The sequence below is a fragment of the Sus scrofa genome, chromosome 15, assembly GCF_054392235.1.
Source record: "Sus scrofa isolate SSC_HxYL_T2T_F1_AM1 chromosome 15, Sscrofa_HxYL_maternal_Yorkshire_Landrace_v2.0, whole genome shotgun sequence".
NCBI classification, from domain to species: Eukaryota; Metazoa; Chordata; class Mammalia; order Artiodactyla; family Suidae; genus Sus; species Sus scrofa.
In genome coordinates this window covers 144,232,715-144,354,610 of record NC_139397.1, presented here as the reverse complement: position 1 = coordinate 144,354,610, position 121,896 = coordinate 144,232,715, and the positions used below count along the sequence as shown (strand labels likewise).

Below are 121,896 nucleotides of genomic sequence, written 5' to 3'. Positions count from 1 at the left end.
ACTGCCTTTTGCTTTCCCATATGAACCTACTCTGGTGAACATTGGTGTTTACATGGAAGCACATGCATCCTAAAAATAGGGATGTGTACCTTGTGGAAGTAATAACCATCTAAATAAAATTATCCATGACCATTTGATGCTATTAGGAACAAAACATGTCTTTCCCTCGTAACAGAGAACAGACTATTTATAAGCAGTTTATTGCTTATAATCTCTTTCATCTCTGTACACATTTATGAGGATATTAGCTTTTGGGGGGTACCGTGTATTTTTTAACATCTTCTTTTGCATAGTCACGCTTATGTGCCGCTTGAACTTGTAAACTCAGCTAACTTATCGATCTAGCATACTTTGCTAGGCTCTTTTGTAAGCATTTCAGTTCTGGCATCAGAACAAAACAAAAAAGTATGTAATCCTAGAGATGTAATGGAAAAAGAAAGACGGTATTATGGCAAACAAGCCCTTTGGAATGCTTGTTACATAAATAAATATCCATAAAAAACACAGTTTCAAGTTCCCATGCCAAAGCCTCATTCCCCTGTGGCCTTGCTCTGATCATCCTCCTCATCACCTCTGCAGCATAGAGAGTAGAGAGCGAAATCGCGGATAACCAGTGGAGAAGTGGTTACTGGTGGGAAGTCCCGACCAAGCAGCCGTAAAAATGAATCCTATGAGTTTGAATCCAGGCATCTCTATCTAGTGTTTTTAAGCACAAAACTCAAGGATGGAGAGTCTGGTCAAACTTCCTTCCTCAGACATAATGTGGATCTAGATTTAGAGGAACCCTCTGATCTTAGTGGTATAATTCAGCTTTGATCCTTTGTGTTTAATGGGAGTACCAAGTTGGGAAACTTTGAACAAACAATTGAATATTTAAGTAAGCACTAAGTTACAAAAGGCACATTTGGGCAAACTTCTCCAATCCTGGACATTTTTTGTCTCTTCACTGTACTCATTTGCCATCTGATTGGCTTCCTTAGAGCTTATAAGAGCACCAATGAGAAAGGCATTTTAAGTAATGTTTAATCTAAATATCTGTGTGTTTACAAACTTCACAATTTGAGTGTTGCCATGATTGATGATCATTTCAACACTTCCCCAGTCCTGACCACTGAATAGTTTTACTTTTATTCCACGGCATCTTGATCAGACCAATGACTGATCCACTAAATTTATTTTCCTGTCTTCCAAAGACTTCATCTTGATCTTACTTGGTTCTTGAAGTGTAACATGCCATTTGAATGGAGGATAAACCAGCCTCCTCTTATCATACCAACAGCCAGAGACAAAACAGAGTTGACTCCGGTTCAATGTATGTTTCTTTATTTATTGCTGAAGACAAAATATGTCTAGTCCTGTGCAAAATAAGGTATCAAATTTTATCCTGCCCTGGCCCTAGTGTGACATTTTACCTTGTTCTCTAAGGATGCAATGTTGTGGCAAGATACAGGGAATAAGAGTCTCCAAAATATTATGCTTCATTTTAGTTTTTATAGTAGCTTTTCTTCTCTATGTAAGCCTATGACATTTGCAGTTACTTTTCTCATATTTTCCTTCTTATTCAGTAGTTTAATTCTATGATCTGTGATATATTTCCAAAGATGGTCTCATAAGATCTCCATCTGACCTCTTCTTTGGTGATATGACTTTACGGCTTTCATATTAATGAGAAGAATCTAAATCCTTTCTCCTTGAAAGTGGGCTGGACTCAGAGATTCACTTTAAATTCTGTTTAAGGAAAAAATATCAACAAAATATACGCCACCTAAGATTACAATGGACAATAGGATATGGTGGAAGTAAGTAAGATTACAATGGACAATAGGATATGGTGGAAGTAAGACTTGTCCATTGATTATTCTTTTTAGGGTTGCAGCTGTGGCATATGGAAGGTCCCAGGCTAGGGGTCCAATTGGAGCTATAGCTGCCAGCCTATAGCCACAGCAATGCAGGATCCAAGTCATGTCTGTGACCTACCCCACGGGTCTTGGCAATGCCAGATCCTTAACCCACTGAGTGAGGCCAGGGGTCAAACCTGTGTTCTCATGGATACCAGTTGGGTTCGTTACTATTGAGCCATGACAGGAAGTTCAAGACTGCATGTCTCTTAAGACTGGGTCAGAAAAGTCTTAGACCTTCCATCTGGGTCTCTTGAAATGTTTCCTCTCCTGATGGTTCATCTTGAAACCTAGCTTCTCTGTTTCAAGAAGGCTCAGCTACATGGAGAGAACAAGTATGGGTAGCTTAGTAAACAATCTCAACTGAGGCCAGCCTTCTCATCACCCCCGCAGAGTGTCAGACATTTAATTGAAGTGGCCTTTAAGTGCTTCCTCTGGCTGGCCATTTGAGTCACTCCTTGTCCATTGATTATTCTTGGCTGTGGCCCATACATCAAGAAAAGTGAAGGGCCATCATGTCTGTGCCCTTCCTGAATTCATGACCACAAACTCCATGAGCATATTAAATGATTGTTGCTTTATGCCACAAGGTTTTATAAGTGGGTTTAATGCAGCAATAGATAATCATAACAGAATTTGATACCAAGGGCAGAGTTTTCCCCTAACAAAAACGTACAATGTTTTGTTGACTAGGGTATTAGGGTGCAAATGGAAAATGAAAGGATTTTGAGGTTTCTGCTACAAAAATTTGGAAGGATGTCAAAGAATCTATTCATGAATAAAAGCTGGAAGGTCAGTAAAGTAATTATTATGGGAAATTGGAAAAAAGTTTGACAACGCAGTTGAGTATTTAAATTATCATGATGGTGATACACAAAAGAGAAAACAATCTTAACTGGAGTTCCATTATGGCTCAGAAGGTTAAGGATTTACCATTATCTTTGTGAGGATGTGGGTTCGATCCCTGTCCTCATTTTGTGGTGTAAGGATCCAGTGTTGTTGCAAGCTGCAGGGTAGGTTGCAGATGAGGTGTGGATCTGGTGTTGCCTTGGCTGTGGCATTGCCATGTAGCTGCAGCTCCAATTCATCCTTTAGTCTGGAACTTCTATATGCCACAGGTGTGGCTGTACTAAGAAAAAAAAGAAAAGAAAAGAAGCCTAGTAAACTGGTGGATTTCCTAATGAAATTTTGAGGCAGAATATTCAATGTACTCTTTGACGACAAAACAATGCACAACCTAAGAGTTGTAAGCTATTTTTTTTTTTTTTTAGTGGTAAAAACTGAGGACTTAAGCCCGGGAAGCAGCATCTCAAATAACCTTGAGAAAAGTGCTCCACAATGGTGAGGGGAAACTAGAATAAATAGGAGTTTTGCAATAACGGGCAGATAGTAGGAACAAGAGATGACTATTAACATTGGAAAACTAGATATCTCAAATTAAGGAATTTGGTGCTTTCCTTTTTTGGGAAGATGCAAAGTTCTGGGTTTACTGAAATCATTCCTTTGATATGCACCTCAGCTATTTGGGACTTTTATCCTGTATTTTCACATCCCTCAGGCTCTCCTTCGGGAGTGGCTGTAGTCTGATGGATGCTAGAAGGCAAGTATTCTTTGTTTCCTCCCTGAGTTCCCTCAGGGCTCACTGGCTCACCCTTGGATGTGGCTGCACTCACTGATGACTGTGACATCCTTCGTTTCCAGATATGGCAGGCAATATTTTATCTCTCAGTACCACTTTGCTTCTCTTAGGCGTGCATCATGAGATGTAGAAAAAGAGATAAGCTAAAAATGGATATATTTCATTTTCAAGCAAAAATTTAGTATAACTGTAAAGAAGCTCGTGAATTTCTGGGTTGGAACGTTTAATTGGTTTTCATGTCTAGCCTCTCTACATGGCAAAAAAGTCTCAAAGTGATAAAAGACTTCATGGCAAAGGTCAAATTCAGAACACTGTGGGGAAAACAGCCTTGGAGTAAAGCTGAAGCCAATGGTGTGACTATAAACCTTTTGAAAACTTTAAAAAAGACTTAAGATAGTGCCTCATAGGTCCTTTCAGATGGGAAAGGCCTCATAATGCATCTAAAGTATCTACCTTGCAAACACTCTCTGTTAAACAATAGGGATTTAAAAAATCTAAGGGAATTATCCCACTGCAGCTGCAAGAGGGGCACTGGATAAAGAAAGTCTACCTCAAAGAGATTTGTGGATATTACATTTTTTTTTTGAATGGCTTGAACAACAAGAAATGATTCATAGAAACTCCACAAAGTTTTAAAGAAATTATATGGCAGAAACACCATTAATGTGGACTGAAAGGGATAGAGACCATGCCGAATAAGAAATAGTTGACACCTGTACTTCCAGAGGCAGGAAATAGGATTAAAAAAAAATATCCCCTCAAAGACAGGCTATTGTGCAAGGCAGAGGCAGGATGACCCAGAGTCTGAAACCAAGATCCCACAGGCCAGAGGTAAGAGACACAGGAATAGAGACAGAACAATGTGCGTTTTTGTTGGGGAAGTTTCCACGTGGCAGGTGGGGAAGGCTCCCTTCTAAGTGGTTTTGAAAAACCAAAGCCTGCAGAAGGAACTTGTTTACTGGCTGGGAGGATGCACCATTTCAGGATCTGGATCTTACACTTTTCCGGAGGCTCATAAACAACTTTGTGGCCTCCTAGAGAATAGTTTCACTTTTCAGGGGCAGACATAACATTAGCCAACCCCATTCCTTTGATTCATAAAACCAGAGTTCTCATTCATCAGTTTATAATGAGAAATCACTGTCACAAGAATTGGAATTCTTAAAGACTATAATGATCAGAAAAGTCTCTCTCTTTTGGCAATATCTTCCTCGCAGTAATATACGGCATGATTTGAAGTCTCCTGAGCAAGCTGAAATCAGAAAAAAAAAACCAACAAAAAACGTGTATGTGTTGGAATTAATTAGATGGGCTGGCTCTGCAGTGACTTCAGGCTTCATCTCATCGTATAATCTCATAATAGTGCTGCTTTCACAATGTCCACTGGGCTATAGCTTCTTGTCATCATCTTAGTATTGGCAACGTGTGCCAAAAGGACTCAAAAATGGAAACTACGAGGTTATACTTCTGTCTGTGCTGTGCTGGAATGGAAGCTTACACTGTTTCCCCTCTGTTAATTTTATTTACTCTGCTTCCACAGCTTGGTTGTTCATATTCCCCTACTGATTAAAACATTCTTCTTTTAGACATGTCAATACAATCAATCAGGCTATACCAAAGTCTTTCCTATCTGGGGGCCATTTGTATTCTTAAAGTGTATTTGCACCTTTATTTTTCTTTTTTGTCTACTTCACTAATACTTCAAAAGCTTCCATTCTCTGTCTTGTCCATAAAGTGATATTACACTAAGGAATGATCCATACATTTATGATCCAAGTATTCTGCACTTTTAAAATATTAATTCAGATGCAATGTTGTGTCTACTTAAAAAAAAAAAAAAAAAAGGCACAACCCGAAAGTTGAGAGTTAAGTTTTATTTGGAGCAAAATTAGGACTTAAGCCTGGGAGACAGTCCAGAGATACTGCTGCAAGGAGGTGAGGGGGAAGCCAGGATCTGTAAGAGATTTTGTTAATGAAGGGCAGGTAGCAGGAACAAAAGAGGTCTGGGCTCCTTGAAATCATTCCTTTGATATGCACCTCAGCTACTGGGGCCAGTACCCTGAGTTTTCAGGGACTGGGTTGGGGGGGCACTCACCCTTGGAGATGGCTTCATCTGCAGATGACATGTCAGTGTATATGATAAAGGTGAGAGGAGGTGCATGCAGCCATGCACACATTCACCAACATGTGTGGCTGGTCTCATGAAGGTGACCACTAATCACCAGGAGCAAACATCACCTTGAAGGATTTTAGTGTTTTTCTAGATAAGAGGGGATGCAAGAATTGGGCACATAAATTCTTCTCCTAAAAATATCTAACTATCTCAGAGTTCCCATCATGGCACAGTGGTTAACGAATCCTACTAGGAACCATGAGGTTGTGGGTTCGATCCCTGGCCTTGCTCAGTGGGCTAGGGATCTGGCGTTGCTGTGAGCTGTGGTGTAGGTCACAGGTGCGGCTCAGATCCCGCATTGCTGTGGCTCTGGTGTAGACCTACGGCTACGGCTCTGATTAGATCCCTAGCCTGGGAATCTCCATATGCTGTGGACAGCGGCCCTAGAAAAGGGAAAAAGACAAAAAAAAAAAAAAAAAAAAAAAAACCACAAAACCTGACTATCTGAAGACCTGTTCTTCCAGTTTTCCTAGAGCAGGGTCTCTCATTCCTCATCTCCACCCTGAGATCCACTCAGGGGGTGCTGGTGGCCAGCAGAGGTGGTGACTCATGATTTAACCCATTGTAGAGGCTGATGTCAAGTGCCAAACTTCGGTTCAGTTGTAACATGATAAAGCTTTTTCCTAGTAGCCTGGCATACTTAATTTTTCTAAAAAACCTGTGCCCACAGATGGCTCATTATTTCTTCCTTCATCAAGTCATCATCTGTACAGTTATACTCTCAAATTGTTTTGATAGGGATGAAGTAGACACAGGTGTTTTTAGACATCCCAGTAAAGGACCACAGATAAGGAGGGAAATGTAGGGGACAATGGGAGATCTCTGTAAGTAAATAAATTGCTCAAAAAAGCCATCAGAACAAGGCAGGTTTGCTTCATTAGGGGAGCCTTGAGAATTGCCTCAGGTCGTTGGATGAGGGATGGGCTGAGGCCTTCGTTCATGTTCAGACCAAGGACAAGAGTTTGAGGACCACCCTCCTGCAGATCTGAACACACAACTTAAGGATACTAAGAAGGAAGAGGCAGTCTTTTCCAGCCCCCACTCCCCTTGGATGATGAAACGGTAGCCCACTGGATCCTGGGGCAGAGCTTCTGTGCCTGCCTGCTTGCATCTCTCACAAGCGTCCTATCTGAATAAATCTATTTCTTGCCTATCCCTTTGTCTCCCGCTGAATTCCTTCTGCACGGAGACACGAAGAACCTGAACCTCAGTGAGTCCAGACATCAAGTGAATGAAAACGTGGGTTCAAGTCCCAATCTGGGTGTAGGCCAGGTTCGAGTCCTGGCACATGGGTTCATGTCCCAATCTGTGTTCTGGATAGGTTCAGGCTGTTAATGCTGTCAGTTTCAGTTTGTCTTAAGATTAAGTTTCAGCACATGAATTGGGGGTATGGGGGAGACACAAACATTCAATCTATAGCACCCGGCCACTTCTACCAACAGTCTCAACTCCAGGTCTTTGCCCTTGTAGCTCTCTGTCTGGAATACCAAGATCTTCACCTGGCGGACTTGCTCCTGATTCTCCAATCTTGGGTCAAATGTCATTACCTTAAAGAGGTCTTCCTCCACAAAGCAATCACTCCTTACTCTATAATTGGGTTTATTTTCCTGGCAACACATCTCTCTCTTTCTCTCTCTCTCTTTTTTTCTTGCTTGTTTTCTTATTTCTTGTCTGTCTCCCCCACTAGACAGAACAACATGAATTTGTATCCTCTGTCTAGCATTAATGCAAAACTGAGTAAATAGATGAAAACTTTAAAATGAAACCTGAAATGGAATTGTCTCACCCACTCGGTTTTAAAGAAAAAATTTTACACTTTATGAGAAGTCAGTATAATTGAGTAATTAATACATATTCTGAAACAAGTAGCCTCTGTTGAAACGCTAGCTCTTTCATTTACTATAAAATACATAATTATTAGATTCGGCCTTCAACCTTGATTTCCTCATATTTAAAAAAATAGCTATAATATCTACCTTGTAGTTTTGTTATGAGAATCACATACGTTATCATAAGTAACAAACTGAGAATACTGCCTGGCACATGGCCAGCTCTCAGTATTTATTATTAATCAGGATGTACATTAAATCAACATTCTTTAATTAATATTATTACTGAGTGTATATTAAAATGACTCTAACAAAATTTACTGACAATATGGCTGAGCATTATTTATAATTTTATACTTAATAAACAGGAGACAAAAACCAGAAAGAATCTTTAAATTTTTGCAAAATAAGATACAGAGAATGATCTAAATTCTAACTAAAATATTAAGATCTAACATTTGTATGATGCTATTTAGAAATAATGTTCCCTGTGGCAAGTCACATAATAATCCGAGCATCCTAAGAAGTAAATACTGTCACTGTTGTAGGGATTGGAAAGTAGATGTGCCATGAAATTTGTTGGCTCGCTCAATATCCCTTCCACTTGACCCATAGAGTCAAATCTTGAACACAGGTCTCTGGACGGCATTTTTGGATCTTTTTCAACGTGCTATCATACCTTTTGTTGTAATATCCATCATTCAGCCTATGCATGGGTTTAGGGGATCATCAAAGCAGGAATCCCTCATAAATTAGAAACCTATTTGGAAATAGATATGCTTTTTAAAAAAGTTTGTAGTTTTATGTTTTGTTAAACTTCCTAAACTCGTTTCATGGTTTTATCTGTTCTTGTTTCAATTGATATGTATGTGGGTGGCACTGAAAATTTTTCAGTCCTGAGACTCTCTAAAGATCCAAAGATATAAACATCTGATTTTTTGAGTACCCACACAGCGGCTTGGCAGAACTAAATTCGAGGGACTTACATATCAGTGATAACTCTTAACTCTAGTGTTCTTGGACTTGAAGATATCTCTGAAAGATAGGACCACCCATGGAACAAAAAATAATGATTTATTCTTTACCTCAACTCATTTCTTGGCTTTGGCACTGCCTGAGGGCAGTGGGGGGTGGTGGAGAAGGGGGGGATGAGTGGTGAAGGTTGATACTAATGACATTTGATTCACATGGCCTTGAAACCCCTACATGAAAACTGATCAATTCCCCTAATCGCTCTTATTCTGGCAGGCAGACACCATCTGATAATAACTTAGAATTCTTTCTCATTGGAGCCAATTCTGAACTGGTGGTCTGGAGAGAAATTCTGTATTGAATTACCAAGTAGTTCCAATAGAATCACTTCCAACAGTAATTAGGGTTGATGGAAGGCCTGTTCCTTAAAAATTGTACCAAATTCCAGATTTTTCCAAAAAGAAAAATTAGAGCTCTGCTCCCTGGCTTGCATTCCTCTTTTTAAGAGTATAGAAAGATCCCTTTAGCCAGAAAGTAAAGCATGCGCTTAAGTGCATGGAGGATACCTCCATATTCTCTTCATTTCTGCTAAAATGAACCTCCACAGTACTCATGGTGCAAGGGGAAAATGAAGATTTTGAGAGGTTGACAGAAGGTCTCTAGCTCAATGTACAAAAGGCATCTAGGTTGTGTGGTTCAATGGTGGCCACAAAGTTTTTTAAATCTGACTCAAACATTTTTTCTTTTTAGGGCTGCATTTAACAGCACGTGGAAGTTCCCAGGCTAGGGTCTGAATTGGAGCTTCAGCTGCCGGCCTTCACCACACTTACAGCAATGTGGGATGTGAGTTGCGTCTGTGACTTACACCACAGCTCACAGCAACCCTGGATCCTTAACCCCTGAGCAAGTCCAGGGATCGAACCCACATCCTCATGGATACTTGTTGGGATTGTAACCCTCTGAGCCACACTGGGAACTCCCTGAATCAAACTCTTTTTAATAGAGAATTGTCTCAGTTGATGGAGTGAAAAGACTATGTTATCTGCTGAACTCAGGTACTTGGCACTATTCTCATCAAAGAAAGAGGCAGCATTCTCTTTAGGACAAGGATGAGGTAATGGCAGTTGTTTGCAATGAGAGGACCCAATCTTAATTGTTAGCATATGACTGGGAAATGTTCTGAGGCATTGGTTTGGTGTGATAATGGTTTCACAATCCTTGATGGCAGCCTAGAAAGTTACACCAAAAGGAGAGGTAGTGTGTAATTAAAAAAAAAAAAAAAAAAAGAAAAAAAAAAAAAAAACCCACAAATGACCAGAATCCTTTCTTTTTGGGTTTACATTTTACTTTTCATAACTCTAGGATGGGTAACAGTAGTGACTGGATATACCTTATAGCCACAAGGACCAGATGGGTCTGGTAAAGCAAGCTGAAAACACGTGTGTTTGAGAAGCTGATACTAAGATTATAAGCCATTTCTGTTGGCTTGAAAAGAGAAAACCACAATTATCATGTTTTCGAGCCAATTCTCGCATTAAGTGATTTCTTGAAGAAACTAGATACTTGCTATTTTTCTCTTTTTACTAGATAAGTTCCAAATGAACATCCCATCCCAGATCCTTAAATGCTGTTCTCATATAACTTATTTAATAAGTCTTTCTAAGGTTAAAATTTTCTCATTCTAGGAGTAAAAGAACCACTTAACTTAGTAGTTTCTGTCACTCAACACTGGCATTTTCCTATCTTCTTTCATGTTCTGTTTTGGTGCTATTTAAAACAGAAGTGCTGAGGATTAATTGCAAGGATCATATCCAAGGAAGCAATAGGACTTTAAGAAGAACTAACGAGTGTTTACAGGCTACACTGCGAATATATGTGCAAGCATTCTATCATGTGAAAAGGAATGAAGATTTGAAATCTTGCTAGTTTATACAAATCAAAATTTATCCATAACTATTTCTGACCCTTTGGTCCATCTGCAGACTGATTTGCACTGTATACAGCTCTGAAGGGTGATACATCCCGATTTGCATTGAAGTGGGGAGGAGCCACCACGCATCCAAATCACTAAAGATGAGTGAAGAACGAAAGGGAGAGTCAGAAGGCAATTTGGCCACATAGGCTTCGGTGTTGCATACTCGGCCTTGATTGCAGGTTCCATCTCTTCACAGCTATGTGACTTCAACAGCTTCCTTAACTTCTCTGATCCTCACTTTACTTGGATTAATGAGCAGAATAAGAGAGAACTCGTGAAAGCTGGAACCCACAGCCTGCCTTCAGAGTTTGGCTCTGCCTCTTACGCTGGCTCACTGTGGACCATAGGCAAGTTGTTTCACTGTGACTCCCTGGCCCTGAGGATTCTTCTCTATAATAGAAGGCTGGAAGTTATGCTAATCTTTGGGAGGATTATGTTCGTTAATCAAATATGATCTATAAACGCTGAGCACAGTGCCTGACGTGAGAATGAGCCATGCACGGAAGTTCACCCAGATATTCAACCTATCAGACTCTTTTATCAATAAAGAGAATAAGCTGATAGCATGCTCATGTTGGCAGAACCTTTCTTCTTTCAACTGAACATGACATATGAGGTTTTAGGCACCCTGAAGGTCAGATTTTATAAAACTGTCATTATTCCAGTGAGCTGGCCTAGAAAGCTGGGTTTGAGTAACAGTTCTTAATGTCAACTGACCTGAGGATTTCATACTCTGTTTTTTTAATGAAAACTCTAAGGTTCTAGAAGGGAAAGTGGAATCTCTCATAAATGCTTGGTGGTGATCCGATTGCCCAGCATACTTTTTGGGCCACTCATTAATGAAACATCAGTAATCAGCATGAATTGAATAAAGATGATTTGTATGCTAGGCTGAATCATGTTCCCTCTGTCATTCAATCTTCGAACAACCCTTGGAAATTGCATCCCTCTTTTATCGGGGATGAAGGGTACATTTCTTAACCTGGTCTACACAGCCTATGTAGTTTGACTTCTGCAGGCTTCAATGAGGTTAATCTCTTTTTTCCACAGTACTCTTTTCATTCATTCATTCATCCATCCATTAGCCTTTCATTCATTCATTCTGCATACATGTGTCAAGTACACAGGTGGGGCTCAGGCAGTGAATACATCAAGTCCATGTCCCTTTTATTTTACTGGAGGAAAGAGACAACCAAAATCAATGTATAATGTTATGGAGAAAACTAATTCAGAATATAGGAAGCAGAGAGGGATGCTGTTTCGGATAGGCTAGGTGAGATTTGGGCATAGTTTGAAGAACGTATGACGATGAAGCGTGAGACTCTCTGGGTGATGGACATTCTATGCTGTAGGGGATAATGGCACAACAGCCCTGAAACAGGGGGTGGTTGGCATGTTCAGGACTGGGTGAGTGACAGTGGAGGAAGTCCCTGGTACCAGTGTCAACCCTACTTAACAGTCTAGAAAACCAATCATTAGATTGGCTGTTCAAATTGACTAAGGTCACACAGCTAGAAAACAGCAGAGCTGCACACTTCTGGGGTCTGTGCTTCTAACTTCTGTGCTGCTTTGCTGCTCAAAAGTGCTGTTCTCCTCTGATGTTTAGGGCTTTCTGTGCAGCAAGACAGGGCCATCCTTTCTTTCCCCCTCAATTCTTCACCCTAATTAACAAATGCATCTGATTTATTTAAGTACTGCTTACCTTATTCTTTTATGTTGCTTCATATAATTACTCCTTTCCAGTCTTCTTCATTTGAATGATCTGAAACAGGCTTTTCAAATCAATTTGTTTCTGAGGACGGAAGTTATATACAGATGCAATGTTGTGGGTTTTTTTTTTTTTCTTTTTTCTCAGTTCAGGAGTGATTTGTCCACTAAAGCAAATAGTTCTGTCCTCCACAACCTCATTTGGTGGAAACAGTATTTCCCGTGATTATGCAGGGCTGATTCTTATGTCTCTTCTATGGATGAATATAAAATGTATAAGTTTTTTGTTATAATACATGGGACAAAAGATTTTTTTCTTGTTTCTCCCCCTCCCATAGTTACATAAATTAATCTATCCATGACTAAGTCATGCTAAAATTTCAGGTGAAATCAACTCAATCCACAAATGGAAATACATCTACATTTTCCAGAAAACTGCAGCTTTCACTTTGGCTAGATGAGTAAATCAAGTTGAGTGTTTCTCTTTTTGCAATACCGTGATTTTTTTTTTTCCTTCTTGGCCACGTCTGTGGAAGTTCCTGGCCCAGGGACTGAACCCATGCTACATCAGTGACCAGAGCCACAGCAGTGACAATACTGGATCCTTAAGCTGCTGGGCCACCAGATAACTCTGCAATGCTGCTGACTGAGTGTGCACAGGTATCTTGAGCTTCTTTCTTAAGTTCAAGAATATAAATCCAGTAGATAAAGGGGAACGGAAGTTATTTTAAAAGGGAAGAGACTTTTTGAGATAAGAGTATACTTACTTCATTTAAAAATTTTAAAATGGATAAAGCAGTCATGCAAATGATAAGCCTGTTGGTTTTCTTTGATGTCTGGGACTAAGGTTTTTCTTCCAATTGTATTATAAATGGTCCCCTAATGAGTCAGCTAAGCAGATCCATAAAATATCCACTGTTCCTTCTGTTATCCCTGAAAGAGTGGTTGAAGATGCAAAAATATTACTCATTTTGCCTGAAATATGGGCATTACTATGACTACAGAATAGACTATATCAACCATGCTGAGGAGCAGCGGTTCCATGAGTGTAAGATTTTAGTTAACAAAATCTTTCTCTTGTCAACGGTCTTCTTTTATTTATTCGGCACCACCTGGCATAAGCCATGTGTCCAGATACTATCCTAGCATGAAAAGCTCAGCTATCTTCTTCTGTCGTAAAATATTGCTCCTAAATCCCCACATATCTGTGGTTTGTAACATTCTTTGCAGAGGCTGTGGATGGTTCATATTTTAAAATCCTTCTTTACATGAGATTCTATTGAAAAATCCAAAGATCTCTGCCAAAAAGAAGTAAGATGAGACATAACAGACATACATACAATGAGCAAAGCATTTTGATCTTGTTCTAAAGAGTATTTACACATTCCAGAGGTAATTAAGAGATAAATGAGTATGAGGTCCTTAGTAATACATATTGATTTTTTTTGGAACAGATCCTTAAATTTTTTTGGACGAGATGATGGTTTATTCTCCTACAGAGAGCTGAGAGTCATTTTGATGCAGAGGCAGAAAGGACGTGTTTGCTGGTTTGCTGACTTGACTAGATCTAATTAGGTATTGATTCTGAACTCTATGTAGATAGTAGACAGTGAAGGAAGCTGCAGGAAGATATTGGGTAAGGGCACAAGCTTTCTGCTGCTTCCCCACAATGAGTTTCTGAGTAATGTAAGAAACTAGTGAATAGCCACTTTCTACAGGAAAATGTCAGTTAATGCAATATAAGCTCACAAACTGATAGTCAGTTAAAATTCAAAAAACACCTGAAGGATAATATATTTCAATATTATTTTCTTCTAGATATAGCCACTAAATCAAATACAAACTACCCTAGTTCTACACACACACACACACACACACACACACACTCACACACACACACACAGAGCTGTGGCAATGCCAGATCCTTAACCCATTGCACTGGGCTGGGTATCAAACCCGCATCGCTGCAGAGATAAAGCCAAATCCTTAACCATCTATACCATAGCGGGAACTCCTAAAGGAGTATATTTTGAATAGATAGACTTATTAGCAATTAGAGTATAAGCTCGTTATATACTGAGCATTTGAAAGCAATGTGCTTTCCTACAGATTTTAAATGTTCTTTCCACATAAAATTTCTACCTTCTAGTTATTTATTAAAATTAGAATGAGAAACACCTGGTCAAGAAACTGCTTATTGATCAAATTCTCTAATTTTTTATAGGTCAAATAAATGAGGTTTTACTATATTGAAAATGACTTTAAGCCATTATTCTGCATTCTCTAAGACTACGTAACTGCTTCTCTTTGTAGCTGAAGAAGATACCATCTTCACAGTAAAAAATGGATGAGAAAAAGTTTAGGATTAAAAAATAAGTCCATTATTCTAGATCCTGTGTGGCTACCAACAGTGTAATTTAAAACCACTTATATAAAAGATATGGTACAGAATGAGATAAAAGGATGTGACAACGCTTTCCTAGCCTTGTTGTAAATCTGCATATTATTTGAAGAAGGAATAAAACCCAAAGTAGGCTCAAATTTTGCTCCAAAAATATGCTACCTAGAATGTCCTTTTAAAAAATATTGAGGTGATACTTCCCATACTTAAACCATATTTTAAATGGCACCCTGGATTCTTCATCGGGGAACAGACCTCAGATGCCAAGTTTCAGATTTCTTAGAAATAAAGTGAGAAAAGCAAAGTCCTTACTGTGCCTGCTTACAGAGAAATTCTGAAGGGAAATGAAATGGTCTGGGGGTGTGTTTTTAATTTCCTGGAAGAAAAAAATGTTCATCTGAAGTTGATTTTATGAATGTTTTTTAAAAGCTAGTGGATCCAGTAAATTCTGTTTGATCAGCAAAATTGGGGTCGGACCTACACACACTTACCTGGGCCATCCTTCTTTTCTGACTTTCAACCCCACTAGGTAGACTGAGCAGACGTGACCATCAGCTTACAGAAAACGATCTAGATTCCAGGGAAACCAAATCAAAAGGGGAGAGTAGAATCAATGTCTACAAGTTTTCCTCTAGATTTCCTCCGAGTCCTTCCAATTTATTTCAAGATAGCAGCATCCTAGAGTGTTAACAATATTTGATCATCTAGAACTGTAATAAATTCTACCGACTATGGAAAAATTAGTGTGTAAAATATAAGTTGGGAGAAAGTTCTAGTTTCTCTCACATAGTGAAGGAGTAAACAGGAACCTATTTCTCACTACAGACATGTAGAAATGCTGAAAAATCATAACAAAAGTATATGCAAATCTCATCTCAAGGAAGGAAATGGACAGCTCAAATTTCCATAGGTTAAGAGAGAAAGCAAAGACAGGATGACAGAGAGGAGGTATGTTTGATGGTTAGAGACACAGACTCTGGGCCAGAAAACTTGGTTCCAAATTCAGATTGCCACTTTCTGGCTCACTCCAATGTTAGCAGAGACAACAAATCAAACTTCTCAATGATTTATGGATCGAAGCAGATATCAGAGTGGAAGTTGGAATATGCTGTATTAGAAATAAATGTAAATGTCCACCACACACACATCAAATCACCACACACACAACCAAAGTGTTATGCAGGCAGAAATGCATCGTCTTTAATCTATGTATTAGAAGTGAAGAGTAAAAGTTAATGATGTAATAATCCAAGTCAAAAAACAATAGCACAACTCTGGAAGAAGGAAAAAAATAATAATAAAAATAAGAACAAAAATTAGTGAAATAGAAATAAACAATAGAGAAGATCACAAAGCTCAAAGCGTGTGCATTTAAATGCAGTTAAAATATACGAATGCCTGACAAGACTGAGCCATAAAAAAAGAAAACAAGGGGAGTTCCCATTATGGCTCAGTAGTTATGAAGTCTTCTAGCATCCAGGAGGATGCAGGTTCGATCCCTGGCCTTGCACAGTGAGTTAAGGATCTGGTGTTCCTTTGAGCTGTGGGGTGGGTGGCAGGTGTCGCTCCAAGCCCTCCTTGCTGTGGCTGTGGCATAGGCTGGTGGCCGCAGCTCCAATTCAACCTCTAGCCTGGAAATTTCCAAATGCTATGGGTATAGCCTTAAAAAAGCAAAAAAAAAAAAAAAAAAGGAAAAAGAAAATAAGAATATTAGAAGTATAACTAAGACATTACAAGGAGTAATGTTTTAATATTATGAGTGTATACTAAAGCATTCTGTGCCACTACATTTGAAATCTGAAAGAAATCAAACATATATTACCACAATTGATTTAGGGGAACATAGAAAATCTAATAGTCTCATAACCATTTAAAAATCAAATTAATATTCAAAGCAATACCCATTCCTCCTCCTGCAAAATTCATACGCAAGAATATACATGTTAACACAACAAACAAAAGAGACACCAGCCCCAGACACTAAGCCAGGTTAGAGCAGATGTTCAAGACATAAGCAATTCTAGTTTGATACAAACTCTTTCAAAAAATAAAGCAAGTGGGAGATTTCCCCACTTTTATGAGGCTGTTATGTCTTTGAGCATTGACAGTATAAAATGAGAAACTACAGGGCAGTCTCAATGTGGAATGTAGATTCAAATGTGTCAACAATTTTGACCAACCTAAATTTGGGGTGCTATAAAATAAACATATCAAGATCAGATCGGGTGTGTTCTGAGATACCAGAATGGTTTAACATTAGGGAACCTATGAAAGTAAATCAACACATGTCAAGATGCCTTTGACTACAAATAAGAAAGAAGCCAACAAAAAAGTCGCATGTATTATTCCATAAAAAAAGAAGCCTAGAAGTCACGTGGTTTCAGGGTTCATTCTGGAGCATCACCATGTTATCAAGAAGCCAGGTCCCACTCATCTTTTCTCTCTGCAATGGTCGATGTGTGGGTGATTCTCTGCATAGTTGCAAGATGGTAGTGGACATGCTTAACATATTAAAAAAAAAAAAAAAAAAAGGCTATGACCCTGCCATGCCCTTTTGCCAGTCCCCCAAGCAGAATACATTTTATGTGTCATTGGCCGTGGTCATGTCACTCCTCCATGTTTAACCAACCACTGAGAGAGATAATAGAATTACTATAGTTTGTTTAGACGAATCAAAATTCACCCTAGGAGTTTGGGAGCCATCCAGACCATGAACCACATAACCCACCTATACCCGAACAAAATCAATTTTCTCCTAGTAAGGTAGACCTGGAATAATGGCCTGCAGGGTTGACACATAAAGAAGAAAATATGAAATCAATTTAGTAGTTACAGCAAAAACAGTGAATGAAATTCAACACTAAGTCCTAAGTAAAAGGAAGAGCAATGAAAAACACCTTAAAAAATGAAAAAGGGAAAAGGAATTAACATGATATATTCAATCCTCCAAAACTTCACATATTTTAAAATGTATTTCTTTACATTCAGGAACTAATCAAGAATGTCCATTAGCTCTTTTCACTTGTATTAAATATTTTAAAGGGTAGTCTAATCGGAGACCTGAAATGAAATGGTGAGAACCTGGAATGAAATGTCAGGATTGGCTGGAAGGAGGCAAAGCTGTTGTTTTGTGATATATGATCACCTGCATGAAAAGCGTTTGAGGATATATTGCCAAATGAATGTAATACATAACCTTAGTGGCTTTAGAAGGTTTCTGAATACAAGATCAATACACATATATAGGGCATTTATATGCCCTTTAGTTACATAGTTAAATTAAATATGTAACATGCAAAAAGATCTAATTTACAATAGTAACAAAAGCAGTGATATACCTAGCAGTAAGTCCTTACTGATCTTCATGGAGAAAATTATAGAACTTTGTTGTTGAAATCGAAAGTTCTATTTTCCCAAATTCTTAGGTAAAAAGGAAATAAATATACTAATTTTATAGGATCATTTTAAGGATTAAATGATGTAATATATAAAAATCATTTAACACTGCTCCTTGAATAACAATTACTCAGAAATAGAAGCTTTTAAACAAACTTTGTAGACATATTTTATTATTTTAAGAACTTATGAAATATCTTCTAAGAGTCCTGGAGTTCCTTGGAGCAATTTGAAAACCACAAGATGGCATTTATATTTTTCAGCTAATCTAAACCAAATCCAACACCCTTTTCTGACCTAAGCCAAGGCTGGACTTTTCTCTTGGCTATGAATTCTCTCAACCTTTGTGAATACAGCATGCCTTGTTACCACATGTCAACTTGTGTTTTTCGTCTTTTATTTGTATATTTATAGGAATGTCTTGTCTCCCCAAAAGAGCACAAATTCTCCAATTTTAGGGATAATCCGTTTTCCTTTTCTATCTCACAAAGCATCTGGCATTCATTCATTCATTACGCAAATATTTTTGAGTGACTACACTGTGAGAGGAACTAGTCTGGATTCATGGGATAAATCTATAAACAAAATCTACCAAGTCTCTTGCCCTCATGGAGACTGCATTTTAGTAAGAGGAACAAATATTGACCGTAAACCTGAGAAATTAGCTACCTGTCGCAGAAGTTGCTAGCTGTCCACCAGATTTCTGTTTTCTATCTTTCCTGTGCACACAGCTAGACTCTGTTCCCAGTGCCTTTTGCAGTTACATGTGCTTATGTGGCTACGTCCTTGCCCATATGATAGGAAGTGATAGGTGCCATTTCCTGGCCAAGGATGCTACAGCCTTCCATATCTTCCTATATTTTCTTTTCTACTGATTGGATACAGAACAATCATGGTTCCCAGGGGATGGTGAAGCCACAGGAAGGAAGGAACCAATCACTGAGTCATGGTCCCCTCTGATCAGGAATCCTGCTTTGGTCTGTTGTTTTATGGGTGATAAAAAAGTTATTTTTTGGCTCTTGGATAACTATGGCTTTATTTGTACTGCAGTCCAGCATGTTCTGAGTAAAATAAATATATAGCATGTTTGAAACTATTTGTTACAAAGAGAAAAATAAACCAACAAACCAACTGAAAAACAGAGAAAGCTCAAAGGGTTTGTTGCCAAAGTGTGGGGTCGTTGTCATTTTAGAGTGGTTATATTTCAATCTTGAAAGAAGTGAGGGAATTATTCAGGTAGATAGTTTGAGGAAGAACATTCTACTAGTTCCAGCATTATGGCTGGAAAGCAAGAGTGTACCAGGCATGTTCAAGTCACACCCAGGAGACCACTGGTAGTAGAGTTTTTTATTCTGTCAGTTTGGAGGTAGTGATAAATGACAAGATTTTGTATATACTTTGGGAGAAGAACCAATGGTATTTGCTGGCAAGTTGAAGTCAGTGTAAAGGCAAAGAGAAGAGGCAAGGAAACTCAAAGGGTTTGTCCTGATTAACCAAAGGTGTGAATGCATGATCAGACTGAGATGGGGGAGCCATAAAAAGTTGATGGGGAGGAATTCTGTTATGAAACTGTTAAATTTGGGGTTCTTGTTAGTTTGGTTTTTTGTTTGTTTGTTTTGTTTGTTTTTGCTTTTTAGGGCCACACTCATGGCATATGGATGTTTCCAGGCTAGGGATCAAATTAGAACTATAGCTGCTGGCCTACAGCACAGACACAGCAACACAGGATCCAAGCCTCATCTGCAGCCTATACCACAGCTTACCGCAATGCTGGATCCTTAACCCAAGGAGCAAGGCCAGGGATCGAACCTGTGTCCTCATGGATACTAGTCAGATTCGTGTATCACTGAGCCACGATGGGAACTCCAAGGTGCCTATTAGTTTTATATTAGTGTTCAGCCATATGCAATTGCTGATATTCAACCCTGTATAACTGTAAAAGTGTATCATTAGACCTGATACTAGTTTGGAATTTAGAAGAAAGTCCTGGAAATCATCAGTATAAAAGCATTATTTCAAGTTAGGTGACTAGATTACTTTATTGGTCAAGGTTCAGTCAGGAACGAGAAACAACATCAATTATTTTAACTGGAGAATGTCATATAAAGAGATGGTAGGCACATATTAGACAATGGAAAAGGCAGCAAGAAGTCATTACTTCAGGAAGCAGTTACCATTCCTTGGCTGAGAAAGCAAAAGGAAGAGTTTGGGATTAATAAAAAGTAAAGTCTTGTAAGAGTGGCCCATGGACTCAGACCTCTGAGAAGTTGGCATTTTGCCTGGAGTTTCAAAGAAAACTGATTCGGGTCATAATAATGTGGTGGGAGAAGCCTACACACAGGGACAAATCGCTGCTCCTGGAATCAGCCGTCTCTCAGGGTCTGTCTGTCCGTCTCTTCCACGACCCTTCAAGTTTCCTCTCCCTTTTCTCATCTTCCCCATTGGCAAAATCTAAGTGGGACCAGCTGGCAAGGGAGAACTGTGGTTTGCAAAATCCCAAGCTCAGTTTCACAAAGCCAAGTGTATGTATATACACAGCTTTGACTCAGGAACTAAATAGCCAGCACAGTCACCAAAGAGCGAGTACAGAGAGTACTCCACACCCTGGGACACTCCACCTGAGAGGTTCCGGAGGATGTGGGCAAAGAAAACATGGAAGGAACCATCAGTGAGGTGGGAGGAAAACTAAGCGTAAAGTGCATCTTTGATATCCCAGTAAATAAAGTGCTTCCAAGAAGAGCTGCTTATCAACCCTGCAAAAAGATGAAGTAGGCTGTGAACTGAGAACAGTTGACTTAGCGATATAAAGTCATAGGTGACCTTGACCAAATGGTTTCTAGTGGCGTTATAAGGACAATAAAGAAGGAATTGAAGTAGAAAAGTTAGATATTGCAGTGTATACACCATATTGGGACTGCTGCAAAAGGGAGCAGGGAAATGGGCGAATATGTAGAAAGAGAAGTCAAGCAGAAAGTTTTCCGTTTTTAACAATGCAAGAAATGGTACAAATTTGTGTAAGAATGGAATGATCCAGTAGAGAGGCAAATCTAAAATCATGGAAAAGTAAGGGACTAATTCCCAGAACACCGCTCTGGGGTTGGCAAGAAGGGGGGACTTGCTTTAAGTAAGAGCATCGGTCTTTCAACTCTAATAACATATGGGATGATGCATTCATGAGGACAGATGCTGAAAAGCCTGCAGATGTGGTAGTGGAATCTGTTGACATTCTTTCCCAATTGCTTAAGTGATTGCTTAAATTTTTCATGTCATCGACCGAGAGCGAAGATGGCAGAGAACATATATAACAGTGAAGAGAACCACGGGGTCCTTGGGCAGGGCTTTGACTCTCATTCCTGGAGCCTCCATTTCTTCTCCCGAAAAATACAGTTAAATAATAATGCCTTGTGCAAAGTAAGTGCTATTAATTCCCCTTGCAAAATGAAAACTATAAGGCAGATGTTAAATATCATGGATGATGAAATCTCTACAAAATAGAACAGAGATACTTAGTAAAAAAATGGCCATGGATATGTATAGCTTGGAATTTCCCTAAAAACACAACAACATGAAAAATCATTGATCACTTTCCAATGAACATGTATCTTTAATTGATTTGTTATAATGCATTCTCTAGGAATATCTCCTAGCAATATTTGGGTTAAAAACTAAATCATTAAATTGAAAACTTCCTCAAGTCAGAGATATTTTGTTAAGTTTTCAGCAGTAAATGGCAGCACCCCACATATAGTAGGAATGAGTAAGTATTTTGGAGAAAATTAATATAGCAAAGCTGGTCTGTCAAATACTATATATGGGGGGGAGAGAAGGAGAGAAGGAACAAAGATAGACATAGAAATAGGGAAGGAAAGAAAGAGAAAGAATTTATCAGGCAAAGCCATATCTTAGGTAGTATTAACACTTCTTTTCCCTCTGAAGATATTTCTAAGTCTCATAATAAAATGTCTGACAACTAGGAGCTCCTGTTGTGCTTAGTGGAGGCAAGTCTGACTGGCATCCACGAGGATTCAGGTTGGATCCCTGGCCTGGGAGCCTCCCTGTGCTGCAGATGCGGCCCTAAAATAATAAAATAAAATAAATGAATGAATAAAATGTCTGACAACTAAATATGTAGGAATGTTCTCTCCTCTCATAAACCAAATCTTTAATTGGATTTAAATTATGGGCACACAGGCAATCCTAAGTAATTACTGGTGGGATTAATCAATACTTCAGGATTAATTTTTTCATTTAAAACTTCCTCATGGAAAGGACAGATTCTTCGTACAGCTAAGTCTTACATGAGATGCTGAACGAGATGGTAGCTGAGATGAACGAACAAATAATAGTCTCTGTTCAAGACCTAACCTGGGAGGGGAGCAAAACTGGTTTTATGTTCAGACCATGTAAAAGCTGTGCTTTCTTCTCTTTGAGAATTGGCTGTCTTCTATAAATCCCATGCTCAATTTTGATTATTGCTGTTTTTCTTCTTAGATATCCCAGCCCATGACAAACAATATCAGATCATCCTTTGGAATCAATAAGTTCTCCTTCTGGTGATCTTGAGGATTGGATGAGAAATTATTTGCAAGTCATCTGACTTATTGCATGGACCTGAAGAGAAATAATGTGAATATTTTTTATTTTTTAAAAGCTTCACTGAAGTATAATTCATATATCATAAAATTCACTCATTTTAAGTGTAGAAATCAATGCATTTTAGTAATTTTATAGAGTTGTGCCACCATGGTTACAATCCATTTTCAAACATACCTGTCATCTGAGAAAGACCTCAAATTCCATTTGCAGTCAACCCCCATTCCCACTGCCAACCCCAGGAACCATTAATCTACTCTCTCTATAGATTTGCCTTTTCTACACATTTCATAGAAATAAATCATATACTGTGCAGGCTACCTTTCACTTAGCATAGTTTTTGAGATTCGTCCATTCTTTAGAGGTTTGCCCACATATACTGGAGACTCTTTACAGGTCTTTTCGTATGGACTAATTTTATTGTGATTCACAGTTCCCATTTCAATTCATAGCCTTCCTCATTGGACTGTGACGATCTTGGGGCAGGGACTCGATTTCATTCCGTGCAAAGGGTCATCGTTTAATGTGTTGCGTAACTGGCACTCATTTAGGGCTTGCTGAGCTACTGAATGAATGACGGAAACATTGATATTTCCCTTCTGCCGTTTGTTCCTTGCTGCAGATTGTTTGCTTGGGAAGCAGATCAGGAGGTGGAATTTAGTGTACAGGATGTTTATTAGGGAGTATCCTTGGAAGGGAGGAGGAAGAGGAAATGGGATTGGACCCTGGGGGAGCTGAGCTGAGATATACACCCTCTGATAACCTCAGCCAAACCTGCAGGGAGCTCTGAAGCTAAAATGGACTGTCAGAGTGGTCCCCGCCGTTAGGTTGAAGTGGCCCAGCCTTTCTAATTCATTCCATTAGTCAGTCGTCACTGGACCTCAGCCAGCAAGTGAAGGGCGTAGCCTGGGCCCGGTGGCTTTCTGCAGGAGCTGACAGGACCTCCTTCCCGGTAGGAAACCCAGGCTCTGTGTTCACTGAGATTCTACAGTTTCTTTTTATCAAAATCTTGGTTAAGGCAATGGCATAATCATATTCTGCTAAGTCTTCCAGATTTTCTATTTCTGTTACAAAAGAGCACTGTAAATATCTGTTAAATTCTGCCATGCTGCTAAAAGAGTATTTTTTTTGTGTGTAACAAACATATTTTTTTAAAACTTTGTCAAGTCCTTGTCAGAAATGTTCAATAATTTTAGCTTAAAATTAAGAACAAATGAGGCTTAAAAGACAAACGGATATTCTAATCATTTTAGAAATACCCTAAAATTATTCTGTTTCATCATTTTTGCTAGATAGTTCTTCCCCTGTCAACATATGTGGGAGAAGTTGTTTTAGATTATTGAAGCTCTTGGATGAATAATTTATCAAATTGTCAGCAGCTGTTTTTTTTTTTCTAACAATAGATTTTAATGGATCAGTCATCTTTTATTTTTCAAACTTGAAAACATTTTTTTAAATTTGCCAAAAATACATCCATGTGCCTTTTCCACAACTTATTCTGCAATCTCCAATTTGGTAGTAGTTTTTTTAAATCTGCCTGAGTATAGTATCGGTGCTGAGAATTTTTTGTCAATATTTAATATTTTATTTTCATAAAATAAAATGTCCATGTGTTGGCAGCCTACTGACCTTTTGGCTTCAAAACAGATCTCCTTTCCCAGCTTTCACTGCTATTAGCCATAAAGCATGTGGGAGCCAAGAAGGGTTGGGCCCCTTTGTTTGGATTCACTTGGCGTATCATCTGGGGATTACTGGTGGATCTCTTGTTGCTGCTATTTGTTCTCATTCAAAGGGCTAATAATAGTGCTAGAGTGCTTTTCACATCCTGGTTCTTCATTAGGTATTTTTCAGGTGGTTTGGCACACCAACAAGGAGAATTTTGTTCTGTCTGGTACCATCTCAGTGGTGAAGCTGGCCACGTTCCTTGTTCCAAAGACTCCATGAATTTGACCAACTTGAGGGATTAGTATGTATAGGAAGTTTCATGGTCATTGGCTTATATTAGTTCTCACATCAGCCTCCGGGAGACAAGTGCTTCGGTTATTTCAGTAAGAGAAACTTGAGGTTCACAGAAAGCTCAGTGATCTCTCCAGGGTTCTATAGCAAGGAAATAGCAGACCTCCTATACCAAAGCTGGGGTCAACTCTCTAGTTATCATGTTAACAACACTGGAGTTGAGCTGGTCGACTTCCATTTAAAGAAAGTATTAGTAATGTACTTGTCACAGGCACAGAGTAGGTGAAAGAACTAACACTGGTTAACCCATTGACTGACTTTGATTTGTACTTTAGAGGGTTGTGAGCATTGTAAAAATGAATATAAATAGGTGCATTTTATTACGTGACTAAGTCCTGAATTCCCTTAAGATCAATTCTTTTGTAAAATGCTATTTATTTATATTTAAATAGGACAGAATAAATACATACCCCCCCCAGAAAGTCCATGACAAAGAGAATAAAGAAACTAAAGATATTAAGCCCAATGGTGAAAAAGACTGAGATGGCATCCAGATCTGCCATATGCATTGCAAGTTCTATTGCATCTGCAGGTCATACAGTGCAAATGGCTGGGAAACATGCGCAATGGTACGGACCTCTTATAAGATGCATCTTCCTCTGGCCCCCATGTGAACTTTCTAAACTAGCAGCCTCACAGTGTACTTGGTAAATAATTTGATTCTTAGTCTACATGAGTGTTGCTTTCAGAGTTCAAGCAGTCCTCTAGACATTGTGCCTCTTTCTTATTGAAGAAAATACCAGACATCATAACTTGGCATCTGGTATACGACTTTGAAGAATATATCTCAACTTGCCTCAGACCTCTCAAGCTCCAGAAATTTCGCTGAGGTAGCTGGCTGCTTAAATGTTGTGGGATTTATTTTTGACGCTCTGGTCCGCGTGTCTTTTGCCTGGATATTTGTACTATCTCCTCGGCATGTTCAATCAACCTGCTATCATCAGTAGGATAAATTAGCACAATCTCTGTGCAATTGATGATAAATGTGCCCCTGGACTGGATTATGACATTGGGTTATGGATTTGATGTAACCCCAGAAATAGGATGGTGAAAGCACATGACTGCCTTTGTCAGGTGAAAGCAAACTACTTCTAGGAGTATATATTAATATAGGGGAGAAAATCACTCCTTCAACCAATAGCTGCACTCTTGATAATACAGAATGGATGGATTTGCTCCAGCAAAGAAACTAAATCCAAAACATCATATTCAAATTATGTTGCCATCTGATTAAATTTGCAATAATCCATTTCATTCCTCAAGGGCCATCTCTCTTACACATAGGCTAACTAGGATAATTGAATGGGGATATGCTTGGGATTTCTACAATTTTTCAGAAAGGCAGTATTGATTTTGATTTGCTATTTTGACAGGCAGAGGCAGTTCTAGAAGCCTCCACTTGGCTTTTCCTACTACAATAGCCCTCACTTTGAATGTCAGAAAAACAATATGGGGATTCTGCCAATTGCTGAGTATGTCTTTTTCCAACAGTGCTGTCCAGGACTTGAAAAATAACCATGTAGTAGGTTTAGGAACCCAAGAGAACCACTGTGAGCTGGATTAAAGGCAAATTACATCAATTACCTGGATTACATAAGCCCCTATCCTGGACCTTAATCTTATTTGACTTTAATCTTATTGGAGTCCCTAGGAATTAGCATCAGTTAACCCTAGTAATTACATGTAGTCTAGTCAGTTAAGTCAGTATCTAGTAATCCCTCCAGTTTCTAAGTCTTTTCCTTTATTCAATTTACTGCTCTGTTATATTATTCTAGGTGCCACTGGAGAAGATTAAGAAGAAAATATACAGTGTAAAATGTTGGCATTACAGAAGGAGTTTTCTTTAAGTAAAGCCAGGCTTCCATTCAACAGACTCAGTGAGCTGGATCACATTTAGATATTGGCTAGGTGTCTTGATTCCTTTGTGATGATTCAAGTCAGACCTCTGTCTACAAGACTTAGAGGTCATCACTTGTAGAAGTCAGGTAAGAGTTTAGTAGATTGCCCATAAAATTTTGCCCTGGGACACTACCAAGCTTTGCAAGTCAAACCTTCTGGATTACTGCAGCAGCCCTGTTACCCTTTGCAGGAACCATGTCCATCTTGTCTCTATAGGTTAAGCCCCACCACCTGGCTCCTGCCATTCTGGAATCTCATCAACCCCACAGGTTTCACAAACCTCATTTTTAGAGCAACATCTCACATTCTTATTCCCAGCTTAAAGACACCATTCACTCAAAAGATTTCATAGATTCTGGTGCTCCCTTTGTATTTCTCAAAAGTCTGGTGATTCTCATTAGGTGAAGTAAATCAGAAAGCAAAAGACAAACACCATATGAGATCACTTATATGTGGCATCTAGGAAGGGCACAGATGAACCTATCAACAAAACAGAAAGAGACTCACAGACATGGAGAACAGACTTGTGGTTGCCAAGGGGGAGGGGAAAGGGAGTGAGATGGACAGGGAGTTTGGGGTTAGTAGCTGCAAACTATTACATTTAGAATAGATAAACAATGAATCCTGCTGTATTAGCACAGGGAACTCTATCCAGTTTCTTGAGACAGACCATGATGGAAGAAAATATAAGAAGGGGAATGTGTATGTATGTATGATTGGGTCACTTTGCTATACAGCAGAATTTGGTACAACATTATAAATCAACTGTACTTTAATAAAAAACAAATTAACTAAAAAAAAAAATTGTGCCCCCACACCCTCAATAAAGTGATATTATGATAACAAAATAAACAAAGAAACAACTCTGGTGAAGGGGGGTGACTTCTGTTATATCCTGGGCCTATGGTTAAAAGTTTGAAAAAGTAGACAATAATAATATTACTCCAGCGTTCCTATTTCCCTAAGCTTTGGGATAGCTTCCTAAAGCCTTAGATATCTTCTTCTAGACCGAGTACACTTAGGAATCTCTGGCATTGCAACTTTGTTTAGTATTGGCCACTACTGGCTTCAAGAAAACTGTTAGAGGAGTTCGCATTTTGGCTCAGCGGTAGTGAACCTGACTAGAATCCTGGCCTCGCTCACTGGGTTAAGGATCCAGCTGTGGTGTGGCTGTGGCTGTGGTTGGTCAGCTTGGATTTGATCCCTTGTCTAGGAACTTCCACATGCTGTGGGCCTGCCCCTAAAAAAAAAAAAATAATAATAAGTAAAAAAAGAAAGACAATGTTAGAGCCACTTCCTGCCACTGCCACTCAAACTATCTCAATGAATCTAGATTATCTGGATTCATATATTTATTCATATGAATAAATGCATCCCAATCCAATATTTTCGTTTTTCTATCATAGACTGTGATCTTTAGGATCTATTTTCACATACATTATTCGGGTTTCTCACAACATAAATTGTAGGAGTGTTAAATTGTTTGCATGTTTATGAGACCTCCAGCTAGCTCATACATTATTCCTGTCCTGTTGGAACTTACAGATATTTGAGGCTTAAATTTTGAAACAATGAATGGTGGGGGGGGGGGGTTGAGTCTGTAGTCAGATCATTTTTTTCCCTGCAAATCAGCTACATTAGGACAGTTTAATATGAGTCTGTCACACAAGGGGGGGGTGGGCAACGTTCTCAGATAAGTAAGGAAGGGCTGCTGCTCCCATCGAAGCAGCCTGGTGGATTTGGGTGTTCAAGGTATATCTTCATATACCTCATTTTAATTTTCAGAGCTCATCCCTTTTTAACCAAAGCCCTAACCTCAATACAAGAGGTTCTCCAAGATTCTGAATTTACTTTGTCCACATGTAAGATCATATTTTCAATTTATTTTTTTAGAAATCACGGCTCTCTGGCTCTAGAAGATAAGGACTTTGTTCAGGAAAGTCATAGAAGAGCTCTTGCTCTTTATCTGAACCACGACCTGGAAATGCTCAGTTCCAAGCTCATCCTTCTCCTTACTCTCCATTCACCGTCTCACTCAGAGACAATCAACTCACCTCACATTTTTACACTATGATTACGACCTTAGTATTTTATTAAGGCAGCAATTTCATCTTTAAAGACACATCGTCTAATAGAATTTTCATTCCTGGTGACAAGGGGTGAAAACTTGACAATCGTTTTTGCCTCTGCGGGTCATAGGATTTCCGAGCTGCCACAGGGTTAGGTCATTGTTACTTTTACTTTTATTTTTTAAAATTAAAAAAAAAAAGAACTTAAAGGACATTTGATTTACAATATTGTGGCAATTTCTGTGGTTCAGCAAAGTGACCCATCATATATATGTATACACACACACATTTTTCTTTTCTTTTTTTTTTCTTTTTGACTTTTGCCTTTTTAGGGCCACACCTGCAGCATATGGAGGTTCCCAGGCTAAGGGTCGAATTGGAGCTGTTGCTACCGGCCTACACCACAGCCATAGCAACCCCAGATCCAAGACACGTCTTGCGACCTACACCACAGCTCATGGCAACGCCGGATCCTTAACCCACTGAGCGAGGCCAGGGATCGAACCTGCAACCTCATGGCTCCTAGTCAGATTCGTTTCTGCTGTACCATAATGGGAACTCCTATGTTTTTTTCTTATATTATCTTCCATCACATTCTGTCCCAGGAGACTGGATATAGTGCCCTATGCTATACAGTGGAACCTCATTGTTGCTTTCATTTTTGAATCTAGTTCTATCAGAGAACTACCTCCAGATATTCATCCTTAAGGCTCTATTTCTATGAATTCTGGACATAAAACATTTATATAGAATCAGGTGGTTGCCATCCTGAGCAAAGACCTGCTTGGGGTGGGAGAGAGCAGTTAACAATAAAGCTGCTACTAAAAGTCAGGGAGCAGCTGCAGGTGAGTGGGGCATGTGCAGTTAGGATCTGTCTGCAGCAGGAAGGTGACACCTGACACCCTTTATAAACATGTCGGGAAGCTCCTATAAAGCTCATGTCTGCACACACACCTGATCATTCCACCTTCCCAGAGTCATTGATTTTGGTACATTTCTTTTTTCTTTTTTTTTTAATTGAAAAATAGTACATTTTTTTGGCCATGGCCACAGCATGTGGAATTTCCTGGGCCAGGGATCAAATCCGAGACAAAATAGCAACGCTAGCCACTGCAGTGACAATGCCAGATTCTTAACCCACTGTGCCACAAAAGAACTCCAAAGTATATATGTAACTTATACTGCTGTGCTAGCTTCAGATGTACAGCAAAGTGATTCAGAATATATATATATATATATATATACATATATATATTTTTTTACACTCTAATTTTATATATGTATTATGTACATATATAGATATACACATATATATTCTTTTGCAGATTCTTTTCCCTCTGAGTTGTTACAATATATTGACTATAGTTCCTCGTATTATAAGTAGGTCCTTCTTGGTTTTCTATTTGTACTGTGTATCTGATAATCCCAAACTCCTAATTTATCCTGCCTCCCCCATTCCACTTTGGTAACCATAAGTTTGTTTTCTATGTCTGTGGGTCTGGTACGTTTGTTTCCAAGTCTCATGACAAACTCTAGTCTGGACCACACAGGACAGGTGACTTTGAAGGACATGGCCTTAGAAGAGAATAGTAGTGATGGGGTATTAACAACAGAAAATCCTGTATAATGTTTAAAACCACAAAATAAGAGAAATTGTAGGAATGTGAATATGTTATTTGGAAAATATAGCAAGATGCTATGTATGATTTCCTTCATAGAATACAAAAGGGGAGTAACGTGGTATCAGATAAGATACTGCTATTTACCTTAGAAGCCTATTAATAACATTTTTTTTAAAAGACTGTACTTTTTTTTAATTTAAAAAGAAACTTAAAGCAAGACTTATAAGAGAATATTATTTTCAGGCAAATTAAAAGTTTTTATTGTGCTGATTAAAATGTTCCTATGTAGATTTTAAATAATTTTATGACTCTTTCCAAAAGAAATGGAGCATTCTGATTGTCTGCAGCACTGTTTTTGTCAAGCGGGTCATTTTCAGACCTGGAAGAGACATAATGTCTTCCACACACTAACTCGGGACACACTGCATCCCAAAAACATGAGTTTATTTTGGTGCAGCCATGGCCAAAGTAGGGAGCTCTCGGGGGTAAAAGGTCAGATCTCAGTTTTACCTTGAACACGACCTTGGCTGGATATTCACAGGGCTGGGTAGAGTAGGGTGATTTTTGCTTTCCATGGCAAATTCTGGACCTGGTGTCACTGAAAATTCCAGCAGAGCCTTCATTATTTAGATGGGGATTAAGTGCTGAATGCAACTGTCAGCTTGAGGTTTTGCTGGAAAGCACAACAGGGAGAGCTTGGCTTCGTATGTAGAGAATACAGAAAAAACTGATGCGGACTTAAAATATTTTAGATCCTTAAATGATGACTGTCAAAGCTTGGAACACCTGCTTCAACATTCTTTTGGAAGAAGTGATTTTTGGAATTGGAATTTATTGAATTTTATTATTATTAAAAGTTTGTTTCTCCATGTTAACTGAAAGTGGTCCAGCCCAGAAATTAGAAGTCTTCCAGAGAAGAAGAATTGCATAATGGACTAAGCACGCATGCTTTGGAGGTAGATTCTTCGAGTTCAGATCCTTGTTCTGCCATATGCTAGCTAAATTTCTCCTAAATGGTTCCATTTAAGCATTGATGTCTCTTGCTTGAAAGGAAGTTGATACTCCCGACTTCATGGTTTGGGAGGATTCAAAGAATTAATAATGCGTATAAATCATTTAACAAAGTTTCCAATACATAAAATATCAGCTATCTTTATTGTGAATACATTTAGGCTGTGTTTTCAAACTATACCCCACAAAAGCATGTTTATACAATGTGAGGGAGTACACGTGTGTACATGTGAGAGCTTTGGAAATTTCAAATCATGGCATGACAATATGCAGGCTCTTACCTTTCGGTGCTCTTTGAAGGGTAGATGATTAGGAACATTGTACAGTAGTTGAAATATTGAATTATGTAAATAAAGTCTCTTTATTTCTGCAGAGACTCTAACATCAGATAAACAGATATTGCAGAGTTGGGGTTGATAGAATCAGACAATAATAGCATTCTACTCAATTCAATATGCTTGGGACACCATGGTCTTCCCTTGGAGCCTAGGAGAGCTGTAGGTGGCAACAGTTTTCTAAGGCATTGATAGAAGAATGCCACGGTCATAGAATGCTCAAACAACTGTTACTGTTATCATTATCATTATAAAACACAGCAGAAAAACAACAAGAGTAGACATCAGAGTTCTCTTAGCCCAAGTGTTTTATTTTACTGAGAGCAGGTGAGACTCATTCAGGATCACACGAGTGTTATTTCTGGAGTCTGTAATGGAAGGAAGGATTTACTCTTTCTATGTCTTCCCTCTCATCGAGGTGGTGATAGGTTTGGTTCTCCCACAACTTCTCTCTTTGGCTTGTAGGTGGCGGCCTTCTTGCAGTGTCCTCACCTGGTCTTTCTTCGGTGCTCTCATGACTGTTATAATCTCTTCCTGTTTCTACAAGGCCACTAGTCCTATTGGATTAGGGCTCTATCCCATGACCTAATTTAACCTTTCCTCCCTAAAGGCCCAAATACAGTCATATTGGGGGTTAGGTTAAGGCTTCAACATATGACTTTGTGGAAGGGAGACAATTCCATCCATAATTGTTGTTCTAATATTTTAGAAATATTCTTCTAAGTTGAAATTTTGCTGGATATGATGATGTCCAGATCTATGATTATAGATGTGTATGAAAACACTCAGGTTGATCTGCCAAAAAGAATAAATAAAAACCGTATTTTCAGAACAATTCAAAATCTTAGTTCAATCATAAATTTTCACCAACTTTGTTATATTTGAGTTGGGAAATGCATTTAAGGTTAAATGGGAAAAGTTTTTTGTTTGTTTGTTTGTTTGCTTGTTTGTTTTTTAGGGCTGCACCTGTGACACATGGAAGTTCCCAGGCTAGGGGCTGAGTTGTTACCACCAAGCCACAATGGTAACTCTGAGAAAAGTTTTTAATGATATTTCTTATCAAGGTTTTTTATCTTGAAACTAGTTTCATTGCAGTGAAAAAATGCTTGCACATAAATGTTTTATGCATTCTTAAAGTTTAGTTTTCCAGGTAGAGTCTGTATCAGAAAAGAAATCCAGAAAGGGAGAATGACCTGCATGCTTCAAGGATGTATAGCTATGGACAGAAGTAATAATTGCAAAGATACAGATGGAACTGGGGTCAGGATGGAGACAGAGATAGAGATGGACATGGATATAGATATTTCTGAGCAGGTACACACATTTTATTGTACACCAAAACATTTTATTCCTATTCATGAACCTCTCTGAAGGCAAGTCCTTCTCTTTTTACAAACTTGTATCTCCCGTGTAAGACGACCTATTTACGGAGCCTGCTGAGAGCACAGGAATTGCAGGTGTACTGAAAAATAAATGCATGTAAGTGGTTTGACTGCTGGGAACCACTTTTTTACTTGAAAGGACACAATAAGTATTTTACATAAATATAATAATTATCGTATAGTTGAAATGCATCTTGTTCTGGTGATTTGATTCAGAACGGACACTTGGGTGGGTAGATGTGCCTAGCTAGGAACAAGACTAGGACTCTGTCTCCAAAGGTGGGCATAGTACTTTCTCCAACGCTTGGCTCCGTTTTGCAGAACAAGAAATTGAATCCAAGAGCGATAAGTGGCTTTTAAAAAATTCAACTAATGAGGAAGTGGTAGAGATGAAATGGAAGCCAGAGAGTTGATCCTCACTGAATGAGACAGAATACAGACTGCTAACTGTTCAGCACTGCTCTTTTTTATTACCTATCAGGGAAAATACAAGTTACATTGTGGTAAATTAAACATTTCTTGGGGAGTTCCTGTTTGGCTCAGCAGTGATGAACCTGATTAGTGTCTATGAGGATGTGGGTTCAATCCCTGGTCCCGGTCAGTGGGTTAGGGATCCGGTGTTGCTGTGAGCTGTGGTGTAGGTTGCAGATGTGGATTGGATCTGGCAGTGGCAAAGGCCACAGTGGAAGCTCCCATTTGACTTCTTTCCTGGGACCCTCCATAGGCTGTGGGTGCAGCCCTGAAAAGACAACAACAACAGAAGTGCAAAACTTTGCTTGGATTTAACATACTCACACCTGCAGTAGGCTTGTGGCCATCTTTTGAAGAGGAAGAATGTCTAAGGGCCCCCTAGAGATTTGAAACCATCAGGCAGAGCTTACTAGGCCAATATGGCTCTGGTGAAGACCACAACCAAATGTTTGGTCTGGGGATCAATTGTCTTCATTTGACTGTGGCCCAGAATGGGGATCTTCAGATTGGCTAGAGTTGGATCCCACCTAAGGTATCCATTAACCATATAACTCATGTAATCAAAATCCACCCCTTTGAAAATAAAAGGTCGGAGAAGGTAATTCTGAACTTGCAAATTGTCTTTGTTTGCTATGCTGAAAACATTGGACATTTACAGAGCTTCCAAGTTGTACAGTTTTCTTTTTCTTCCTGGTCATCACATGCAAATAAAATATAAAAGCAAAACCAAATTCTTAGTGTCTTTCCTGAAATATGATACAATTTAGTGCCATAGACGCTGATTTTATTTTTTTTTTTGAGTCATGGAACACAGATCTTTATTGCCTAGGTGAATGATGAGGGGAAAGAAAGAACAATTGAGAATCTGTGATCACTTAAAGATACATATTAGCCTGGGGTTTAACCTTCTACTGTAAAACATTACTCAGAAGTGCAGTTTTTCACACAAAAAAACCTGTAACTGCTTCTTTTTCTTTTCTTTCTTTCCTTTTTTAAAATATTCTCTGAGCTGTTTCCCCTCCTTTGGAGATGCTGCCTGGTAATGAGATTGTTACAAGACGGTTTAGTGGTTGGAAGAAGTGTTGTATATAAACAGTAGATGGGCAAAGGTGAGTATCCTTAACAGCGACTGTTTAGCTGAACTTGGATGCAGTTTCACTTACTCTGCTGTTTGCTCCTCTGCACAAGGCATGTAGTGTTTAAATGCTAATGTGATGTCAGCATTTTCTTTACTATTTAGACAAAAGAAACCCTAATGAGATATTTCTAAGCCTGCACATTAGTTTCCATAGCAATCTTGGCTTGGAATAAAATTAAAGAACTCTTCAACATTACCTTAAACTCTCAACTAACCCACAGCAACAGGTTTTTCCATAAGACAGACATTTCTACTGGGAATACTGATTTGATTAAGTGTCCATGATGGAGAACTTTATTTAGCGGTACCATCTGCAGTCATAATTAGTCTGAACTTGTGAAAATGAAGGGTTTGACAGGAAATATGACATTAATTTCTGAGAAAGGAGAACATCCTTGTTTTGCAAAGATGAAAGCACAGATATGTAATGAAAACACATTCATGGAGGTGCTACAGGAACACGTTAAGAGCTTTTAAAAGTCAACATCAAGAGGCAGAACTGGAAAATTACGTGAGACTGGAAGTTGAGTTAGTAGGCAGCTGACTTAACACTTCTTATGACCAGCAAAGGTCTTTTCTGATTAGAGCCAAAGTGCATGACTTTCATGTGAATCCAGAAGCCAGAGCTTCCCAAGGATGTAGAGGTGGTGACCAATCATCTAAACCCTCTTGGGCAGCTGGATCCTCAAGATACAGACACCTGAACATTGCTTCAGAGAAACGTTGACGGAGACCAGCCATCTCTCAAGATCTTAATTTCTAATGTGTACCCCATCACCTGGGGATCTTGTGAAAATGCAGATTCTGATTGATCTGGGATAAGATGGGGTTGAAGTCTTTCTTTCTAATAGGGTGATGCTGCTCCCAATTTCGAGTAACAAGCTAGACCATTAGGAGTAGGAGAACCAGGAAGTTCATCCACAGCCACTCTTTCCCAGCCCTCACTTCAGTCACAAAGTAGGCGAAAGGACATCTTTTCTTTCTTTCATCAACTTCTTACTCTCTTTGTGCCTTTGCTGCCCTGGGCTTCACTTGACGTTTATGTCATCTTGAGGTTTCCTGGAAACCCAGGGGATGGCAGAGACAAGAGAATATAAAAGGAATGCGAGGTGTGATTTGTCCAAGACCTTTTGAACCCTCCCTATGAATACTCATAATCCATTTCTTATCCCTTATATGTGTCCGGGACATACATTTTTGTCCTTGGCTTTAGTCCCACATGCCAGAATTCACCAGGAAAGAAATCCTTGCTCCTCTTTTAATATGAAACACTACATTTAATATATTGTATGCATTACATCTATCGTTTGTCTTTAAGATAAACCACTACTTTAAGAAAGACATACTTTCTCTGAAAAAATAATATCTGAACCTTTTTCTAAGGTCCTTAGGTATTGAATAGATTATCTAATTGAATTTCTATTGGATTATAATTCAGAAGATCTGACTTTCATTCCTTGCTCAGTCCAGCATGTATTCGATGACCTGAGGGCAAAACATTTTAAGTTCTCTGAGCCTCTGTTTTCATATTTTACAAGGTGGAGGGTGGATGAAGTGGTTACTTAGGTGTCTTCTGAAGCTATAAATTTAGAGTCCTAGTAAATATAGTAATTAATATCTTGCAAGAGTATATTTTACTCTTGCCACATTGTATATTTTGTAACATTGCTTGATTTTTTTCTCCCTTTAGTTTCCACATCCATTTTGAGGACTTAATTAGCAGCATATACCGCTCAATGTGAGATTCGTTAATTCTAGTCTTATTGCTTGACCATTTCTTTCTTAGGATGTTAGACTTCTTCCATTTTGGGGAGAAATATGCAGAGGTAGGAATTATATGGTGCAGTAATCTCTGTTAAGAACATTTATTTTAAAAAAACCCATTTATTGAGATATAATTCACACACCATATAATCATATAATTCACCCTTGCAAAGTGTACAACTGAATGGTTTTAATTGTATTCACAGAGTTGTATACCCATTACCACCCTCAATTTTAGAACATATCGTCATCCCACAAAGAAACTGCATCCCCATTAGCATCTCTCTCATGCTCCTCAAATTGCCCCATCCGCACCCCTAAGCAACCATTAATCTCCTTGGCTACTCTAGACCTTTCATATAAATGGTATCATACAATATGTGGTCTTTGTGACTGGCTGCTTTCATTTAGCGTGATGTTTTCAAGGTTCACGTGTGCTATATCATGAATCGGTATTTTACTTTTTTTATTGCAGAATAATATTCAATTATATGTATGTACTGCATTTGATTTATCCATTCATCCACTGATCGATATTAGAATTTTTTCCATTTCTAGTTTTTATGAATAATACTGTCATGAACATACTTGCAAGTATTTTTGTGTGGACATGTCTTTACTTCTATTAATTAACTACCTAGAAGTGAAAACTCTATGTTTAACATTTTGCGAAATTACTAGACTATTTCAAAGAGGTTGCCCATTTTAATTCCCACCAGCAATACACAAGGATGCTAAATTCTCCTTTTTTTTTTTTTTTTTTGCTTTTTAGGGCCACACCTGTGGCATATGGAACTTCCCAGGCTAGGGGTTGAATCAGAGCTAAAACTGCCAGCCTGTGCCACAGCCACAGCAGTGCCAGATCCAAGCCAATTCCATGACTTACACCACGTCTCACCGCAATGCTGGATCCTTAACCCACTGAGCGGGGGGCCAGGGATCAAGCCTGCAACTTTATGGATACTGGTTGGGTTTGTTTCCACTGAGCCATATGGGGAAACTCCTAAATTCTCTGCTTTCTTGATGACTCTTGTTGTTTTCTGTCTTCTTGACTGTAGCCAGCCTAGCAGTGAGTATCTTATTGTGGTTTTGATTTGTGTTTCCCTGATAGTCAATAATGTTGAGAATATTTTCATGTGGTTATTGGCCAATTGCTATATTTATAAAGAAATATCTATTGAGATTCTCTTCTCATTTTCAAATGGGATTTTCTTTCATTATTGAGCTGTAAAACTTCTTTATACATTCTTCATACAAGTCCCTTACCTTACCAGATGCGTAATGGGTAAGTATTTTCTCTTAGCATGAAGATTGTCTTTTCCCATTGGTAATGATGTATCAGAATAACAAAACTGTTTAATTTTGATGAGGTTTAAGTTATCTGTTTTTCCTGTTGTTGCTTGCTTTTTCTTTTGACATCAGAGCTAAGAAATCATTGTTCAATGATTTACACCTAGGAAGAACTCCTATTCTTGATAGAAACATTAAAAATATATCTAAAACAAGTCAGAGCTCCAGAAAACTGATATAGTAAACACACAAGTTGATAAACAATGTGGAGCCATCTTAACAGAAGGACAGCTGGTCACTTGGGACAGTTTCATATCCATAGGCCATATGACACTTTGGCCATTCCCTCTGTCACATCATTAGGCCAGATTGCAAAAACACATTAAAGATGTAAGTGCTTAATTATTTGGGGAACAACTTATCTCCTAAGGAATATAAGCCAGTTGGAAAACATGCTGAGCGCAAAATTCATAAAGCAGGCATCTTGTGTGGTATTGCCCTGTGATTGGTTCATACTGAGAATCTTTATAACAGTATCTAACACTTACTGTATATTTTAAAGAACTCAATTAACTGATGAACAGCTGGATGCTCATTGAATCCTGTCCCTTCTCTTAAAATCTTTTAGACTTCTGTAAAGTGATAACCTATTAATTCAAATAACCACCATTATATCTCATGGTGCTCTATAATACCTAGACCAAATGAGATACTTTGAATGAGAATCGAAATTAACTTTCTGGTTTTCAAGTACTGAAAACTTTTCTTCTTAGTTGTAAATGTATGCTTTTATACCCTAAAAGCCAAAAAAAGAAAACCCCGATTTTTTTTTTTTACTATGAAAATGTTATTATAACACTCAAGAGACAACTAAGTAGTTCCTTATCTTACCGTCTGAATGGAATTGTTTCATTTTGAACCTTCTCTTCCACTCTTTGCTTCCCGCCTGTGGATCTTTGCTGGTTTATAACACATTATAACCACGTGGATCTTTACTCTTTATAGCCACATTGTGGGTATAACGAGTAAAACGTATTCTTTCCTAACAGTATTTCAGGATATTGTCTTTCCAATACACTGGTACAAGGAGAGGCTGATACCCACATGTGCAAGAAGGTGACAGATTTGCTACCTGACTCTGCTCAAGGCTGCCATGTCCTATTTTTAGAGATAGATTCAAAGTGAGAGCTGTATCTATGACCCCGTTTCCCCCCCTAAGTCGTTTGATCTTTACCCACCTTTAGGCTGCACTCCCTCTTCCTGCTGAATATCTGCGCTCTTACCCTTTCACAAACAGGGTAAGTTATGGCTGTATTCTTCCCTTGGGCTATGCAATTCGGCCCCTGGCCACCTCTCAGATTTCTTCCACACTGCTTCCTCCCTAGCTGGCTCTGCTCCAGACACCTTAGCCAAGAGCTCTCTTTCCTCAGAGCTTTGCATTCGCTGTCCCTTCCACTGGGAACCCTCTGTTCCTGGATCTCGAGCATTTGGCTCCTTCTTAACGTCCACGTCTTAGCTAAACATCATCTCGGGGAGAACTTATCACCCGAATCGAAAGTCCCTCTCCCTCCTTCTCCCCCATGCCCCCACCCCATCACTGCCTTCTTCGCAGTGTTTATTATTGTCTAGGAGACTCTGTAATCAAAAATAAAAAATCTAATATTTTCATGGACTTATTTGTTTATTGTCCATTCTCTTTCCGCTGACAAATGAATATTTCACAAAGCGAGAATCTTGTCTTTCTTTTTCTCCGCTGTAAACCGGTACTTGTTACCACACTTGGCAGAGTAGGCCCTCCATAAATATTTACTGAATGAATAAATGGGTCAAAGAGTGTACGTAAGCAGAGCTTTTTATTTTTTTTTATGCTAGTATCCTTTCTTCCTTATCTCCCCTTCTGAACAGAGTGAGAGCAGATTATTTCTGTTTTTATGCTTTGTAATAGGTGTGAAAAAAAAATATCCGAAAAGGAAAGCACTGGAAAATAGAAAGTGGATGGCAGGAAGTGAGGTTCACAAGCACCATAATATTTTTGAGGTGGAGCTCTGCTGCTACACGTGATGGAAAAGCATTCCCTGGAGACGCATTTTTCAACACCTTTAGTCAGGAAAAACTACAGTGTAACAACAGCGTTTGTTGTGGAGGCAAACAGGATTTGCCTCCACACTGCTTGTGGTATAACGTAATATTCTGTTTTAATATCAGTTGTGCATTCTCTGTCTGCTTTTGGGCCTAGAAACTTACCCAGTGATGACAAGGAAGAAGAAAGCATTATAGTACTTAGATGGTGAATGTGATGACAGAAATACACCAAGAAATGCACTAGCTGTGACGGGGTTTGAAAGAGGTTGAAGCAGTAGGAACAAAGCGGATGGCTCTTGTCTCTGAACTTTAGGTAGAGGGGCATTTTATCCTGAGGTTGGATCTCATGAACCATTGAACAGTCACTTCTATACCAATCTGAACCACAAACTGTGTCGTATATTGTGTCAACATCCTAGGTCAACCAGATCTCTCATAAAATCAGTTAAAAAATGGAAGAAAGTGGCCTGGCCAAATCCACTGAAAAGAAGATCCAAAAGTAAAATCTTTTTTTGTTCAAGGAGCTGGTTTTCCTTCCATTCCCTGGGGACGGGAGTGACTGCCCTTTGCACAAAACAATCTTCTTGGCATTCACCACAGGAGTTCCTCCCAGCACTGAATATTATCCCCCTCTCATCCTGGAAACCTTTTCTGCTGCCCTATTCAGGCTCTTCACCAGGATGAAGGACAAACTGTAAGAGAATTCTGCAGGTGTCTGTTTTATCTTTCATTTCAGAGTGGGAAATCCTTGGCAACAGGGCGCACCCTGCTGAGACTGAAAAATAAAATGGCAAATTATAGGTCTACATGCTAGGCGCTGGGGTTCAGTTTTTGTCAAGGTGTCAGCTGGAGGTAAGGAAACAGTTTAGCCGGGGTGGGAGGGGTAGAGGGGGCTGGAAGAGGGTGGAGGGGGAAGGATGTGCTATCAAGAGGCATCTGGTAAGAGTTTCAAACCTAAGCATTTTATTGTGTTCTTGATCACATAGGATTTTAATTCTATACCAGCATGTGAGGTAGAAATGTGAGAGAGAAAAGAAAGAAGAACAGGAGAAGGAAAGAAAGAGTGAGCTTTTGGGGAGCCATTGGTAGACCTCTTAATGAAAGGAAAAGGAAAACCTCTTATCCTGCACCTCTTAATTCAGAGAGTATACTTTCTGAGACATCATCCAAAATGCATGGGAGCATGTAATAAATAAATACTTATTTTTAAAGTGCATTTCTTCAGGAGTTCCCATTGTGCGTCAGCAGGTTAGGAACTGGACATAGTATCCATGAGAATGTGGGTTCGATCCCTTAACTCACTCAGTGGATTAAGAATCTGGCCTTGTCACAAACTGCGGTTGCACATGTGGCTGGGATCTGGTGTGGCGTAGGCCTGGAGCTGCAGCTGTGGCACAGGCCTGCAGCTGTAGCTCTGACTGAACCCCTGGCTGGGGAACCTCCATATGCTGCAGGTACAGCCCTAAAAAGAAAAAAAAGAAAAAAAAATAGTACATTTCTTTAGATCTTCCAGGAGTGTTTACATAAACCACTTATTTACACACCTGTAACTATCTAACTATAACCATAAAATCTCCTAAATTAATTTTAAATAGTTTAATATAACCCTATTTAACCCTTCTTAATTGTTCATTGTGCTGTTTTGAATGTCTTACTTGTGTCTCTGATTTCTTCCTCAGCGCTTCCTCATGAGAACCTAATAGATGCCTTTATTATGTCCATTTTATATATGAAAACATTGAACCATGGCATAGATGAGAACTTACTTAAAAATGGTAAAGAAGTCTCCAGGAATAGGCTGCTGCGATAATAAATGTATTAGAAGATGGAGAACATTATTAGATCCAAGAAGTTTGACAGTGCTACAATAATATATAATGCGCAGTCCACTTAAACAAGCAGGTGAAACCTGGAGACTGAATAAAGTTTATCCTTGAACTTGATTAGGTACAAGTATTCTTTTTCTGCTTTGATTGGCTGTAATAGAAAGAGTTGTTTCTTAGATATACTTTGTCACATATAAGTGAAAAAAGTGACCATCATTTTTTGCCTTTTTTTGGCGGGGGGGGGGGAGCTTCCTTTTTGGAAAACAGGCACGTAGAATACTGAATACTTGGTCACACCCGTGCGAGAGCAAATTGGATAGCTCTTCACTTAGGAAGAAGGACATCAGCAGAATTTCTCCAGGCTCCTCATCCAGGTTGGCTGAGCAGTGGGTGAGTCATTTGTGCATCAAATAATGTTTGGATACTGATTATATATCAGACATTCTTCTAAGTACTAGGGAGAAAAAGATGAATAATGTTAAAACATTTATAATTGCAATAGCTTGTTCCCCTGAAGAGCTCAGTTCATTGAGGTGACAGACTGGAAACAAAAAATAACAGTAACAAATTGATGAGTGTTATCCCACCGATGCTATGGGTGTATGAATGGAGACTGAAGAACATCTAACCTTTTTACCAAGACAGGTGGGGTGGTGATGAGAGGCAGAAAGCACTCCAGATGGTCAGGACAGTGTGGGAAAAGGCACTGAGAAGAAGCCATGTAATAGGACTGGAAATCAGTCAAAAGGGTTTCAGAGGGCTTTGGAAGGTGACTGACATGAATCATGACATTCTAGAGCCCCATCTGCCATTGTCCTGTTATGCAGCAAACTGTTCAAGGCAATCTTCCTTTCTCCAATATTCCTCACTACCAAAACAAACTTGGAACTTCTCCTTCCCTTCCCCACAGCCCCTTTGGTTACAATACGCTAAATTCATTCGGGGTTTACTAGGAATCCGGCATAGAGAGAAGAGCTTTCATTCATTATCTCATTTATGTTTATAAAACCTCTGCGAAGTGCTTTTCATTATGCTGGCTCTTTCATCAGTGAGGGAACCCTAAAGCGGGAACATTTCCAAAGATGTCTTAGTTAATAAATGGCACAACCGGAACTCAAAATCAGGTCGATGTAATACCAAAAAAATCTATGTTCTTATATTGATGCTCTTCGGCCCTTCTCAAGAAGCAGCTAAACTTTTTTTTTATATTTTTGTGATATTTCCTCCTCCAGTTCACCCTCGTAGAAATGCAAATTGTGACTATCACAGCGGAACAATTTCTTAGGACTGAATGGACAGCCTTAGTGTTGATGCTTCGACAGAGCAACACATTCTCTTTTCCAAAATGAACATGTCAGTTATTTTAAGCAGATTTTATCTGGTTAAAATATAAGAGGATGACCCACAGTGTAAATACCTTCGTCTGACACCTCTCAATGACGGGCCAGGACTCTGCTGCCCACAGTCCTGTTCTCCCAGAAGAAGATCCATGACAGCTTTTATCTTACGGTCCATATCTAGTGTTCTTTATTATCCAATAGTCTGTTGTAGAAGCAAACATCTAAATATAAACATATCCCTTATTTTTACATTATTCCTTTTATTAGCTGACAGACATATGCCAAAGACTCAAAGAACAAGGATTCTCTTTTGGATTACCTTGCAGTTGAAAGCCTCAAAAACTACTGAAGATTTGAGGCCTGCCAATTCGTATGGGACAGAAAGGAAACCTGAGTGTACTGGTGCCAGGTCTTCAACTACATAGCCCTGTCACATTAGGTGGCCTCTTTTTCCAAATTATTTCTTTACAATTAAAAAAATTTATTTATTTAAAAAAATGTTTCCCAGGCTAGGAGTCGAGTCAGAGCTGCAGCTTCAGGCCTATGACACAGCCACAGCCATGGCAATGCTGGATCCGAGCCATATCGGCAGCCTATACAGCTTGTGGCAACACCCCATCATTAGCCCACCGAGCAAAGCCATGGATCAAACCCACATCCTCGTGGACACTAAGACAGGCTCTTGATCCACTGAGCCACAAGGTGGATCTCCAGCAGGACCGCCATTAGGTGGCCTCTTTGAGCATCCGTTTCCTTATCTAAGGGATGTGGAGAATATACAATTTCTGAGGTCTTTTTCTATATCCGTTGTGCAGGGATTCTAATGTTTTAGTGGTTTCCATGCTATTAGAAAGCAACTTGCAGGATTTTCCTCTGGTATAGTCAACAAGCATCTAATTCCTTTCGTAAAAGGAATGAGACCAGAATGGAATGAGTCACTAATATCTAGTAAGCCTGAGAGAGAATGAGAAAGAAGACTGGTAAGTTTAAAAGAGGAAGGAATGAACTAGATGATGCAAGTCTGAACGGGTTCTGGAATAAGCCTCTTGGTGGTTAGGAAGTAGAATGAGGACAACAGGGAAATTACAAAGCTCTACATATAGTGATTCTGCCCCAGCCTGTTCCTGAAGCTTCCACTTGGCTGATGAAAGTGCAGTGCTGCCTCGACTAGCCAAATAGGCAAAGACCTAGGTATTTATGTGCCCGCAGAGATGTGAAGTAAACTCATTCATAGAAAATGAAAGGAACATTCAATTTAGTTGTATGGCAACTCCCTCTAACGAGGAGGGAGAAAAATGGATATCCTGAGGTCTCAGTCATAGTCTAAGGGAAGGCATATTTATAATTATTCAGGGCAGAATTTACTATCTTTAGGCTTTGGGAGAAAGTGCAGTGTAAACAAAAGATGACACATCTGTCACAGAGATATATGCTACAGTTAGCAGAAGTTGACTGAGCAGTTTTAAAGAAGTTATAATCGACCTGAGCTAACAGCACATAGAGTACAGCTCCAGCTTCTACTGCTCCCACATAACTGATACATTTCCAGCTTGGTGAACAATCTCAGGATATAAACAAGTATTGAGTTCAGCCTCATTCACAGCAGAACTCACAAACGGCCTTTATCTCCCTTAGGTGAAAAACATTAGGCGTGCTTTCTTAGTGCATACAAAGATGTTATTCAGCAGCCTGAGAAATGCATGAAACTCAGCTGGCTGCCGATGCTTAAGCAGTTCAGAAATATCACTGCCAATCCTTCTTTACCTTTCAACCTTTGCATTAAGGTAGGATCCTGTTATGTTGCAGGGGTTTAAGAAAGTGATCACCATTTCCAAGTGAAGTTTTAAGGAGCACACTGGTTGAAGATTTAGCTCAGAGTTCACATTCCAGGAGGTGAATTGATTTTCTATTTCACAAACGCTGGAAATCAATACAATGCTTTGGTTGAAAATACCAAATTACAGACCTTTATAGGTAAGTGACATCACCAGGTTGCGTGGACCGCCTGAGTGTTGATGCCTGATGAGAGCAACGAATTTTCTTGTTCCATTTTATGGAAATGCTCTGGTAAACATTTAAAACTATGTATTTGTATATGCTAACTATGAACAGACTTTTATGCCAAAATTGTCTGACGTTTACAACATGGGAAATAATTTTAAGATAAATAGAATAGAGACAGAAAGTGAGATCCAAGTAAGTCAACTTAAAGGTTAAGGGAGTTAGTGTGACAAACTTCAAGTTGGGTACTGAGCTTCCTGGCACCTGGGTGGTGTTTACTCATTGTCTACTCTAGACCCGGTTCTGTGCTGGCTGTGTGCTACTGAGGGAAAGCTGACATGCTGTGCAGGGCCATTTGGCCCAAGCCTTCTCTCTGTGTGTAAACAGCTGGCCATTTCACTCTTTGTAAGCCCTTTCACTACAAAGAGATTGATTCCAAAGAACCCTTCCTTGCACTAAACACTAAATACTTATTACTTCAGAAAAAGATTCATTTATTTTTTGAAGTTAGTAATATGTGACATGGCATAACGTTCAAAAACACAAGAAGCTTGCAGTTAAATCTCTCCCTTGCTTCTGTGTACCTGTGTACCCAATTACCTCCCCAAGTATCAGAGTTTTTTTTTCTTTCTTTATTTCAGTATACTTCTAGGAATACTCTATGCAGAGGTAAGTATATGCATATGTGAGTATATTTCCATTACTTACATTATAGTAATGATAGAATTTATATATATATATATATTCTGAACTTTGACCTTTTCATTTAAATTTACATCCTGAAAAGTATTCCAATTACTACTTGGGGAGCTGCCTCATTCTCATTATAAGGTTATTTATTATTATATGGTAAGATGTAATAGCATGGTGGTCAAACTCATGGACTTGGCATCTGATTCTCCTGGATTCAAATACCAGTCCTGCCACTCACTAAATATGTCATCTTGAGCATGTTGCTTGACTTCTTCTTTTATATGTAACATGGGATAACAGCATTGTTGGAAAATTATGTGAGATAACATACGTAATGTAAAGCACTTAGAATGGTATATGGTCCAACCAAACGCTATATATATATGTTTGTTCTCTTCATGGTATTGTATTGTGTATACGCAATACACTGTATTTAGCTAGTTCCTCGTTGATCAATGTATAGCATTTTCAATTCCTCAGCTTATTACAATGCTATTGTCATTGTCCTCGTATATCTATATCTGGCATTTGAGTGTGGATGTCTGTAGGATAAATTCTTAGATTTGAATTTGCTCATTCAAAAAATATGTGTATTTTCAGAGTTCCATCATGGCGCAACAGAAACAAATCTGACTAGGAACAATGAGGTTGTGGGTTTGATCCCTGGCCTTGTTAAGTGGGTTAAGGATCCGGCATTGCCATGAGCTGTGGTATAGGTTGCAGACACTGCTTGGATCTGGCATTGCTGTGGCTGTGGCCTGCAGCTGTGACTCTGATTAGACCCCTAGACTGGGAACCTCTATATGCCATGGGTGCAGCCCTAAAAAGACAAAAAAAGCCAAAAATGTATATTTTTAGTTTAAATAAAGGCTGCAGTGGTTTACACTTCCTACCATGGGAAACCAATGGGTCAAAATTTACCTCCATCAACAATATATAACAGTGCATAATCCTTTTATTATAGCCAATGCTGAATTACATGCAATTTGATATTTCTAATCCGATTTATCAAAAACATTTCATTGTTTTATATATGTATATAAAACAATGAAAAAAATATAAAAACAATGAAAAAATATATATAATCAAAATATATATATATAAAACAATGAAAAAATATATATATAATCAAAAGTGAGGATAACAGAGTCCTACTTCCACTAAAGATAGCATAGGTGATACCAGACCAAACTTCCCATAGATAGCAGTTATAAACTAGATAAAACAGTGGTAAAATCTGTAAAAAAAAAAAAAAAAAAAAAAAACCAAAAAACCAAAGGCCTTGGAGTGGAACAAAAGTAGGCAGAAACTGGAAGTGAGTGGACATTTAGAAAAAAGAAATGATATTGAAAGATTATGCTGTTCTTAATGGCTTTCTTACTCAAGGTTACAGTTAGTATGTGGCAAGGTAGCTCGAACTTGACAGAAACAAAATCATAGGATGGAGTTCAGGGATACCATCACAGCTACCACCTCCTTTTCCTAATATCCTGGGAAGGAGAGATACAGAGATGAGGAGCCTTAAATTCTGTGTGTAAGCTATTTTCATATCTCTGGCTGACCCCTAAATTACACATTTATTGGGAAACACCAAGCAGGCCTTAAGGCTGAAAATAGTAAAAAGAAATTTTAACTGAATTTCATTGCAAGGAAAACAAAGTGTGAGTTTAGCATGCTGATTGCCTGCTGATTCAAAAATCACCAAAATTAAGAGAATCCATAATCTCTACCATATATTTCAAACTATATAGGAAGGAATTCAAAATAACTAGACATATGAAGAAACAGGAATATAGACACATACTGATGATAAAATCACCTGAGATTAACTCCAAGATGATTCAAGTGTTGGAATAAACAGATAAGAATTATAAAGCGCCTACTAAAAATGTGTTCAAGGATGTGTAAGAGAATGTATTCATAGTCCCGATGAGAAATTTTGGCCAAGGAAAAGCCTTAATAAGTAAAGGAATTAGCAAAGAGTCTAAAAGTAAAAACTAATAGCCTAAACAAAAATTTCAGAGAAGGGACTTAATGGCAGATTGGAGATGACAAAAGAAAGAGTCAGTAAACATGAAGATGAATCAAATAGAAATGATGTGCCCTGAAGAATAGAATGAAAATTGATTGACATAGAAAGAACAGAGCATCAGATACAATAATACTGAGCATTCCAAAGTACACTGTGGTGGCCATGAAGATACACCACTTAGATCTCCCTTCAGGGACCTGCTGCAGGGTACATAGTTGATTGACAGCCCCACCTGCCCACCATATCTCCTGAGTCTATCCCTGTCTGCAGGCAGTTCCCAGTCAATGACAAAACAAAGTGAGAACACTAGAGCCAAGCCACTGCCGCTCAACATTGAGCTTCTTGAACAATCTTTGCTGTGGGAACCCCTAGCAACCTGAGTTTTTCTCAGAGTCGGACTGCAGTCTGAGATTTCCTCCTATACAGTCTTTCTCTCTTCCTTTGCTTCTTTCACACCTGTCAGAACTGCATCATGGTAGGAAGGCTCTCCCCAGCTACTTCTGTGCCCCCTCCCTTTATCATTCACAGGCATTTCCCCCAATAAATCTCTTGACTATCTCAGTCTATATTGACCTGCTTCCTAGAGCAATCAAAGTGAAACATATGGGAAACTGCATCCAAAAAAGAGAGAAAAGAATGGGACAAAAATAAATTGAAGTAATGCCCAAATTTTTCTAAAATTTGGTGAGGAATTTACAGATATAAGAATCTCATTAAAAATGTGGCAAAGTAAATACAAAGAAAATCACATCTAGGCACATAATTTTGAAAATACTGAAATCCAAAGATAAAGCCTTCATTAAAAGCAACCAAAGGAAAATAGCAGATTACATATAAGGGAATGATAAATCAACTGATAAGAATTATTGTTTATATAGCAATAATGAAAGCCAGAAGTCAGTGTAAAGCCATCTTTAAGATGCCGAAAGAAGAAAAAAAGTTCATCCAGAACCATATGTGCAGAGAAAGTGTCCTTCAAGAATTAAAGCATAATAGAAACATTTTCTTCAGATAGAATTTGTTGCCTACCCTATAAGAAATGTAAATGAAATTCTTCGAAATGAAGAGAAATCATGCCATATGGAAATTCAAATCTTTAGGAAGGAGTGAACAGCACCAGAAGTGGTTAGTATGTGGGTACATATATTTAAAACTATTTTTTCTTTATTCCTAAGTACAAAGACTCTTTAAAGGGAAAAATTTGAATAACATTTTTGGGATAGAAAACACATGTAAATGTGATATACCTAACTATAGCACAAAGGATCATGATAAATGGAATTATATGTTCACAAAATACTTTTTAATTGAAGTAATATAATATTAACTCTAAATAGATTGTGCAAAGTTAAGAAGAATATTATATGGAGTTCCCTTCATGGCTCAATAGTTAACAGACCCAACTAGCATCCATGAGGATGCGAGTTCATTCCCTGGCCTCTTTCAGTGGATTAAGGATCCAGCGTTTCCATGAGCTGTGGTATAGGTCACAGACTCAGCTTGGATCCCAGGTTGCTGTGGCTGTAGTGTAGGCCAGCAGCAGCTGTAGCTTCAATTGGCCCTCTAGTCTGGGAACTTCCATATGCTGTGGGTGTGGCCCTAAAAAGCAAAAAAAAAAAAAAAAAAAAAAAAAAAAAATACTACAATCCCTTAAATAATCATTAAAAAAAATCACAAAATCTAATACAGACAATACAGACTTTAAAACAGAATTCTAAGAGGTATTCACCTCAAATATATTAACTTGAAAGAAGGCAGGAAAGGAGATTAAAAAAAAAAAAAAAAAAAAGCACAGATGGGCCAAACAGAAAACAAGTAAGAAAATAGTATGCCTTTATTCAATTATATCAATAATTACATCAAATGCAAATAAACTAAACATTTCAGTTGGAAAACTGATTTTTTTTTAAACAGCAAGATGCAACTACACATTATCTGTAAGAAGCACACTTTATCACAAGACAGACAGATTGAATGTAAACAGGCATAAAAAGATACGCCCTGTAGACACTGATAATAAGAAAACTACAGTGTCTGTATTAATGTTGGATAAAGTAGACTTCCTGACAAAATTTTTATCAAAAGAAAAGGGATATTTCATACTGAAAATGGCAAGTTGTCAGTAATACATGACAATCATGCAGGTGTGGGTATATGCCTAATTGTAGAGTTTTAACATGTAAACATGTAAATGTTAAGAGAATTAATATGAATAATATCAAATTTCTGTGTATTTATCTACAAATCTACCACTATAGTTTGAGATTTTAACACTGCTCTCTCTGTGTCGATTGAGCTAGAAAAAACATCAGTAGGGGTAGGTATATAAACAGCCTTAGCAACACTATTAATCTGTTCCACCCACCTCATATTTGTAGAACCCAACACTCAATACATCCTTTTCAAAGGCACACATTATTTTTGTCAAGTTGGCCCATATCCAGGGAGTTCCCCTTGTGGCTCAGCAGGTTAAGGACCCAACATTGTCTCTGTGAGGATGCAGTTTGATCCTTGGCCTTGCTCGGTGGGTTAAGAATCCAGCATTGCCATAAGCCGCAGTCTAAGTTGCAGATGGTGCCTCAGATCTGGTGTTGCTGTGGCTGTGGCATAGACTTCAGCTGCAACTCCTATTGGAACCCTAGCCTGGGAACTTCCATACGCCGCAATTGCAGCCATAAAAGGAAAAAAAAAAAAAAAAAAAAGACCACCATATCTAGACTTGTTATAAAACGAGTCTCAATAAATTTTGAAAGATTGACAAATTACAGTGTAGGAATTCATAATAATGGGAGATCTACAAAACCCCAGTATTTGAAATTGTATAGTACATTTGCTAATAGTCTTGAGAACTTTTGCATAAATATTCATAACAAATAGTTAATATTATCGACATGGTTTATTGTATTTTTATTATCAATATTATATTACTTTTATAAAAGTAACTTGACAGGTTTTCTTCTGCAATACTACAATAAAGGTTGACCAACTAATGCCTACTTCTTGTTTCTGTGAAGGTTTATTGGAACATAACCAACCGTAACAACACATTCACAAACTGTCTATGGCTGTTTTAACTCTGTGGATAGAGTTGAATAGATGCAACAGAGTCTACAAAACCAAAGATGTGTACTCTCTGGTTCTTTGCAGGAAAATCTTTCTAGATCCCTAGAAATTCTAGAAGAATTTAAGTATCACTGTAATTATTGATTAATTAATGCTTGTTAGGTGTTCATGTAATAATAACAATTGGGCTGATTGCTAATTCCGTGTCTGGTTTTCTTTCTGTTTATGCATTTCTATGTATGCTACAGTAGAAAATAGATATATTGATATATTCTTTAATATCTGAATGTCTTCTTTATCTTCTCATCTGATTAATTTGTTTTATTTTCTAAATATTCTGAAATTTGGTTTTAGTTTTTTGGCCTAAGATGTAAGCAGTTTTTAAAAGTTTAGACAGTAAAGGTTTTCCCCCTACTTTTTACTTGAAGTTATAATTTTATGGCTTTATGAGAAAACTTTTACAAATAAATATTTTTATAGTTCAATAGTTAATGAAGGTTTCCTTATGCTCTAATATAATCTGAATGTTCCAAGGGTCCTTGAAAAATATGTATACTCTTCATTTGTGAAGAATATAATTTTTATATGCATATTAGCTTGACTACATATTATCAATTTGTTATTTACATTTTCTGTATCCTTACTTATCTTTCTACATTGACCAGTCTTTTGTGGAAAAGAAGAAGTGCATTAAAACTTCCCATTACTCTTTGTATTTTATGTCAGCTTTTAAATGGAATTTTGATTATATGTTAGTTGGTTAATAAATAATAATAACTATTATATGTGTATTGTGGAATGTAACATTTATGGCTCTAAAGTATTCTTCTTAATTCATTAGTTCCTTTCACCCTGAATTCAACATTGCTTGATATAAAGATTACCACTCTTGCTTACAGGAACTATTTTGAATACACTTTTATTTTCAACTTTGTTTATAATTTTATTTTATGACTTTGAATGCTTTTGCATATAACATAATATTAAATATAATACTGATTCTTTTGTTCTTACAAGTAAAATAATTTACTTTGTGATTCAATTGGATGTTTCCTCTATTTAACTGTGTAAGTTTAACCATCTAACAATTATGATACTGCAGATATTTGTTTAGTCATAGAAGTACATTTTATTCTATGCATTCTGTTTTGATTGCATTTTTAGTTCTTATATCATCCTTTATGTGTTTTATGTGGTCTGTCATTTGGTTTGGGTAACTGTATTTATCCAAATAATTTGGAAAGCTTGATGTTTTGCTTTAGTAATCATTCTCATAAATCTACCAAGAGAAAGTGTCACCTTTTATTATAATCAGTTATTAAAATGATTGTATTTCTGGGTCTTCCACATTTCTCCTCAACCAACTGATTTTAATAGATATACTCCTTACTTTAGTGATTACTTCTAAACCTTTAACCACAGACATAACAATAATTAGTTTATTTATCCGTTTAAAATCATGCTGTTTCCTTATAGCTGTAGAAGTTGAGGATATCGACAACATCTTTTCCTTTCTTCTCTAGATATTTTAATCATATTATTTCTACTCTTTCAAAGTAAATAAAGATTTGCTTTATTATTTTGCTTCATCTCTGAGTGTGTATATATATATACGTATAGAATAACATCTGAGTGTTTTTGTGTACAGTTATGTGTATATTTATATAGATAGATAGTATGATATATGTAATATAATGTTTAATACATATATTATGAATATGGAATACTAATCATACGTCACAGAAATTTTATAACATTTTAGAACAGTGCCTGATATTTACTAAAAGCTTGATATTAGCTTTTCATTACTATTTTATTGTTAATCACATTACTTACTTTACTTGAGGGCTGTTCATAGAGCTATGGGAGCTTATTGGCATTTCCATATGTCGTTCAGATGGTTGAAGATGGTCCTTCAATTTATTTGCAAAGGACTCATAGAAACCATAATTCTTGATGTGTTGTATGTATGTCAGTTGCTTTTATACTTGAATGGTTGCTTGAATGACATCAGATCCTTTAAGGACTCTGTGCGTGCCATTCGCTGACTGATCTGATTTAATGTTGCTATGGAGATGGTTCAAGTCAGGGTGGTTATTTTTCATTAGAGTAGTAACTTGATCTCTTAGCCTTGGTGTTCCCCAAAATTTGTTCTACATATTTGCATTATAGATGTATACTTATTTTCATAAATTCTTTTGTATTTTTGTAATTTCAGGAATGTTTTCTTGGATTTTATCTTTAAATATATTTTTAAAAAGATCTTGCTATTTTAGTGTTCTTCATTAAAAGCATCATCTTTAGTTTTTAAAGATACTTGCAATATCTTTACATTACTTTTATAAATATCATCTTTTCCTTTATTTTTGACTTTGTTCATTTCCATTTCATTCTGCTTATTGCTTTTCACAGCCCATGTCAGGTGTTCAGTGGTATTTTTTTTTCTCCCTCTAGTGCTTCTGCTGAACTTCGTTTCCAAGATGTTTTTCTACGTCTTACAAATCTGCTTTAAGCTCTTATTTTAGGACAGCATTTAGTTCATGGAATTTAGTTACTAAGTGTTTATGGCTCATGATGATATACTTGTCACAATTTTGACCCATTATACAGAGATTGCTCTTTGTCATTTACTATTCCTTTTTCCTATTCCTGTAATATGTTTTAGGTGGGTAGCTTTTTGATCACTGCACATCTTGGAATAAGTAAGCTTTCTCCTAGACCAACTATTTTCAGGAGGCTTGTGGAAATAAGGGCAAGAGCTATGTTTTAAGCTAGCAGAAATTCTTTTAGGAAGTATGGTTTGACATGAGTGAAGTTAGCGCTCTTCTTCCCAACATCTCAAATTGGTAGAATAGGCAGTTGCTCTTCATGCAGAGTATAGCTACTCTTACTTTGTTGGCAGACTGCCTCCCACAGGACTTATCTGCATGATGTCTCCTACTGGCTCCTTTCTTTTATCCTCTTTATTCCACATGGTTTCAGGGGAGCCTCCGCCACACACCTGCTCAATTCTTTCCATTCTTCAGGTGATGATTTTTGCCTTGTAAGCTTTCTCAAGATCTGCATCTGGTGCTCTCCCAGCTTCTTCAGCACCCTTGGGTGACCTTCACTTCCTCTGGCTACACTTTCCTTATAGCTTGTTCTTTGGTATGAGAGACGTCTCTTGGTTTCTTTAGATGTGAATGTAGGCCCTGTCTTTTGTCCTCATGGATGTAGGGCCAACATCACCTTTACCATCACAGGAAAATCCTAAGAGCAATATTTTTGCTGTCACTAATTACTAATCCTGGGAACCAGTTTTGATGTTTGCATGTCACCCTGTGAAAGCAGTATTTCCTTTTCCCTGTCACTGTGAAAAGTCAAGCTTCATCATTTTCACTTTTCTCAGTCATATAATGCATTAAAGAAAAGGATTGCCTCATTAATCCTTAAACAGTCAGCTCCAGTTCCACCTTCTCTTCCTTTCCTGCCATAGGACCTCTGCCAGGGGAGAAACTCCCTCCTCTTGCCCTTCTTCCCCACTGGTCCAGCTATTTATACTCTGCATGCAATATTTATAAGATAAAATGTCAGCAGATTTTGATCTACTCACCCTGTAAAAAATATCACGAAAGACTGGACAAATACCTTCCCTGGCCCTTTCATGCCTGGCAGCATTGGTGTTGTCTGAGATACACTTCTACTCTTTTCCTTTTCCAAAGTGTCCCTATCTTTCAAAGCTCAGCAAACATTCTGTCTTTTTAAAAAGAGATGACTTTTTCTCTGACTGCCAAGTACACAGAGAAGGCTCTCTTCTCTGAATTCTTCAATTCCTTCTTTCCTTTCTTCTGTGGCAGTATGTGTGGGAATCAAAACATGTGTTTGGAGACAGACTGCATGCATTTTAAGGCTAAGTTCTGTAATTCCCCAATTGGGTAACCTTGAAGACTAGACTCTCAGTGTCCCAACCTACAGTAAGAGGACAATTATCCTACATGTTTTTAATTGTAATAATAAGAAAATTTACCTTATAGGATTTTTATTAACTTAATTAAATTAACAAATGTTGCTAGATAGTGAGCATTATGTAAGTGCTAATATTATTTACAAATATGTATTTTTCAACAATGATGCATTTAACACATATGTACCATACTAAACTCAGTATATATGTGTATATAAGTGTGTGTGTGTATATATATGTGTGTATATAATTGTGTGTTTTTATATATATATATATAAATAACTGAATCACTTTACTGTACACCTGAAACTAACCCAACATAGTGAATCAACTATACTTCAATAAAATAAAAGTTTTTTTTAAATAAAATAAAGAGCCCCCTTTGATGAGCATTAGCAAATTTATTCTTCCATAAAACACCACCACAATGAAGATAACAAATATTTCCACCACTCTTAAAAGTTTCCTTGAGCCTTTTTTCAATCTGTCTTTCATCAATATTTCTAGGCAATGACTGATATTCTGTTCCTATGGATTAGTTTGCATTTTCTAGAATTTATATAAGTAGAATTATACCATTCTCTCTGGGTCTTGTTTCCTATTTAGCATGGTCATTTTGAGATCCATCCAAATTATTGCATGCGTCAGTAGTTTGCCCTTTGTTACTTATAATTATTCCATTGTGTGGATATACCACAATTTGTTTACTCATTGAACTGTTGATGGAATATTGGATTTTTTCCAGCATTTGGATATTACTAATTTAGCTGTTTTGGACATCCATATACAGCTCTTTCTGTGGTTGCTTTCATATCTACTAGAGTGAAAACTCCTGGGTTATAGGGTAAGTATATATTTAACTTTTCATGAAAAAGACAAACTGTCTTTAAGCGCCCTTGTGCCTTATTTCCCTTCTTTATATACCTTACAATATTTGGTGAATAGATTTTGAAGGAATTCCAGGTATAAGCGGAAGCATGCTTTTGTGGTATTTGAGGACAAAGGAAACTTTCCAGTTTTCCCTCATCTGTTGGGTCAAATTTCAAATAAATCATGAGACTCTCTGTACGTGCAAGTTACTGGCCCTTCCCATCCGTAATTAGAGCCTACGTCCTTTGGTCAGTGTCTGGTACATGAATAAATATTTGAATAAGTGAAGTTTGAGTAAATATTTATTTTGAGGACAACCTGCATGTTGCCATGTGAAATTGTTCCTGACAAATGAATAGACTTGGAACTTACTTTTTTTAAAAAATATATTGGAATATAGTTGACTTGCAAAACCGTGTTAATTTCAGATGTACAGCAAAGTAAATCAGTTATATATATATATATATATACACACACACACATATATATACATATATATATATGTATATATATATATCCATTCCTTTCCAGATTCTTTTGCCATATAGTTCATTAGACAGTATTGAGTAAATTTCCCTGTGCCATTTGGTAGGTCCTTGTTACCCGTCTATTTATTATATAGTAATGTGTGTATATATGAATCCCAAACCCCTAGTTTATCCCTCCCCCCCACCATATTTCCCCTTTGATAACCATACATTTAGTTTTGAATCTTTGAGTCTGTTTCAGTTTTTTTTTAATTATGTGGTATCATTGGAACTTGCTTTTTGAAAAACGGATTTTAAAATGATGAATTTATATGTCCTCTCTCGAAAAATAGCAGTGACACGTAGGCAACTGTGATTCTTATTTTATATGCTGTCCTTCTGTGTTCTATTGGGTTGTTTGTGTCATAAACAGATGTGTCTTAAACTCCATGGTAGAAAACAATTTCTTATAATTCTTTTGAAGGTTTTTATTCTTTTTTTTTTTTTTTTTTGCATAAGCTGGGAGTTTATTTTTCTTGCCAGAGGAGTACCCAATTATGTTTGCAAAGGAACATATTGGTGGGGGTCTTTTTTTTTTCTTTTTTGAAATGACTTTTTTTTCCCATTATAGCTGCTTTATAGTGTTCTGTCAATTTTCTACTAGACAGCAGAGACCCAGTCACACATACATATATACATTCTTTTTTCTTACATTATCATGCTCTATCATAAGTGACTAGATATAGTTCCCAGTGCTATACAGCAAGATCTCATTGCTTATCCATTCCAAAGACGATAGTCTGCATCTATTAACCCCAAATTCCAAGTACATTGAACTCCCCCCTCTTGGAAACCACAAGTCTGTCCTCCATGTCCATGATTTTCTTTTCTGTGAAAGGTTCATTTGTGATGTATATTAGATTCCAGGTATAAGTGGTATCATATGGTATTTGTCGTTCTCTTTCTGACTTACTTTACTTAGTATGAGCATCTCTAGTTCCATCCATGTTGCTGCAAATGGCATTATTTTGTTCTTTTTTATGGCTGAGTAGCATTCCATTGTGTGTATATACCACATATTCTTAATCCAATCATCTGTTGATGGACATTTAGGTTGTTTCCATGTCTTTGCTACTGTGAATAGTGCTGCAATGAACATACAGGTGCATGTGTCTTTTTCAAGGAAAGTTTTGTCTGGATATATGCCCAAGAGTGGGATTGCTGGGTCACATGATAGTTCTATACATAGTTTTCTAAGGTGCCTCCATACTGTTTGCCATAGTGGTTGTACCAGCTTACATTCCCATCAAAAGTGCAGGAGAGTTCCCTTTTCTCCACACCCTCTCCAGCATTTGTTATTTGTGGACTTATTACTGACGGCCATTCTGACTGGTGGGAGGTGATACCTCATAGTAGTTTTTATTTACATTTCTCTAATAATCAGTAATGTTGAGCATTTTTTCATGTGCTTCTTGGCCATCTGTATATTTTCTGTGGAGAAATGTCTATTCAGGTCTTTCGCCCATTTTTCCATTGGGTTGTTGACTTTTTTGCTCTTGAGTTGTATAAGTTGTTTGTATATTTTAGAGTTGAAGCCCTTGTCAGGTGAATCATTTGAAACTATTTTCTCCCATTCCATAAGTTGTCTTTTTGTTTTTTTTATGGTTTCCTTTGCTGTGCAAAAACTTGTTAGTTTGGTTAGGAGCCATTTGTTCATTTCTGCTTTTATTTCTATTGCTTTGGGAGACTGACCTGAGAAAACATTTGTAAGGTTGATATCAAAGAATGTTTTGCCTATGTTCTCTTCTAGGAGTTTGATGGTGTCTTGTCTTACATGTAAGTCTTTAAGCCATTTTGAGTTTATTTTTGTGCATGGTGTGAGGATGTGTTCCAGTTTCATTGATTTACATTTGGCTGTCCAGTTTTCCCAGCATCACTTGCTGAAAAGACTGTCTTTTACCCATTTTATATTCTTGCCTCCTTTCTCAAAGATAAATTGACCATAGGTTTCTGGGTTTATTTCTGGGTTCTCTATTCTGTTCCACTTGTCTGTATGTCTTTTTTGATACCAGTACCACACTGTCTTGATGCTGTGGCTTTGTAATATTGCCTGAAGTCTGGGAGAGTTACGCCTCCTGCTTGGTTTTTGTTTCTCAGGATTGCTTTGGCGATTCTGGGTCTTTTGTGGTTCCATATACATTTTTAAATTGTTTGTTCTAGTTCTGTGAAAAACATCATGGGTAATTTGATAGAGATTGCCTTGAATCTGTAGATTGTTTTGGATAGTATGGCCATTCTTACAATATTAATTTTACCAATCCAGGAGCATGGAATATCTTTCCATCTCTTTGAATCCTCTTTAATTTCCTTGATTAATGTTTTATAGTTCTCAGCATATAAGTTTTTCACCTCCTTGGTCAGGTGTATTCTCAGGTATTTGATTTTTTGGGGGTGTAATTTTAAAAGATATTGTATTTTTGTATTCCTTTTGTAATATTTCATTGTTAGTATAGAGAAATGCAACTTATTTCTGAGTATTAATCTTATATCCTGCTACTTTGCTGAATTTTTTGATAAGTTCAAGTAGTTTTGGGGTTGAGTCCTTAGGATTTTCTACGTATAGTATCATGTCATCTGCATACAGTGAGTTTTACCTCTTCCCTTCCTATTTGGATGCCATTTATTTCTTTTGTTTGTTGGATTTCTGTGGCTAGTACTTCCGATACTATGTTGAATGAAGGTAGTTATTCTTTCTTTCTTTTTTTTTTTTGTCTTTTCTAGGGCCCCTTTCTGTGGCATATGGAGGTTCCCAGGCCAGGGGTTGAACTGGAGCTGTAGTCACCAGCCTACCCCAGGGCCACAGCAATGCAGGATCTGAGCCGCGTCTGCAACCTACACCACAAGTCACGGCAACACCGGATCCCCAACCCACTGAGCAAGGCCGGGTATCGAACCCTCAACCCCATGGTTCCTAGTTGGATTCACCAACCACTGCACCACGACGGGAACTCCTGAAGGTAGTTATTCTTTATATTTGTCCACCATAGCACTGAACACACAACCATGAATGCTATAGATTGTCATTTTTTCTTTGCCAACAGATCGACTGGCAATATCTATGATTCCAAGGCTATCAGAAATTTGTTTATTCAACACTTATTTTTTGGGTAAGCACTCTATTGACAGGTACTATTTTAGGGGATATGGAAAGTGTAAATAACAAAGGCAAAGGTTCCTGCCCTTATAGAGTTTAACTTTCTGTGTGTGGATGGCCGGCAATTAAAAAGAATATGTAAATAAAGTGATGGCTACAAGGGTGATAGAGAGAAATAAAGTAGGGAAGAACGAGGAAGAGGAAAACCACTACACAACGGCAGTGGAACCCTTCAGGAGAGAAAGCAACATGTGCAAAAGACTTGAGGTGGGAGAGTCCCTGGCACGGAGCATCTTGCCTAACATCAATGTCACTGAGGTCAAGTGAGGGGCTGGGTGGTGTGAGCTGGGATTAACCAAATCCCAGTGGATGAGTTCTGGTCTTCCTGGTCAGTGTAAATACTCTGAGCCAAAAAGGTATGGGAAAATACCAAACTGATGAGAGCCATAATGCATTTTACTTTTTCATCAAGATCATTTTGGCTACAGTGTTGAAAATAGACAGTAGGACAAAAATGGAGCCTCAAGGAGACTGGCTGGGAATCTATTGTAATTGTCCCAGGGACAGATCATCATAGCTTGAACTTGGGTGGCATCAGTAGAGGAGGTTAGAACTGTGAGCATTCAGACTATATTTAAAGCATGTTATTGCCAAGCCTCTAGGCACTGGAGTGGCAATGTGGAAAGACCAATTGGATAGACAAGTGTGGAGTTCTGAAGGCAAGCACAGAGTGAAGCTCATAAAAATGGCTTATGGTCCTGGGTGAGAGTTCCAAAGAGATGCAGGAGTTAGGGAAGATGTCCAAGGCCTGAGCCCTGGAGGATCTAATAAGAAGTCAGAGAGATGAAGACAAATCAGCAAAACAGACGGAGAAGGAGCAGCCAGTGAAGCAGGAAGAACAGGAGAGATTTTTAGAGTCCTGGAAAGCAAAAAGAATTTAAGGAGGACAGACATGAAGTCGAAACTGAAGTTTTTAAGGATGGCCAAGGGACAAGGATAGGGGCAGGCCAATGATGAGCAAAGAGAACATCAACCCCCACTTCCAGGGCTGCTAGCAAAACTTGGTGTAAGATTGAAACACTTGTAGCTCTTGAGTCAGTAAGATCTTAATTTTTAGTTGCAGATAACCCCTTTTAGAACTAGTTTAGTGAAATCAAGGATGAGTCTTATTAACTCTTACCTGTTATAGTTCTAGGGAAGCTGGTAATTGTTGCTGACATTACCCATACATTTTGATTTAAAAATAGTCTATAAATCAAAATCAATCAGTTGCTTCAACTTATAACTAACATGCACAGATTATGAGTGTCTGGAAAACCTATTGAAAGGAGAAGTACTGCATTGCTCCACAAGCTCTAATCGTATCCCTCTGATCATGGACTTTAGATGATCTCTTTGTCTTGTCAGTTAATTTCAGCTACAGAACCAAAAGCAACAAAGAGAGAGGACCCAAAATAAGCCTTTTGAGGACTTTAAAAGGATTCCAAAAACTTTTATTGAGTGTTCCTGGGATGTGTGGTAGTTTGAGGATCTCATGTCTGTTTTAAGAGATTATTTTTGGAATCATAATGACTTTAAGTGTGGTCTTAAAAAAATCATTTTGTACCCTAGAGTATGTAATCATCCAAAGAGTATAAGACGCTCTTTATCTTTTGTTTTACTATTATACATTACATAAAATAGCATTTGAGGCATAAATGAAAATATCATCTAATTCTATGTATCTTAAAGTATACATCTCAAATAACAAAGAATCAAGATTTCCTTGTATGAGATACTCCCTTGCTCAAATATGATATCTTTGTTTCATTTTAATTAAGTTTTTTTAAGTTTAAAACTTTTTATTAGAGTATAGTTGATTTACGGTGTTGTGTCAATTTCTGCTGTAGAGTATAGTGACACAGGTTTCAAAATTTTACACATATCGATTGTGATATGATACCTACATTTAGAAGATGCAGTTTCTCATTTTAATACTTTCTTCTTTTATTTTAAAATTTAGTTGTGAAAACCCCCAAACCCCATCAACTTTCATAGTAAACAGAAATAATTCTATACCAACAGTAATATTGCTTTCAAGTGTATCTTCCAAAAGTTACCACTTAATATGGAAAAAAAAAAATAAGGAAAGAATTTAAGGAATTCCCAGAAATTGCAACAGGGTTTACTTCTATGCTGATGAATAGCTCCTTGAGGAAAATCAGCTCTCTTATTAATATAACATCTGGCTTGCATCTTGCATAAATAAAAACACAAGAGCACGATAGAAATAACGGAAAAGGGAAGAGGGAGGAAGGAATGTGGGTTTTCTAGCATAATAATCTCTAACAGCCAAGAAATCAAATTAGAAATGTCATCTAATGAGACTCTAGTCAAGAAAATTTCACAGGAGAAGGCAAAGCGTTATGCAACCACGACAAAAGCAGTGAATCAGGTAATTTAAAATAAAAAAAGAAGAAAACAAAGCTAAAACAGCATACATTGGCTACAAGATTCCATTCAGTCAAAACAGCAACGATCAATGGCTTCTCTGGGGACCATTTATTACTTTAACCACAGAAATTCCATGACTTGGTTAGTATGTTTTAAGAGGCGCTCTACTGTTCTCTGCATGATCAGATTTCTGTTTTTTCCTTTGTGCATTGTCAGTCTGGAAGAAGAAAATACACCTAATTAAAGACATAAACAGAGGCTAATTGTCATTCTATTATGTGGGTGAGTGGAATGGTTCTTCCTCTGCAGGAAATGCCATTTCTGACAAATTTGTAAGAGGTCAGCTTAATATTAAAGTTGAATGTCATTGATTCTTCAACAAAATCTTGTTTGATTTTTCCAGATCAGGAAACTAAAGCAACAAATTGAAATTAAGTAGTAACAATGACTAGTATCAAGGAATGAAACATCAAATGTGGGCTTTTAGTGGTGTTTGTTCTTGTTGTTGTAGGAATCAATTATCCATCTTGAGTCTGAGGAACTATCCCTGGTATTACCTTTTTTCTACGCTCTTTCGTAGTATCTGGGAAGAAAAAAGGGGCAAAGGAAAAGGTGGTTTCTGTGCTGCTTAGTGCAATTTCCATGATTTCGGAGACATAAATTGGCCTTAGTAGACTCACACAAATTAGTCTATGTAACAAAATACATATATAAAATAAAATGTTATGGAGTTCCCGTCTTGGCTCTGTGGTTAACGAATCCGACCAGGAACCATGAAGTTGCAGGTTTGATCCCTGGCCTTGCTCAATGGGTTGAGGATCTGGCATTGCTGTGAGCTGTAGTGTAGGTTGCAGATGAGGCTCCGATCTAGCATTGCTGTGTCTCTGGCGTAGGCCGGCAGCAACAGCTCTGTTTAGACCCCTAGCCTGGGAACCTCCATATGCCGCGGGAGCGGCCCTAGAAAAGGCAAAAAGACAAAAATAAATAAATAAATGTTAGGAAAGTAAGAATCTTATTAAAAATGAAAAACAAAATCTATAAAAAATGTTTCTTTAGGTTTCTTAAAATCAGATTCATTGGTGTTTATGCCGATGAAATTTTTTCCCATCCTTCTCATATTGATCATTTTTATTTTATTTATGACTTGATAAAAACTTTCATAAAATACAAAATCAGTTAGCATTTTCAGTGATATTTTGATGGTAAGCATTGAATTTTCCAATTATATGTACCAATTTAGCTAATATGCCTTTGAAATGCATAACTGTCCACCCACTGTTTCTGTTTCTAAGGATTTACCCTAATTGAATTAACTATGTGAAACATATGTAAGAAGAATATTTATTTTACCATCTTATAATGCTGAAGAGTGGAAACAAATCAAATATTCTCTGAAGAAGCACTAGGTTACCTTTATGGTAGCATAGCCAAGTCATGGAGTATAATTGTGCCACTTTGGGAGTTCCCACTGTGATGCCGTGGGCTAAGGATTCAATTGCAGTGGCTCAGGTTGCTGCAGAAGCATAGATTCAGTCCCTGGCCTGGGAACTTCCATATGCCATGGGGTTCTGCTAAAATGAACCAACAAAAAAACAAAAACAACCAGACCAAAAAAAACCCAACCAAACAAACAAAGACCATTCAAGGGAGCTTCTTGGTGCTCTAGTGGTTAGGACTCCATGCTTTCACCCCTGTGCCTGGGTTCAGTCCTTGGTCTGGGAACTGAAATCCCACATCAAGCCTCAGCATGCCATGGGTGAAAGAAAAAAGAATTGCCACTTTGAAAAGGTTGCAAAGTCCAACCAATTCCAATCTTTTGATGGAGCTGGTTTATATTAATCAGTCACTCTACGGAGAGCATTGTACTCCACACTGCAATATAAGACATACACTAGGAGTTCCCATCGTGGCGCAGTGGTTAACGAATCCTACCAGGAACCATGAGGTCTCGGGTTCCATCCCTGCCCTTGCTCAGTGGGTTATGGATCTGGCGTTACTGTGAGCTGCGGTGTACGTCGCAGCCGCGGCTCGGATCCTGCGTTGCTGTGGCTCTGGCGTAGGCCAGCAGCTATAGCTCCAATTAGACCCCTAGCCTGGGAATCTCCATATGCTGTGGGAGCGGCCCAAGAAATGGTGAAAAGACAAAAAAAAAAAAAAAAAAAAAAAAAAAAAAAAGACATACACTAGAAAGGAATGTTGAAAGGACGCTGTCAGACACAAGTAGTAATTCTAAGAATTTATTCTTACGTCTCAATTGCATCACTCCTGAGTTGATCCCACCCGACCCTAGAGACACCTACACGGACAATACACCCAACCCTAGATCCTCATTTCCCTGCCTGCCTTCGCCTTAGTACCATACCCCTCACCACTCCTTGGCCCTGCACTGGATGTGCTACATCCTAAATACTGTGCCATCAATCAAACTCAGTGTCAAACATCCTTTTTCTACTACTCTCCACTCAGTTAGCTCATTCAGTTACTCCTAGTTCAGAAATTTTCAGACGTCACGGAACATAGTCCGTTTCCATTTCACTTGCCATCTTTTTCAAGATAAGGAAAAAAAAAATTCACTGTGAATTGTCCGAACCTTCTTGTCCTTTTCACTTTAATCTAAAAAAGGATCACCTCTCCTGGTCATCCAGCTTAAAATCTGGACAGGTACATTAGTACCTTTAATCTAGGTTGAGATTTGTTTTTCTTTTTCTCTTTTCATAAAATTGGCAACATTTCTATGCAATAAATATCCTCTCTGTGAAATGAGGTTATTGCTTTTATCTGGAATTTCTGTAAAAAAAAAATATATATTTTATATTTATATAAAAATAAATATATATGTGTATTTATATTTATATATAAATACATATATATGTGTGTGTATATGTATATACATACAAGTATATATTTGTAGTAATTCTAAGAATTAGAATATACACACACACAATACTCAAACATATATTTGAGTTAGCTGGTTTGTCATATATCATTAAGTGTATTTAAACATATGAATATAAATGACTCTGAGACAAATTACCCTGAATACAATCTGAAGCATATACATGCAGATGATAAAGAAGATAAGGAATTATATTAATACTATTAGGAAGCAATATTTTCAGTATAAGGGAAAAGAGACATATCAAAGCCAAGATCAAAATGAAATAAAAACCAGTTAATCCTAAATCTGAATTGGAAATAACAGGATGTATTCATGATATATTTTTAATGATTTTTCGTCTCTGCCCACTGAATAAGCATGGAGAGAATGATCAATCTGTAGCAAGGAACACCCTGTCAAACCAAAACTGTGATTTCTAAGTGTCATTTTTCTCTACAGGAAACGAGAACACCATGGAGAATGGCAGATTCCAGGTCTGGGACATGAAATGGAGAAGATGATCCAGGAACAGGTCTTCATACCAGATTACAAGGACCCCGTTAAAGACTCTGAACTGTATCAGGAAGGAGTGGTTGAGAGTCAACTGGAAAGAATTCCCCCTGGCAAAATGGTGGAAATTTTGGGAACCACAAATAAAGACAACTGCAGTAACTTGAGAGATGATACATATGTCAAGATGTACATGAGTTTATAATATTACAACAAAACAAAACAGAATGGTTCCTAGCAACCTTTGAAGGAAGTGAGAAATCCTACTCTGGAAATTGGTAAATAAATAGAAAGAATCAAGCCTTTATCCTCTTTTCCGTGTGAACTGTCCTTGGAGTAATCATCATGAAAAACAGCCTTGGTCATAAAAATTATTTGAGCCGATAACTGCAGCAGTAATAATGAAATTAGAATATAACAACTTTGCTCCCCCTAATTCATGATGGGTATAGATAATGATCATGAGTGGCTGCTTAAACCCTCAGGTGGAAAGTGTATGTGAATCTTTTTTTTTTAAATAGGTATTATTTTATTAAACTATAGTTAATTTACTACATTGTGTTAGATTCAAGTGAACAGCAAAGTGATGCAGTTATATGCATTCTTTTTTAGATTCTTTTCCATTATGAGTTATTAAAAGATATTGAATATAGTTCCCTGTGCTATATGGTAGGTCCTGTTGGGTCACCTATTTTATATATAGTAGTGTGTACATGTTAATCTGAAACTCCTAATTTATCGCTCCCTCACTCGCACTATCCTCTTTGGTAACCATAAGTTTTTTTTCTGTATCTGCGGGTCTCTTTCTGTTTTATAAATAAGTTCATTTGTATTATTGTTTTAGAGTCCACATATAAGTGATGTATGATATTTGTCTTTATCTGGCTTACCTCATTTAGTATGATAATCTAAATCCATCCATGTTGTTGCAAATGACATTACTTCCTTCCTTTTTTATGACTGAGTAGTATTCCATTGTATGTATGTATGTATGTATATGTGTGTGTATATATATATATATATATATATATATATATACACACCACATATTCTTTATCCATTCCTCTGTCAATGGGTATTTAGGTTGCTTCCAGATCTTTTCTATTTAAATAGTGCTTCTATGAACATTGGTGTGCATGAATCTTTTTGAATTCCAGTTTTCTCTGGAGATATGCTTATGAGTGCGATTCCTGGGTCATATGATAACTCTATTTTTAGTTTTTTAAAGAACTTCCATACTGTTCTTCATAATGGCTGTACCAATTTATATTCCCATCAACCGTTTAACAGGAGTCCTCTTTCTCCACACCCTCTCCAGGATTTATTATGGAAATCTTTATAATGAATGAATCGAGATGACAATATCCGAACCCACTAATTAATCCTAATCTTTAAAAGTCTTTGAGGGGTGTGTGTGGGGAAACCACATAATAAACACACACACACACACACACACACACACACACACAGATTTAAGCAGTAACATCCAAAATGTGGAAATTCTATAAGACAAAAAACCCAGTTTCTTCAAATAGTAAATTGCAAGCAGGTAAAGGGAGGGAGAAACTAGAAGAAATGAAGAGACTTATGAGACAAACCAAATGCCACATGTGGAATTTTTTGATACCAATTCAAAAATATAAACTGTATAAATATTTATGTGACACCATTTATAAGATATTTAGAGAAAATTTGAGCACTGAACTGGATGTTTGAGGTTACTACAGGCTTATTCACGATAATTTTAGGTGCAAAAATAATACTGTGTTTATGCCTAAAGAAGGAAGCGCTCTTATCTTTCTATAGGTGTTTTCTTAAGTGTTTACGGATAAAATGATATGGTTCATTGTATTTGTTTCTAAATATTCTGGGGCTGTAGGCAAAATAGATGAGGGGTATAAATAAAGCAGGATTGACAATGTGTTGAAAGTTATTAAAACTGGATGGTTGAAATTAATGGTTGGGATTTTCCCCTTAAAGTTTGTTTATGACATCCTGGCAGATCCTAAAATTGTGACTTTTTGTTTGACTCATAGGCCTCTGTATTACGGAGCCTTTTAGGGATTATTTGGATCATGATTATGTTTATGGGTGGCTCTATAGCCTCTCTGTAATTTAAGAGAGGTTTCAACGGCAGCTAAAAAGATATCACCATTCTAATCACCTCCATGAATCAGAATCTATAATTAAAAGAAAGCATTAACATTAGCCAGAGGAGTAGATGCCTTTTTAAAAACAAGGTTGAGATCAACCAAAATTGCCACATACTAGATATTTTTTAAACTATGTGCTTGACATCATCAATTAGGCTTTTAAAAAGGCTACTTTATTTTCATGGATCACTAATGAATAAATATGCACAAGCTTATTTTAAGCGGTGATCCAAATTTTGCAGAAGAACCATACTCATTTTGCATTTCCCTTGATATTTGGTCTTTGCAAAGTAAAGCAAGTGAAAGGGATCCAGTTTCAACTCTTCTTGTTGAAGAGGTTAACCCCTTCTTGTTGCTGCTGACCACACCCAGAATCTGAAATGGTTTGTTTCCCTTCTTGGACCAGCAAGTATTGCTATCATTTTAGGTATTTTCAGCATTCACTAGAGATCGCTGGATTTTCTGCTTGATATGACACCTCTTAAAACAACAATTACAAAACCCCTCAGTTAGCCAGATACGTATATGCTTCCCCACCTTGGTAAGTAGTGTGTGACAAGCTTTTTAAATATTAATTTATATATTTTATCCAAGTGGCATGCATATATACTTTAACATGTCCAAAAATACTAAAAGAATTTTAACAAAACCCAGTGGTTTCCCTCCAATACTTGCTATAAATAAGTGCTCTCCAGCCAAAGACCACCAGGAACACACCTGTGGTTGCAATAGTTGCTTTATTCATTGTAGTGAGGGAGACCACACAGCACGGGGACTCTGAGAAGTCCCAGTAAGACGGTGATCATTAAAATTATAGGATTAGAGCTGTATTAGGTGACTTGAGGGAAGGTTTAAGGAAGTGTGTCTTTGCACTGGATTGGATGCCATTTGCAAGCAGGGGCAATTCTATGGCTATCATTGTGAACGTTATTTTGATGATGGGGAGATTAAAGTGAGGCTAAGATGATTGGTAAAGGGGAAGGAATCACTCCTGGTAAGCAGGAAGGAGGAAGTTTTGTCATTTTGTACCAAGAACAATGTTCAATTTCTGGGTTCAGACATGACCATGGAGTGGGTTTGTTTTTGTCTTGATCCATCACAGGCACAGAATGGCCTTGTCTGACAGTGATGCTCCTTCAAGTTTATGGCCAAGGGGAAGACAACATACCTTCCAGCTCCCAGGTGTTGGGCTGTTCTTCTCTTCCTCTTGCCTCACTTTCTCAAGTCCTTCTCTTTCCTTTTCTTCTTCTGGAATTTGTAGATATCCATCCTGGAGTTCTCACTGTAGCTCAGTGGATTAAAAACCCGACATAGCATCTATGAGGATGTGGGTTAGATCCCTGGCCTCTCTCAGCGTGTTAAAGATCCAGTGTTGCCACAAGCTGTCTCGTGAGTCGCAGATGCAGCTTGGATCCAGAGTTACCGTGGCTGTGGTGTAGGCTGGGAGCTGCAGCTCTGATTCAACCCCTTGCCTGGGAATTTCCATGTGCTATGGTTGTGGCTGGAAAAAGAAAAAAAAATACAGATATCCATCTAGATTATACGCACATATAATCTCATATTGATTTCCTTTTATGTTAGATGAGTTTAGCTCTTTTACTTTGCCAACCCCATCCTTCTTCTTCTTTACCCACTTCCTAATAGATATCAGTATAATTTTTAATTAAATAAATATTCAGTGTTTCTTGATGCCTTTTCAAATATTAACAAACATCCAGTGAATAATGATGTCTTCCATTTTACTTTCTGTTTTTCTTGAGATTAAGGTAGTTTTTTTTTTTTATTTTTCATTTACTAGGTTATCTTTGCACTTATTGCTAATTCTTCTGACCTTCTAATATCTCCATAGGACAGTTTTCCATAAGGTCAATAAGCCCAGTTGATCTACCCAGACTCTTCTTCTCCTGGAAAATTTCTTGTCCTCTCTGGGCTGGTTTTATTCTAGGTCTGCTGCATGTTGTTATCTGGTTGCTACTTCTCTGAACAGTTGCCTTTGGAATTTGCTAATCTGGAGTCAGATGCTCTGTTTTCTAGATGTTATGCCCTGCTCTTTCTTTGTTTACTTGGAAGGGAACACATCCTCCAGTAATTTGGTCAGATTAAAGCTGGCATTTCCGCAGAGGCCCTCCATATGCCTGTTTGCTGTGTTACCCTGCTCCAGGAATGTCTAAGTTTGGGACACAGTTGTCTCCTAGGATCTTTTTCCACTGCTATCTTGAAGATTCTCATCACTTCCCTCCTGGGTTTTCTCTTTTCAGTTATGAATCCCTTATCATCTTTTTCTTGGTCTGCTCCCTCTGAAGGTGGAACTCATCTTCCAATAGCCCCTTTAGCAAGAGTGCAATGGAGGGACATGTTTGGAGAACGTGCATTAGGAAAATATCTTTTATTCTATACTGACAGGTGACCAATTGTTTGAATATAGAATATGCAGTTGGAATTAACTTTTCTTCGGCATTGCAGAGTCCTGATTTCATTGCTTTGTTGTTTCTTTTGTTGCTATTGAGGAGTCTAGTAATTAGAATTCCTGATGCTTTGTTGGAATTTGCTTTTTACCTTTTCCTTCTAGAAGATCATAGAATATGATAATAAATAAAAAGTTGAAAGGTTAAAAGTTTGTGAGAATTACCAAAATATGATATGGAGTTTAAAAAAACAAGCAAATGCTACTGGATAAATGGTGCTGATAGACTTGCTCCATGTAGGGTTGCAACAAATCTTCAATTTGTAAAGAAACACACTATCTGCAAAGTGCAATAAAGTGAAGCCCAATAAAATGAGGTCTGCCTTTGAGGTGCAGTTTTAAGTTGGCAAGTCTTTGTTGACATAGTTTTCAAAGATCCATTGGAATTTTTTCAACCCAAGACATTTTAGAAGGAATTAAAGATGGCTAGAGTTCCTGCCATGGCACAGTGGGTTAAGAATCCAACTGCAGAAGCTTGGGTCACTACAGAAGTGTGGGTTTGATCTCTGGCCTGATGCAGTAGATTAAATGATCTGACAGTGCTGTCGTTGTGCCTTAGAGTCAATCTCTGGCCTGGGAATCTGCATATGCTGTCTGAGCAGCCCTAAAAAGAAATAAAAGGAAAGGAAAGGAAAAGAATGGTGATGGCATTTTAAATCACCTAGATCACTGACATGCCATAGCTTCCTGCGTGTTCCTAAACACAGACATGATGAGGAACTCGAGCCTCACTTACAGTTGCCCTTTACTTCTCAGGACAGGACATCAAGCCCAAAGGGACCTCATCCACTTTGTCACATGGCCTGACTACCTCTGGTTGCAGTGGCGAAGAGCTATAAATGAGTTCACCTGGGCCTTGGACAGCCAGACCTTCATCCAGCTGTGTAAGCTGGTGCACAAGTACAGGCCAGACATGAAGCAAGAGAAGGAGAGGTTGTTGTCCCAGGCTAAGAAGAAAGCTACCAGCAAAGAGGATGTCCACACCAAGAGGCCATTGATCCCTCCGGCAGGGGTTACCGCTAGGACCACATGGTGGAGGGCAAGAAGTTTGAGCGAGTGGTGATTGTGAATGTAATGGATCTTATTACCTGCCCTGTGTCAAGAGATAGAGGTTCCCTGCTGCATCATCAAAAGGAAGGCCAGACTGGAGGGTTCAGATTCCACAGGAAGAACTGCATCACTGTCACTTTCACACAAGTTAATTCAGCAGATAAAGGAGCTGAGGCTAAGCTGATGGAAGCTATTGGGACCAATTACAAAGACAGGTATGAAATCTGCTGTCACTGGGGAGGCAAAATTCTGGGTCCAAGGTTGGTGGCTTGTATGGTTTCCTCACATCCTGGGCCCAAAGTTAGGAAAGGCAAAGACCGAAGAACTGCCATCAAACAGAGCTAAGTGTACACCATGAAGTTTTCTGTACATTCAGGTTAAAAAAAAAAAAAAAAAAAAAGGAGTAACTTAAGATTACTTGAAAAGGCTAAACCAACAGATAATTGGCTGATCCCCAGGATGTGAGGAACTCAGAAGAAAATATGTTTATTAGGCAAGAACTATGCACTGATCACTACGCAGAATGTCAAAATGACCTCGTAAATATTATTATCTCCGTTTCAAAAGTAGAGAAACAGGCTCAGAAAAATTATGTAGCTTATTCAAGGTCCTTTAGCTGGTACAATGAAAAGGGGTGATTTAAACCCAGGTCTGCTGAGTTTCCTCTTCATTATTTCCACGATACCTTGAACTTGTCCTAGACTAAAGGAAATGAAATTTTACTATGGGGTATAAATTCCACAAAATGCCTGGTAGTAGGACATGTTCCCTACCAGTAAAAATAACCTCCTTGATGTGTAACTGAACTCATACCCTTTAAAACTGAAAACAGTAGAGTTAACCAATTAAAAGAAAAAGTATTCATTTAATTGATTAAATTAGTAAATCTTCACGGAGAATTTGATATGAGTAAAGGGCAATATAATAGGAATTTTTTTTTTTTTTTGTCTTTTTGCCATTTCTTGAGCTGCTCCCTTGGCATATGGAGGTTCCCAGGCTAGGGGTCTAATTGGGGCTGTAGCTGCCAGCCTACGCCAGAGCCACAGCAATGCAGGATCCGAGACGCATCTGCAACCCACACCACAGCTCACGGCAACGCCGGATCCTTAACCCACTGAAGCAAGGGCAGGGACCAAACCCGAAACCTCATGGTTCCTAGTGGGATTCATTAACCACTGTGCCACGACGGGAATTCCAGTAGGGATTATTGATTCTACCTTTTAATAAGTGTTTAAAATATTAGATGCAAATATAAAAGATAAGTGTATATCTGAAGATTATATTGATGTAAACTATATATTATACATTACATCAGCTATATCAATATAAACTACATTAGGCACCAAAAGGATATGTAAGCTTCAGACTGAAAGGAAATTCTTGATATGTAAATTAAAATTAAATCTCAAAGTTCTATTTAGGTTGTGAAAATGTAATATACATATTTTTAATCTTTGGTTTGCATGAGATAAATGATACAATTTTTTGGATGGTATTTTCCAGCAACATTGTAATGGAATTAAGATATCTGAGTATCATGTTTTGCCTGACTACTTAAGAGAAGTTATCTTTCCTTTCCTTCAGCTTTTGAAAATAGATAAAAACTTTAAAAAGAAGTCATGCTTGTAGCAGATATGACGAAATGGGACACATGAGATAAAGTATAATTTTACTTGAATTAGTTAATTATACATTGTAGGACAGTCTTGTCTGGACAAACACGTTTTGTCCTTTGTTTGTGCAAACAGTGGTGAAAACCATAAAGCCACGCTTGATCCCAGTTGGCTTGTAACTACTATTTTCATTTGCAAGAGGCCTATGTTCTTACATTCTTGGCTCCGAAGCCAGCACAAATTATGCTGTCTCTGATTAAAAGATGATATTGGCTATCCTTCCCTTGGCCTTGGGACCACCGTGTCTGGGCTATAAGCACGAGACAAAGCTTTACTCATTCTCTTTAACATCTTACCGTTACCGGCAGACTTTATATTCTCAGAAGAAAAATGGCAATTAGCCTCCCCACTAAGTTAAAGGATAATGAGAAATTTCAGTGTTTCTTTATTTAAACACCCTTGAAATTTTTATTAGAGAACTCCTATGGTTTTAGATTGAAATGAGGTAAGATGATTTTCACTCTTTGTCAGTGTATTAATTATCTAGGGCTGCCATTACAAATTCCCAGGCTGGGAGGCTTGAACAACAGAAATTTATTTCTAACAGTTCTGGAGACTGGAAGTCCAAGATGAAAGCTCAGCAGGTTCAGTTTCTTCTCAAGGCTTCCTCCTTGGCTAGTAGACGGCCACCTTCTCACTCTGCTCTTACAGAGTCTTCCTTCTGTGTGTGTGTGCTCTTGGTACCTCTCTCTAAGTGTTCTCTTCTTATAAAGACACCAGTCAGATTGATTAAGACCCACTCCAATACCTCATTTCAACTTATTTACCTCTTTAGAAACTATATTTTTTTCTTTTTCTTTTTTTTATTATTCAATGAATTTATTACATTTATAGTTGTACAATGATCATCACAATCCATTTTTATAGGATTTCCAACCCACAACCCCAGCACATCCCCCCACTCTCCAAACTGTCTCCTCTGGAGACCATAATAAGTTTTTCAAAGTCTGTGAGTCAGTATCTGTTCTGCAAAGAAGTTCAGTCTGTCCTTTTTTCAGATTCCACATGTCAGTGAAAGCATTTGATGTTGGTGTCTCATTGTATAGCTGACTTCACTTAGCATGATAATTTCTAGGTCCATCCATGTTGCTAAAAATGCCGGTATTTCGTTCCTTTTAATGGCTGAGTAATATTCCATCGTGTATATGTACCACATCTTGATCCACTCCTCTGTTGATGGACATTTAGGTTGTTTTCATGTCTTGGCTATTGAAAATAGTTCTGCAATGAACATTGGAGTACATGTGTCTTTTTGAGTCATGGTTTTCTCTGGATAGATGCCCAGGAGTGGGATTGCAAGATCAAATGGTAGTTCTATATGTAGTTTTCTGAAGCATCTCCATACTGTTTTCCACAGTGGTTGCACCAATTTACAATCCCACCAACAGTGTACTAGGGTTCCTTTTTCTCCACACCCTCTCTAGCACTTATTGTTTGTAGACTTTTTAATGATGGCCGTTCTGGCTAGTGTAAGGTGGTACCTCATAGTGATTTTGATTTGCATTTCTCTAATAATGAGTGGTATTGAACATATTTTCATGTGTTTTTTGGCCATCTGTATGTCTTCTTTGGAGAATTGTCTGTTTAGATCTTCTGCCCATTTTTGGATGGGGTTGTTTGTTTTTTTGGTATGGAGTGGTGGGAGGTGTTTATAGATTGTGGAGATTAATCCCTTGTCCGTTGATTCATTTGCAAAGATGTTCTCCCATTTTGTGGGTTGTCTTTTCATTTTGTTTAGGGTTTCCTTTGCCGTGCTGAAACTTTTAAGTTTAATTAAGTCCCATTTGTTTATTTTTGTTTTTACTGTCATAACTCTAAGGGGTGGATCTGAGAAGATGTTGCTGTTGTTTATGTTGGAGAGTGTTTGGCCTGTATTTTCCTCTTAAGCTTTTTTTTTTTTTGTCTTTTTGTCTTTTTTTTTTTGTTGTTGTTGTTGTTGTTGCTATTTCTTGGGCCGCTCTCGTGGCATATGGAGGTTCCCAGGCTAGGGGTTGAATCAGAGCTGTAGCCGCCAGCCTACGCCAGAGCCACAGCAACGCGGGATCCGAGCCTCGTCTGCAACCTACACCACAGCTCACGGCAACGCCGGATCGTTAACCCACTGAGCAAGGGCAGGGACCGAACCCTCAACCTCATGGTTCCTAGTCAGATTCGTTAACCACTGCACCACGACGGGAACTCCCCTCTTAAGCTTTTGATAGTGTCTGGTCTTATATCTAGGTCTTTAATCCATTTGGAGTTTATTTTTGTGTATGGTGTTAGGGAGTGTTCTAATTTCATTCTTTTCCATGTGGCTGTCCTGTTTTCCCAGCACCACCTATTGAACAGGCTGTCTTTTCTCCATTGTATATTCTTGCCTCCTTGGTCATAGATGAGTTGGCTGTAGGTGCATGGGTTTAGAGACTATCTTCAAATACAATCACATTCTGAGGTATCAGAGATGAAGACACCAAAATGTGAATTTTGGAGAACACGATTCAGCCCAGAAGCATTGGAATGCTCATGTTTCAAGACATATAAGAGATATTGGAACAACCTAACTTTGAGCTTTTTTTGACAAAATACTAGCAATTCCATTAAAATTTAGTTGGTAAAAATCTTTCTGAATGTTCTCTGTGTTTCCCTGTTAATTGTCAGGTACATTTCCTTATCTCTTCCTTTTTAATGATTTACTCTCCCAATGAGTTTGTCAGCTATTTATGCTTGTGCTAAATTCTTCCTAATTCCATTCCACTATCTTGTTGACACCAAGTATTTTTCCATTGTACTCCTACTGACACTTCTTTAAGATTACATATATCCCACTTTTTATATCCCCTCACTGGCAACTACACTCCTTTTTTTGTTTTATAGCTATTTCACAGAAGTTATGTCTACATTACGTAGATATCATCTCTTTCAATAATGAAAACAACACAATGGATTCTCTTTCCATTGAAGATGGAATGAACATGACTTCCATTACAATAGCAGGAAAACAATGGAGAAACTAAAAATTGTACTTTTTAAAAAAGTCATCAAAGTATGGTGAATACATAGAAGTCTAAATGAACTAAATTCCAAACAAGGATAAACCCCTTGTAGAAGGGTGAAGTACAGCAGCCATGCTCTTACGTGGCACCATTCCTAGTCATGGTACTGGCAACAGCTAGGGAAATACTTAAGCAGAGAGACTTTTCTGGGCAAAGAGAAATGAGTTAAAGTTTGATGGATAGACTGGCCTGGCATCATAGATAGATGTCTGGAGAAGCACAAGTGCCAAAATAAATCCCTCATTCTGAAAATTCTCATGCTCAGGGAATCTTGCTGATTTCCCACTTGGGGAGATCTTGCATCACACACAAGACTGAAATTTAATCTAGAAGTGAGCTGAGACTAACCTATTTCTTCCCAACTCAAACTCTAATAAGATTGAAGAAATGAGCCCTTCAGAAATCAGTAAGGGCAGTTCAGGAGTTGGCATGTAAGGCAACAAGAGATTTGTGCACAGCCAGCCCTTCATATTGCACACATGGAACCTGCAGACAGAGAGGACCTATTGCACTATGCAATGTTATATAAAGGGCTTGAGCAGTCCTGAAGTTTTGTAGATGCAGGGATCATGGAACCAATTCCTCTGCAGATGCTGAGAGATGACTGTAATCTCACTTGAAACTAGATATAAACTGAGAGTTGGAATAAATATAAACAGATTACAACTAGACATATTAAAACTGCTGAAAACCAAGGAAAAATGAGAAAAATCATAAATTTTGGACCATAATGATACCTAAGTGGTCAGCCTTCACCCTTGCTGCCTGGCAGAGAAACATGTGATTACTCTTAGGGTAAAACAAAACAAAGCAAAAACATGCCTTAGTCTCTACTGTTCCTTTATACAAAACACGTGAAATACATGGAAAAATTATGAGATTTAAAAATAATCAGAGAAATGTGACCCATAATCAAGCAGCAAATTCATGGGTTACTTTGATTTTTGAATAAACAGATAAGTAATTTAAAAATAATAATAATGAAGTGGTTAAAACATTTAGAAGAAAAATGGATAATGTGAACGACCAGATAGAGAATTTCAGCAGAAACTAATATTAAGCCAATTGGAAATTCTAGAACTGAAAATTAAAATATATGAGACGATGACTTCATTGGGTAGATTTAATATGATTTTGAATAGCAGAAGAGAGGAAGAACCAGGAAGTCAGAGATAGGCCAGTTGAAAGTCAGAATAAATATTCACAGACCACAACTAGATGCATTAAAGCGAAACTGCTGAAAACCAAGGAAAAAGAAAAATCAGGAGTTCCTGTCATGGTGCAGCAGAAGTGAATCCAACTAGGAACCATGAGGTTGTGAGTTCAATCCCTTGCCTTGCTCAGTGGGTTAAGGATCCGCTGTTGCTGTGAGCTGTAGTATAGGTTGCAGACGCGGCTCGGATCTGGCATTGCTGTGGCTGTGGCCTAGGCCGGCAGCTACAGGTCCAATTAGACCCCTAGCCTGGGAACCTCCATATGCCCACAGGTGCGGCCTTAAAAAGACAAAAAAAGGCAAAAAAGAAAAAGAAAAATCACAAATTCTTCCAAAATAAGAAGTGAGAGCATGTTCAGATGAACAATAAGAATGACGGCTGGTTTCTCAACGGAAACAATGGGAGCCAAAAGACAGTACAAAGAAAAAAATCATGAAGCCATAATTCTACATCTAACAAAAGGATTCATCATGAAGGTAAAATAGAAACACTTGCAGGCTAACAGAAACTTCCGCTGTCTCTGTGGCTTTGTTGGTTTGATCCCTGGCCCAGTGTGGTGGGCAAAGGGCCTGGTGTTCTTGCAGCTATGGAGTGGGTTGCAGATGGGGCTCGGATTTGATCCCTGGCCCAGGGAACTTCCATATGCCAGAGGTGAAGTTGAAAAAAGGAAGAAGTAACCTATCACCAGTGAACATTTTCGGAGACAGAGTGAAAATACTTTCCAGCTATGAGGCTACCATAACCATGACAGCCTGATGCTAGAAACCTGAATAAAATATTATAAGGAAAAAACGCCACAAGCTAGCAGCCTTAAGATTGTAGATGCAAAAATCCCTTAAAATATTGTTAAATTAAATTCAGCAACATATAAAAAGGGTAATATCTTATGACCAAGTGAAAATTATTCCATCAATGAAAGATTTTTTGTTGTGTTGATTTTTCACAAGATATTTTTTAAACATTCCAAAATCCATTAGTTCAAATCACAACACATGCATGCACCAAAATAAATCAGAATAAAATTTGAGTTTAATAGATTTTAAAAATCTATTTGACAAATTTCATCACCCACTTATGATGAAAAACTCTTAGCATCCATGAGGATGCGGGTTTGATCCCTGGCTTCATTCAGTGGATTAAGGATCTGGTTGCTGTGAGCTGTGGTCTAGGCCACACATACAGCTTGGATCCCACGTTGTTGTGGCTGTGGTGTAGGCTGGCAGCTGCAGCTCCTAATTGACCCCTAGCCTGGGAACTTCCATATGCCACCATGGGTGGGGGCCTTAAAAAAAATAAAATGAAAGGAGAAATCAGAAGAATGGTTACTTAGAGGAGGGATTTTCTGAAAAGAAAGAAGGACTACTGTGGGATGAACTATATCAATTTTCAATCTTGTCCAACTAAAATTAACCTTTTATTCCTACCTTGGATTAATCCAATAATCTTAAGTAGAGTCAGAAAGTAATGAAGAACAACCATAAGGTATTAATCCATAAACTAGGTTAGAGGGAAATTCTTATTTTCTTTGACATATATTCTTAGATGCTAGATTCCTAGATGACTTTCTCTTTGCACTTACTTGGATCTTTTCATCTTCTTTTGCTTCAATATGAGGAGGAAGAGAAGTTTCTCTATCATCCGACAGCTTCTAAAGCAAAATAGGCTTTTGTGAGCCTTCCTGATGAAAGCCCAAGTGAAGATGTTTCATTTATAGCCCACTGCTGCTAGCAACTAGTGGGTGGCTGAATGAAGGAACTAGAATAGCTAGTATTCAGTATCCACCCAACAAGTAAATTCACTTACTACATGTGCTTCCTCCACAGAAATCTGGCAGTGCAGTGGAGCCAAATACGAAGGCTTCCTGAAAGAGAAGGCAGAGTTTTTTTGAAGGTGGAGAGATCCTTGGTACATGACAGGTTGAACTCTTAGACTTAAGAAGTGAGGACAGAAACGTAGATAGTTATTTTGAACAGAAAATATATTTGAAATTAATAGCTTACCAAAACTTACAGAGTGCAGCGAGGGATTTAAAAAAAAAAAAAAAAGTTTTGTTTTTTCGAAAAGAGTTCAGGGGATTTAAAAATTTATCTTGTCCTGCAGCTGTGGAAAACATCCTTGGTAACTTTTCATTTTTTAATGCATCTCATTGCTGGTGGTCAGATGCTATACATCACCACCAGCACTTTTATACCTGGTTTGTGCCAATTTGTAGCAATATCCTTAAATCAAAATAATTGGGTCCTTTGTGTTTTCCATCACGAATCTTGTATAAGAGAGCACAGTTCCTTTACTTCCGCCAGTAACTTCTTTTTGCCATTCTTATCTCAGATTGGACTAGATAACTGTCTCAAGGACACTGTTTAAAATTTTACACTTTTTTTTTTGGCCAGACAATATTTACTTGAGTCATAGGCAATCAATGCTTTTATCCCTTCCATGTTACTTTAATTTTTTTTTAAAGCCATCCAAGCTTATGTTTTAAATTAAGGCGCACGTCTGGACTTCATGATAAGTTCTGTGTTTCATTTCTTCATGTAGGATTAGCATTGCTGATATGAACGCTAGTGATCAAGGTGAAGGAAATGACTGAATGAAAAGCCTCAAACATTCCTTATCTTGAATGCGGAATAATAGAATTTTTTAACAAATTCCATCTAATAAATTCATGTGGTCAGTGAATTCCAAAAAGAATACTCTGTTATAATAGATGCCAAATGAATGTTGGGGATGGTATGTGCCTGAGCATGATTTCAATTTTGCGTTTGCAGTGCTTCCTAATTTACGTTCTCTTGGGGTGTATGGTTGTTTCTCTCTGCACTTCGTCTATAGCTAAGACTGTAGAAAAGCCCCTGTCAGACAACAGGCAATGCTCACGCCTTCTCTTGGGTGAGCTCATGTAAGAAGAGGGACAGAGATAGGGCAGAAAAGTCAGAAAATAAAATAATAATTAATGCCTGTAGGAGAAGCTCCCACATGGTCATATGCAAGCTGGCATGGGAACATCAGTTCAGGGTTGGTGGCAGGAGGTGGTTGACTGTGAGCCTGAAAGAGCACTTCTGGGAAATCATGGAATTCACAATTTCCTGACTTCCTGGTGAGAAGGTACAGAGAACTACAAGGGGATGGTAGCCAATAGGAGTCTGAGTTGAGGGCAAAGATAGTTCTACTTGTGAGTACTGGCAAGTGGACAATCAACTGGCCAGGACCACAGAACCCAACAGTGAGTAGCTCCCCTCCAGAATCGCAAAGGCCAGGCCTGACCAGTTGCCTCCCAGTGTTCAACCACCCCAGAGACTCCAGGGAAGACTAATGGGAACAAGATTTGTTTCTCCCCTTCCTTCCTTGCCACATGGAACCTGAGCCCTACTTCCCACACACAGTCAGACATCATCTCGAGAAGTTCCGGGGGCGGGGTGGGAGGGGAGATAGAACCAAGGAAGATTGCTTTAGACAGAAGACAGATAGCAAAGCTGATTACACAGAAGGCATGGAGAGAGCATACACTGGCATGTCTAACCTTTTTATTGTTTAGAAGGGTGAGGACTTATGAAAAAGATCAGGACAGTTGTGTGAAATAAACACAGCTACATTTTCTTTGGACAGTTAAGCATAGCATGAATGAATTTATGACCTGCCTACCTAAAAAGAAAACAAAATGAAGCAAAAACCTCCAAATTGGAAAGCAATTGTCCGTATTATTAACACCGTGAGTATTTGGCCTGAAGGCCTGAGGAATTTTTCTTAACATTTCTTCTAGTGAGAGGCACATGTAGTGACTGACAGACAGCATGGGATGTGGAGTCAGTTTCCTCTTCTGCAGAGTGAGGCTAAAAATGGTATCTTTTTCATAGGGTTGTCAGGAGAATTAGAGAAGTTAATGCACATAGACCATAAGAGACAGGCCCTCATTGACAATAGTACTCAAAACTATTGTCTACGGTTATTTAGAAATATAAATGAAGTAGATGTTCTGAGAGCTTAGATGAGCCTGAGATCATTACAGAGTGAAATGGTCCAGGAAGACTTTCTCAGGAATTGGAGCAGGAGAGGAGGCATTCCATTCAGTTGAGGGCTAAGACAGGGGCTGAAGTAAACAAATGATGTTTTTTAAAAAAAAGTAGTGTTATAAGTGTCTAGGTCTTCAACTACTTAGATACACACTAACTTCTGCAAGAAGGCCCTGCATACTATTTTTGCCCACCCATGTGTCCCCAGATGCTCAGAAAATAGGCGATTCCTGATTCATTGCCCCAGATCAACAGAAGTCCCAGGAAGCTACACCTCTGAAATGGTAACACTCAAGGCTGAATTTGTGCTAGATCACCCTAGGCTTTGGGGTAATTGCAGAAGTTTCCTCACCCCTAGATTTTGTGGTTCTCACCATACCCCACTAGCTGCAATCCTGCCCCCATACATAAGCCCGCAGGACACGTCCACAGGCAAATACGAGATCATCTTCCGACATTTCAAGGCGTGCATAAAAAGGTAAGGAACAAAAGTGGAATAAATACATTAAAAATAAGGTTAGGAAGAAAGAGATCTCTGTTGCCTCCTGTTTCTTTTTCATCATTTTTAGTCCTTCACTTATATGCTGGCACACCTTAATGAATATTTATTGAATGAGTGATGGAAGGAGTGGGAAAATAGGAAGCAGGATTTAGAAAACAGTTCTCCTGAATCCAGTACATTAACTAATCCTTACATTCAATTCAACTCACCTTCATGAATACATACTGTGGACAAAGGAAATGAAATACACAGAGTTCCGACCTTCAAAAGTCTTTCAGTTTGCCCTGCTTTGGTCTTGGCCCTGCAAGTGGGAATCATTCACATTTGCAATGAACTGTTTTCCTCTGGGATTCATCCAGGTGACCTTCTCATTAACCCTCCTGTCCTGCTGCTTCTTGAGTTCATCATTCTGTCTGTCTAGTCATCTTTGGCTGATTCACATCTGTTTTATGATCTTTTTGATCTTAGATATCTCGATTCTTGACCCCATTTCCTCTGCGCTCAGCTGCTGACTTTAAATGAACACCTCCATTAAACTAATGAGGAGGGAGTGGAGGAAGTCATGAAAAACAATTTTGCAGGACTTAGAGATGGATCGGTGATAAAGTATAAGCATTAATGGCATCAGCATAGTGGTTTGGAGCCCAATTGCTGAGAGGATTTTGGTAAACATAGGGGAAAGTGCTTAGAGGTTGGAAAAGATTATGGGTTGGAGAGAGAGAGGGAGGGAGGGAGAGAGAGAGAAATACCTAATAATTTGATGCGGGGAATGAATTATGTCTCCCCTTTTATCAATCATATTTTAGTCAATCTTTTGATACGCATGTACTCATTTCGCAACATTTGTGTGAATTAAGCAGTGTCGTAACAGCTTTATGAAGGAAGACACTGAGGTGTGGTGAGCTTAAATGATTGTCTAAGATTTCAGGTCTGGTAAGTAGTAGATGCCGGTTTTATTTTACCTTGATCGAGTTGACCAGTGGACTCTAAGTTGACTACCCTGCTAGGTTTATAATAGGAGCAAGTAGCTTCTACCCCTGTCCAAAAATTAATTGACATATACCCTCCACAAATTCAAAGATGCTCATGACTGTATTGGAAAGAATTAGGAGACTTGGTTTCCTCTTAGGCTCTCTGCCGCTAGAATATTTGGTCACATCAAGTTACTTCTTTTTGAGAATGAGAATTCTAAATGTGGTCTATGACACGTTTCTCCTGGATTCCCTTATCTCCAAACCCTCTTCCTGTTCTAACCATCCAAGATTCATTAAATATAATGTCCAGTAAAATTATATGTGAAAAAGCCAACTTATAAGACAGGTGAAGGGCTCATCTCCTGGGCTGTGAAAGACTTCTTGGTAGTAGTAGCATTGTCAAGATGCTAATGAGTCCAAAATCCTTAAATAAAAAGGAAACTCATGAGAAGTGAATGACTCATCCCAGATGATGCTCCAGGTCAAAGGAAGGACTTGGCACAAAACCCAAATCAGAAATCGGAATTCAGAATCCTGCTGTAACCGCCGGAACTCACTACCATTGATATATTGGCCATCAAAATAAAAACAGCTGGAATCTATTGCTTTTTGGACTCTGTTTGGAATTCTTTTGTTTCTAATGTATTCTAAAAGTATTTTTTGAAAGCTTTCTTAATAATGCAGGACACTGAAAATGTTTTCTGTGGGCTGTTTGTAAATGTGGGTTACGTGATACACATCTGCAAGCTCCATGGTGAACTATTTTGTATTTTGTATTCTAGGCTCCATATTTATCATTTTCTCAATCTGATGCTTTGGAAAAAAGGACTGTGTACTGGGGCTCATGTGTTTGCCGGTGGTGCTCAGCTTGTTTAAATTATCTGATGTTTTTACTAAATTATAATTATCCTTTATTAAGACCAAAATGCTATTTGGCTTGCAGCAAGCCTCATCTGACTGGTGAATCATGGGGCCATGATTTCATTTCAACAGATTACACAGAAAGCATTCACTTACGGTTATCACAACTCACTAACACTTTTGGTATTTCTTAATAGCATTATAAATTAAAATCTGAAGCAACTAACAAGATATTGATTTAACCAAATTTTGACTTGCTCTAACTTCAAATTATACTTTTTAAAAAATCTAGTGTTTTTTAGAGGTTCTAGTAGGGAAATAAATCCACTCATGTCTTTACCTGAGGAAAAGTTCCATAACTGAGAAAAAAATTTTCTTTTTTTTTTAGGGCCGTACCTGTGGGATAGGGAAGTTCCCAGGCTAAGGGGTTCAATTGGAGCTCTAGCTGCTGGCCTGCGCCGCAGCCACAGCCACGCCAGAGCTGCGTCAAATCTGTGACCTACACCATAGTTCATAGCAAGGCTGGATCCTTAACACTGAGCAAGGCGAGGGATCGAACCTGCATCCTCATGGTTGCATTTCCTCTGCTCCACAATGGGAACTCTGAGAAAAAGTTTTGCTTTGTTTTGTTTTTTAAATGAGGAGCAGCCTTCAGAGTATATAAATAGTGTAATGAGGAAGAAAGACAAAATCCTCTCTGGTCAGCTCAACTGGCCAAGTCAATCTTGGCAGTCAATGGAGACACATATCCCAGTCTTTGAACTAACTCTTGTACAAACGTATCTCCTTGGAGATGGCTTTCTGTCCATTTTTTTTCTTTTTGTCTTTTTAGGGCCATACATGCAGCATATGGAAGCTCCCAGGCTGGGGGTTGAATCAAAGCTGCAGCTGCTGGCCTACGCCACAGCCACAGCAATGCCGGATCCAAGCAGCATCTGTGACCTATACCACAGCTCACGGCAATGCTGGGTCCTTAACCCATTGAGTGAGACCAGGGATCGAACCTGCGTTCTCATGGATAATAGATGTATTCATTACCATTGAGCCACGATGGGAAGTCCCTGTCTTTCTACTCTTGTCACATAGTCTTTATCACATGCATTGAGGAGATGTGTCTTGAGAACAAATTCTACGTAAGCGTTAGCTGAGAAGAAGAGGTGGAAGAGGTGTAAAATATTGTTCTATTTTCAGGAAGTGAGCTGACAATGACTCCAATGGGAAGCAGGGATGCGACAGGCCAAATGAGAATGGAGGAAAAGTCTCAGGACCCAGCACTGTCATTAGTCTGAAGTGCAGAGTATCAATGTTTCATTTTGCTCATAGATCTCAATTACTTTAGAAGTGTTTTAATTTGGCAATGACATTAGGACATAATCTCTGGTAAAATGTCCATCTCAAGAATGTATATTTTGAGCCCGCTTCTATCCACTGTCGATTCCCAACTCTTCCGGCCCTGTGCTTGCGTGGTCCAGATGCCTTGTATCCATTGTATTCACTCTTATGCGGCCCAAACAGCAGATACCCGAAGCTCCAATGCTAAGTACATACAGGGACAAAATTCTAGTCTTCCTTCCCACCACACCTTCACGTATATCTATCTATCCTTCTGTCCTTCCATTATGCGTGTGTGCATGTAGGTAAGTAAGCTGTATCTATCGATATATCTACCTATCCGTCTATTGCCTGTCTATCATCGACTGCTGTACTTGTTCTAGTTAAGGGCAATAGAATTCACTGTTTGGGAAGCCTAGAAATCTGAGATTATTTTCCGCTTTGTCCTTTCTTTCATTCCCCTGCCAAGATGATCACCACGGTCTGTGTATCTTTATTCACTCCTCTATGTACCCAAAGCTTATCCTATTATACACGGCTCAAGAAGAGGCTGAATTCTGATCCTAATCACCTTTCATTTAGACCATTGCCAAAAGCCTTACATATAATCTCGTTGCTTTCTGTCCTTACAGCACCCTTGAGACAATTTGCCTCTAGTGTAACTTTTCAAAAATGAAGGTTTTCATATCTTATCCCCCTGCTTAAATTTTTTAGAGCATTGCAGATGTATAGCACAGTGGTTTTCAAAATATAGTCCTGGACCAGCAGTATCAGTGTCTGTTTGAAAATACAATCTCTTGGGACCTAAACCAGACCTCCTTTGAATCTGAACACAAGGACAGAACAGTCTGTTTCAAAGACTTGTCCAGATGATTTTGATCGCACTGGTTTAGAAGCTAAAGAATCACCCTAGACAACTTCATCCAATTTTTTTTTTTTTCAGTCCCCTTTGGTGCCATGCTGATTTTCTCTTATTCCATTCATCGCCTAACCTCAAGTCACATCTGTTTGCTGTTTCTCCAGTGATGCTTCTCTATGTTTTACACATGCTATCTGCTTGCTTGGAATGACATTTCCCTCTACTATCCTTTCAGATCAAATATAATTAGGATCTTCTCTAATTGTGCCAGCCTGGAGGAGGGGTAATGAGGTCAAAGTGAAACCTCTCCTCTTACCCTTCTAATGTGGTCCTTCTTGGTCCCTGTGGTCCAGCGGAGAGGTTTAGCTTCATCTCTAGGTCTGGGGATTTTCTCAATGGTGTCTTGTCTTTGGAGAGTTGAAGTTGATCTTCTTAGAAGGGGAATTGTACTTGGGACCTACCTCTGTTGCTATCTAGGTGACATCACTTAATCTAGGTTCATTCAGTTTAAGTCTCTTGCCCAGGATTTTGCATTGAAAGACAGTGAAATAAACACATACATCTGGGAAAGTAGCAGCTGTAGCAACATTTGTAGCACGGGGCGTTGTGGCAATGGTGATCCTTTGAAAAGCCACGCTAGATACCCATAGCCCAGTGATGCTGAAGGTCACGGCAATGGAGACCCCGCAGTCTGGTTCTGTGGATGAATGAAGCTCTGCTTTGTCTGCCTGCTCTTCCTTTGTTCTTGCTCATTTTCTAAGCTGGCTGCTCTAGCCCATTCAGTGATTCTATGTTTTCATAATCCTTTTATAGCCTTAGTTGACCATTTATTTCCTATTTTTTGGAAATAAGAACACCAGTCAGTATGTTATTCCACTTAATTTTTTAGGATATGTACTGTCATTTTATTCCACTATTATTACAGTTTATTTACTTACTTTTTGAGCTTTTAAAATTTCATTTGGAAATCAGAAATGGGGTAGGAAATCCAGATTCTTTTTTTTTTTTTTTAATTCTGAATAGCTAGATATTGCCCTGGCTCCCCTCACTCAACATTCTATTTTCCCTCACTAATTTAAACACCAATTTAAATGTGTATAAAATCCTAGGCAGACTTCTACATTCCATTTCTATTCAGTTTCATTGATTGCTCTGTGTGTTCGTGTAAAAAATATCTTGCTTTTTTCCTCTTTCTCTCATGCACACACACACTTTTTAAAATTATTCAGGTTATTCTTATCGGCTTATTTTTCAAGATAGAACTCAATGTTGCTAAATCCTTTATGAATTCATGTATCTGTATTAAATTGCCTTCTCTTCATAGATAAAACCATGAGGATATGAAAAATTGACATCTTTCTAAATGTTGAATCTTCTTATTTGAGAGCAAGATAAGCCTTTTTTATATTCTTCTACTTAAAAACAACCGGTTTAACTCTTTTCATACTCTTCTGTAAAGAACATTCTTCTCCATCTCTCTCTCTACCCTCTGTCTTTCTGATTATAACAATGGACTCAAGGGTTTTAAAAAATTATGGGTATTGTAATCCATCATTGTCATTCTCTTTCATGCTCATCTATTTTTCCATTTGACCAATGGGAGCCCCTGCAAGCTGGTTCTTGTGTCCTTTTGACATGGTACCATTAATCTTTAAACATTGATCCCATTAATCCTTCAGGCTACATTCCTACTATGAGTGGGAAGTTGAATTATGTATGATTAAATTATAGAGTGGGACACAATGAAATTGGCTTCTCATGTCCCTTTACCTTATATGATACTACCTCTGATCCCCTGCATGTTCCTCAAGACTGTTTTATCAATTCTGTGCCCATAGTTTCAGCATATTTCAGGCTTGAGATTACTTCCGTTCTTACTATGATTCACTGGATCTAAATATTCAACAGTGATGCTAACTGTTCATTTTAAAGACCTTGGTGACGTTAGAGCCTCACTGGCCTGGGATTTTTTTTCCTCATTGGGAGGCAACCTGTGTCACTGTCTTTGGATTCTCAGAGAGATTTCAGCTTTGATAAACTAAAAGCTATAACTCATATTTGTACATAGTGTAGAGGTCTCATTTACAAAAACTGACACTTGGTTACATAGAATTTGATCCTATGTTGACACCCTCTCCCCACAAAATCTTTAAGTGAAGCTTATTTTTAATTCACTTAAAAATTAGTTAAATTAATATATGCCAAGGTTTAAAATAGGCTTCTATGGAAAGACTTTTAATGAAAAGCAACGATTCCCTGTCCCATCCTTTCCCACCCGCAGTCCCGTCTCCAGAAGAAATCAATTGAGTCTGTTTCTAATAATTGAGAATGATACTCCCATCTCTCTAAACATGTGTTTAATGCTTCTTCTTCATTCATCAATTTTAGACATTCTCTCTTGCCTTTTTGCTTTGATGGAAACGTGTGAAGTGAATGCAAATCACTTTTCCTTTTCCTTCCTTTCCCTATATGGGAATATGTATGTTCCCAGGTTCTCTCTTGGATAAATATGTAACTTTAACCTGTGTGGTTCTATTAGCTTGCTGTGGCTGCCATAATAAAGTACAACAAACTGGATGACTTAAGCAACAGGAGTTCATTCTTCTCAGAGTTCTGGAAACTGGAAATCCAAAATCAAGGTGTTGCTCCCTGGATTGGGTTGGTTGGGTTGGTCCCTTCCGCAGACTATAAGGCAAGTAGTTCCAGGTGTGTCTCTTTGGCTTGTAAATGACCCTCTTCTCTCTGTGTCTTTTTATACCATCTTCCTTCTCTGCACATCTGTCTCTGCATACAAATCTCCCCTTTTTATAGGGGCACTGGTCATTTTGGATTGGAACCCATATTAATGGTACCATCATTTAATTTGATTACCTCTGTAAAGACCTTATCTCCAAATAAGGTCCCATTATGAGAAACTGGGGTTTAGGATCCCAATATATCTTTTCAAGGGGGACACAATTCAACCCGTAACAATGATTATATCTTTATTTCCCATTCCATCAAAATTAGAAATTCTCTCTGACAGTGCACTTTGGAAGGTGACACTGTTAACATCCTGCCCTTCTCTTAAATTCTCCTAAGTCCTCCATCTCTCCCAATATTTCTGTACTCTGCTCTTGAATCATCAAGGTTAAACAAGTTTATATCTTATTTTTTAAACATACATAAGCCTTCCATGTTGTGTCTATAACTTCACTCCAAAACTTGAAATTCTGTCAATTATATTTTTATTATTATGATCATATAAATGTTCTTTGCTGTAGAGCTAGGTGACGCAGTATGATTACATTTCCTTTCTGTTTTTCCTGGTTTTCATAGTTGATTTTTTAACACCTGCTCTTACTTCCTCCTGCTGTGTTCTAGAGGTCTTTCCATATAATATCACTATGAGTACACTGGGATCAAGTTGCTTGGATTAAAACCCCAGCTTTAGTAAATACTAGCTATATGACCTTAGGGTATTTATTTAAATATTTCATTTCTCAATTTACTCATTTGTAAAAAGAGCACAGTGATGATAGTGGTAACTGACTTCATGAGATTAAAATGTTACTACTTATATAGGGAGGCCCCTTTGTGGCTCAAAGGTAATGAATTGGACTAGTATCCATGAGGACTCGGGTTTGAGCCCTGGCCTCACTCAGTGGGTTAAGCATCCGGCGTTGCCGTGAGCTGTGTTGTAGTTTGAAGACATGGCTTGGATCCCGCATTGCTGTGGCTGTGGCATAGGCTGCCAGCTACAGCTGCGATTGGACCCCTAGCGTGGGAAATTCCATACGCTGTGGATTCAGCCCTAAAAAGACAAAAACAAAACAAACAAGCAAAAAAACCCCAAAAACCAAACAAAATAAAAGGAAACAAAACTTATGTAGTACCTGACACATAGTCCACGTTTAACCAGTATTAGTTTTAGCTGGTATTAGTTTAGCTAGTATTGGTATTATAACTTTTCAAAGAAAGTATCAAATTTCTACAATCTCCCTATTCTGGATTGAATGCGTCCCCCCAGATGCCTATGTTGAAACCTTAACCCCAAGGTGACTATGTTTGGAGATAATAAACAAGGAAATATTAGAAAATAAAGATTAAATTAGATCATAATTATGAGGCCATAATTATATAGGACATTAGATGTATTCTTGTGAGATGGGAACAGTAAGAGTCTAAAAACTTCCATGTTAAAAGACAAACCAATAAATGAACTAAATGTTTTCCCATCAAATAAAGGGGAATAGGAATTTATCAATAATATATGAGAAATTTTTCTAAAGGACAAATAATTTCAATCTTGAGCTCTTTATTTATCCAAAGTATGAATGAAGCATGAAGGAAAAATAGTGAAATGTCCAGCATTCGAAGACTCAGAAAATTTTCCCTGCACACATCCTTTTTCAGGAAGTTCTATCAAGGTGTATGTCTGCAAAATTAGAGACCAAACCAAAAATAAGGAAGACAGGGTCTGGGAAGCGATAGCGGCAACGCCGGACAGCAGAGACACGGAACCTCCCCATGTCATTTGGGCCACAGGTGGAGAGGACCCTGTGTCCAGCACAGAGCTGGCAGAAATCTGGGGAAAGGAGTGTCCCCTTCAGCGAGGGCTGCCGTAGCAAAACACCACAGACTTGATTGCTTGAACAACAGAAATGTACTTTCCCACAATTTTGGAGGCTAGATGTCCATGATCAAGCTGCCAGCACACTTGCCTTCTGGGGAGGACACGCCTAGCTTGTCTCAGCTGCCTGGTTACTGTATCCTCACATGGTGTGTGTGTGTGTGTGTGTATGTGTGTGGCTAACCATGAATATTAACTGTCTCCTAAGAGGGGTCTCTTAATCCGCTGAGTTTAGGGTGTGTAACTGCTGAAAGCCAAGGTTAGTGGCTTCATGGACTGAGTTCTCTAGTATCTCTGGGTCCAAGTTCTGCAAGGCGGGTTCCTTTCCAATCTGACAACAGTGGCCCCACAAGTGTTGTAAATGGTGGTTTCACCTAAACTGTTCCAGTCAACACTTCTCCAGCAACTTCCCATCTTCCAGACACGTTTGATCCTCAGATGGCCTCTCTCTAGAGCTTTTTATTGTTGTGGTTTTATAGCCTTTTCCCCCCCTCTTCTGCTGTTATTTTTCAATCAGCTTTTGCTGCTCTAACCACCAACAGCATTAACTCAGTGGCTTGCAACGTAGATTTATTTCCCACTTATGGTGTGTGAGGGCGCTGGGTCAGTCACTGTTCTTCTTGACCATGCTGGCTTGGCTAAGGGCCCCAGGTCTCTCCCTTGTGGCACCCGGGGTAAAGAAACAGCTTGAATCTGGGACATGGTGTTCTTATAAGCAGAGAATCAGAACACAAGAGAGGCATTGTCAAACCATGTAAACCCACTTAAGGTCTCTGCTTGCAACATGGCTTTAAAACTTACACCCATGTTCCACTGGCCAAAGAAAATCACATGGGCAAAACTAAAGTCAATAGGACAGTTAAACATACACCATTGAGAGGGAAGCATGGCCACAATAGGGAAGGGATGAATAACTGTGAACAAATAATCAGCCTTTTACCACCAACTGAGTGGATCACGTGAGGGAGGGAGATAAGAGTATGAATCACTGCGTGATTCATGTGAAATTGGTCATGATCAAGAAAGTCTTTTTGGGGAGCCTTTAAATTCTCTTTGAAAGAGATATCCCTGCAAAAGAACATGAATACATTTCAAGAGTGGGAAACTGCACCACTTGAAATATATATAAAGCACATACACATGCCCACATTTATAAAAACCACTTTACTTTTCATCACCACTGGAATTATACTGGGAAACACTCAAAAGATCTGGGGAATATGGAGATTTATGTCTATTTTCAGAATACACAGTGATCAGTTAAAAGTGATTCAAAATCAGACCCCTCCCCACAAGCCTTGATTTGCTTCTTTTGTTTATGTTGTATGAAACTTAAATATTAAACAAAGTTGACAGATTGGCATGGAAGCAAAGCTTCATTCTGCATCTGGTTTCTCTGAACAAAAGTATGTAAAGGAAAAGGAATGTGATTCTTTTTGCTCCATTATTCTTGGAAAGATAATATCAAATACATGTTTGAGAGTTATGATTTTTCCCAGCTTGGGGATATATGTGTTCCTTTTCATTTCTTACTTGCTTTTGTTAAGTGAAATTTATTTATTGGTAATGAGTTTACCATTTGGGGCATGTTTTTATGTCATGTACCCAGATTACGTGACTTCGTGATATCTCTGAGAAAAGTATGTTCTGACCAATGCCTACTGCAAAATTCAAAGACATCATGAAGTTCATAAACCAAAATCTATACTTCCCCTAATTCTTGCTCCAAAAGAAAATGTGTGTTTTCTAACTCTTTATTAGTATATATTTGGGATACAAAAATACTTTTATATAAGAACAGTAAGAAATTTAAATGTGGAGCCACCCCAAATTTGCTTATTCTTAACATTATTTTCTCTTGGGAAAGAATGATAAATTAGTTGTATATATTCTAAGATTATAATGAAGTCAAATATTATTAGCACTTTAGCTTTGGAAGTCTTTGTAGCTAGGACTAAAATTGATGTTCCTCATATTTAAAACCCAGTAGATTTCTCAGTAGGTTTGGAGAAAAGAGGGCTGAATAAACACATCCACTGCATGGGGGAGAGAGAATATGAAATTTGAAAGCAACAAAAACCAAGTTCTAATTTAGAAATTTCTAAAGCCCAGGCATCATTTCATTCACTAAATCCCCTGGGGAAGTAGCTATGTGATATTTGATAATAGCAGAAATGACTCACGGTTTGCAAATCCTTGGGTCAAATTGCAAGTTCTGTGAACTTTAAGTTTTCCCTGGAAATGATCAAGAGACTGGAAGCTCAGTAGAACTGACCACCAGAACTTTCTGTTCATAAACACGAATGTGGGGAGGAGAGTCAAGGACAATGTTTGGGCAGGGGCACCGGATCCTGGTCTTCATCCTGAACCGTCTGGCTAAGTGGCTTTCACACTTCACTTTGAACTCCTCTGTCAAACATAACCATCATTAACCTTTTAAATGACCATAATAGTACTTTCAAATGTCCTATATACTATGTCACTTACTTTTTCTTTGCGGATTTGAGTTTTATTTTACAAGAAAATCACAAAGATATGTGCACTCATAGTTTTACCAAGTTCATACGAATACCCAGTCAGTGTATGTCATTCCACAGCACACACTGATATCTCCAGGATGTATTCCTTGATGTGGAATGTGCACCTGTTGCAAGCTCAGCCTGTCACAGGTATCTATGCCTAGCTGGGTTACAACAGTGATATAATCACATCTTCTCATACATACAACCACAACTCCCCTCAATGAGAAGATACAGATTTGAAGTAACACCATCAAGGAGATAACACTCTCCCCCTCAGTTTTTATGTTTTCCTTCAGCTTAGAGGGACAGAGAAACACATTTGAACCGGTTGTTGACATCTGGTAATTTGTAGGGTCTTGAAACAATCACATTAGTCCCACAGCAGAATAATTGAATGCAGACAGCGGTCTCTCATTGCACAACTATGCATCCCACAGTAAACTTTGCTTTGCAGAAGGGGATTCTGGCAGCTTCTGTCCAGGATGAAGCACTTCAGCTGCTCTCATCTAGGTGCTTTGGTAACGGTGACCTCAAAGACAGGATGGCTTCTTTGGAGGCTAAGGATGCGGGCAATGAGGGCAGAGCTACTGCACTTAAAAAGCAAGGAACACAAAGTGTTTCTTGGAATGGAAGAACACAGAAGAAGCTTCTGGGTTTGTTTTATACCAGGCTTGTCTACTGAGTTATAGCTTACTAGTCCATTGCATGGATCTCATATGGCAAAGTAAGAGGCAGTGTGCCGATGCCTGTAACTTGTGTCCACATCCAAATGCTTAAACCCCAGGCTAAAGCTGCTTCAGGTAACAAGTATTTGCTGAAGACACATACGTCCTAAAAGGGTGCTAGCCTCAGAAGGGCACAGCAAAACAAAAATAAAATCTAACAACATAAAGAATGAGGCAAATAACACTCTCATACACTCTCATCTAAAAATGATGCATGCAGTTTAGAAGGATGGCGTGCAGTTAAACAGAAAAGCGCATATGTACAAAGAACCAGGTAGTCCATTTTTAAAGTTTATTCTAGAGCAGTTATTGTACATATAGCTGAAGAAACATGAACAAGAATACTCATTTTAGCATCATTTATGCTATGCATGACCATTTGGGAACAGTTTTAATATCTACCACTAGGAAAAGAAAAAATAACATATGGCATTACTAGAGTCATAAATAGTAATATGGATGGATCTCAGAAAACATGATTCTGAGTTCCCGTCGTGGCGCAGTGGTTAACGAATCCGACTAGGAACCATGAAGTTGCGGGTTCGGTCCCTGCCCTTGCTCAGTGGGGTAACGATCCAGCGTTGCCGTGAGCTGTGGTGTAGGTTGCAGACGCGGCTCTGATCCAGCGTTGCTGTGGCTCTGACGTAGGCCAGGGGCTGTGGCTCCGATTTGACCCCTAACCTGGGAACCTCCATATGCCGCAGGAGCGGCCCAAAGAAATAGCAAAAAGACAAAAAAAAAAAAAAAAAAAAAAAAAAAAACAAAAAAACCACATGATTCTGAGCTAAAAAGAAGTAAGATGCATAAAACAATATTTACACGAGGAAAACTCAAAGTCAATACTCTACACTGTATAAAGACCTAAAAAAAGCGTGTAAAAGCGTAAAAGCTTACTGTAGAGATGACTACCTCATTCATTACTCTGGTTGTCTCTGGGGGTAAGAAACTGAATGAGGTAAGATTTAAAAGCTTAGATTATTTGTAATTGTATGCTTATTTTAAAAATAATGGGACTTTAGTACTTGCTAATCCTGCGTCATAATTCTGTGGTTGTATTTATACCAGGCTTTGCATTTTTCTGTATTTTGTAAGCATTCATTATCTCTGCCTTTATAGTATTTACAATTTAGGTTGGGAACACATCTAATATCCATAAAACAATTGGAGAATAATCAAGGGGTATACTCTGCCATAGGTTTCCAAATACAAGGAATTTCAGAGAAGAATGAGATAGCACCAAGTCTGCAGGATCCTTTCAAGGGTGCACAAATTCAAAACTGTCCATAGTCATACCAAGATGCCATTTTCCATTTTTTCTCCCATACCCTCACAAGTATACAGTAAAGATCTTCAAAAGATATAAAATGTGGACTGCTGTAACAAATTGAATGCAGAATCTGATTAGAGAATTCAGCTGTCTTCTATTAAGCCAGACATTAAAGAGGTTTGTGAAAATGTAAAACAATGCCATTCTCAGTAAAAGTGTTTTGATTTGGAAAATATAGGTTTTTCCTCATAAAAAAATGTGTTCTTTACATTTAGTGGGTTTATTATTAATATTATTTTAAAGAAATACATATGTAGTTTTAAATCTTCTCAGTTTTAATTTCTTAAAAAAAATATAAATAACTCTCTTCCATGTAAACAAAAGGACTTTGGATTCTCAATAGTTTTTACGGGTGTTAAGTGATCCTGAGACCACCAGGTTTGAGAACCCCTTCAGCTGGATGAAGGTCAGAAGTGATTTGGAGGAGGTGGTGTTAAGCGTATCAGAGTGAAGTAAGGAGTGCATTTCTGATGAGAACACTCTTGACAAAGCATTCTAGGCTGAGGAACACAAGTATCAGATCAAATTAAATTAGAAAATTCAGGTAAGGATAATATCAACAGATGGAGTTTTGTACCTGAAGGAGAAGCCTAGAACAAGTATTTTGAGTAGTCGTTATTCAGTAAATGTTTCTTGTTTTGAAGAGTCTGTAGTAGGCACTGGGATACCTGTGAAGAAGAGTAAATTTCACTCTCTGTCTTACAAAAGCTCATAGTTAGTGCATATTTAATTATAAAGTGCTGTAATAGAGACAGCTACACCATGAAATGAAAGAACCAAACACATTGGACAATGGCCTTTGATTGTTCCACAAGTATTTTGCTATGTTTATAAAAGTTTCTATAAAAATAAAAACCCGTGTAATAGCTTTGGAGAGGAAAAAAAAAAAATGACTACAAAGTTGCTGTTTGTTGCAGTCCTGTTTAACTTCTTTGACTAGATCTCCTGTACTCATACCAGTATCCATGAGTATTGTATCTGTCAGGAGATACCAGGTCAGTGGTGAACAAACAACACCCAAATTTCAATGGCTTGAAACACAAAGATTATTTCTCCCTCATGCTCTGTGTCTGTCCATTGTAGGTCTGTGGGACACCCTGTTGTGTTTATTTATTCCACAGCATTTTATAGCACCACAGACTCACAGGCATTATCACAGTTTCCTGTGGCAGGGGAAGAGAGGTTGAAAAGGCAAGGTCAAGCCATTGTAACAAAGCTTTCCTGGAAAAGAGACATACAGCTTCCACTCATATTTCATTGGATAAACCTAGTTTCACAGTCTTACCTAACTACTGAAAGTGGGGATATTGATGGGGAAAGGATATTTCATTTAACTGGAAGTAGAAGTCCACTAGACATCAGGGAAATCTGGAATTGCTCACCACAAGCACTGCTTAAGAAAAATAAATTACAATGTCTAATTCTATACCAGGAAATTTCTCCAGCTGAATCAAATTCAAGAATTCTATTTCTCCAGCTGAATTCAATCTCTTCAAGCAGAATCAAACTTTGTATGGTGTCCATTTCCCTTCTTCTTCAACCCTCATGGCTTCATTTTTGGGTAGAGATCTCAAAGTTTATGGTAAATATTAGTTAGTCCTCATTTGCCAAGTTCAGATAAAAGGTTGAGAAATTGTATTTCTATTGCTACACCTTAGCAGTCTTGCGTGGCCAGGCACAAATACATGTGCGATGGCACTGAAGTCAGATGGATCTGGGTTTGGTACTTGAATCTTTTTTTCAGAAGCAAAAGATCCACATAAAATGGCCCAGCTTTGATGAACCTATTGAGGTTGGCAGGAAACTAGAGTCACATTCTTTTGTATAATCCATGTTTCTCGGCTGAGCATATCAGAAGGGTCAGCCTGTAGTCTTTTCAAGGGCTTTGGGGCAGAAAGTACAAACTGTTGTTGTTTTTACATTTTATTCATTCTAGGAAAAAAATAAAATAGAAACTTCATCCAGGGAAAGGGTATGAAACAGGAACAGGCCAAAATAATAGTTAGAGAATAGGATCAGTTAGTCAAAACACCCACCTGATGCTTGGATCTCTTCTTTAGCCTTCCATCCAAGGGATCATAAGCTTCAAACTTCCTGGTTGCAGCAGTTGTGACTGCTCAGTGCCATTTATTCTGTCTTGGAAACCTCTGACTGCTAGAATTATGTTTTATTTTTTGCCAACGTCTATGATTTAGCAATAGAGATAAGATCACACAGTCACAAAGAGCTATGCTATTTGAAACCTGAGAAGATGTATTTTGTTATCCCATTTGCTTCTCATATCAACTCCAGGAAGTAAGCATTATTATTAGACAAATGAGAAAGCTTGGTGAGGCTGTACCTTGGTGATGGTGACAATACTGAGGTATAAACTGGAAATGAATACATTTCAAGTACAACTGTGACCATGAACAAAACATCAATCACGAGTTCTCACTGTGGCACAGTGGACTAATGATCCAGCTCGTCTCAATGATGTTGCTGGTTTGATCCTTGGCCTAACACAGAGGGTTAAGAATCTGGCATTGCTGCGGCTGTGGCATAGGTTGCAGCTGCACCTTGAGTTTGATTCCTGGCCTAGGAACTTCCATACACTTCAGGTGCAGCCCAAAAAGGAAAAACATAAATAAATCAAATCTGCTTGAATATAAGCACACTTATAGTGACAGTGATTTTGTTGGCAATATAATATCTTATCAAGAATGTGTGATAATGATCTCAAGTAGCTCACCATTGTTTTATCTCCCATGCTAACCTTTAGATTATCTGTGGATAATTACTCTCTATTTTTTTTTTTTTTTGGTCAAGCTCAGTGCTGGCCAGATAAAAGTGCAAAACAGAACTGAAGAATGATCCCATGCATAAAATATTCTTCCTATAAAACTTAATAAACGGGCTATGATTTGTGCAGAAGAATATTTTTACCTTAATAAAATCAGAAGCTCCATTTTGCTTTGGGACCATGTGTACAGGAGAGCAGCCGTTTTCAACTAAGCATGTATGAAATTATGAGATAGAGACTGCTCATTTCTTAGGGGTCATTTCTCTAACACAACCTGTCCCCAAAACCCAAGCAACCTATAATCAATCAACCAATCAAAAATCAAGCTAAGCTCTGAGCTACAGCGATGCTTTCAGACTTTTATTTATTAATGTATTAACCAACTTTCCGGGGTTGCATGCCTACAATCGTGCATTTTTGCTTTCCCTGAGCCATTACACTAAATCAATATTCCTGTATCAAAGATATTTTCAAAAAGAAGAATGGTGGAAAATGTGAACCTTGGCTTTCTCTTCCCAGGACAGAATCATTTTTCCCCACTCAGGCCTAGAAATAGGATCACTTTGGCTAATTCCCCAGGAAAGCAACAACAGGTGTGGAAGGGACCCACAAAAGGAAAGAATGTAACACACGTCTTCTTTATTCTGGCATGGAGGAAGGCTCTGGGATTCTCACTTCATTTCTTCTTGTTTTTATTACTTCTAACGTGCCTCTTTTCCAAATTCAAGTTTCTGCCATAAATTACACACTCCTAGCTGCTCATATTCAGAGAGGTTTAGGTTTACATTCAGTTGTGACCCAAAGTTCCAATTTCATCCAGTGCAATGTGAACCTGGTGAATGAATGCCTAGATTGTCTGGAGGTGGCTGAGCCCAGGAACTTTTCAGCAGAAACAGTCTCTTCCATTGTTCTGGAACAAAAACACTGTATTCCCTAAGAATATAAGGTCACAACTAACCTTTTCGAACATGTTCTTTTGCCCCTCAAATGATGCAAATCGTTCTCAAAGTCCTAGGGCTGTGGGGGTGAATTTTAAAAGTACACGGAATTTTAGTTCTTTTAAACTCCTTTTAAAAGGAAGATGGGTTGGGTTACAGAAAGCTGTAATCAATAACAATAGAAAAACTCCACTTAGACTGTCATTCAAACAGAATTAGAAAACAAAGTGCATTGGATGCACTTTACATGTAAATTAGTATTTTCCTCTTTTTCCCATCATTTTAAAGAATATATTTTTTGAAGTGATATAACCAGTTATTTTCTTCAGATGACTACCTTTAAATAGCAACTAAGCATTTACTACGTTTACATTCTTCCATTTCTCTAATGCTTATTGTCAGATCACTTTAAAATCAAATCTTTGTTTTCTTCTTTGAATATGTGTATAATTTATTTGCTTCTTTATAGTCTTCAGAAAATTTTCTCATTTTCCCCCTTTGTCTCTCATTAGGTACTGAAAAAATACTGTAAGACCTCCAGGCTCAGTAGAGGAGAGAAAACAGTTCAAATGAGAGATTTGTTTCTGCATAGGCAAATTATTTATCCTTTGTATGTCTTTGATCCCTGGTCTGTAATTAGACTAATAATAGTATCCATCTCTAAGGTTGTGAAGCTCACATGATTTGTATCAAATGCTTTGTACAATGCTGAGCACATAGTAAATTCAATAAATATCAGGCTTATTACAAACATTATTTTTGCCTTTGTTATTCAATAAATGCCGTATAGGGCATTGAGCTAAGTGCCATTAAGGATACAAAAGATTAATAGGACATGGTTCCTGCCTTTGAAGAAAATACCACTTAGGGCTAAAGATGAGACTGATGCATGGACTGCAAAGATGAATGGTAGAAAATTTTACAGGAGTGTTATCAGTGAAAAGCATGGGTGGTTGGAAGAAGGGCTAGGATTCCTTCCCTTTCAAGAAATCATTGAAAGCTTTAATAAAGTGCTGATATTATTTAGCTGAATCTTGGCAGAGCATTAAAAAAACCTGAGTAGAGAATGGATGTGTGTTCATTTATAACTGAATCATTTTATTGTGCAGCAGAAATAAGTGCTACATTGTAAATCAACTATACTTCTATAAAACTTTAAAAAATGAAAAAACAAAAATAACAACAAAATACCTCTGAGTATTCTGTATTATCTATATTTTTTATAGTTTAAAAACAGTACTTGTCTTAATTTGCATAACCTTTTTTTTTTTTTAGGACCACACCTGTGGCATATGGAGGTTCCCAGGCTAGGGGTCCAATTGGAGCTACAGCTGCGGGCCTTTGCCACAGCCACAGCAATGAGGGATTCGAGCCGCCTCTGTGAGGAGCACTACAGCTCAGGGCAGTGCTGGATCCTTAACCCACTGAGCAAGGCCCGGGATCGAACCTGCAACCTCATGGTTTCCAGCCAGATTCCTTTCTGCTGCACTACAACGGGAACTCCTGCATAATTTGTTTACTGAATGAGGTTGTACATTCATCCATTGTTTATTTATATTCGTGTGTCAATGTGACCTACCACTTTATGTTTTTTCCCCACAATATTCTCTGTTTTTTCTCTCATTTTGTAAAAGCATTCTGTATTTTATGGGTGATAAATATTATGTTAATAGATTTCCAAATATCAACCCATCCTTGCATTTCTAAAATTAACTCAACTAAATTTGACTGCATTCCCTTTACGTGCTGCCAGATTCTACTTTCTAATTAATGAGATGTTTATATGAGGTTCTGTTTCCACTTCAGCAGTGTCTCCAAAGAGCAAAGGTAGAAAAAATATGTACCCTCCTCCTGGAGAGTTTCCACACTCAGGTGCCAGAGCACTTAAACGGGATTTGCAAATGAAGCGAAGACCTGTTTTTGCCTCCTAAGCCTGACACCCACCCTGAAAAGAGAATTTCTTTGGAAAGTGTTGAAAGCATCTGTGGCATTTTTTTTTTTTCCTTTTTCTACTTCTCACATGGAGGGGAGGTGTGGGTGGTTTTCTTCATCTCAAGCTACGTGAAAAGGGCTTGGGAATGTGATATCTGTCATTAACAGTTTGGAAAATAAGGGCTTTTTAGTATATTGCGTTTTCCTAAAAAGAGCAGAGTAATAAGTTGTTCCAGTTTGACCAGTTGCCAGGAAAGGGAGGAATCTTTGTCTTCCCACTAAACCTGGGTGGAAAATGCCTGCTCATTAGAGGACAGAATGATGCCGTGTGATTTCTATTTTATGATCTAGCTTCCACCTGACTCCTTCTCCTTGGATGCTTGTTCTGAGGAAGCCTTGTTCTGAGGAAGCCTCATTAGCCCACATAGATGGGCTGCTTGGAGAGGAACTGAGACCCCAGTTAACAGCCCGTGTTGGTTACCCAACTTACCAATGAAATGCCTTTAGAGTCTAGCTCTTGAAGTTGGATTTACATGACTGTGGCAAAGAAAAGTGATAAAGGGCAATAAGTGAGCCAACTACACAGGCACTAGCAGCCAACCAGGATGTGGGCCCTTGACAATGAGAAGAGGCAAAGAAACCAGCCTGAAAGAGACTCCACCCCAAAGGATATACAGAGAGGCAAGATGACCCGTTAGGGGGGTGTCTGGTGTTGCACAGAGAAGGAGGGGAACAGAGCAAGGAGAGACATTGAACCCTGAGGCAGAGTACCGAAAGAGTTCTGATAGGCTCTGTGGGAAACTGTTTCTCTTTCTCTTCAAAGTCTTGAGGTATTAGTACCAGATTCCAAGTGCCTTAACTTGATTTTCCTGTATTATTCGCCACCTCATTCATAAGACTAAGCCAAACATAATAGCTAACGAGGAGGGGAAAGAAAGTAAAAGAACAAGAAAAGCAGAAAAGAATAGCTGATCATCCTGTCACGCCTTTCCAACAAGAAGCGGTATCCAAATGAAGAAAGAGAAAAGCTTTAAGAAAAGTTCAGAATTATGACTATTGCCATGAAATATCCATTTTGATTATTGAAGGGAGGCTGTTCTTGTGACTGACTGGACATAGCAGGAAAGCTAGCTCAAGAGTAGGGTTTGAACAGAGAGTAGAAAGAAAGAATGGTTCTATTATCTTTTACTTTCACCCTGTCAAGTTTGTCTCCTTTATCTTTTGTGGTTCTTACTTTGTTCCATTCAGAGATGTTCCATGAATGTATATCCCCAGGGCTACCAAGAGTAAGTAAGGTTAGTGTGAGACGTGGAAGAGTATCTATCTGGCCAATGATGGTGACAAGCTGGTTAAGCATCTGAAGCGATGCTATAAATGTTGTGAAACAATTAGAAATGACAGAGGAAATAACCACTTTACATCATGGCAGTCCTTCCCCTGAACTATCTAGCAACATTTATGCTACTTAGAGTGACTTTTTCAATATCACATCCCCACCTCCCTTCCCTGGTATAATAGATGCTGGGTTTCCAATTGACTGAATTTGGAGCAACCACAACGCTCTTCATGGACAATCTTCTAGGTATTTTAAACAGGAAAAAAAAATGTAGTGCCAAGAAATTGGTGTTTTCAGAACTATTGGAAGGCTTGGAAAAGTGAAGGTCAAGGAAAACCATTGCTACCATTTAGGACATCGGGGATTATAGGAATTACAGGATGCTGCCTCCAATTACATCTGCAGCCTGCTGCCGTGAGTAATTTACAGAACCCCTGGACGCCACTGAACTCCTTGGGACTGCAATCCATCTACACGTTTGCCAGGTGCTGCCAGAGGAGAAAAATAGCTTTGCTTCTCTTCTGCATTCCACTTTTCACAGCAGCCTTTCTTTTTGGAAAAATTTGTACCTGTACCAAAAGAGTGAGGGCTTCTGGGAAATATACTTTTAGGATTTTAGGCATTTAACCGTAAGGGAGAGTTGGGAGGACATGGATGGTGCTGAGTTGACAACAGATTTTAGGTGTAGTCCCCTACCTATCATCCTTTCCCATTTCCTCCTTGAAAACAGAGTCCTACTTGTGTCAAACATCCACTTCATTCCTAGCCTCAGAAACAGTTCATATTTGGTTGATATGACATACCTCAGTGAAGGTGTGATGGTACGTGGTCTAGGGCCAGGCACACAATTTGTGACTTTATGGTTTACGCTTAAGGGCATGTTTCTATGACTCAGTCTGAACATGATGAGGAAGCACATAACTTTTCACAGGCAGCTTTTCGAAGCCATAGAGACCAGGATGAGGTTACTCTTGTGGGAAAAATAGGAGACAGAAAATTAAACTTAAAAAAATAAAATAGGAGTTCCTGTTGTGGCACAACAGAAACAAATCCGACTAGTATCTATGAGATTGTGCATTTGATCCCTGGCCTCACTCATTGAGTTAAGGGTCTGGTGTTGCCACGAGCTGTGGTGTAGGTTGCAGACATGGCTCGGATCTGGCATTGCTGTAGCTGTGGTGTAGGCCAGCATCTGCAGCTCCGATTCTACCCGTAGCCTGGGAACCTCCATATACCACAAATGTGGCCCTAAAAATAAAAGAAAAGAAAAGAAAAGAAAAAAAATAAAATAGTTTTACAAATCTTCATATTATGCCTGATCACTGTGCTACTTCGTAGTATTTTATGTTTCATAATAAACTTCATTATTGTTTAGGCTATTTCCTGTCTGGGGTTCTGTTGCTTGTTTAAAGCAACATAATTAATGAATTTAATAGGTGTAGGGTTGTGGACTCCCTGGATGCTCTGCAGACGACATCTTACAGGCAGTTATGGCTCCAAGTGGACACAAGGTCATATCCTTCTGTGCTTTGCTTTTAAGGCACCTCTGCCAGGAAATCTCCCATGTTCCTGCTGAGCAGACTAAGCTGGAAGACATGGATGAGACCTCAGGGGATGAGCTGGTCATAAATGTCACCAAGAGTGACGGGGACCCAGTCATTTATGGAGTGCTTTTGCAGATGTTTTATGACACCAGAGTGTAGTGACATGGGAAGCATACTTTTGAGGTATGTTGAAGTGGTTCGAGGCGTTGAAAGCAAACTGATCTAGTCCTGAGGTATTCAGTGCATCCTGGTTTGCCGGGAACTTCCTTGCCTTTAGCATTGAAAACCCCATGTCCTGGAAAGTCTCCCCATTCCTGGAAAACTGAGACTATACCTGGGCCATAGTCCTACCTGTCATTTGTCAGTCACGAATCCTTGAAGACATGGACTCATCTTCTCTGGTACTTATCTGTTAACTGAGTGCATTTGAAAAGCTGGTCCCCAGATCCATACCTGGTTCTGAGCTCCTGTACTACATGCAAGGCTTGCTTCATCTGTTAGATCAGAGAATTAGACCTGTCACAATCACTTAATTCTTAGTTCTTGCCTTTATAGACAAGGTGACTGAGGCTTGGAAGTTAAGTGACTTTCTCAAAGCCATTCAGCCTGTGTAGTGACTTAGCCTCATTTTTGTTTGGTTGGTTGGTTTTTTTCTTTTGGCCACACCCACGGCATTTGAGAGTTCCTAGACTAGGGGTCGAACCTGTGCACCCAGTTATGACTTGTGCCATAGCTATAGCAACACAGGATCCTTAACCTGCTGCACCACAGGAGGACTTCCTGAGCCTTGGTTTGGAGGGTGGGAAAACCAAGGTCCAGTTGACTCCAAGCTGTTCTATCCCCACATCACGTCAAAGTTCAGTCAAACGATTATTCCTATGACAAGTACTCATGGACCCGAAGGGTTATTCAGCTGAGCTAAACACCTGCGTATTTATCTTTAACTCGTCAGATGCACCTCCTATCCAGGCTCTTCCTTGTGCAGTCACTGATCATATCTACTTTCCATATGACACTATCTTGGTTCTATGTGGGTGCGAACCAACTGAAGTCAATTCTGTGTCTCTCCAGGCTTCTCATTTTGTGAAAATAGCAGCAAAAACATCCTGCATAGTATTATGTGTGTTACCTTCTTTGAATCCCTAAGGGCAGCACATTCTGAAAGGTCTGATGCACGGTTGCTTATTAAACTTCATGGTTTCTAATTTTCTTTGATAAACATCACAAATACGATGCAGCGTATTAGTGCATTTTATATGAAAAAAATTATTAGTTATGATTTACTTCAGGAACGGAAAAAGCAATCTCAGTCCTAGCTTTTCTCATTTTAACTTTAGAGGGGAAGCGTTTTATTTGCCCTTAAGTATTCTTACTATGAATCTGGCACTTAATTAGACCAGATTTGTAATCTATATCACATGTCCTACTGTTTCTCTGCTTTTTGCGCTTCATCATATGTCCCACAGCTAGCTATTTCAATGGGCAGTGCACTCTGGTGATGCAAAGTCTTATTTAGTCTATTATGTGAATATCCTAGCCTTGGTGTCTCACTTCATAAAAGAGACTCTTCTATATTTAATCTGAACTCCAACAAGGATTTTGGAGAACTAAAACCAGCTGCATGAAACTTTAATTTCCAAGTGTTCTAGATTTCATACTAAAATCTGTGAAATTTTCAATTATTTTTTCCTCTTATTCATCGTGTAGAGTTTTGGTAATGGCCTGTGAATATTACTTTTTAGAATATTAGTGAATCATGCTTGACTGTGTATAACAAAGTACCTGGCTATTATGGCTTAAATAATAGGTATTTCTTCATCTCAAGTAACAGGTTTTTGGGAGATGGGTCATTCCAGGGCTGGAGCACAGGCATCCATGGACCAGGGTACTCCTGTCATCCTGTTCTGCCACCTTCAGTGGTTTATCATCTTTCTGGCTGTAGGATGGCAAGCATTTGCATTCTCTTTGACAATGTCCCAAGCAGAAAGGAAGGTGGTAGTGATAAGAGGGGTTTTCTCTTCTTGTTTTCTTTTGTATCAAGAGGCAAACATTTCCCAGAAACCACAAGCAAACTTCCTTTTACATCTTTGCCAGAATGTGGTCCCTTGTCCAACATACATCAGAAGGAAACTGACTCACTGTTATGTACAATTATGGTGACTATTGCAACCCACACAAAATTGGGGGTTGGCAGTCAAAGAATAGCAACTGGAAACTGTACCCCTTTGGTTTTCAATTATTCAACCAGGACTTGGCTTTCTGATTTGAAGCCTTCTGATATACCCTGAGCAGATGAGAGGTGGTTAGCTTTTAAAAAGGTGTGTAATTTTTTAAATCTCATGACTGAATCGATGCAAGTATTTTATGTGCAAATACATTTCTGTTTGGGAATAAAGATTGTAAGTTAAAATTTTAAGGTCCTCAAATAGATGCTCTGGGGAAATGTGGTAGCTTAAAAATACATTATTTATTTTAACTGTCGAGGTTTTAGGTCTTTGAGGAAAATAAGATTGTCATCTTTTTCATTGTCACACTGAACAGAGGGAAGGAATGCCTGATAGCTTTCAAGTGCTATATAAATGCTAGTAGGATGAGGAAAGGGGAAGTAGCTTAAGTGTCTGGACACTGGCAAACTTGAATTAAAAAAATACAAGTGATGGACTGGATGCTTTAGATATGGCGTGGAGTTGGTGGCCTTACATAATCACTTTCTCTTCTGCTTTCCTTCTTTAAGTCTGTCTCTCATCTGACTTATTTGAATTTTGAGCCCAGTGCCCAGATGGACTTCCAAACCTGTGTTCAGAATAATCCCCATTTTTTTGCTCTTACTCATAAATGATCAATAACAACAATAATGAAACGTACAGCAGGATTCTCTTCTTGGCAGTCATTCCTTACAATTTCAGGATGAATGCTCAGCTGCTTATGATAAAAGGATGTTCATTTAGGGGAAGACACAAAACAGGTAAGCTGTGATCTCATATTTGGCCTCTTTAGACTCATAAGTGCCAATGCCTCATCAGCCTTATTTTAGAAAATAGCAAAACCAGATATGATTTTAAATGCATTTTAACAGGAATTATAACTGTGTTAATATTTCATTCTCATAGCTTTGCCTCTGGCAGGACCTTGCATCCTGAGATGTTTCGGAAATTATCAAATCCTAATACTATATTTCCTTATGCAAAGCATTTCTCTTCCTCAGCTATACATATTTATTAATTTCAAAATTCCCAGAATAAAGGTAAATCAGCCTCCCACCTTTTTATTCCCTTGGAGACTGCATATTTTCCTGATAGCCTGCAGTAATTCAGCAGAGTGATATACTGGCTTTGTACCTCTAAGACTCTTTGCTTCCAAAATTTTGGTGTGTATCCCCTGTAAAGTTTATTTCCTGGGCTCCGTTCCTGGAGATTCTGCTGAAGTAGGGCTAGACTGGGGCTCAAGGCTCTGAATTTCCAACATGTTCTTCAGCAATGCTAACACTAACTGTCCATAGACCAGAGCCATGAAGGACAGAAAACTGACTTTTCCTCTTGAACTTGAAGTGATATGACACTAATGAACCTTCATTCTAAGTGTAGGTGAAAGCCATTCCAGGTAGTGTACGCTGGCCCTTTGACTGCGTCTGCCACACTGTTTGTCTCCTGTAAGGTACTGTATTGCAGGAGGTAGGAGCCAGCAGTATTAACATATGTCTAATTCCCCACAACCTTAGTCAGATAAGTCCCAAAGTCCATGGTGAATCATTGCGGCTTCTTGGGTTCATACTGGACATCAAGGCTACGTTTTAACTCATTGGTTGTTAAGTCAAGGGAGTAACCAAGTGTAGGAATAAGGTGACAGACTGCTACTGAGTGCTTTAAAAAACAAAATTATGGAGTTCCCATTGTGGCTCAGTGGAAATGAACCCAACTAGAAACCACGATGATGTGAGTTCGAGCCCTGGCCTCGCTCAGTGGGTTAAAGCTCTGGCATTCCTGTGAGCTGTGGTGTAGGTCACAGATGTGGCTCAGACCCTGCATTGCTGTGGCTGTGGCGTCGGCTGGCAGCTGCAGCTCTGATTCCACTTAGCCTGGGGTCTTCCATAAGTCACAGGAGCAGCCCTAAAAATCAAAGTCAAAATTGAAATAAAATAAAATAGGGAGTTCCCGTCGTGGCGCAGTGGTTAACGAATCCGACTAGGAACCATGAGGTTGCGGGTTCAGTCCCTGCCCTTGCTCAGTGGGTTAACGATCCGGCGTTGCCGTGAGCTGTGGTGTAGGTTGCAGACGCGGCTCGGATCCTGCGTTGCTGTGGCTCTGGCGTTGGCTGGTGGCTACAGCTCCAATTCAACCCCTAGCCTGGGAACCTCCATATGCTGCGGGAGCGGCCCAAGAAATAGCAACAACAACAACAACAAAAGACAAAAAAAAAAAGAAATAAAATAAAATAGTATAATATTATACACACACATATGCAGATATACACATATAATCATTTACACATATATATGATGATCTATGTATATGTGCATAGATAATCATAGATACGCATATATGTATACATGCATATATATGTGCACACACATATGTATACATGCATATATGATCATATACACACGTGTATATGTACACATATATATGCATAAATATGCATACACATATATACACATATATATATGCATGTGTATATCTCATAACATACATATGCCATAATATGTGTGTGTATATATGCAATCACATAAAAAGTATATAATCATATATAAAATATATATGAATCATGTATAAAACTATGTATGCATATCATATATATATGCTTATACAATTATATGAGTATATAAACACGTAAAATCATATATGCGTGTGTGTATGAAAATGTAATCATAGGCTAATTGTGTGTGTGTGTGTGTGTGTGTGTGTGTGTGTGGTGTATGTATGTACATGCATGTAACTGGATATACACACCACACGTACAATATACAATTATATGTGTGTGTATACACATAGACAACATACACATACACAATCAAACCTTTAGTACACTCTGATAAACATATGTCTTTAAGGGGACAGAACTTTATCTTCTTGCATTTCTTAGAATATTCATTGTCATGGCTTCTTAATTTTCTCTTCAAAGTTGCCTTGTAAATCATCCTTTAAAAATATTTTCATGGGCGTTCCCGTCGTGGCGCAGTGGTTAACGAATCCGACTAGGAACCATGAGGTTGCGGGTTCGATCCCTGCCCTTGCTCAGTGGGTTGACGATCCGGCGTTGCCGTGAGCTGCGGTGTAGGTTGCAGACGCGGCTCGGATCCTGCGTTGCTGTGGCTCTGGCGCAGGCCGGTGGCTACAGCTCCGATTAGACCCCTAGCCTGGGAACCTCCATATGCCGCGGGAGCGGCCCAAGAAATAGCAACAATAACAACAACAACAACAACAAAAAAAAAGGCAAAAGACAAAAAAAAAAAAATATTTTCATGTGTAAAGTGCTGCAGAGTTGGGGACCAGCATTGCCACAGAAGTGCTGTTTTACTGGCCGGACTCTCTCTACGGGGACACCTACCATTGCTAGGGAAGGCTGCCATAAGCCCCATCCAATGTGAGAAGAAGCTCAGATGAGGAACCTCTTCTCTGAATTAGGAATGTTGACCCTCTGCTCAGACCAACAGGAAACATCTCCTTTAAAGAGATAATCTTAACTGGAAAGGAATGTGCTTCTTTTTAGAATCTCATCAAAGGCACAACTTACTTATTTATTGTTTAGAATATGTACAAAGAGACATTTTTCCTTAGGGTCCTTTGAAAGTGATACGACTGTTCTCAATAGTGCTATTTTGAACAATTTTCTTAGAGTGGACAAAAGGCCATTTTTATTGGTTTTCAATGTACACCAGTGCCATAAAACAAAAATGCTTTTTTTTTTTTTTTTTTTTTTTGTCTTTTAAGGGCCACACCACGGCATATGGAGGTTCCCAGACTAGGGGTCAAATCAGAGCTGTAGCTGACTGCCTCCACTACAGCCATAGTCACACGGGATCCGAGCTGTATCTGTGACCTACACCAGAGCTCACGGCAACACTGGATCCTTAATCCATTGAGCAAGGCCAGGTATCAAACCTGCATCCTCGTGGATGCTAGTCAGGTTAATTAACCACTGAGCCACAACGGGAACTCTCCAAAATGCAAATTAGTGAAAATAGTTCTGTAGAGGAAAAAATTAAATAGTACTATTTTTCTGTTTCCCTCTTTTTTTGTGAAAAGTACATTTCAGGAACAAAAGTAAAACCATGGGTGGGATAGCTCTTAGTTTTTTTCTTGGCATCTGTATGGTTAGGCTGCTTTGTGTGAAGGTCAGTTGGCCTTTTATTCAGGTGTACAGATCACCCTGGACTTAGGATGGGGTTACATCCCAATAAACCCATTGTAGTTGGAAAACATCCAAAGTCGAATAGGCACCTAATTTACTGAACATGATAGCTTAGCCTCGCCCATCTTAAAGGGGCTCAGAACACTCCCACTAGCCTACAGGTGGGGAAAAACCTCTAACACAAAGCCTATTTTATAACCAAATGTTGAATATCTCATAGCATTTATTGAATACTCTGCTGAAGGTGAAATAGAGAGTGGTTGCCTGGGTCCAGCATGATTGTAAATGTATCAGTTATTCACCCTTGTGATGCTGTGGATGGCTGGAAAACACAGCTCACTGCCGCTGTCCAGCAGCAAGAGAGCATATCCACAGTGACGCAGATGGCTAGCCTGGGAAAAGAGCAACATGCAAAATTCAAAGTGTTCTACTGGATGCACACAGCTTTCCCACCAACTTGTCTCCACGTTTTTGTCCAGCTTCTCAGATTTCCTAAGAGGCTCGCAATCTCACATTTAGCTCTGCTCTTTCCCAAAGGTTTATCAGGAACTAAGACCCCCAAACTCATTGCTTCCCAACGCTTAGTTCAAGGAAACTTATTAGTGAAGTTTCTGGAAAATATGTATTCTATCTTTGACTCAGTAACAGCAGCTGAGAGCTGCTATTAGGTCAAGATGCTGGTAACACCATTTTAACCCACAGCAGTTTTTATTTGCTAGATGTTTTGTTGTCTAATTTGAGATATATCAATAAGAGCAGAGGGGTCTATTTATCCTACCAGTTGCATCAGCACTAAGAACAAGGCCATGAAAGGCACCCTGGGAACTCTGCAATCTTCTATATTCTCAGGATTCTCTCCTTTTAAGTGAATCTCTGATTTAATAAGACAACGTGTGACTTGCATTATTAAGTCCATCAAGTGAACTTCTTTTTTGCTTTTTAGGGCCGAGCCTACAACATATGGACGTTCCCAGGCTAGGGGTCGAACTGGAGCTACTGCTGCCGCCCTACACCACAGCCACAACGTGGGATCTGAGCTGACTCTGTGACCTACACTGCAGCTGACAGCAATGCTGGATCCTTGACCCACTGATCGAGGCCAGGGATCGAACCGCATCCTCATGGATACTAATCAGATTTGTTTCCCCTGAACCATGAAGGGAAGTCCCTCAAGTGAACTTCTGTTAAGGCAAATAAACTTACAGTAATGAGTTCGGAATTTACTAATAATATTTTTATTATGTAACTCATGAAACCCAGGGCTCTTTGTGGCCCTGTTTCGTTTTGGAATCATATTCACTGAAACTTCAATGTGGTATAACACCTTTAATCACAGAAATGCAAATCTTTAAGTCTTTTGAAAAAATGCTAAAATGGAAGTTTATTCTTTGTGCATAATAAACTTTCTTACAATCTTCCTTTCTGTCTCAACTTTCTCACATTCTTGAAGAAAACAAGACAACAACAAACTCTCCACTCTCTCTGGTTCTCCAAACCTCCCCTTCCCAGCTGTGAGCATCTCCTTGTCTCTTCTCTCCTATAGATAGACCCTTCCTTATAACTCTGCTTTCCATTCTTCTCCGCAAGGGGCTCCTGGCTCTCAGAAGTTCCAACACCTGACATTTTCCACTGGGCACAACAGCCTGGAAACTGTAGTTCTTCCTTGGCTCCAGCTATTTTCCAAAAAGAAAGCTACTCTGGAATTCTGGAATAAAATTTTCCCCATGGAATACTTTCCATGTCCAGCCTGCAGGGCTGGCTTCAGGGACCTGTGACTCTACAGTTGCACAGGGTCAGATCAAGAGAAGAGGCTGGCCTTTGATTTAAGGCTCCAGTGTCACCATCTTGAAATTCTTAATTGTGAACGAAAGGGCCTACATTTTCATTTTTCACTGTGACTGGCAATTCTGTAGCTGGCCCTGCAGACACGGCTTCCCTGGATCCTGATGTGTTTTGAGGAATGAGTTAGCAACCAGGTCTTTATAAAAGAGGAAAGAAAGCTGGGTTGAATATATCAGGAACTCTAGGTTCAAGGGAAGGGAGAGAGGGAGGAAGAGAGGGAGTTCTTTGTGTGTTTTCATAGCGCCTTCCCTAAGGACACCTGTGCTTGCTGTATGGTGTCAAAGTGCTGGAAGACAGAGTTTCTTTCTCTTCATTCTGTGTCTGAGGCTGAGCCTTTAGACTCGTATCAAGAATTATTAGGATGTGATTGTGTCTTGGGGGACTTTGAAGCTCTGATGAAAGGCCCTAGGAAATGTTGGTTTGAATTCATACTGAAAAGGCCACAGAAATGTAGCCTCCTTCAGTACTTATTCCTCTAACTCATATTTCAAAGCACTTAAACATCATAATAAATTCTCTGAAAGGTTCCTTTGCTAGAAAAAAAAAAGCATGCATTTTCTTCACTCCCAAGTTGACTTGTAATTTATTGGTGAGTTGAAATTTTTGTTCTTGTTTCTTCTTTTTGAGAGGACATACGCAACACACACATGCACAAACTTCAAAATCAAAGACATTTTTGTCTTTGATTTTATGGAAATGATTGGAAATGTGCAGAACTGCAGGATTATGTACGTTTTGTTAGTTGTTATTTCTAGATCATCATGTTAGGTCCACATGGAGGGAGAGTTTGTTACTTGACCAGAACTCCCATGAGATGGCTATTCCTTGGAAATAGGACCTTGTTAACTTCCTCCTTATGCCCCCACTGTTACACAAAACTCAGCACACAGTAACACTCTGTGATAATTTATTGAAAGCATGATATTTTTAAAAATGTGAATTCCTTGGAGTTCCCATCGTGGCGCAGTGGTTAACGAATCCGACTAGGAACCATGAGGTTGCGGGTTCGGTCCCTGCCCTTGCTCAGTGGGTTAACGATCCGGCGTTGCCGTGAGCTGTGGTGTAGGTTGCAGACGCGGCTCGGATCCCGCGTTGCTGTGGCTCTGGTGTGGCTCTGGCGTAGGCCGGTGGCTACAGCTCCGATTGGACCCCTAGCCTGGGAACCTCCATATGCCGCGGGAGCGGCCCAAGAAATAGCAAAAGGACAAAAAAAAAAAAAAAAAAAAAAGTGAATTCCGCAAAAGTACATTAAATTTTTAATATTGTTTTATAATAGTACGTACTATTTGTTGGTGTATATAATACCAGTGATTTACATAGATTACCTATACTATTTTTATACATAGTATATATAAAATATACTACAATAAATTACTAGTAGCAGTTCTATTGCATAGGTGGGGACCCTGAGGCCATGGAAATTTAAGAGTCTTTTCCAGGTCTGCCTAAACTTTTCATATAGTTTCTTAATAGACTAGTTTTTTAACTGTATGACCTAAGTATGAACAAGTGTACTTTTTTTGAATCTGAAGCAGGCTGTGGGTTAATAAAACATTTTGTGTTCAACTGTAGAAAATAAAAAGCCACTACATAGAAAGGAAACTACAAAATGAAAAGCCAGTAAGCAGCAAGAAAACTACAACTTCCAAAGAAAGGCTTTTCCCTGACTCATCATCAAAGGAAGAGCAAAAGGAAAGAGAATAAAATAGAGAGGGTACATCCTCTGAGAGGCACAATGAGCTCAAAGTCAACCCAGACCCACAGGAACACTGCTGTGGCATCAGTATTCCAGGAATGTAGGACATTGAGTAATCAAGTAGAAAATGAGCTAACTGCCAGTTTAAAGTGTGTCATGACTGTAGTTTGAAGTCATGACCAGCTTCCATGTTAAACATTAATTGAGCGACGCAGATTTAAACTAGTGAAACTCATCTTCTTGATCCATTTGTCTGTTGATGGACACAGGTTACTTCCATATATTGACTATTGTGAATAGTGCTGCTATGAATATTGGGGTGCATTGGGCTTTTTGAATTAGTGTTTTTTATTTTTTTATTTTTGACTGTATAACTAGAGGTAGACTTGCTTGGTAAGATGGTAATTCTATTTTTAGTTTTTCGAGAGACCTTCGTATTTTTTCCACAGTGGCTGAAGCAGTTTCCGTTCTCACCAACAGGGTTCCCTTTTCTCTATATTCTTGTCAGCATTTGTTAATTTGTGCTCTTTTTAATAATAGCCATTCTGAAAGGTGTAAGGTGATACCTCATTGTGTTTTTGATTTGCACTTTCCTAATGATTAGTGGTGTTGAGTATCTTTTCATGCATCTGTTGGCCATCTGCATTTCCTCTTTGAAAAAAATGTCTTTTCAGTTCTTCTTTTTGGTTTTTGATGTTGAGTTGTATGAGCTGTTTGTATATGTTGGATATTAATGGTGTCATTTGCAAATATTTTCTCCCATTCAGTATGTTGTCTTTTCGTTTTGTTGGTTATTAGTGGTGTCATTTGCAAATATTTTCTCCCATTCAGTATGTTGTCTTTTCATTTTGTGGATAGTTTCTTTTGCTGTGCAAAAGTTTTTAAGTTTAATTAGGTCCTATTTGTTTATTTTTTCTTTCATTTCCTTTACTTCAGGAGACATATCCCAAAAGATACTGCTGTTATTTGTATAGTCAAAGAATGTTCTGCCTATGTTTTCCTCTAGGAATTTTACATTCCTAGAGGTACATTTAGATCTTTAATCCATTTTGAATTTATTTTTGTATATAGTGTTAGAGAATGTTCTCATTTCATTCTTTTACGTGTAGCTGTCCAGTTTTCCCAGGACCACTTACTTAAGAGACTGTTTTTCCTCCATTTTATATTCTTGCCGCCTTCATCTTAAATTGATTGACCATAAACGTGTGGCTTTATTTCTGTGCTTTCTATCCTGTTCCCTTAATCTATGGGTCTGTTTTTTTTGTGCCAGTACCATTCTGTTTTGATGACTATCGCTTGGAGTTCCACGATGGCCTAGTGGGTTAAGGATCTGGAGTTGTCCCTGCACTGGCCTGGGTCACTGCTGTGGCACAGGTTCCATCCTTGGCCTGGCGACTTCTGCGCATGGTGGTCACAGTCAAAAAGATTGATTACTGTCATTTTGTAGTATAATCTAAAGTCAGGGGGTATGATTTCCTCCAGCTCTGTTCTATTTTCTCAGAATTGATTTGATGAGGTCTTCAGTATTGTCATACAAAGTTGAAAATTATTTGCTTTCGTTCTGTGAAAGATGAAATACCACTCATCCTTAATGAGGAATAAAATTTTGCCATTTGTAATGACATGAATGGACGTGGAAGACATTACGCCAGGGGAAATCAGTCAGAGAGAGAAAGACAAATACTGTGTGATTATCACTTATCAGTAGAATCTAGAAATACAACAAACTACTGAACATAATAAAAAAGAAGCAGACTCACAGAACAAATTGGTGGTGACTGGTGGGGAGGAGGGAAGGTAACACAGGGTAGGGGAGTAGAAGGTACAAATTATTAAGTATAAGATGGGCTACAAGAATATGTTGTGCAACGTGGGGGATATAGTCAGTATTCTGTAGTAACTGTAAATGGAGTAAAACATTTAAGAATTGTAAAAAAAAAAAAATTTAGGAGTTCCCGTCGTGGCGCAGTGGTTAATGAATCTGACTAGGAACCATGAGGTTGCAGGTTCGGTCCCTGCCCTTGCTCAGTAGGTTGACGATCCGGCGTTGCCGTGAACTGTGGTGTAGGTAGCAGACGCGGCTTGGATCCCGCAAGTTTCTGTGGCTCTGGCGTAGGCTGGTGGCTACAGCTCCAATTCGACCCCTAGCCTGGGAACCTCCATATGCCGTGGGAGCGGCCCAAGAAATAGCAAAAAGCCAAAAAAAAAAAATTTAAATGAAAAACCAACCAACCAACCAACCAAACAAAACCCAAATGAACCTCTCTGGGAGATGAATCCCAAATAACTTATGTAGATACCTCGTCTTCAGGAAGTTGAGGCTCAAGTCCCATGGACCTGTGGATAGTCCGTGGATAGTGACTTCCTTCCAAAGAGGACCGTATAGAAGGAATGGGAAAAATAGAATAGCTTCACCATGAGGACACCTGAGAGACATGATCTCAACCAGCTGCTCAAGGCTAACATCAGCTGGAAGTCACTTGCTAGATGGTACCCTTGAGAGGCTGCAATGAGAATGGTACTGTATCTCCACGGTCTTCCTTCCAAGGACCCACAGCCCTGGTCTAACCATGAGAAAAACATCAGACAACCCCCGCCCCCCCGGGGGGAATTCTACAAAACGCCTGACGAGTACTCCTCAAATCTATCCAAACAAGGAAACTGTCATCAAACACAAGGGCTGTGAGACACGGCCACAGTCCACAGGAACCTAAGGAGACATGGCAACTAAATGAAATGTGGTACCTTGGACAGGATCCTAAGAGAGGAGGACAGGAAGTTAAAAATGAAGGAAACCTGAAAAAGCTAATAATACTCTATCAATACTCTTTCATTAGTTGTGGCAAATGCAGGAGAAAGAATGAACGTCATGTCAGGAATTCTCCAGACTAACGTCACAATTTTTCTATAGATCTAAAACTACTCTAGAATAAAACTTTTATTTTAAAAAGGAAAAGTAGGTATCACCATATATTTCGTGCTATTAAATTGCCAGAAAGCTCTCACGATTGAGTTGTTCTTGCTGAGAAGCAGAAAGCTGTGCTTGGTGAATGTTTTGTAACCAATTTAATGGTGATTGACATCTATAAAATGAGAAAAAAAATGCTGTTCCATAAGGACCTTGCTGCCTCCAGCACGTGCTCACCCGGAATTGGAGGCAGGGAGCCAGAGGCAGGGGATAAAGCATGGTGTCTGACGGCCAGACTGTGACTTCATGTCCCCAGAACACCCAACTCCCTCCTAAGAGGCTGTCCTTCCTGAAGCAAGAGCTGAAGGAGCCAGAGGCTTTTAATTCTATGGATTCCCTATGAATGAACGCTTGACAGGTATCAGTGAGTATATTCTACCACATTAATTTTAATGTATTCTACATGTCTGATGTGAAAAACTCAGAATGACCTCCCAATGTTCCTAATTAGGGCTCCCAGTACAACTTCTTTATCATTTCTTGGAAGTGGCTTATATTTCCAGTTTTAGCAAATATTACCATTTATAATTTTTGATTATATGTTGGAGAATCAAACGAGAATATATCTAGGTGGAATCATAAGTAAAATAGTCCATGGGAGTTATCCAGTATTTAAATATTTCACACGACTTTCCTGAAGTCATGTGAACACCGAATCTTCTGTGACAGATGCTTATATATATATACATCTTACTGTTCCATCAGTGACTGAAAGCTCTACACAAAATACAGGATAAGAGAGTTGTCAGTGTTCATCTCAAAATGTCAAAATGCCAAATTAGCGGTGGGTATAAATCAAATAATCTCAATTCTGAAAGCAATTCAAAGAATTTTTTTATCTCTTTAAGGCCAAATCTACGGCATATGGAAGTTCCTAGGCTAGGGCTTGAATTGGAGCTGCATCTGCCTGCCTACAGCACAGCCACAGCAAAACAGGATCCAAGCCTCATCTGCAGTCTACACAACAGCTCACAGCAATGCCGGATCCTTAACTCACTGAGTGAAGCCAGGGATCGAACCCATATCCTCGTGGATACTAGGGATTTGCTACTGCTGAGCCACAATGGGAACTCCAGAGATCGTTTTTATTTGATATTTACACCTTATATTAAGAAATGACCAATGACATCTTGGCTACCCATGTTGTCATTCCTTGGTTTTCTTTCCAACCTGTTAAATTGGTCTGAATAGTATTTCTTATGTCTTGTGGCTAAAAGAACATGTGTTCTAGGACCCTGAATTTGGTTATCAATATCAGCAAAAACGCATGTTCTGGTAATAATTCAACTCTTAGAAGACTGGCCTCTTGCTTTCCATCTTGTCCTGTCCGTAATAATTATAAAGCACATACATGGAGAAAACCCTCCAAGGGTGTATACCTTGACATCTTGACGGTGATCACAGGCGGTAATGTGGTTAAGAATTATTTCAACTTTTTACATATCTCTTTTCATGGTATCTTAATATGCTTTTACCCCAAACACATATTACGTTAATACTTGGGAAAATGGCACCATTTTTAGAGTTCCTGCGATGGTGCAATGACTTGGGAGCACTGTGACACAGGTTCAATCACCAGCCCTGCACAGTGGGTTGAGGGTCTGGCGTGGCCACAACTGTGATTTAGGTCGTAACTGTGGCTCTGATCTGATCCCTGGCCTGGGAACACCATATGCCGGGAGGCAGCCAAAAAGGAAAAAAAAAAAAAGGCACTATTTTCATAAATCATAAAACATCACAACAAAAATTTTTACTGCTAGACATTTATTTTTTAGTGTATTTAGAATGATGTGTGCTATGAAATTGTTAGTGTAATCATCATAAGTTATAGTACTATCAATAATAATTATTACTATGATGCAGTACAACCTTGTTAATTCTGAATCTGATAATTTCCATGTTGGCAAGAAGATTACCTTTGCCTTATTTTTAATAAAAGAAGGATTTTCTGAGCCATCTGATGGTATTCCCATACTTATCAGAGAATGTTAATATACTCGAGAGCATACTGAGCTTTTTGGTGAAACCCTTATAATCCTCGTTTGCATATGATTATTTTTCCCACACCTATTTTATGTACTGAAGAGTTGCCAACACCCTCACAAATCTTATTTTTTTTGATAAAGTGCCTATGACTAAGGAAATTTGAGGTTATTTGCAGATTTTACGTATAATGTAATTGAACAATGAAGGGTTGGACTGCTCTTAGGTAGAGGCCAGTGGTTGATTTTTAGATTTCCAGAAAATTCCCCTTGCCTCCAGCATTATCCTTCACTTCTGCCAGGTACCTAGGACTTCTTTTCTATTTAGCCATTGCCTTTCATCAAGAACTAGAAACTATAGTTCCAAATACAAATACCTCAGGGATGGGACCATATTGAATTAATCGTATTAAAGTAGAACTTACTGATGGAAAATTTTCTGAGAAGTGTGTTTGCTCACTTGTTTTTTGGCTCCATTGGGATCAGGAGCGTATTGAGTGGTGGGTAGGGGTAGGGTCCCTGAAGCAGTGGCAAATACCCAATTAAAGAGAAATACAAAGGAAAATTGGCAATTAGCAAAAAAAAAAAAAAAAAATGAGCTTCTGTGCATATTTACTTGGTCTTCATTGGTCAATTTTCTCAAGAATTCAAAGCAACTTCTAAATGACGATGGTGGAGTAAATGCATGTTTATTCGCTCCTCCTCAGGTATACCACAAATGAAAAAATAATAGAAAGTCCTAAAAATATCCTTACTGAAATAAGGAAAAGGCCATAATGCAAAGTCTGCCTTCCAAACAATTCTACACTAAAACAGGTGAAGAAATTTGGAATCAGAATTAAATTCAGCAGCAGTTCCCTTGTGGTGCAGCAGGTTAAGGTCCCAATTAGTATTCATGAAGATGCAGGTTCGATCCCTGGCCTTGCTCAGTGGCTTAAGGATCTAGAGTTGCCATGAGCTGTGGTGTAGGCTGGCAGCTGCAGGTCTGATTCAACCCCTAGACTTGGAACTTCTATATGCTGCAGGAGTGGCCCTAAAAATAGAATTAAATAAATAAATAAAGGCAATGATCTTAAGGTCTGTGCTATTAATTAAAAAAAAAATTAAATTCAGCATTCATGATTGCCCTATCATAGAGCCTTTGATGAGACCTAGGAGCTCTCGAGTCCCTGTCACCCTTTGGAATAATTAGGAAGTGTCCTCCTAGAAACCACAAAATTGCATGGGGAAATGCAGCTAAAAAAGAATCCACGGCAGTAACATCATTTCCACTTGACTATGACCCAACCCTCCAGCCTAGGGAGAATGACAGGTGAGGCAGAACAGATAAATCCCGTTCCCTCAAAGATGTTACTGGCTCTTGGATACTCAAAATTGAGGGAACACCTATTCACAGAGCAAAGGAGGGAAAAGGAAGAAAGACATAACAACAGTGTCTGATTTGATGCGATGTCTGGGACAACCAAACCCAGTAAAAGCTGCAGGCTCTTCCAGCTTGATTTCCCTCTCCGTGGCATAGAAGGAATCAGAACAGATCCTGGGAGGAAAAATACAAAAGAAAAGTGTATAAAGCAAAAACTAGTAAATACAAATACATGAGCGAAAGCCAGATGAAAAATGAATTAAAATGAGCCTGACTCATTAAAAAACAAAGAAAGGAGTTCTCTGGTGGCACAACAGGTTAAGGATCTGGTGTTTTCACTGGGGTGGCTCTGATTGTGGCTATGGTGTGGGTTTGATCCCTGGCCCAGGAACTTCCACACGCCACAGGCACAACCAAAAAAAGAAAGAAAAGAAAATTAAGAAAAATGACATTTCATAGTCTCAAAGTAATAACAGAAACATGATTTATTACTGTATTTTTTAAAAGGAAAACTCAAAGAATAGCCTTAAGGATTCAAAGAAGAGATAATAAGATAAAACCAAGAGACAAAAAGCAAGCTGGATGTGCATGGAAGAGCCAAAGAAGCATAAAGCAAAAAATAGTAGAGGAGTTCCCATTGTGGCTCAGCAGAAACGAATCTGACTGGGACCCATGAGGTTGCAGGTTTGATCCCTGGCCTCGCTCAGTGGGTTAAGGATCCGGTGTTGTGGTGAGCTGTGGTGTAGGTTGCAGACACAGTTTGGATCCTGCGTTGCTATGGCTGTGGTGTAGGCCGGCAGCTGGAACTCCCATTAGACCCCTAGCCTGGGAACCTCCACATGCCATGAGTGAGGCCCTAAAAAGAAAAAAGAAAAAAAAAAAATTAGAGACACGGAAAACACACTAGAAGCAACAAAATTATAACAAGTAAAACTAAAAACCTTTCTTTTGGCCTCTCAAAGCAAACTGAATGTGAATAAAGAACAAAGACAGAACAATCATTGCCGAGGAGTTCCCGTCGTGGCTCAGTGGAAGCAAATCTGACCGGCATCCATGAGGACACAGATTCCATCAGGTATCAGGCCTGGCTCAGTGGTTTAAGGATCCGGCATTGCCGTGAGCTGTGTTACAGGTCACAGACTTAGCTCCAATCCAGCGTTGCTGTGGCTGTGGCTGTGGCGTAGGCAGGCAGCTCTAGCTCCGATTCAACCCCTAGCCTGGGAATCTCCATATGCCATGGTGTGGCCCTAAAAAAAAAATTCATTGTGGAGAATGTATGGATGTATGACACAGGGAGCCAACATATGAACCAGGCAATGAACCTGAAAAAAATATGCTGAAGATATGACAGAAGGTTTTCCTGAAATAAATCCATGAAAATGCATATTAAAAGCACATCAAGTCTAGGAGAAAAATAACTGAAATGGAATGATCCATAGTGAAACATATCCTGTCATTTAGGAGTAAAAAAAGAATTATATAGGCATGCAGGTAAAAAGTAAGTCACCTGGACACATACACTTGCACGCGTGCGCGCGCGCGCACACACACACACACACACACACACACACACACACACACACACACAAGGGAAAACATCAGATTGATTTCAGAATTCTCCACCACTGCACTCTCTGCTGGAAAATCACGAGATGATGTTTAAAAAAAAAAGCTTAGTGAGGCTGTAAAAGGGAAGTGGGTGATATAACCAAGAACTTTGTACCCAGTTAAGTGTTCATTCAAGTGTAAAAGCAAAGGACAAATTGTCAAGCATGAAAAAATTCAGAGTTCAGGGGCTTAGTCATCATTTTAAAATACAGCTTTACGTTTAATCACTGTTGGAATTGCCGTTAAAAAATTTAAATTCTTTTTTTCTTTTTTTATCATTTATTTATATGCATATTTTTTCTACTGTACAGCATGGTGACCCAGTTACACTTAACATGTATACGTTCTTTTTTCTCACATTACATGTTCCATCAATGATAATAATAATACAACATAAAAATCAGGGTGGGGAATAGGAGAAGCAAAGCGTTTTTATTCTTTCTCCATTCACAACGTGCAGTTAATTGACATGAATTAAAAGAGTAAAGACATGCCAATCTTTTGATGTTGTTACAAATTCCATTTTTCTTAAATTTTGGGGACATTTTTGGGAACAATTATCTCTTATGATGAAGAAAGAAATATATATCTGCATTTTAACAATCCTTTCACCTTAATAACTGCAATTTATTTTGCTTCTGTTAAATCCAAGCATAATAATTAAATGTAAAACTCTGTAGAGTAAAGCTAGCCTGGAAAGTTTGATTATAATCTTGCTCTTTTTTTGTTGTTTTTTTATTTTTTTAGGGCTGCACTTGTGGCGTATGGAAGTTCCCAGGCTAGGGGTTGAATTGGAGCTGCACCTGCCAGCCTATGCCACAGTCACGGCAATGTGGGATCTGAACTACTTCTGCGACCTACACCACATCTCACAGCAATGCCATGATTCTCAACCCACTGGGCGAGGCTAGGGATCGAACCCTCATGGATACTAGTCAGATTCGTTTCCTCTGAGCCACAATGGGAACTCCCCAGAGGTAAACTTTTAAGCAGCAAAGTGAATTAACTATCTTCAGCTTCCTGGGGGTGTGTGTGTGTGTGTGTGTGTGTGTGTGTGTGTGTGTGTGTGTGAGTGTGTGTGTGTGTGTATTCTTTTTATGGCTGCACACACAGCATATGGAAGTTCTCAGGCCAGGGACTGAATCCGAGCCACGGCTGCAACCTGCACCAGATTCTTTAAGCCACTGCACTGGGCCAGGGATTGAACCTCCACAGCAACCCAAGCCTCTATAGTCAGATTCATAGCCCACTGAACCACAGCAGGAACTCCCTGGTGTGTGATTTTAAAGAAAAGAATTCGAAAATAACTTAGCCTAGTTCAAGTATTGCTTTTTATTAAAACGGTGCTTTGAGATCAACACTAATATTGAGATATTTC

The 121,896-nt window shown here is 38.6% G+C and overlaps 3 long non-coding RNA genes and 1 pseudogene across 5 annotated transcripts; 3 read left to right on the top strand and 1 right to left on the bottom strand.

Annotated features, from left to right (window-relative positions):
• Positions 1 to 23,324: 23,324 nt before the first annotated feature.
• Positions 23,325 to 40,514, top strand: LOC106508684 (uncharacterized). 2 transcript variants are annotated; one of them, XR_001305704.3, is made up of 4 exons: positions 23,360 to 23,535; positions 26,375 to 26,584; positions 30,942 to 34,497; positions 39,526 to 40,185. It is a non-coding gene; the product is annotated as an uncharacterized LOC106508684 (long non-coding RNA). The 2 variants fall into 2 exon arrangements; XR_014830190.1 differs by lacking the exon at positions 26,375 to 26,584 and having other exon boundaries at positions 23,325 to 23,535; positions 39,526 to 40,514.
• On the bottom strand, positions 31,826 to 38,947 carry LOC146396178 (uncharacterized). 2 transcript variants are annotated; one of them, XR_014830188.1, is made up of 2 exons: positions 38,819 to 38,947; positions 31,826 to 32,330 (listed from the first exon to the last, which is right to left on the bottom strand). It is a non-coding gene; the product is annotated as an uncharacterized LOC146396178 (long non-coding RNA). The 2 variants fall into 2 exon arrangements; XR_014830189.1 differs by lacking the exon at positions 31,826 to 32,330 and adding an exon at positions 33,371 to 35,585 and having other exon boundaries at positions 38,819 to 38,918.
• A 15,748-nt stretch (positions 40,515 to 56,262) lies between the features above and the next one.
• On the top strand, positions 56,263 to 65,184 carry LOC146396177 (uncharacterized). Its single transcript, XR_014830191.1, has 3 exons — positions 56,263 to 58,914; positions 58,999 to 59,064; positions 64,822 to 65,184. It is a non-coding gene; the product is annotated as an uncharacterized LOC146396177 (long non-coding RNA).
• A 5,017-nt stretch (positions 65,185 to 70,201) lies between these two features.
• Positions 70,202 to 70,884, top strand: LOC100621775 (large ribosomal subunit protein eL8 pseudogene; annotated as a pseudogene).
• The last annotated feature ends 51,012 nt before the right edge of the window (positions 70,885 to 121,896 follow it).